The sequence below is a fragment of the Antechinus flavipes genome, chromosome 1 (genome assembly GCF_016432865.1).
Source record: "Antechinus flavipes isolate AdamAnt ecotype Samford, QLD, Australia chromosome 1, AdamAnt_v2, whole genome shotgun sequence".
Lineage (NCBI taxonomy): Eukaryota > Metazoa > Chordata > Mammalia > Dasyuromorphia > Dasyuridae > Antechinus > Antechinus flavipes.
This window is the reverse complement of record NC_067398.1, coordinates 139,944,854-140,089,032: the sequence shown is the minus strand read 5'-3', so window position 1 is coordinate 140,089,032 and position 144,179 is coordinate 139,944,854. Positions and strand designations below refer to the sequence as shown.

At 33.8% G+C, this 144,179-nt stretch overlaps 1 protein-coding gene across 2 annotated transcripts; it reads right to left on the bottom strand.

Annotated features, from left to right (window-relative positions):
• Window positions 1-28,001: 28,001 nt before the first annotated feature.
• Window positions 28,002-125,888, bottom strand: GPBP1 (GC-rich promoter binding protein 1). 2 transcript variants are annotated; one of them, XM_051990955.1, is made up of 12 exons: window positions 125,788-125,888; window positions 123,654-124,602; window positions 81,142-81,261; window positions 55,283-55,406; window positions 54,713-54,936; window positions 50,206-50,272; window positions 46,733-46,917; window positions 44,851-44,991; window positions 40,822-40,986; window positions 38,891-39,078; window positions 32,019-32,121; window positions 28,002-29,014 (listed from the first exon to the last, which is right to left on the bottom strand). In XM_051990955.1, exons 3-12 carry the CDS (start codon window positions 81,202-81,204, stop codon window positions 28,856-28,858), a joined length of 1,419 nt encoding a protein of 472 aa, XP_051846915.1. In that variant the 5' UTR covers window positions 81,205-81,261; window positions 123,654-124,602; window positions 125,788-125,888; the 3' UTR covers window positions 28,002-28,855. The 2 variants fall into 2 exon arrangements, with proteins under 2 accessions (XP_051846915.1, XP_051846921.1); XM_051990961.1 differs by lacking the exons at window positions 50,206-50,272; window positions 54,713-54,936; window positions 55,283-55,406; ... (1 more) ...; window positions 123,654-124,602; window positions 125,788-125,888 and adding an exon at window positions 48,353-48,488.
• Between the last annotated feature and the right edge of the window lie 18,291 nt (window positions 125,889-144,179).

Here is a 144,179-nt window from a genome sequence, read left to right as displayed (position 1 = left end):
TAAAACACCAGCCCTGAAATCAGAAGGACCTGAATTTGGAGGCAGCTAGGTAGTGCAGTGGATAGAGCACTGGCTCTGGAATCAGGATGACCTAAGTTCAAATGCAGCCTTAGGTACACACTAGTTCTATGACACTGGACAAGTCACTTAACTCAGATTGCCTCAATTTAAAAAAAAAAAAAACACGAAATATAAAAAAATTAAAATATGAAATATAAGAAGGACCTGAGTTCTAATCTAGCCTCAAACACTTACTAGCTGTGTGATTCTAGACAAATAATACAACCCTGTTTGCCTCGTTTCCTCATCTATAAAATAAGCTGGAGAAGGAAACGGTAAACCACTTCAATAGGTTTGCCAAGAAAACCCCAAATGGGGTCATGAAGAGTCAGACTTGACTTAAATGACGCAACAACAACATCCCAAGATTAAGGATTTATATTCCTAAAATCATAATCCTCAAACCCTTACTAATGTGTTTACCTTCAATGGTCAGAGGACAAAATTCATTGAAAGCAAAGTTATTTACCAAGAAAACACAAAAAGTAGCAACAAAGTATTATTCCCTATAAGCCCTGGAATAAACTCTCTAATACATACACATAGGATCAGTGGAAAAAGTAGACATATATTGGTAATACATATGAAAAACACATGCAGAAGATACACATATATCCAAGACAAGCAGATAGGGAAGCACCTCATGCTTTGGATGCAATAGGACCAGTGATGTCTTCTGATGATGTCATTCCACTTACCTTAATGACATGTCTCATGGTCTCTACTAGATGGGGCCCCTACTGGACACTGTTTGACTGTCTTCTATACCATCCATCTCCAACCTTTGGCTCAGCGAAAATCCTTGGCTATAGTGTTGACATACCTTTTTTTGCCAGCTCATTTAGAAAAGCCTTAAAACCAATAGAAGCCTTCCCTGTATTATCCCCTCAGAGTCTGAACTCTGAACTTGCCCATCTCCCAAGCTGGATGTCCAGGTCCAGGTGACAAATTCTTTACTGCAAAGATCAGGATGATCTCAGCTACTTTTATTTTTACATTTCTTTCAGTCTGTGACTTGATTCTCTCAGTTAAATACCTTATCCTAATTTATGGTGCTTATTGAAACCCTAATTTTCACTCTGAAGGCTAGGCTATGAGCCAGGTAATGATTATTTATCAAATAATTACCCAACATCTCTGGAGGGCTGGAGCTTCACCAATGTTTATGTCTAAGTTTCTATGATATGTCCATATAGCTGGAAAATACAAGATGCAGAGGCAAGCCAAGGCCGGGGGCAAGGTCATTGTGGGTACTCCCTAGCTTCCTTTCTCCCTCCCCAAGAGGGATGAGGTGGGCTCTCATGAATGATGCTTAGCAGATGTCTCAACCTGTGAATGAGTCAAGGGCTCACACCAACCCAATCAGTGGACATGGGTTCTGGAAAGGCTCCAAAGTACATACTTATAGTTCCCATGATCCTAAACTAAATTAAAACATCAGTGCAGCTGGTCAAAATATGAACTAGTCAACATGTTAGCTAAAATGATGGGAGTAATCCAGCTTTTCAAAACTTGGACAACACGTTGATGCCCTCTGCTGATCATTGGAAGCTTTGCACTGGAATCTTTGAGTAAGAGTTTAGCATTTAACAATTTAGAATTGAAAAGGAGCTCAGGGGCCATTATAGATGAGGAAATTGTAGCCTAAGAAAGTTAAGTGACCATTTCAAAAACAAAACAAAACAAAAAAAAAGCACCCAAAGCTGGCATTATATTAAGTGTAGCAGTCACTAGCATTTAGGATATAAGGGATACTAATTAAGACACTGGGAACTAACCAATTTGAGAGGGAATAATTTAACTAATTAAAACCCATTAATTAATTAAGACCCATAAGAACCTGGAATGTAGAGTTGGCAAACTTTGATTTTAAGGAAGTGGTTTTTTTTAATTCCCTTTAACAATGAAAACAAAGTCTGCCCTGCTCCCCAGGCTAAAAAATATGGAAGGTCTTTGATTCTTCCCAGTCTAGTATATGTTCATTTATCCCCAAGGGCCATTCATTCTGTCTCGGGGAGAATCTGGTAATTCTCCCTCCCTATATCAATAACCCATACTAAAAGGTCTGCCTCTTGTGCAAATCATAAATGGACAGAAGTCTTTTCTAAAATAATTTCTTGCAATGCCACATTTTGAATATATTACCTGGCTCTGCCGGCAGTGTTTAGAAAACATTCTATTTCAGGAGTGGGACCAGTAAGGACAGCACTTACTAGGAATTCTCCTAAGCTGATGTTTAGAAAGATCTTGGCCCCAGCTTCCCATTAAGCTGTATCCTCAGTTGGCTCTCTAAATAGTACAGGAGAAGCCACTGAGAATAGTGTTACTGAACTAAGGCTAACACTTTCCTATTTTTCAGTCTGCAAAGTCTCTGGCCCCCTCTGCTGGTGCATGGAAGCATTATTTGAAAACAAACTTTAGTTTAGGTTGGAGAGTTTTGTGTGTAAATCTACCTTAGGTTAAGGTCCCATTAGAGAATTAACAATTCCATAGGTTGAGGGTCCTGTTTAAATCCTGTGTTGGGCGACCCTAAACAATTGTCTGAAAACTCCTTTTTGCCTTCATTTCAGTAATTAGTAGCTGATAATCAATAAAAGTATTCTCGTTTTACAAGCTAACATAAAAATCAGCCTCCATTTTCACACCCCAGTTTTCTAAGCCGATACAAATTTTATTCTGAACTCAATAGATGGTTACCTCTAGTGAAGACTAAGGAAGTACAGATAGGACTATAATTAGCATGAATGGCAAACATGCCTTTTCTTTTTAGAAATATTTGCCTGTGCCCATCTTGGGCACATTTTCTTTTGGAAATTTTCCTTCATTGTATTCACTAGGCATTCAAGAATAAGTAAGGTTCAACTACTCTGAGGACATCATTAGAACAATAAAGTTCACCTCAGTGGCTGGGACTAACACAGAAGTGACTTGCTTTTATTAACATTAAGGGGTTTTCCCATTTGTAGAAATAGGAATTCGTTGAGGTAGGACTCACTGATCTTTGGCTTTCAGCACATTAGAGGGACAACACAACAGGACCATCAGTGGATACCAAGTAAAATTAAATAAATATCACAAAATTTGGTTCACAATTTTGCAGCTGAGAAAAAGTTATTTTTCTTCTCAGATCAGTTCCTTATTCATTGAAAGGTCTTTCAACGAATTCCTTTTGAATCTCAGGAGTAGGTACTCCTACCCAGAGGTGAAGAACACCAAAACCAGTTTTTATTTGTGGGCTTTTAATTTGATTCAATTGCTGCTAAAATTTTGCAGATATATTTTGTGTTATTTCCTTCCCGTTTCTAAAATATGTCACAATTTTTTTTAACCTAAAACTCCTCATTTGTAAAATAGAAAGATCATACAGCAGGATCCCTATAAACAGTCAAGGAATATCCTCTATGAAAAAAAGTGATTATTTCTCTGTTGTAAAATTGTTGCATTAGGACCAAGATTTTTCCCCTTTTCTTCTTCTTTATCCACAAATCAATCAGTGTGGGAAATTTCTCTTCAAGATTTACCTAGATCAAGATCTAATCAAACAGTAAAAGAAATTCTAAATTTAGGCTAATGAGTGCATTCCTGCTCATTGTGATTGCTCAAACAGGTCTAGGAAGTATTGATTATTGTTTTTGTCAGATAGATAATATGAAAATTGGTAAATCCCTTTGACCAATATTTGGGTGACCCAAGTTACATACCTCAAGACACTTATTGTAAAATCACCTACCCTCTCATGGTCATTAATTGTCAATCTATCAGAGTTGATTGCCACCCTCAAGAACACTTACTCTTCAAAGGACATATAAACCACAAGTCTTTGGTCAAACTATAAGGTCTTTAGTCAAAGAAAAATTGCCAAACTTTCATTAAAATTCTGGCATAAATAATAAAACTATTAAATTCCCCCAAAATTATGTTTCTCAAACCTTTTTAAATGCCTTACCTCAAAATGTATAAATAACTTTTATAAAGATTTTGTATAGATAAGAAAATTGGCAGATCACTTAGTGGTTTATTAATATCATATCAGTTATCTTTTGGGGAGGATATCTGAGATTTTCAGTACAGGGTAGTCTGAAATTTTTTTCCACATCTCTGATAATAATAGTGTTAATAAAGTACTTATATGTACTTATACACAAAGTACATTATGTAAAACACCAGCTTAGACAAATTAAAAGCTGGAATTAAGGTTCCAATCTCAACAATCTCAAATATGCATGATTCTATTCTGATGGCAGAAAGTGAAGAAAAATTAAGAAGTCTCTTGATGCGGGTGAAAGAGTAGCATATAAAAACTGATTTGAAGCCCAACATCTAAAGAACAAAGATCACAGAAAATGGTCCCATCACTTCCTGGAAAAGAGGAAAAGAAATGGAACAGTGTCAAACATTACCTTCTTGGGCTCAAAAATCCCTACAGACCACGACTACAACTATGGAAATAAAAGATACTTGCTCCTTGGAAGAAAAGCCATAGCAAATCTAAACACCATATTAAAATGCAGAGACAAAGGTCCATAAAGGTCAAGCCATGCTTTTTAGTTACCTTCTATACCTCTGAAAACTGGACTATATGGAAAGCGGAGTGCCACAGAATTACAGCATCAAATTGTGATACTGGAGAAGAATTTTGAGAATCCTTTGGACAGCAAGATCAAGTCAGTCAATTAAAGAAAGTAATTCAGACTATTCATTAAAAGGTCAAAATATTGAAGCTGTAGTTTAAATACTTTGGCCATATAATGAAAACATGGGATTCAGGGGGAAAGACTCTGATATTGAGAAAGACTAAAAGCAAAAGGAGAAGAGGGGGATAAAATAGATAGTGTCACAGAAACAACAAAAATGGCAATGGCCAGAGCACTGGTTCTGAAGTCAGGAGGACCTGAGTTCAAATTCATACTCAAACACTTAACACTTACCATGGGCAAATCACTTAGCCCCAATTATCTTAAAAGAAAAATAAAATTTTAAATTAAAAAATGAGATAAAAGAGGATAGAAGAACCTGGCATGCTATGGTCCATGGGGTTACAAAGAATTAGACATGATTGAATAATTAAACAACAACAATAATAACTTACATTAATATAGCATCTACTATATTTCAGGCACTATGCTAAGTACTTTATAAATATTCTATTTGAACCCCACACACCTGGAATGTAGATGCTATTATTATTTGCATTTTATAGTTGAAGAAACTAAGCCAAACAGAAGTGGCTCAGGTTCACTGAATTAGTAGATGTTAGAGGTCACATATGAACCCAGTCTTGCTGACTCCAGACCTAGAATTTTACCCACTATGCCAGCTAAATACCTCTTCCATTAGTCTTTTAAAGCCATCACAATTGCATTGCCTCTAGAACGGTTTTCTTCTCTATATACTTGAGGCAATCTAACTGCCTTTCCTTTCTTTGTTCCCTTTGTATCATTTTTATTTTCTTTGGAAGCATTGAGGGATTGTGATGTAGGGGTCTAAAGAGTGGTTGTTTCACTATTCTTGGTGGAGAAATAATATTGTTATAGCTTTTTACAAATCTTTTCCATTTTTGTTCCATTTGTAATCCTTCCATTTTCATCTTTGAATATCCTTGGGATGGCTGTGCTTTTTTAGATATCCTGTCAGACTTTGTGTATTTTTCCTTTCCACATTTTATTTTATTTATTTAGTAATTTATTTTTCTCCAGTTACATGTAAAACAATTTTTAACATTTTTTAAAAATTGAGTTCCAAATTCTCTTCCTTTCTTCCTCCCCATTACCCTTCATAGAGAAGACACGTTTGAACTCTTGCAAAACATTTCCATAAAAATCATATTGTGAAAGAAAACATAGACTCTTCCCCCCCCAAAAAAAAAAACTCAAGAAAAATAAATCAAGAAGTAGGTAAAATAAAAAAGTAAAGGAAAGTTTTAAAAAGGTATGCTTCAATATGTATTTAGGCACAATCAGTTCTTTCTCTGAGTGTAGATAGCATTTTTCATTTTAAGTCCTTCAGAGTTGTCTTGGATCATTGTATTGCTGAGAATAACAATTATCTTACATTATTGCTGTTACTTTGTACACAAAACATTTTAATTTGCATGAGCTTCTGGAAGTCTTTCTAGGTTTTTCTGAGAGCATACCATTCATCATTTCTTATAGCACAATAAATAGTATTCCATCATAACAGATACCACAACTTGTTCAGCCATTCTCCAATTTCCTCAATTTCCAGTTCTTTGCTCTAAAAAAGAGCTGCTATAAATATTTTTATAGTGTAGTTCCTATTCCTTTTTTTAAAATATCTTTTGGGATATATGCCTAGAATGGTATTGTTAGGTCAAAGAGTATGCATGGTTTTATAGCCCTTTGGGCATAGTTACAAATTGCTTTCCAGAATGGTTGAATCCACTCACAATCACTAACAATACATTAATGTCTCATTTCCCCCATATTCCCTCCAACATTTGTCATTTTCTTTTTCTGGACTATTAGCCAATCTAATAGGTATGAGGTAGTATCTCAGAATTGTTTTAATTTTCATTTCTCTAATTAATAAGTTAAGAGTATTTACTTCATCTGAACACTGTTTATATGTTTTGATCATTTTTATTTGGGAAATGGTTATTTTTTATTAATTTGACTCAGTTCCCTATATGTTTGAGAAATGAGACCTTTATCAGAGAAACTTGTTTTAAAATTCTTCTCACAATTACTATTGTTAACTGTATTCTTCCCATTTATTCTATTCTCTCTCTCCTTTCAACTTGTCTCTTCTTGAAAGTGTTTTGATTCTGACTATTCCCTCCCTCAATAAGCTCTCCCTTTTATCAACTTTTCCCTTCTCATATCCCCTTCACCTCCTACTTTCCTATGAGAAAAGACAGCTCTATACCCAATTGAGTATATATATTATTCCCTTTTTGAATTAATTATCATGAGAGTGAACTTCACTCACTTCTACTCCCCTCTCTTTCCCTTCAACTGTAAAGTTTTTTCTTGCCTCTTTTATGATAGACCTACACCATTAAATAATACATACACCATTATTTCCCTTTCCCTTTCTCCCAGTAAATTTTTCTCTCACCCTTTAATTTTATTTTTTAGCTGTTATCCTTTTATATTCAATTCACACCTATGTCCTCTGTTTGTATATACTCCTAATTGCCCTAATAATGAGAAAGTTCTCATGAGTTACAAGTATCATCTTATATGATACTTGTATATTCATAGGAATGTAAACAGATTAAGCTTATTAAATCCCTTATGATTTTGTTTTTCTGATTACCTTTTTATGTTTCTCTTGAATTTTATATTTGAAATTCAAATTTCTATTCAGCTCTGATCTTTTCATCAACATTATTTGAAAGTTCTCTGTCACTGAATGTCCACCTTTTCCCCCGAAGGACTATACTGTTTTGCTAGGTAGATGATTCTTGGTTGTAACCTATCTTCTTTGCTCTCTAGAATATCATATTTCAAACCCTCTCATCCTTTAATGTAGAAGCTGCTAAATCTTGTGTTAAATTTAATCATGGCTCTACCATACTTGAATCATTCCTTTCTGGATGCTTGTAATATTTTTTCCTTGATCTGAGATTTCTGGAACATGGCATATATAATATTTCTGGAAGTTTTCATTTTGGGATCCCTTTCAGGAAGTGATTGGTAGATTCTTTCAATTTCTATTTTAACCGCTGCTTCTAGAATATCAGGATGGTTTTCCTTGACAATTTCTTGAAAGATGATGTCTAGGCAGTTTTTTTAATCATGGCTTTCAGGTAATCCAATAATTTTTAAATTATTTCTTCTGAACCTATTTTCCAGTTTGTTTGTTTTTTTTTCAATGAGATATTTCACATTCTTTTCTTTTTTTTTTCATTCTTTTGGTTTTGTTTTATTGTTTAGAACTCAAAAGTTTTAAAAAATAAATGTTGAAATATAAATTAGAAAAATAAAATACTGGGGACAGCTATGTGGTGCAGTGGATAGAGCACCAGCCCTGAAGTCAGGAGGACCTGAGTTCAAATGTAATCTCAGACACTTAACACTTCCTAACTGCCTGACCCCGGGCAAGTCACTTAACCCCAATTGCCTCAGCAAAAAAAGAAAAAAGAAAAAAAGAAAGATAAAACATCTCTCAACAAGACTAATGGCTTCTTAGAGAAAAGAATAAAAACCATGGAGGAAAGTAACTGAAATAATGATATTTGAAGATAAATTTTCTCCCTATTGTCAGAAAAGGATAATAAAAATATATTATTCAAAAACAGTTCCATGAAGAAAGGGGAAGTTTATCCTAATCAGGATAAAAAATAGGAGGAGATAATAAATGACTAAAAGAAAAGGAATAAATGGGGGAAAACAGAAATATAACAACTATGACCTTCAAGATGAATGGAGTAAATATCCAGCAGAGTTAAAAAGTACCAGAGATTGAATAACAACCAAAAACAAAAACAAAACAAAACAAAATTTTAAAAATCTTAGCAATTTTCTATAGAGAAGAAACAAGTATAAAAACCAAAAACAATAAAAATGAGAGCTTGAGGGAAATATGCTGCATCAAGTGAGTTAAAAAATGCACAAATTGCAATCACAATTTCAAAAAAAAACAGGAAAATTACTATACTTAAAGGTACCATAGACAAAAGCAATAAATATTAAAATTATGAACCCAATGATATGGCATCTAAATTCAAAAAGTAACAGTCAATTGAAATACAAAAAAAAAAAAAACCCAAAGAATAATTCATGGGAAATATTAATTTCTGTCAGAGCTAGATAGAAGCAAACAAAAAGGAAATTAAAAAACTAAATATACTATTGAAGTTAATATTTTAAAAAGTTATAGTGTTTTCTGATTGGGATCACTAAAGAATACATATTTCCCAAAATCACATGGTGTTTAAAAAAAAAAGAAGACTATGAGTTAGAGGAATTATAAATAAATATAAAAAGTTATATTTAACACATTCTTTACAGAAATTTACATAAAATAGTAAAATAATAATTAATGAAAAGAATAGAAGAAAAAGTAATAGAAACCTAGTGAACACATAATAATGACATCATGAATATCATTGAGATCAAAAAGCAAATCACAGAAACAATAAAGAAAAGTGTGAGAAAGAAGGGTAATTATAAAAACCACATACCAAAATTTCAGGGATATAGCCAAGGCAGTCCTCAGAAGAAAAAAATTATACTTCTGTAAAAAACATACACAAAACATATGCAAAAATATAAACAAAATACAATAATGAGGATTAAAGAATTAAATATGCAATTTAAATACCTAGATCTAAAAAAATTAATTTTGAAAAGTAGAAGCGCAACAGAATTAAACAGAATTAAAAACAGAAATAATGAACAAAAAAGCAAAGTTTTTGAAAAACTATAAAATCAATAAAAATTAAATTACAAAAATACAAAAATGAATAAGAAAACTTTGTAAGAGAAAATATTATGCTAGCAAAATTGAGAAATTTTTAAATGGATACTACAAATTTTACAAAATTTACAAATTACAAATTACAAAATTTAAATGGATATTGCAAAAATAGTTTTAAACATTAATAGAATACATGATATGAATACCCAAAAAATCTAATTTGAGAAGATAAAATTGAATAAAGCATAACAAAATTACCAAAGGGGAAAATAACTTTTTGATTATGGGCCTACAAGTAAATTGTGGTATATATTGTCAAGTCCCCAAAAGCTCATCTACTTTTGGTGTCCTCCTAAGTCATACAACAATTTCACCTGTGCCTCCAAGAAGTTATAGCATTTCCAGAAGCCAAATCCCAGAAAAACCTTCTTGGCAGATGGGCTAATCCATGTTGAGGGCAACTGAGGGGTTACACCCCTCCTCAGGTAGTTTGGGGAGATTGTGGCCAATGACTTCATACAATTATGCCTCACTTAAATCCAATTTATATGTGAATCAAAAAATAGCACCTATAACATTTTACCATTTTACCTACTTCAAAAGTCCTATGGTAACAGGCAAGGGATAAAGCAACTATTGTGGACACAAGGAGCTGTAGTAATGAACTTGCACAGAGGTGGCCCAGACCACAGGATTATCTTTTCAATGAACTGAAGCAGCAGTGAGATTCAATAGCCTCTGGGTTGAACAATGTTTTTAAGGATTGCCCAGATCCATCAAGAAATTAAAGCCATTTCTAGTCACCTGGGAAAATGCTCTAAGTCACTATTGACTAGAGAAATGCAAATAAAGACAGCTCTGAGGTACCACTTTCACATCTCTCAAAATGGCTAGGATGACAGGAAAAGATAATGATAAATGTTGGAAGGGATGTGGGAAAACTGGGAAACTAATGTATTGTTGGTGGAGTTATGAAATGATTCAAACATTCTGGAGAGCAATTGAGAACTATGCCCAAAGAGCTATCAAACTGTGCACATCCTTTGATGTAGCAGTATTTCTACTGGGTCTGTATCCCAAAAAAATCATAAAAAAGAGGAAAGGGTGCTACATGTGCAAAAATGTTTATAGTAGCCCTATTTGTAGTGGCAAAAAAACTGGAAATTTGAGTGGATGCCAATCAATTGGAGAATGGCTAAATAAATTACGATTATATGAATAAAAATGATGAGCTGACTGATTTCAGAAAAGACTGGAAAGACCTACATGAACTGATATTAAGTGAAGTGAACAGAACCAGGAGGACATTATCCATAACAACAACAAAATTATGTGACAATCAATTTTGATAGACTTGGCTCTTCTCAACATTGCAGTGATTAAAGACAATTCCAATAGATTTGAGATGGGAAATGTCATCTGCATCCAGAGAGAGAACTTGGGAGCCTGAATATGGATGGAAGCATATATCTTTTGTTGTTTGTTTGCTTTCTTTCTTGTGGTTTTTTCCCCTTTTGGTCTGATTTTTCTTGAACAACATGACAAATATGGAAATTTGTTTAAAAGGATTACACATATTTAACCTGTTGGTTGCCATCTTGGGGAGGGGGAAGGAAAGGAGGGAAGGAGAAAAATTTGGAACACACACAAAATCTAACGAAAATGAATGTTGATATAAAGGACTGCTTGCCATCTAGGGGAGGGGGTGGAGGGAGGGAGGGGAAAAAAAATCGGAACAGAAATGAGTGTAAATATAATGTAATTATTAAATAAAAAAATTTAAAAAAAAAAAAAAGAAAAGAAAATGAATGTTGAAAATATCTTTACATGTATTTGAAAAAAGAAAATATTATTGAGAGAAAAAAAAAGATTGCCCTGCTTACCTCCATGGCATAAAGAAGATAGAAAAGGTGCCCTAAAAATTGTCTGCTTCACTTAACCTAAACCTGGCCTGCTTACCACAATAAACAGGAATCCTACCCTGTGGTCAAAAAAAATAGATATACAAAAAATTTTGCAAAAATGATCCTACTGATATGGGAGACAATGAGTTCAAGATTATTAAGCATGGTGTTCCCACATCAAAGAAAGTGCTATGCTCTTTGAACAAAGCAAAATTATAATAGCTCAAGAGAAACATGAAATATGCACATTTAGGAACATCTTGACTCTAAATGTTCACTCACATGGACTATTTATGTCCAATCTGTGGCAGAGCATTCAGAACTCATATTGGTCTGATCAGTCACAGTTGGACACATTGTACCTTGACTTTAAAATATTGATGTCATTTTGTTTCTCTTTGATGACAGACAAGAACAGGAAAATTATATAAAATTAATATCTATGTAACATAATTTCTATTCAATAATTGAGAAAGAAAATACTCTAACAAACTCCTTTTATGAGATAAATATGGTTCTACTACCTAAATCAGAGAGGATTAAGACAGAAAAAGGAAGCTACAAGACCAATATCAAGATACTTATGAATATCGATTCAAAAGTTTTAAGTAAAATACTAGCAAATAGACTACAGAAATACATTTTTAAATTATGATCAATTTGAATTTAATAGGGAAAAATAACATAATTAATCACATTAAAAACAAAAATCAACCTTGGTCACATGATTATATCAATAGATGCCATTAATCCTTAACTAGAAGCTAAATAATTTCAGGGATAAAACATGTATTCCTCTGCTTGCCATTATTATTTGACATCATTCTAGAGATCTAGTGACAGTAGTAGGATAAGAAAAAAAATAAATGCATAAGCATTGACAAAGAGTCAACAAAATTATCTGCACATGGCAATTTTCCATGAAAACTGCAGGAAATCAACAAGGAAATTCCTTGAAATAATTAATAGTTTTACAGAATAAATCCACAGAATAAAAGAAATTATACTAAATAGCCACAGTCAAAATTTTATGTAATTATACTAAAAGTAAAAGAAATTTTGAAATTTGATATACTAAAAAGTCAAAGAAAAAGATTCAGCAAATGATATCTTATCTTGTAAAACAAAGTATAATTTAGGGATAAAAGAGGATTGGTGAAAGAAAAAAAAATCTTTAATAAAATAGAGGATTATCAAGCATTCCCATTAGGAAAACCAGAATCTGATATGCAAATAGAGGAGTCAAATGAAATCTAAAAAAAGTAACTACAGTATATTTGTACAAGTTGAAGGGACTAAATTAAATGATGACTAAATGCTTATATTCAAATGGAAGGAAAGAGATAGTTGTTCCTTCAAAACATCTCTTAAAGAGCCAAAGAATAAACAAATTGCCATTTTGTTTTATTTAGTAAACTAATTTTTTAAGAAGGGGAAAAGAAAAACAATAGCAAAGAAATTAGGAAAAGGGAAGAACTTATTATTTCTCATAATGAAAGCACATCAGAAGTATTCAAATATGGAAAAAAAAAGCAAGCATCTCATGAACTTTATTCTTATATGAGAAGGGAGATAAGACAGATGTACATAGAGCTTACTTACTATAAACAGATATTAAAAATAAATAAGGAAAGAGGACAGAAAGTAGGGAAGTTTGAAAGAGAAGATAGAACTGGAGAAGGGATAATCACAAGCAAAACAAATTTCAATTCAAGAAGAACTTATAAAGTGAAAATAAAAAGGAGAGAAAAATAAGATTAAAATTCAGCAGCTTAGGTATGGAGTAAATAAAAAGAAAAAAGGCAAAGGAGTGGTAGCAGACCATTACAATATAAATAATTAGTCCCATTTCCTTTCTTTCACCATCCTTTTCTTCATAAAGAAGAAAAAGTAGAAGGTAGAGCAAAGACATAAAATATTATTAAAAAGATATAATAAAAGAAAAATCACACTTAATTAACAATTATATCTATAAGTATAAATGGGATAAACTCTACTCATGGATTGGGGTGGGAGAATGGTTTAGAAAGAAGAATCCAATAAGTTGTTTATAAGAAATACAGCAGACACAAGGGATAATGCTGTAAAAAATTACCCTGGTATGGGTGCTGTCAATAAAAAGTTATTTAAAAAAAAAAAAAAGAAATACAGCAGAAATCACCAAGTGTTTAGATGAAGAACTGGAATAAAATCCATTATGCCTCAAGCAAAACCTAAAAAAAAAAAAAAAAAAAAAAAAAAAAACAAAAAAAAACTAATGAACCAAAAAACAAATCATAGAAAAAATAGCTAATTTTATTAACGATAATAGCAATAATGAGACAACATGAAAAATTGGGGAACGTGGACACCAATCCTTAGGGGAAAAATTTTCTTTTCTAAACACTTTAACAAAAAAATTAGAAAGGACAGATCAATAAATTGCAAATGCAACTAAAAAAAAGAAAGCTAGAAAACTAACAAATTTTACAATTTAGGTCAAAGAAAAACTACTCCAATAAAATTCCAATGAAATCCCAAAAAGAGAAATACTAAAAATAATGGAAGAGATTCACAAATTTAAAAAAATAAATAAATAAAACTAGATGCTTTTTTTTGAAGGAAAAGAACAGTAAAATAGGTAGCCATCTGGCAATTTGTTTAAAAAAGAGAAAAGTTAACTCACTGATATTAAAAAAGAAAAAGTCACAACAAATGAAGAAGTAAAGAATATTATTAGACACTATTTTGCCAAACTACATATCGGTAAAACTAATAATTTAAATGAAATAAATGGATATAGATAAAGATATTCAATACTCAAAATAATAGGTCATGAAACAGAGAATTTAAACAACCGGAAGAAGAAATGGAACAAGCTTTAACAGAACTTCCAAAGGGAAAAAACTCCAGAACCAGACTCAGAACTGAATTCTATCAAACTTGCTAAAAACAATTAATTCCAATAATACATAAACTATTTTCAAAAATAGCAAAATAAGGAATCTTAGAAAATTCCTTCTATGATATAGATGTGCTCTTAATATATTAACCAGTAATGTCCAAACCAAAAAAAAAAAAAAGTTCCCTAATGAACACTTGAAGAAAGAAAAAATTGACATTAACAAAAAAGACTAAAAAAATTACAAAGATTATGCATTATACCAATGTTAGATGTATATCAGAAATATAGGGTTGGTTTTAATAATTTTAAAGTATGCATTTAATCATATTAATCAGAAAAACAACCAAAAACATAATTATATCAACAAATGCAGAAAAAAAGGCTTCTGACAAAATACAATACTCATTTCTGTTTAAGATATTAGAAAAAATAAAGATAAATCAACCTTTTATTAAAATATAGCATATATTTAAAAAGAGCAACTAGATGGCAAAGTAGATGGAATGCTGGGCCTATTAATCAGAAAAACTCATCTTCCTTAGTTAAAATCTATTCTCCAACACTGGGCAAATTACTTACCTTTGCTTCAGTTTCCTCATCTGTCAAGTGAATTAATTGGAAAAGGAAATGGCAAACTAACCACTCCACTCTCTATGACAAGAAAAGCCCAAATAGATTCATGAAGAATCTGACACAGCTGAAAATAACTGAAAGAACAGCAATGATATATTTAAAACAATGAACTAGCATTTTTTGTAATGGGGATAAACCAGAGGTAAAACAAGGTTATCAATGGTCACCACTTCTGTTTAACAATGCACTAGACATGTTAGCTATAAAATTAAACAAGAAAAACAGAGAGAATAAGTACAGATAAAGCAAAGGCAAAATTCTTGCAGAGATTAATAGTATATTTAAAGAACCCTAGAGGTTCAACAAAAGTACTATTTGAAACAATCAAATACAGTTGCATAATATTTGATAAACCCAAGGACACAACTGCTGGGATAAGGACTCTCTATTCCACAAAAGGTCAAGGACTCATGTGGAAGAATCTTTATTGCAGCATTTTTTGTTGTAGCCAAAAAAAAAAAAAAAAGGAAATCAAAAAGGTGCTTATTAATAGAGGAATAGATGAACAAAATGTAGAATATGGCTGAAATTCAATGAAAACACATGAAATGATGAGTACAAGAGGATCAGTGAAGTATGAAAGGGTATATCTGAACCCTGATGTTGAGTAAAATTAGCAAAATCAGAAGAGTAATTTATACAATAACCTTAATAATAATGAGGGGAAACAACTTTGAAAGCTCTCAGAATTTTGCCTAAAGGAGGAACTAATCATGACTTCCAAATACAGATGATGAGGTAGGGAAAAGAATAAGCATCTCATTTGATAATCATAATGACTCTGGGTGGTAAGGTGCTGTTATTATACCCATTTTACAGTTGAGGAAACTGAGACAAACAGGATTAACTGACTTGCCCAGGATCACACAAACTAGTAAGTTTGAATTTCAGTCTTCTTAAACTCCAGACTCATTGTTCTATCTACCTAGCTACCTCTACATAGGAGGAGGGTTGATGGGTAGTGATAGATATGGGGGAGAGGGGGAGAGAGAGATCATCAATAAATTATTGTTTTAAGTGCAGAAAGAACACAGAGCAATTTTATTTCTATTTCGTTAAACTTTACATATAATGTATTTTTAAACTGGAATACATTGAGTTTCTTAAATAATCCTCTTCTTTTCATCTTAAAATGTTTGTGATTATCATTTGTAATTATAATAGGTAGAATTTTACATGCTGCCTAAAACTGCACTAAGACTTTTAGGGCACCCTGTATCATATTTTAAAATCCACAAACTTAGTTTCCTTATTTTATCTCATTTGATTCTCCCAACAATCCTGTAAGGTAGGTGCTATTATTATCACCTCACTTTACAGTCAGAGTCAGACCTTCCTGATTCTGAGTCCAACACTCTATCTACTATGCCCGTAGCTCACAATTTTCTTTAATTGCTTTTAACTTTGAAAAAAAATGTATAGCCTATAACATTTACACTAAAAAAAAGCAAAGAAGTGAATTAAACTAGGTATCAAAGTGAATAGAAAACTGCTGGATCTGGAATTCAATACTGGTTCCAACACTTTGCAGCTATATAATCATAAGTAACTGATGCAACTTCTGTTTGTTTCAGTTTCCTTATCTGTAAAGTGAAGATAATAATAGCACCTACCTCCCAGGTTTGTGGTGAGGATCAAATGAGATAATACTCATAAAACATTTAGCGCCTCATCCATAGTAGAAGCTATACAAATGTTAACTATTATTTTTATTAACCTTTCAGCTTCAATTTTCTCATATGTAAAAAAATGAGCGCTCACTGACTTCTGCAATTCCATGATAAGAACACATGCTCAGAGCAGAGACAGATTATTAGGAAATAATTCCATGATTGAGAGCTATAGTTCTATGGCTTTTAATAAAATTGCTTCAGATCCCAGATTAATCCAAAACTTTTTGCTTAATAGGTAGGTAGTAACTGTACTCTATAGCAATGTGCTTGCTAGGTAGATACTGCCATCTTCCAAGGTCCATTAAGTATGTATGATACATTCTTTGATTTTTTTTTAATATAGTTTTAAGCTATTTCTCCTCTCCTTCTGGGTATTACTCAATCTTCAACTTCACCCTACCTTCCCCTCTTTTCATTTTGGGTGAAGCAGAGTGAATCAAACAGGATAAGTAAGCATTACAAAAGATATCAGGTCTCAGTACATTCTCTTCATCCCCAAATTCATTTTCTTCCAAACAAAATAACTCTTATCTCTCAACTTGAGTATTGAAACAGTCTCCTAATTGATGTCCCTATCTCAAGTCTTCTATCACTAGTGTGTATTTATATCATTCCTCTACTTAATTCCAGTGGTTTCCTAGGAATTTTATATATAATATATACATACCCATCTATAAATTTTTAAAATTTATAAATGTTATATTTATAAATATAAATATTTGTAGAAATATATAAAATATGTCCATATTTTATATATAAATATAAAACAAATATATAATGCTATATTACATTTATACTTTTAAAGTCCTTCATAATGGGACACACCCTATCTTTCCATTATGCTTCCTCATACATTTCAAGAGTCAAAATGACCTTTTCTCTGTTCCTCACATGGAGTCCTCATCTCTTGCCTTTGTGCCTTTGCATTATTTCTGCTGCATGCCTGAAATTCCCTTCTTCCTTACCTCTACTTCAAAGAATCCTTCTCTTCCTTTATAATTCAAGCACTACCTACTATATGAAACTTTCCCTTATTCCTTCACCTACTCTTAACTTATGGAAATTTATTTCCTTTTATTAATTTTCATTATTTGAGGTTCAGGGCCATTCCTCATGCAACTTTTAACTTTAATAACAACCTCATTTGGCCAAAACTTGACTCCCAAATAATAATGTTAGGAGAAGACTGTCTGCTATTCCTTCAATAAAACCTAAAGATGAAGTTGAACTTCCCAAAGTAGTTTAGTTATTTGTAAACTTCTTTAGCTAACTGATTTTCCTAACACCCAGTGTTCTTTGATATCCTGATACCTAAATCTTCCATCTCAGTCTATTTGTGAATCTTCCAAATTTAGTTTAGTCTGTAACCTGATTGAGTTTAAATATAAAATCTGTTTTAATTTATTTATGATTAAGACTGTTTAAATGTTCCATTTTTATGACAATCAATTAATAAATGTTTATTAATCACTTGCCTGGCTCCAAACAAGGTACAAAAAAAGGAAAAGAAAGAGAATATAAATAAATGAGAGTTTACCGGAGACAGTTAGCAATAGCACTGAGACACTCAGGTACTTTCCTCCCCAATCATTCCCAGACCGGGTATCTTGTGGGGATTAAGAATCCCTTAACCAGACAACTCAATGGATCTTCCCACTTGCATAGGAGGGATGGAAGAGTATTGTTAGGTACCAAATATTCCATGGTTTGAGGGAGAAATAATTCCAATAGTCCTCTCCTTCTTCTCCCAACCCCATTTTGGCATTTTTCCCCCTGGGGCTAACCTCAACTGTGATTCCAGGAGTGAGCAAATTACACTATCATTTTCTGCATGTTGCATTGGATTATGTCACTAGGTGGCACCAAAACTCTAGAATGAACAACTGGTTTTGCTTTGGGTTTTTTGAAATGAATAAAAACATTGGTCATATAAAGATCAGCAAATAATTATTTGAGCTTTTTAGCTAATATTGGGTATATTATAATCTCTAATTTTCTAGTTCTTAAATAGTCGTGTTACACAGTACAAAGAATAAGAATAATAGGGGTCAAGGAGAAAACTCTATCAAACTCCCTACTTTTTAACCCACATTTAGTCTATTTGGGGGAAAATGTTATAACTTCCTGTTATCTAGTCCTGTTATTCCCTGGACTAGAAGATGGGAAGAGGAGGAAGAAGTACAACTATTACTTCTAAGATCAAATATAAAATCCCATTTAGCTTGTTCTTATGTTGTCTCCTCAAACTTCTCCAGTCAGAAGCGATCAAAAACTTTAGGATAGCACACTTTTACTGATTGCTATGTTGAACAGTCAGATAAAAATAAAAGTTAGCTGGGGAAGATGATAAGGATACTTGATAGATGGGAGTGATGAGTGGAGGACAGAATGAGAAGCAACTTTGGGAAATGAAGTAACAGCCTTTCTGTATCAGCCCAGTGTTTGGAAACCAGTCAGACCCAAAATAGGGCATCAAATAGAACAAATAGCAATACTTTGGACCTGCTTTGACTGAGGGCTCTTCTCTAATCATGCTTGACAGAAAGAACAGAGTGAGTAGCAAGACCAGCCCAGCAACGCTCTCAGAGACTAAAATATTCTATCCCATCTTCAAAAGTGTCTATGGATCAAAAAGTACAATTGAAGAAAAGTTAAAATCAACTCTGATTTTGTCTACTACTATCTATTGAGGTGGTAGACATTTTAATGAGGGTCAGTCAATTCCAGAAGTCAAGTTGTCCTCTTTCAGGAGAAAAAAAAAAAAAAAACAGAACCCTAGCCTAATCCATGTTGGGTATGTGCAGACAGCAGAACCCTGGTACATAAGGGCCCTTATCATATAATCATATAAGAAACAGTGCTGGATTCAGAGATATAAAATTCAAATCTTAGCATTGTTCATGATCTTAAGTCAGTCAACTTTCAGTAGGCTTTGGTTTTCCTATCTATGAGACAAGGCATCTGGGCTACATTACCTTCTAGTTCTAAACCTTAATATTATTCCAACAATGCTGCCATTGTCCATATCCAATCAGTTGCCAAATCTTATCATTCTGCCTCAGCATTTCTCATACCTGTCACCTCTCTACTTACCTGATCATTATCACCTCTCATCTGTTCTGAAATTGTAATGGGCTGAGGCTTGAGTTGATGCACTGAGGTCCCAAGCACATGAGGCTAAATAGTAATTGGACCATACTCTATTAATATATAAGCTTGGAGAAAGAATGGCCTCCGCCCACTCTTTGTGCAAGTCCTGATGTGTTGTATAGGAAATGACGATTTTGGTGGGTGGAGGCAGGGGAGTGGAAAAGGGAGGGGAAGGAGAGACTTTTGGCATTGCTATTGCGAGGGTTTGCTCAGCTCAGATCACTCTCTGTTAGCTGGCTTCCTGTCGCAGCTGCCCATATTGCTATAGCAATCTTTCTTGCCCATATTGCTATCGCAATCTTTATTCACCTCTTCACTTCAATAAATATTGAAGATTTTTCCCTTAACCTGAATTCCTGACTCCAGCTGATTTTAAATACGCGGTCATTACATGAAATGACCTCATTAATGGTTATTATCTGCCTGAATAAACTAAATTCTTTGAGAATAAGAATTATATTGAGATGAATGAAAAGGCAGAGACAGTTCCTGGATAATTGTTAATAAATTTATTAATTATGCTAATAATAAATTGATGATCTGTGGTCTCCTTTGGTGACCAAAGACAAAAACATGGAGGTTATTAAATACTTAAATACCTTTGTAAAAGGAGGTCAAAAATCAACCCTGATTAAACAATTACTGAGGTGGTAGATATCTTAATGAGGAGGCAGCCTAAAAGTCTTCAGTTCCTTCTGCTGAGAACTTGCCTTGATCATGAAGATACCTCCAGCACTATGGACAAAGGAATTCATCTCCATGCAGACCACTCCAGTTAGTTTTTCTCCTTAAGCTACCCTAAACTCCAATGAAGGGGTACAATAACATGGGTTTATTTCCTAAGGGCAAGAATCCATCTAGATTAGATTCCACTTATACTCTAAACAAAAGTTAAATCTCCTAGTTGGACTTGTTCCTACCCAAGATCACGGAGTATTTGTCTAGAGGTTTGGACAGCAATGTCCTTCAGAGAGTAACTGACTGGCCTACAGGGGCTGGTCCCTAAATGAAGAAAAGGGAAAACCTTAATCCTAATAATTACTAATATAACAGAAAATAAAAATTTCATTTTTTGTATCCCCAGTGCTTTGCATAGTGTCCAGCACATAATGGTTAATAAAGTGTTTATTGAATAACAGACTATTGCAGTTACCTATTAGCTGGTGTCCCTACCTCATCTCTCCCCACTCCAATCCATTCTCTACTTAGTTGTCAAACTGACCTTCCCAAAATATAATTCTGACCATAACTCCTTTTCCACTCCTGTTATTCAACAAGCACCAATGGGTCACCATGACTTCTAGTGTCAAATATAGCTTTCAGAGTCCTTCATAATCTGTCCCTTCTACCTTTCCAGTCTTACATCTCACACTCCTCAAAATAGTGATGCAGTCACACTGGCCAATTTGTTCCTTGCACAAGACACTGCAACTGATCATCATTGTCTGAACTGTCTTCCTCATCTTTGACACCTAGCTTCTCTGGCTTCCTGCATTTCTCAGCTAAAATCTTACGTTTTTTGCAAGAAGCCTTTCTTGGTCCTTAATGCTAAACCCTTTCAAGACTTCCCCAAAATACCCTGTAAATAACTTATCTGTTATATGAGAATAAGAATAGCAGCTACCTCCCAGATTGCTGTGAGGTTAAAAGAAAACATGTAAAGAACGTGCCAAAACTTATGTGGGCTATTATTACATAGTTGTTTACATGTTATCTCCCTATTATACTTTTTTTTGGGGGGGGAAGCTTTTCTTTGTATTGCCACACTTAGCACAAGGTCTAGTACATAATAGGTATTTAATACCTATTGGTGGATTGCACAACAGATAAAGTGCAGGGCTTAGAGTCAGGAAAATGAGTTCAAATCCAATCTTAACAACTTGTTGCAGTTACCTCCAGTGTAAAATGGAGTAACAAGTATCTACTTTTCGGGGTTATTATTAAGTGTTTTAACACTGTATCTAGCACATAGGCTCCATCATAAATGCTAGTTACTATCAAATGCTAGTTGATCATCATCAAATGCTAGTCACCTGATTGCCAGCCTCCATGCTTGGAATCCAATCCTTCACAGAATACTTAGCTTCATTCAAGGTCCAGCTAAAGTTTCAGTTTTGACAGAAAATACTCATTTCTGTTCCCTCTCCCCTTTCCACATGCTAAAGTGCCCTTACAGGAAATTACCTTGCATATATTTTTAATTTAATTTTCTACATATTTAAATTTTTTCTAACATTGCAGAGGCTGCTTCATGTTTGGCCTATGTCTAGGATCCAGATGTTTAGCAAATGTATGGTGAATTGCAGCAGTTATCCTGTCTAAAAATTTATTTTTCACAAATAGCCATAGAATTTTTTCTTATCTTCAGGAGCAGCAAAACTATATCTTATAGAGTAGGAATTACTTCACCCTATTACCCTACAACCTAATCTAAGATGAAAATATTAAAGTATTAAACTGTTTTTTTAAATGAAGGGGGAGGGAGGAGGCTGCAATTTGAGTTGATTAACAAAAGACAATCTTAGAGTTTGCAGCTTGGTAGTTCAAGGAATTTTTATTTTCCAGTGTATAGTACAGTACTGTTCTTATGGTCATGTCCAACTATCTACTAAAATCCTGGAAAGCAAGAAACCCATTCCTACCCAACCCACCCTATGCTTAGGGATTGTATATTCAGCACTTGATAAATGTCTTATTTTGAATTGTTAGTGAAAAATGTTCACATACACACATAATACATGTATATATACAAATATACATATATGTATTTTTACATACCATATATACTCGCGTATAAGCCGAGTTTTTCTGCCCAATTTTTGGGCAGAAAATCCCCTCCTCGGCTTATACTCATGTGTAAATATCCCTTTGAATGCCCCCCTGCTGTGTAGTATACAGCGCAAGTGCCGACTGATACTACAGGGCCTGGCCGTTGCTACAGTGATGCGGCTGTTCCTGTAGTATCACAGTTGATAACGGACTGTATACTAATGCTGGCAACCGCTCTACATACGTATACCGGCACCCACTCTCCTCCTCTGCGGGCACCAGTACGCTACCTAAACCTACTGATATAAATTTTCCCAGATTTTTGGGTTAAAATTAGGGGCCTTGGCTTATATTCGGGTCGGCTTATACTCGAGTATATATGGTACATATATGTATACATATATAAAATCCTTCCTGAATCAGCAATGTGTCAACCTTATTCAGTACTGAGGATACAAAGGTCCATATACATAAACACACACATGTATGTATTTTCCTTTAAAATTAAAAAAAAAAAAATGGGTACTGGTCACAAAAGTTGAACTAAAAAATTTGAATGGGAAAAACAGACCTGAAGATATCTTTAACAATTCAGGACTGGTTGGTCCCCAGGAAGATTAAAAACTATAGAAATCAGGTTTTTAATTCTCTATGCCGTTACATTGGTTTGATCTAAAACTTCTTACAATTTAGAATACTATAAATACTTGTCCATTGGATTATTCATCCTAATATACCAGATGTCATCATTTCCATAGTTTACATATTTGCCTTTGTATACTTTGAAGCACAGTGCATGGCACATAGTAAGGCACTTAATGAACACTTGCTGGCTGATTCACAAATTGAAAAAGGAAATCCAAAGAAAAGGAATATTGACCTTCCTCCCAGTATCACCTTCAGAAATTACAATCTCTAAACCACAAAAGTTATCAAACATGAATTCACAATACTCCTAAATGCAACAAAATAAAATTAAAATGTAATTGGGAAATATTCTATGAAAATGCAACAAAACATAGGTAACATTTTAAGAACTTATATAGCCAGTAGGAATCCTTATATATGGGTTAGTAATCCTTTTTCTATTTTGAGTTTTTCTCTACTTTACAGGATCTAGATTCCTTACCTGTAAATTGACGGTATGAAGCAATGACTTCTCAGGTCCTTTCACTGATACTATAATTGATAATTTGATTTAAAATAAAACCTATTGTGAGGCAAGTATTACAAACATTAGTTCCATTTCACAGATAAAAAGTACTTTTCTTATTCAGTTGTGACCAACTACATTTGGGGTTTTCTTGGTAAAAAAAAAAGTGCTTTGCCATTTCCTTCTCCAGCTCAATTTACAGATGAGGAAATCATGGTTCTATCTTACCCAGGGTCACACAGCTAGAGTCTGAGCTGGATTTATACTTCCTTCATACATAACTACAGTAAAACACATTTACCTGTCAACTAATGCTCAATTTCAAGAACACAACATAACAAAAATTAGCATTCTTTCAAGAAAGTTGAGGGTAAATTTAAAACTTTAAAAAACTGTCGCTGATGTATTTCAACTAATGAAATAACTTCCACAGGATTCAATTGCTAGTTTATTCTTTTCTACTTCCTGTATTTTTGGAGCACTAGTAGCTAGAAGCAAAAATGAAAAAAAAAAAAAGATTTAAAAAGAAATTTATGATTATAATAAAAACATTCCCAATTGAAAAGAAGCAGCTAGGCCTCTTAGGGGAAAAAAAAACAAAAACAAATCTGTGGTCTTACTATTGATGTGCCTTATTCTGGGAGCAAATTCAAAGGGGAATGGAAGAAGAGAACCTACGAAAATTCCTTCCCCACCCACCTCCCACATTCAATTCACAAGTTCAATTTCTCTTCAGCATACATGTTCAAAAAGAAAAAAATGAGGTGACTATTAAAATTGGTCACAGGTACAAATTTGCCTTTGTTTTCCACAGGGGATGATGTGCTATTATTTGAATCTGTTATTTCATCAATGTGGATAACCAACTCTATGGATGCATATCACAACACACTCATGTGTTTTCATCTTTAATTCTTGCCCATCATCTGAGAATTTACTTGTCAAATGTCCTGAAGGATATCCTTTAGTTCTTTTTGCATTATAGATACCAAAGCTGGACACTGGCTAGCCATTCCTCATTCTCATTACTTCTGATCAAAAAAATACTTGGCTATGACATGTTATCATGTCATGAACTGATGCTGAAAGCTACTATGCAGGCAGTGACAGTCTATGTGCTGTAAAGCTCTCTGCATTAAGTACCTAATGGATGACATAAATCAGCTGAATGGAAAGTAAATAAAAAGTTAACAGCTCAAGAAGAATATAAAACACAAGTCCTATTATCACACAGAGTTCATAAGAGCAACAGCTCTTATAAATCAATTCATACTGAATTCACTGGAATAAATCAATCAAAAGCAAAAAAGTTTTTTTTAATCTCCTTATTAGCTAGTATGTGATTTACTGGTTCTGTTTCTGATGTGTGGGTATTTTCATGTGTTAAGAGAGCAATACTAATGATAAACATTTATGATAATATTACTAAGAGTACAAAAACTTGAGCAAATTCAAAACTCTAATCCTTACTCACAAAATAGCTTTCTCTTAAAGGTTCAATTTATGACATTAATTATCAGCAACTGGCAATAAAATGTATCCTTTAACCATTGAGGAATTTCCTCCACAGAAATAGTGAAAAGAAAAAAATAGTGCGTGTACACACACACACACACACTCTCATTAATCAAACATTAAAATGCATCTATTTCCTAAGCAAAGGAAGAGTGTGTGGTTTGCACACACTTCTTCTAATAAAAGCACATCCTGACCAAAAAGCTTCTAAAATTTTGAAGTCTGAAGGTAAGAGGTATGGAAAACTGAAAATGATTTTTTGAATGCAGGAATAACAAACAGATTTAAGAGCAAAAGAAAAATGTGAAATAAACAAGGCCCAAAAAATTTTAACTAAAGGTGGAATGTAAGATATATCACCAACTGTAATTTCACATTTTAAGTATGATAAAAACTACCAAATGATAAAAATTCAGCTAAGTAAGCTGGGAATACCTAAGTAATTTTGGGAATATTTAGGTTTCTTAGAACAATAATAATTCTCAATAATGATATTTTCTAAGCAATTTAAAGATAATTTGCATAAAATATCAATAAGTAACAATTTTTTCAAAAATAATCAGTTATAAATGATAGAAGGGCTAAGCCTATATATTTTAAGACCTTCAAATATATTGAAATCAACGTATTATTCAATTTAGGAGGTAAGGGCATTGTAATTAAATCATTACCTATTTTTAGCCTATTTGAATATCTCAATTTTAATTAAATTTTCTAGAAACTAACATTTTTAAATCTTATATCTATGAAGTCACAAATGTTGTCAACATGATTAAAAACTGTTTACATTAACCTGTTCCAAACAGAATATGATTTATCAGTTTCAAACAATCCATCTGGTGACTATGACTAGTCCTGCTAAGATCAGTGGTGTGACAAAATAGAACACAGATTTCAGAAACTGAATCCCAAAGACTACATATTGACTTAAAAAAACACAAATTTATATTGTACTGTATATTTATACATTTTGTTAATCATTTCCCAATTAAATTTTAATGTACTCAGGCTATATTTCAAAAAAAAAAAAAAAGTGATCAGGATGATTTTGTTATCTCTGCTCTAGATTACAATTCTTCCAAGAATTATTAGTTAATTATTTTCTAACCAAGTTCCAACATAACTTTGACAGTAGGGACCTTAAACCATTTCCCATTGCTTTTGAGAAAAAGTAAAGTTACCACCCACCACCGATTACTTTCAAACAGGTTCAAGGAATGCATGTTTTACTTAAAAATTAACCCTATTTATCAAAAACCCTTCTCTTTCCTTTTAGGGAACACTAAAAAAGACAGTGTGTGGACAGAAATAGTCAAATGACAAGTTCAGTAGTTGAGATGGGCAACCTACCTGCTTCAAAGATGGAATGCACAAACTCATTCCATTCCCTCCCAAAAGACTTAATTTATATTAACTATGAAAGTTCTTGATTCATATTACACGAAACATTACCACATTCTTCTCTTAACAATGACAGCAGGAACTTAGCAGTTGATAATTTTGTCCATACTTGAGTAATTGTAGCCTCCGATATAGACTTCTAAAATTACCAGAGGTGAAAAGTCAGCAGAGTTTGAAGTTGCCAGCTTCTGCCTAAAAGTTCCAAACCTTTTTTTACCATTTCTTAATTCGATTAATTTTTCCACCAGAGCTATTTCAATCTAATCCATAACCTTCTTCTGTTTAAAATGAACACAACTATAAAACCTTTTCAAATCAACCATTATCCAAATTCCTCTTCTAAATTATCTGCAAATAGGTTCTCTCCAAGTAATATTTATTGTTGTTTAAATGTACTAGAGATGCTATTTAACACATCCTTCAAAGTATTCATTTAAAAAAATCTTAATTTTTTCACTCTTCATATTTAAAAGTTGAAAACAGCAGATAATATTGACCACCAATAAATGGAATTTAAGAAAAAAGAATTTCCTGGCTAGAAAATCAAGACATTTACATTTACTATTCAAATTTGTAAAGTTTTTTGTGAAGCTATTTAGAAAGGGTTGCAAAGATAATTAATAAACCAGTTGGCTTCCCAGTATCCTTTTTAGTTTTGCAACTAACTCCATCCTTAGTATATTCTAAATTTTTTTATGGATCAAGTTAAGGAATGAACTTCAAAACAGTGATTCTAAATCTAATCCAAAAACTCCATTGACACAGCTGTCAGAGCACATGCTCACACAATTTCTATTGACTACAGCCAGGATTAGCTTTAGATAGCTTGACTGCTTATGGCAATTCATGTTGTATATTTAAAGCCTGTTTAATAAAGACAACCTAACCAGAATTAGAATGAAAATTATTTTAATACCACCTTCTACTACCCTACAATGCAAAATTTAGAATGTTATTTTATTTCTCCAACACAACCTGTCAACTCTTTTCTTCCAAGGGAGAAAAGAGGGAAAGGGGTAGGAAAAGGATTTGAAGAAGAGAAAAAAGAGAAGATAATCAGTTGAAAGTACTGAAGTGTTAGATAAAATATTTTAGATGGAATACAGCCTACGAACACAAAATTTAAAGCATTTTTTGCTCATAGCACAATTTTGCTATGAAAATAAATGAAAATATTTCTTCCACAAGGACAAAGAAGCTAAAAAACTCGAATAAAACAAACCTGTAAAAATGTCAATTTACTATAAATGGTTCTGAGATTAACTGTGCAATTAAAAATAAAATTTGTTGTTACTTAACAATATTCCATATGTTTGCCAAACAATGGATAATGACTGCTTTCCAAAAGCTTTTCCTAAATTCAAAAACCAATAACTATCTTCAATAAATATGGTACACTTTGTTTTAATAAAGGCGAGTAAAGCACATTTGTGTTTACAAGACCAATACCTTGGACACTACGCAGTAAGACAATATTATGAAAATCCAGTTTATTTTTCATGTAGTGGACAGATCCAGTCAATGTGAGCAGGTTTTTTTCCATGTGTAATAACTTATCAAAATATGTATTTTTTTAATCCACAAGATTCTTCCTTATTGTCCACTCTGAAAATCTTGGGTTTTGCAGCACACCCAAATAAAGCTCTTAATTTTAGATCATTTCTATAAATTTGGAAGAAGTGTGGTAAGTCTTTTCTGTAACATTTACTGCACTACATACAAATAGTTAAAGAGCAATTATGTTTCAAAAAGTGAACACTACAACAGCTCAGTTCAGGAAATTAAAGTTTTAGTGCACTCTGCTCCAGTTTTAGCCAACATGCTACATTGCCCCATTTTTGTCTTCTTTTGTTTTTGTTTTTGTTTTGTTTTTTTTTTTTGCATACAAAGTGAACTTGAGGATTTCCATTGTAAGAAAGAAAGAAGACACTGCAAGCGGAACAGTGTTAAGTTGCCCTTTTTCTTAAAGACCTGGACATTTTAAGACAGAAGCTTTGCAAAACATTACACATTTTTTTTATTAAATGAGAAACAATCTCATTTGTTACATCGTCACATTGCTAGTCAGAGAAACGCTGCAGTGATGAAGAAAGTCAATGTTGGATCAACCAAAGTCCTCATTTCTACAACATTCATTTACAAAGAAATTATAGTAATGTTCAACACAGCCCAACACAACATTCTTGGTTTTCTTCATAAAGAAGTCCCCCCAATATTTTCTTCTAATGGGGTATTTTACTACATAAATTATAGTTCTTCATTTTTACAATTCACCCCAAACTGTATGAGATGTATCACACTAAAACTTCTAAAGCTGTTAGAGAATCCTTCACACATCATCATCATCTGATGTGTCACTGCTGCTTGTCTCTGTGTCATCATTCTCAAAAGTGGGTTTGAAAGTGCTGTTTTTCCAGGGTCCAAACTTGAAGTCACAGATCAGGCCATTTTTCAAAATACCATTTTTTCTAAGACCATTCTTCTGTAACTGTAATGGAAAAATGACCATGTTTTAGCAATTGAAAGAATTACCCAATAAAATATTATTATGTATCAATACTATACATAATACATACTTATACAGAGGCATCAATAGAATGTAAAAGATGTATTAAAATCTAGAAAACTAACTCTGCCCTAAAATTCTACATATTACAATAAAGTAATATTGTACAATGGAAAAAACACCAGGCAGATTACAAGTCTAGTGAAAATGTGTGTCCCACCTATTGATATTATGCTTTTTAATCTCTTTGGACTGTTTTTTCATCTGTAATATAAGGTACTTGGACTAAATCTTTAGTATCTTTCAGCTCTAAAGGCCTATGAATATAATGGAAAAACTCTTAGGAGAATAAACTAGTAAGAAAAACACAAAGTCAGTTCCTATTGATTGAATAAATGCTTTCTGGACATAAAGTAGAAACTTTTGGAAGAACTAATTTATATCATCACAAGTAAAAAAAAAAAAAAATATCTGAAAAAGCACGGTAGGGAAAAGACCTGAGATTTTTAGTGAAATGCAAACTCACAAATCAACAATGTGATATGACAGGAAAAAAAAAAAAAAACAGTATCTGATATGGCAATATCAGAAGGAAAGTGTTAAGTTCTAGGTACCCACAGTTTAAGAAAAGACACTGATAAGTTAAGAGAACATTCAGAAGAGAGTACCAGAAATATGAAGGATCTTAAAATTCAGGCCACATGAAAATTAGTTGACTAGTGAAAAGAGGGCTCAGAAGGGATATGATCACTATATTCAAGTCATACAAACAGAAATAGGTGTAATTAATGGGCAAAATTAAGAGATAAATTTAAGTTGGGTGTGAGGAAAAAATTTCTATTAATTTTACAGAATGGTCACATCCTATATCTTAGTCTTCAAGGAAAAGCTGATGATCACTTTTAGGTATGCTGTAATGGAGACTTTTCCATAAAGATTAGATTAGATCACTGAGAACCCATTTACAATTCTGAAATTCTGTGATCTCTCTACCAAGTCCATTATATGTTTTTCTAATGACCTAAAAGATATACAACCTCATACTCTATTTCTATTTAAGGAATAGTTTGGCAATCCTGCCAATCCTTTACACCATGTGGTAAAATCCATTGAAACTTAAAAGTGCCCAGTGACTGCCCCAAAACACTACCCCAAATTCAAAGCTTTAAGGTTGCAGCTGGGAAGGAAGAATTATCAATCCTGTTTGAGAAGCTTTCCTCTAAATACTAAATACATTTATTTGTAAAAGCATCAAACATTCATCAATAATTTTTCGAAACAAAATTGTGCAAGCTAGTATTTTTTTCCCCGTTTTCAGAACAGTAAGTTAAGGCAGCAATATAATAAAACCATCAAGAACCTACTGATAATTGAAAATAAAGATGTAGTTAAATTATATACTTTCACAATCATCATGCAAATTCCCAAGATAACTAATAACTTGTAGTAGTAATGATTTTAAGCTACATTTTAAATTTCATTATTCTAATGAAAACTTACAATTGCTTATCTATGATTAGGTCTAATAATCCATATTTAAATTCAGATATATTAAGCAATTTAGAGAGCAAATTAATTGGAAGTTGTTCTCCTGTTAACAAAAATTGAGGGCTTCAAGTTAATATAAAAGTGTACTTTCAACATCACTATTATCACAGCCATAGTATTTGTAGATCTCATATCTAGAGTTCACAAATCATTCATAGAATGGGGCTGCAAACCATATTATAATTTCTAGAAACTAAACATTTATATAGTTTCTTTTAGGTAAAATTAAATGTCATCTTCAACCAAGAGCTGGGTGAATAAAATTGGTTTTGTAACATTCTTATTAGCACATACTTGTTCCATGACAAACTTGCTTTTGGTTTTGGATCTCAATTATCTAAATCGGGATTTTGCTTTCATTACTAAAAACAAAAACATGTGTATGTGTGTGTAAAATGTAGGACAATCAATTTCTCTTAATATCTCCTTTCTGATTAAAAACCTGATCCCTAAATACCCTATTGTCACAATTATCTCATTAAAAAGACCAATGTATATTTACCAATTTTTTTTTATTTTGAAAGAAAAGGTGTGAAAAAAAGGCAAAGTACTTTATTAAATGGAATAGTGAAGCAAAATGGTGCTGGATTACTATACTATTTTCCTTCATATGAGCTCAAGATAATTTACAAATAATCACTAAAATAAAGAAAAGTTGGACCACATGAGTCCTAAGATCACTTCACTATTTCTATCTATACTCCTATAATCTGAAGAAACCTTTCACTAAATCAATTTTATACATGAGACACAGACAAATAAAAAGACATATAAAGACAGAAGGAGGGAAGAAAGCAAGGAGAGAAATAGCCCAAAAGAAACATTAAAAACTGAAGTGGAGTTAGGCACAATATACCACAGCATCAACAAATGCAATGCAATATTGAGAACACAGGAGATTAAAAAAAAAAAAGGTGCATTTTTAGAGTCAATACTGTTTTTCTTTTAAAACAAGAGACCTGAAAATTAAAATACTATATTTGGAGAATAATATATATGTTTTGGAGAATATTCTAGCCTCCAAATATATTTCTTGTAGAAATTATGCAGGGCCTTATTTTGTTCTGTAAAATTTATTTTTTATTTATAGATAAAAGTTATAATATTATTAAGTATTTTTCTGTTATATTATTGAGAGATATTTCATGATGTGTTTCATTCTACAAAGATTTCTTCCTGAGTTATGACAAAGTAAAAAAACAGCATTATTACAGCAACTAGGCTGAAAAGCTTATTAGTACTGCTGTTTTTAAAGTAAAATATATCCACAACTCTAACTTAAAATTGTGGATTCCTCTGAATGTAAAACAAATTTTAGCCATTTATAACCTTAAATCAAACTACTTATCTTTAATTATGTCACCTGGAATAAGGATAGTACTATGAGAATAAAAAACACTATGGGAACACTTGTCTCTTATAATAAATTAGTTATTACCTGTTCACTAATAACTTGGAATTCCCTCATCTCATCCTCTGTTAAGGGAGCACATGTCTCATCATTTTCACTGTCTTCCTGCCAACCCATCTCCTTTAACAACCTTTAAAAAAATTAAAAAAAGAAAAAAGATTAAAATAAAATATGATATAAGCACTTTGCCTCAAGCAGGAAAACATCATTTATAATACACTTATGTAGATATAGACCAATATCTATCAATGATTCACTGACAAAAAAGAATCCTAAAGGTAAGTCTAAGTGGAAATAAAACTTTTGTCTCAAATCTGATCAAAAATACCCATCACTAAAATCTTTAGGTTAAGATAGCTAAAGGAGTTTGCCAGAGATTATAGGTAATAGTAGCTTTATATTTCTTTCCTTGAGTTTGTCACATATCTATATATTAGATTTTTCTACTTATAAAACAATCCTGAAATAGCGATTTCAGTTATATAAGGCAATGTAAAATACCACCTAGGAATTAAAATGACCCTTGGAAAAGATAAACGTTTCCCAATGTATGTATATATAGTAGTACTTTTTAATCACAAAAGGACCCTCATAGTAAAAATCATCCCACATGATCCAATATCAAATGAACACCCTAATAATGGATTAACAGTGTGACCTCCAACATCTACTTTGATGCTTTGGACAGAACAGGCACTCAACAAAGATGATTAATTCACCTTGTATTCATAAAATTTGGTGTTAATGGCTCTAAAAAATGTGATATCTAATTGTAGTGAGAGGAGGAAGGGGTCTGGACCTTTGACTTTTACTGATTTAGGAAGACTACCAATGAGATAACTCCTACTAAAGCAAACTGGCAGTTGTTCTGCAACTTAAAGAGTTGTTTAAGTCACTAACAAGTTAAATGACTTACCCAGGCATCATAAGGTCAGTATTGTCAGAGTTAAGACTTGAACCTATGTCTTCCTAGCTGTAAGACTAGCTTGTTATACACAATATTATGCTGCCTCTAGCGACCCGATTATGTAAAATGTAGTAATCATTAACACTTACAACCTATACTATAATTATTTTATTTTGTAAAATTTAAAATACATCAAAATACATCATATTTAAGGTGTAAAATTAAACTACTACACAGAAAACATTCATGAGAAAATCTTAATGAAAAATTTAATAAATACAATACAATAAACTACTCTCAAAAGTGATGAAAATATCACATCGAGACATTAACTTTTCTGTAACCAATGATGAGAAAAATGGAAATGTATTCCAGATAACAAAGTTGAGCAAAGTAGCTAAAATTGACAAAATACATATTAAGGGAATCCATGCTGGAGGAAAAATTCCCAAAAAATTTTCAGGAACCAATTTTCAAGATATCACAAGGAAAGCAAGACTCTAAACTAATGGAAAAGACCTCTGTCATCACTGATACAAAAGAAGGAAGAAGATACCAAGAAAATAAGTGAAGAAAAAACTGGGGGAAAAGAACATGTGAAGAGATGCAAAACATAAGTTATAGTACGAATCAAGAGCTAAAATATCAATTTTCCCCCTTACCATATTAAGTGCATGGGTAGAGAACTGATTACTGTAGTTCAAAACTAAAACAAGTAGAATATATTTTTCTTTTATTTTATTTGAAAAAAATATTATTTATAGTTATTAATAAATATTAATACTTAATAAATATTATAAAATAAATTTTTAAAATCAGAAAAGGAATACAAAACAACGAAAACATTATCATATGCCCAGCAGAACATCAGGGAGGATTCAAAACATATAACAAATTACCCTTTAAGTGTGGATGTGGATGTGTGTGTGTTTGTGTGTATTAATAGAAGAAATTATATTCATGAATGTCCATTTTTAAAATATATTTTTCCTTTATTTCCTTAAAAATTGTTCTTTGGTTCTCTGCTGCACATCTTATTTGTTCTATTCTTTTTTTCTCCTCTTTTAATCTTCCCCATTTCTCCATCCTTATTTCTTTATAGATTTTGAAGGAAATTGTACCCTTCATGGTATATATGTAGCATTGCCTATTGAACCCATTCCCGATATGAGTAGGTTTTCAGAACTACAAGCCCTCCTCCTTCTCCAATACATTCCCCATGTAAAAAAAAAAAAGGGGGGGGGGGGAGGGGGAGAGAAGACAACATTTTATCCATGTTTAAAAAGCTTGTCCATGGAGCAGCTAGGTGGCACAGTGGATAGAGCACCAACTCTGAAGTCAAGAAGACTTGAGTTCAAATCTGACCTCACACACTTGGCATTTTCTAACTGTGTGACCCTGGGCAAGTCACTTAACTCCAATAGCCTCAAACAAACAAACAAACAAACAAACAAACAAACAAAAAAAAAAAAAGGAGCAGCAGCAGAAGTTTGTCCGTATTGAGTTCTCTAAAATTGATCTTTGATATTGGCCCTTATATGTTAAATTTTGTGTTAAGTTTGGTTGATAGAAAGTCTTGAAATTCTGGAAGTTCATTGAATGGCCATTTTTTCTCATTTAAAATTATAGATAATTTTGCTGGATATGATGTTTTTGGCTGCAATCCTAGTTCTTTTGATTATTGGTAAATATGATTTCAGGACCTGTGGTCTTTTACTGTAGGTGTTAAAGTCTTGTATGATTTTAATTGTAGTTCCAGCATATCTGAATTTTTTTTTCTCATTTCTTGCAAAATTATCTCTTTAATCTGGGGGGTTTGAAATTTCACAATAATATTCTCGTTTTCCACAAAAGATCTCGTAAGTGGTGATCAGTGGATTTTTTTTTTTTTTATTTCTACATTCCCCACATGTTCTATCATTTCAGGACAATTTTCTTGAATTATTTCCTGCTTATTGCGTCAAGATTCTCTTTTTGGTCACAACTTTCTAACAGTCCAATTATTCTTATATTTTCTCTTCTTGAGCCAACTGATCCAAATCCATCATTTTTCTTATAAGATCTTTCACATTCTGTTCCATTTTCTCATTCCTTACGTTTTGTTATTTCTTAGTCTCTCATAGCTTCACTGGCTTCTCCTTGCCCAATTCTAATTTTGAAAGAATTATTTTCATCTTAGAGATTGTGTAACTCCTTTTCTAGTTGGTTAATTTTTTTTCAAAATCTTTTTGTTTTTCTTGGATTTTTAAAAAAGATTTTCCTCAATGTCTTTTTGAGTTGTTCTATAAATTCTCTTTGGGCAGAGAGCCATTTTACATTACTCTTTGGGATAGAAACTTTTTTTCCCCTGTTCCCGTAATATATTTCAATGGTGGAGTTCTTTCTTTGCAAGTTCATTCTTTGTTTTTTAATAAGAGATAGTAGTGTAAGCACTTCTAATCCTGAGTACGGAGGGGTGTGGGAGGGTTAGGGTGAAGAGATGATGCCTCAAGCTTCCCTTTGCCTCTCCCTTCTGACCAGAAACCCCAAACCAAGAGCTCCATCCTCCTCCTGCAAGTGCCCGCAGCCAATAGCATTCCTTCTGCCCTCACCAGGGGCTGATTCCTTTCACTAAGGGCCAAGTCTCAGCAACACAGCTGGGCTTGGCATTAGCAATTAGTCTAGTTAGCCGAGTCAGATCCCAACTCAACAAACGGTTCAGGAGGTAAAAAATCTCTGTGGTCCCTGCAGAGGCTCCAAACACACATAGCTAGCCTGAGGAATCTCCATTTGATATTTCTGTGAGACCTAGCCTGGAGATGTCTGCACTTCAGACATCCCCAGCCTGAGGTCTTTTCTTCAGATATTCTTCAGATAGCTTCTCAGATTACCAGGAGGATCCCTGTTCTGCTCCAAGTTCTTTTCATTTTTCACCAGTCTATGTTCACCCTGGGGTACATATCTGGAAGAGCTTGAAATTTATCAACCTATTCCACCATCTTTCCAGAATCCTCCAAATATATTTCTTAAAAAGAACAAAATGCTCTTCATTCACGCAATGAAAAGAAAAGTTCACAGGCATGTGGAGAAATTTTTAAAGGAGGATTCCTAAAAAAACGGTGCTAAAAGTAGCTTAAAGATACAGATATGACTGGAGTTTTAGAAGGTACATTCAGTTTCTATCTAAACTCAGTAAGTTCTAGAATTTGGAGCTTGTGATACACTTGTAAATCTGTAATCCATCAGGCTAAATTCTAATCTAACCAAATTCAGAGAAGCTTATGTACAAAAACTTGGTCATTAGCTGAAGGCTGCTGTTTGGTGGGTGAGAGAGAGAGAAAGAGAGGGATTGACTAGACCCTTTAAGTGTGGATGTGTGTAATACTGACTAGCCCCCTTAGAGGGTGGGTGGATGAGTGAGTGAGTGTGAATGTGTGTGTGTGAGTGTGTGTGTGTAATACTGACTAGCCCCCTTAGAGAGTGGGTGTGTGTGTGTGTGTGTGTGTGTGTGTGTGTAATACTGACTAGCCTCCTTTTTCCTCAAATAACTGTTTCTAATATAACAGGCATCTTAAAATATTTTAGACATGCTTCCCCTTCATATCTTTCCTAAGGCTAGTGATGGCACCTAACTCTCCATCACTCAAGAAAAAAGCCAGCAACGAGCAGAACCTACCTATTAGTATCAGTATCACATTGGATTGGAAGAAGGTTGTAAGGAACAACAAGTATGGGTAAGTATTCGCTGTGATTTATTTATACCACTCTGGACCCACCTAGCAGCAACTTTTCCAAATCAATCAATAAAGACTCTGGATGAATCACTATTCATGAATCAGAAGGAGACCTGAATCTCAAGCTAGTCATATTACTGCATATGTATCACTTTTATATAATTTAGGATTCTTCAACTAGGGAAGAGAAAGGCTAAAATGGACATGAATATCACTTGCTTTCCCCTCTCCTAAAAGATGAAAAAAGCTGAATATGTAATTTAATTCAAGAGATTTATCTTCCATTAATAATAAAATCAACTCCATGTTCCTAACAATAGGTCAATTTCTAAGTATTTTTTGAGTAAGTTTTTATATACTCAACATTGTGAGGAAATAAAAGAGAAATGTAAGATTAAGTTCCTGACCTCAAGGAGTTTAAAATTTAATAGGTAAAAGTAAGACATATTTTGAGATTAATTCAAGAAACTAATACTTGTTAGCATTTGGCTACCTAAGTGATATGGCATCAGTTATAAATCAAACATTTCCTTTACTACTCAAACATTTCTAATTCCTATTCTTGGATCATACTTTGCTCTAGCAGTAATGTTCCTTTAAAGAGATCAAGAGGAATAATTAAACAAAATTCTGTTTATTATTAGAAAGGGTATAAGAATATAAAGCACAGAATTAGCCTTAAGCAAAACCATGCCCTTAAAATCAAGGGAACTGAAGGGAAGAGTTAATGATTATTAAACTGTAATCTTAATGTTTCAACTTCTACATTCCTGCCATAATGGACATAGGCCAAAAAGGCAAAATGAAGCCTAAATTCAATAGTTATTTACTGATAGTATCTATCCTGTCACCTAGTTTGTTATTTTAAGACTGAAAAAAATCAATATGAAATTTATCCTATTACCTGTAAAATTCAACAACCAATACTACAGAGTTTGTTAAATGGTAGAGTAGATAAAGATGTTGAGTTTGAAGTCAGGAAGTGTAGAGTTTAAATCTAACCCTCAGGTACCAACTATCTAGCTATGTGACTGAGCAATTCACTTAACCTCTCAGCCTCACTTTCATCTGTAAAATGGACATAAAAGAGGCCTTACCTCACAAAGAGTTGTGAGAATTAAATGAGATTATTTATAAAAAATGCTTTTTAAATCTTAAAGTTCTACATTTGAAGATTTAAGTCTTACAATCACTAACATTTCCCCTTATAAACAGTACAAGCTAAGATGATGTGCATTTGGAGGGGGAGGAGGGGGAAGGGGGGAGGGGAGGGGAGAGGGACTAGTATTTTTTTGATATTCTGACTATTAGCAAACATGCACATTTCCCCCGGGGGGAGGGGAGGGGGAGGAGGAGGAAAGGGAGGAGATTTGAACATAAAACTGACTCTACTTTAAAATGTTTAGATCCCCTTTTTGTTCTTTCAAAGCATACAATAAATTCAACAATTTATTTCCAAACAACCTTATTTGCCTGAACCTCCTATGTTGTCTTCCGTGCATCTTTTTTGCTTCACTGACACTCATACTTTTTGAGGTATGGGGGCAAAGATGGAACTACTATCCCTACATTCCCCATTCCTCACTATTCCACACACCACTTAAAATGCTCATTTGTCATAAATAAGCATAATCAAGGAAAACAAATTTATAAATTAGCCTCATCTCTAAATCTGTTTCATTCTGCAGCTTCCCTTCACCTCTTTGTCAAGAAAAGGGAAGGCTATTTCATTACTGCTGCTCTGAAATTGTGGTTGGTCTCTATGTGTATTTCAATGATGATAAAATCAAGATTATTTCACATCAAGAAAACAAGCGGAAAAAAATTACGAGCTATTTCAGAATAATTGAGATGTGAATTAAAGAGCTGAAAATAACTAAAGATATTGTTTTTAAGAATATAATCACACAAATTGATAGCTAATGAGAGATCTAATCAGATATTTCTCAACAATTACTATTTATATGATGGTAGACATGCTTGAAGGCAATTTGCTCTTACATTCACTAAATACTGTGCCAGCAATTTTATCATGCTACTCATTACTGTGCAAACTCTCTTCAGACAATCCAAAGATAAAGTTTTAGTTTAAATTACCTTAAATTTCAAATTAGTGGAGACTGTCAGCAAATTTTCACTAACTTAAAAACATTTCTGATGGCTACAAAAATCAAACAAGAATCATTAGGTTTACTCTTTGAAATAATCCGACCATTTAATATAGAAAACTAAAGGAAAATAATGATTTTTGATAAAAGATAATGGAATTTAATACTGACCTATGTTCTGCCTCAAGTGAACTTGAAAGGACATCAGCTTGTGGAAAGGTAGAAGACCGAATGATCTGTTGGGAAATCACGGAGGCATTGCCATTCTCTTGTGAAATTTCATTTTCATCAAAATTTCGGTTTATGTCTCTTTCATGGTGAGGGTTGTTGCTATTATGCAAATTAAATGAGTCATCATCCTAATAATTTCAGAGAGTAAAAAGTTACAATTACACATCATAGAAGTCTTGAAGGTTTATAAAATACTTTCCAAAAATTCTTGTAACATGTCTTAAAGAATAATTCACAAATTTGAGACTTCACAAATGAAATTTCCCAAAGATACAATCAAATTCCAGAGATTCTCCAGAAAATAGGTTCATGACTGCAACAACTGGCAATGACTATTTTCTGTCTTCTGTTCTTCACCAAAGAGGTTGGAATACATTAGATGCTAACATGTACTCCTTAAAACTCAAGTGAGAAGATGAAAGGAAATTAAGATAAGTAAATTCAGAGAATCAAGAGTTGCAAACTAATCAAAAAGCTTTACTTTAGTAGAAAAAAAAAAAGTAATGCACATTTTTCTCCCTCTCTATTCTTCCCAAACTCACTCTAAAAAGCTAGGTGGCAGGCACTGGGCCTGAAATCATTAAGACCCTACTCTGAACCCAGTCTCAGTCATTCATTAACTATATGACCTTGTACAAATTATTTAAACTTGTTTGCCTCAGTTTCCTCATCTGTGAAATGAGAATACTATACTGGCACCTACTTCTACTAACTGTTGTGAAGATTAAACAAGTTAATTGCAAAACACTTAGCACGCTGCACTTTAGTACCACATGTTGTTATTCAGTCATGTCCAACACTTTGTGACTCCACTGGAGATTTTCTTGGCGGAAATACTAAAGTGGTTTACTATTTCCTTATCTAGCTCACTTGACACATGAAGAAACTGATGCAAACAGGGTGAAGTGACTTGCCCAGGATCACAAAACTGAAGTGTGTGAGATTAGATTTGAATTCTAGAAGAAGAGTGTTCCTAACTACCACTATTAACTATGTTACCTAGCTGTCCTAAATACAATGTAAATGCTAGCTATTACTATTATTAATAAAAGCTTTTATTATGAACTTGAGAAATTTCCATTACATATTAAAACCTTAAGCACATAAGATCAAATGCATCATTAGTCTGACAAAATCTTATTGGCTTAGTGAATTTGCCAAACATCTTATATGTTCACATGTTCTTTTTCCCTTCCTCATTACCAACACTGTTGTTATTCATAGCATTGTTAATCATGAACAAGAGTTGTATCACAGAATAGAAAAGCAAGGACTAGTTGAGATCTAATCCACTAGAGAGTACCTTCAAAAATCAATGTAATCACACAATCATTAGAGCACTATTAGTTTTTACTTGGTTATAATCAAATGAAAAAGCCTTGGAGACAGAAGGATCTGGGTACAACTTTTGCCTCTGAAACATAATGGCTCTCAATGCCTTATATAACTATGACAAAAGAGAGCAGGTGCCCCACTTGCATTGTTACAGGAAGGTTTTGCTCAACTAAAAGTATCTACAAAGTGTAATGATATTTCCTGTACAAAATTACAGTAATGAAACAACTTTTATTTCCATATAATTCTTTTGACTTTTCTTTATATTCTTTCTGCATGTCTTTATTTAATTAATTCATTAATTCATTATATTCACTAATTTCTTGCAGTAACAATAATCTATCACATAAATATTTAACTGTAATTTCTTAACTCTGCTTCTTATCTTATGTAGCAACTGCCTATTTTAATCATTAATTTTATGTACTAAAATTAATCTGAGCACATTAACTGTGCTTAATCTGTATTAACCATTTGATTGAGAAATGAATGTACTAGCACCTAACCTACATCTATCAAAAGTTAAACACTGTTACCTTTTCTGGTCCAATATGACTTCCATCTTCATGTTCTTCCTCCACTCTGTCCCTTTTCAATGCTTTTAAGAATTCACTCTTCTTATCAGTGCGCATCCGGGTCAGTTTGGTTAGACGAGGCTGATTAAGTTTGTCCACAGGAGAAGAGGAATTTGAGCGATTACACTAATGAAAAAGATACAATTATAACGATCAATTCCTGAGACGGAAATAACATCTAGAAAACTAAATATAAAAAAGTTTTTTCCCACAAAGTAGTAACTAAATTCACTAAATTAATATGGCTTTTGATCTGTAGTTAACATAAGAATATGTAACATTTCCCTACATTTCCCACAGTTCAAATTTGGGGAAAAAAACTTACAACACAAATTTTCTTTTATAAACAACAGCACAGAACCTATGACAGATGGATTGTCACCAATGGCGCTTAAAACTAAGATTTTTTTTTTTAGTGCTTTACACAATTCATTGCAGCAATATTGAGCACTTCGTTAACTAGAGATATCTCTCCTTTCAATTACTGTTCCCTTCCCTTCATAATTAATGTTAGTTCCTAAGACTCCAGAATATTTCTTGCAACTAATTATACCATAATCACCTAATTTAAAGTTTTATCAACTCCTGACTCAGTTATTATACTAGCCTCCTCCTCACTGATCTTCCAGCCTCCAGTTTCTTCCCTCTCCAAAACATCCTTCAAAGTTGCCAAACATATATTCCTAAAATTGTTCAAGAAGTTTTGGATCACTCTCATTTCTAGAGTCTGGAATAAAATACAAACTCTTTTATTTTGACATTTAAAGGACTTTACCATCTATATCTCCAGATTGATTAAATATTGCTCACTCCTTTTATGCACTCTTATCAAACTGATCCAATCTGCTATTGCTGCTCATGACTCTAAACCCATTCCAACTCATTTTCTTGCTATTTGGATCTTGCTTTAAAGTTTAGTGTAAGTGCAAACTCCTACAAGAAACCTCTTCTCATTTATCCAACTGTTAGTCCCTCCCTCCCCAGAAATTATTTTGAATTTTTAATCAATTCATCTCTTTGTATATCTATTTTCTCTGTCCCCTTGTAATTTAAGATTCCTGCTATCAGAGACTATTGTTTGTCTCTTTTTATCCCTAGTACAATACACTGGGGTGCTGCATTATTGGATAAAAAGTATTGGTTTCCAATCCCCCCCCCCAAAAAAACCTATATTTAAGACCTGTTTTTTAAACTTAATAGCTGTGAAAAAACAGGCAAATTATAAATTATCATGTCTCAGGCAATTTTAAGACTTTCTTTTGCAGATGTGTGGCTGGGCTTCATCAGTAGAAGAAATTTCCACACTATAACATCCAGAAACTCAGGTGACATGACATATCTAGACAAAATAAACAAGGAAACCAACAATCTAGTGCCTCACTCAAAGCCAGACTCACAATAGTGACTGATATTTGTTGAACAAAGCTTCACAAAAAACAAACATTGAAAATTAGGTGTTTGGAAAAATAAAATACTATTGAGAAAATAAAATAAAATTTAAAAATAAAAATAAAAAAATTTGACAATTGGGAGAAAAAAGAAATATTTATTGAATTGAATTTATGAGAGGGACTGGTTAAGTGGCTAAATTACTTTGTATTTTTAATCAATTCATCTCTTTGCATAGTAATTTAAGATTTCTGCAGTCAGAGACTATTTTATGTCTCTTTATATCCCTAGCACAATATGCTGGGGTGCAGCATAATGGATAAAAAGTATTTTTTCCTCTCTCACAACTTTTCATCACAAAGAACAAAGATGTTTCTCAGCAATGAGACTTTTCTATTGACTAGAACTCACAAAAATGAGCAGGGGAAGGAAGTTATTTAACTGCATTACTACTCTAGCAGTTGACACTATTAACCATCTTTTTAATGTGTTTTTCTCAGTATATACACATAGAATCTCCTGTATAGTTTCTCCTATCTGGATCTCTATGGTAAAGCGACCTTCTATCTTCTTCCTGATGGTTCCTCTCCTCAGTCTCTTTAGCCAGATCAAAATCATCAATATCATGATGTCTAAATACAATGTCAGTATGACACAGTGAAAAAACCCTATACTACAAGTTGAAACAGGTACTCATGTTCCTATCTTCCATTAACTGTGTAGCCTCAAGTCATTTTAGCTATCAGTTTTCTCACATAAAACAAGAGATGAGAATATTTAAGCTTTCCTTTTGTATTTCTCTAAATTCTCCTGTTTGATAGTATAAAGAATCCCAAAGGAAGCTGATCACCTTAAGCAGTTTGAAATATAAAGTTATTATACTAGTATCTCCTGAAATTTTTAAGTCAAGATAATGCATCTATTCATAGACATATGAAGCTTTCTAGGTATGGAAATTATGTTCCCAGTAAGTAAGATTATGTTCCCTTAATTTTCTTTCTTCTTTCTTTACCCTGAGGTGGAAAGGATAGCTGTGAAAATAAATGGCAGCATTTAAACACAGTAAAATAAAAACTTAAAATGTTTGCTACCTAAGAGAACAGAGTAAAAGGTCATTTTACACAAACTGTACAAATACTATAATGAAACATTTTTTTTTCTTTTCCCATAAGAATTATACTCTCAATGATCAGAATTTCTACCAATTACCAACAAAATCCAATTGCAAGGACAAAAACAGAAATGGCTTTTAAAATAAATGTAGACAATATGAAATAGTAAACAGTCTACTTGCCAAGACAAACCCAGGAACTATGTGAACATATTTACAAAACACCTTTCACACAAATAAAATCAGTTCTATACAAATGGAAAAATATTACTTGCTCATGGGTAGACTAAGCCAATATAATAAAAATGACAATTCTACCTAAAATTATCTATTAAGTAACATACCAAACATACAAAAGAAAATTTAAGTAAACATACCAAACAAACGAAATTCAAAAATTACTTTATTGAACTGAAAAGATAACAAAATTCATCTAAAAGAACAAGTCAAGAATATCAAGGAAATTAGTGGAGAAAAAATGTAAAGGAAGGTGGTCTAAGCAGACCAGATTTCAAACTATATTATAAATCAGCAATCATCAAAACAACTATTACTGGCTAAGAAATAAAATGGTAGATGAGTGGAATAGATTAATACCCAATATAATAATCCTGTGTTTAATAAACACAAAGATCCAGATTTTTGTTACAAGAACTCACTATTTGACAAAAACTTCTGAGAAAAGTGGAAAACCATTTGGCAGAAATTAGAAATAGATCAACTCCTCCCACTGTATACCAAGATAACGTCAAAATAGATACATAATTTAGATATATAAAATGATAAGAAAAATAGGAGAGCATTACAGCATATAAAATTGATCATTTTAGTTACACTGACTTACACTGACATGAACAAAACTAATGTAGCCAGGAAAGCAGAAGGCTAGGGAAAACTTTATACCAAATTTTTCTGAAAAAACAAAAAGCAAAAACCCCTCATCTCTCAAATAGAGAACTAAATCTAATTTATAAGAATAAGAGTCATTCCCCAATCAATGTAGTTAAAGGATATGAATAAGAAGTTTACTTCAAGGAGCCAACAACACACTTTTATCAGGATGCAAAAAAAATTGGGAGAAGGGTAGACAACCCACGTAAACAAAAAGAGTTTGAAGACTATAGTTCTCTGATTCAGAATAATTCAGAAGCACTTGGAAAACAAAGTTACACTAACATATGATGACTCCAGGCCTAATGCTCTATATACATTATGCCACCTAGCAGCTTCAAATAAAACGAGAAAAAATTTAAAAAATTAGTAAGGTAAACTAAAAGTATTCTCAAGTATTACTTTTTTCCTAAAGAAAAAGCAGAACAAATGATTATCAAATGTTCACTATTTTTCAGAGAGGTTCAAAAATACCTAAAATACTTCCTATCCACATAATATACTTATATACATCATTCACTTAACTTTATTTTCACTCCATGTTTATGACATCACTAGGATTTCAATACCTGACAAATGACATAAAAATATTACTATACCTCTTTAACTGAATTTGTTGATACACTAAAATTCTTGGCAGTTGATTTGAAGGCATTAAAGTTGCCAATGCCGTATGTAGACTCATGAGGATAAGGAGTTCCAACTTTATTTTCTTTAGTTTGGCTTTTCCATTGTGTAGGCTAAATAAAGAAATACTTATCAGGTATATAGTTACTGTCTTAAAAAAAAATAAAGATAACAAAAGAATTAAACATGCTGCAATGTTCTGGCAAAAAATTACAGGAAAACAGAAAAAAGTACAGTTTTTTTAAAAAGGCATTTTTATTTTTTTAATTTAATTTTTTTTTTTGCTCTGGCAATTGGGCTTAAGTGACTTGCCCAGGGTCACACAGCTAGGAAGTATTAGGTGTCTGAGACCACATTTGAACTCAGGTCTTCCCGACTTCAGGACTGGTGCTCTATCCACTGTGCCACGTAGCTGCCCCCAAAAAAGGCATTTTTACAAGGCTTTCTAATTATTGTTAATTCAGATCTCTACTATTTTAAAGAGAGGAGAAAATATATGTTATCCATGTCAAAAGGCTTAGGAAAAAAAAAATGGAAGTAGAAATTGATTTAGTCAACAGATTTCTCCCCTACTTTCAAGCAAAATATTGAAGAATTTCCAAAAATCATAGTAGCTTCTTATAAAATACATCTTCTTTTCCACCAGGTAAATAGCATAATAAAAAAAAGAATGCTCTAGATTATACTAACTATGTGGGCAAGTTACTAAACTCTTTTACTTAGGAGAAATCCAGGTATCCAGATATTCTTGAGGGACAAAAGCTGTTTCAGTTTTGCCATTTGTAAAGTAGGGACAATGTTACTTGTTCATAAGTGGGTGCCTCATTAGTTTATGCTGAATTTAATTTGTACTACTTGCTGCATTAGGGTTATTCTAAGAAAAGCATTTTGTAAACTTTCCAAGTGTTTTTATGTCAATTGTGGTAATAAGACAAAGTATGTATTTCTTTTTCTCCTACCATCTCTATTAAGCCTTGCTGATTCCCACAACTGACACTTTCTATCTCTAAAAGGATTTCTCAACTTATTATGAATTCTATCTAATGAATGTGTCATTAGCTCCCTAAAATAGGTAAGCTTTATGTAAGAATGGTATTTCCCACAGTCTATTACATGACTCAATTGCAATCTAAAATATTATAAAGTTATTTATATAATTTCAAAACTTGTAGTTATTTTCTCAATTTATACAAAGAGTCGCTGTGAGTATTGTGGCAATTACGGTTATACAAAGGACTCAGGTGTTTATATATTTTGTATTTATGGATTCAATGATTGAATCTTTTGAGTGAACCCAGCTAGGAAAGGTGTACCTATGAGAGCAAGACTGTCTAAAATGATTGCTGATGAGGTGATGGGAAGAAGTATAAGCAGGCCTCCTATTTTGCATTAAGCCGGGAAGATCATAGTGGAAAACTTATTTCTGTCACAGACTAAATAACCTAGTAAGTCATTTAACATCACAATGATCTAGTCAACTCTAAAAACTACAAACTGAATTAAAAAAAAAAAGTTGTCAACCAGCATTATTAAAGAAAAGTTTCTTCATCGGGGAGTTTTCTATACTAAAGAAACCACAAGTCCTGCCCCTAACTCTAAATGTCTCACTTTAAGCATATATTTTGTACTATAATAGAGTAACAGAACAAAAAGTTGAGTTATGAAGTAGTTTTAAAATATAATTCAAATTAAGAAGACATAATAGATCAGATACAGCCATTGAGAAATGAACAAACTGGTATAATTTTTCACAACACATGTTTTAAGTTACTACCACTACTATATAGTATATAATTTTAAGTACTTTGAGAGAAAGGAAAGGGAAGAGAAAGACAAAACAAACAAAATCTTTACCTTTGTAGGTGGAGCAGCAGGTTTAGGGACTAATCCTTTATAAACACTTGGACCAGTTCCATTTTTAACTGGCTGAGAATGAAGATTTCCTACTGCAGGGAATCCAGATATCTGTAAATCTTTTGTACTACCTTTTTTAATGACCAGCATTCTTGGAGCTCTAGATTTAGGATTCAGAGGATATTCTGCATAAACAAATAATGAATTATAGTTATCTTTCCTTTCATCTTAAAATAAACCAACAATAACAAAATAAGAGCCCAATCACATTATTTTTGTGATAATAACTATTTAAAGTCTCATGTTTTTGGAGTAAATTAAACCACATATTCAATGGATGCTTAAAAACTAACATTACAATTGAATAAAAGTTATTTGATGTCAACAGATTTTATACTTTTCTGGTAACTATACAACATTTAGTATGGTGAGAAACCAACCATCATTATTAAAAAAAAAAAAATTTGAAACACTTATTAAAAAAACTCTGATCAATACAATAATTAACCAAGTTTCCAGACAACTGATAAAGAAAGAATGGACTAAATATAAAGAATGAGATACATTTATGGACATTACTAATAAAGAAATTTGTTTTGCTTGACTATGTTATAAGGATTTTGTGTTAAACAAAAGGAAAATAAATGCTTGTTAACTGAAAAAAAAAAATTTTAATTAGAAGGTGTAAATGTTAAATTTCATTCTTTATATTTTAGTCATTATCTTGAAAAAAATGTTTTCATTTTTAGACTACAATGAACTCTTGCAATCTATATACTTATATTCTTCTCTCTCAACCTATTTCCTTTGATTACCCTTGCCATGAAGTTGCGACCAGCAAACATCCTACTTCTAATTTTAAGAAAAAAAGAAACGATTGTGGTTACCGATAAGTATTGCCTCAAGCTCTCAAGAAAGTTTTCTGAAAGATTGCTACAATTGCCAGTAGCCTCAAATCAAGGAAAAAAACTATTCCTAAAGTTCAGAAGAACCAAGGCCCAGTTGTCACAATCTTCTTAAGTGAGGCATAACTTATTAGTTCATGAGGGAGAAAAGTATCTCTAATAAATTCTGTAAATCAAGTTCAGAGTAGTCTGTTTAAGAATACAAAGTGTAAGAAAGAAAGTATTAGGATTAGCTACATTTTAAATTTTGCTATATTATCATAGTGACTAGTTATTAACACAAGCGAACACACATAAAAGTTAAAAAAAATTTATGAAACAATGCTTAAGACCAACAAATGTTTCTTAATAAAAAAGAAACCACCAATTGCAACAATCACAAAAAGAGCTCTTCACAGATATTCCCAAATGTGTGTATTCCACTCTAATCTAAGCTCTTTATTCAAATCTCCCACCTCCAACTACAACATGAACTATTCCCTCCCTTTCACCTTATTTTATCTATACCCAGCCTCCCAACTTCCCTATGTCTGTTACCGGTACTTGGGTCATCAAAGCTCAAACCCCCAGTCACTTTCAATTATTATATCTCACCACACATAAAATAATTTCCTAAACCCTATTCTTTCTATTTTCACATCATCTCTGGATTTTCCTTCCCCTTTCTACTCACAGTGCTTTGCATTGATATTAATATAGTGAGCTACCAAATTACCTGTAGCAATAGATGGAAGGGGATATAACTTGAACAGTGGAAAAATCCAAAAACCACGTAAAATAAATTTTCTGTTACTCATAGGCAAATCAACCTTCAGGTAGGCTATATTATCTTGAACAAATCTCTCTCACATATTTATTCATTATTTGGTCAACAAACCTTTATCGATCCCCTACTATGGACAAGATAACTGTTCTGGGAATACAAAGATGAACAAAGGTGGTCAGTGTCCTGAAAAAGCTTATCATTTTAGTAGGAAAGACAGTTCATAAATAAATATAGCTATTAAAATAAAAATCTAACCTATTTACTTCATTAATAACTCAGATTACCAATATGTAGAATTTAATCCAATTATAACTGTTTTCTTGACATATAAACTTATTTACTTTACACACCAGTAAGTAATTTCAATCTACTCTAGGTGTCTTTGGGTGAAAAATTTGCATCAATTTTCAAGTACAACTGATTCCTAGAATGGAGGAGGGGGAAGAAGTTGTTAGGTGGAAAACTAAACAGCTTCTGAGTATTACGTTTTTGGAATATAACTATTATTTTGCCTGAAATGAATTTCTAAAAATTCAATACTTATATTCAAAGTATTCAAGAATGTACTCCTCCCACCAAAGCAAACAAATAATCAGAATTATTTTAAATTCCTCTTAGTGCAAATAATTGCAAATTGAAAATTTATCCCATTTTCTTTGCTTGGTTTTTGAATCACATTTTATTTGATCTTTACCTCCCTAATTATTCTTCATGTCTAACACAGTAACTAGTACTAACATAGCACTTTTAAGATTTTGCAAAGTGCTTTAAAGAATTACTTCATTTTACCCCTATAACAACTCTGAGAGGCAATTATCCATTGTTCTATCTAGCTGCCTCAATAATAAATATTATTTCACCATTTCTTAAGAAGTATCAACTTATAGTAGAAGAAACCAGTGCCAAAATTGGTGGTTAATCAGTTAACAATTAAAATTATCAAAATTAATCTGAAAACAGATCAAAAACATATAGGTAAAATTGAGTGCCCTCTCACTTTTCTTCACTCTTCTTCACTCTTCTCCATTAAACTGTCCCTCCAACATTTTCAGTTTTAATGTCTACAACACTGAATATTTTGGTATTTATATTTTTGACATTTTCTCCAAAGTCTTTTTGGCTTTTTGGCAAATCCAGAACTTCAATTTTCCACTTGACCTTACAAAGCACATTGCTTAATCATCAGAGGGGAAAATACATTATAGAAATCATACATAAAATACACCTAGCTTTCCCACATAGAATTTTATTTTCCCATTTCTTGAATACAAGGTTAGCCAATGGATACAACCAATAAAGTGATTGGTACTTGTAAACATTAAGAGCTAAGGCAAGGGGCAAAGTGAATAGTAAATATAATGCCTTTCTTACAAATAAAAATTATGCCTTCTCTCCTAAACTCTATTTCTACTAAAGGAACAATCAGTTTTTCAGGTTTACCACTTCTGAATTATTCTTGACTCTTCATAATCCATGTTATATATTCTGAGCTTCATTTTACAATTCTTTTAATTCTGGCCAAATCAGCTTTCTCTTCACAGTACTCCATCTCCATATACCCTTGGCCTTTTACTGGTGGTCTCAATATCACAGTTATAGGTCCATTCCTTCAATCCTTTTAGCTTTTAGTGTCTCATTTATTTCAAGTACCAATTTCTACATGAAGCATTTCCTGATTTCAATTATTGCTAATATTCTTCCTTCCATATCCATCTTATAAACAATTTTCCCCTTAGCTGCATTTTATTAAACAATATGTAAATACTATTTTATATTCCACATATAGAACACAAAATACTTACCCCATACACCTGCAGCTAAAGATTTATTCTGATTTGGCTCTCTCTCATATTCAGGATTTAAAGATGGCTGAAAGAAAAGTTTGTGCATTTAATAAATAGTGTTCAACTTCAAGACATAAATAAGAAAAAAAATCTAGTAAAAAAATTATTAAACTTTTTAAATTACTGATATGTTAGGTTACAATCAATTCCAAATTGCCAAAAGTCGATTATGCACAGTTGAGTGTAATACAGCAAAAAGGCCACTTGTTTTAAAAAACAAATCATACTCTGATGTTTACAATCTATGTGGCCTTGGTCAAATACCTTGACTTTCCTGGACTTGAGTTTCCTCGTCTATAAAATGGAATTAAACTAGATGTCCTCTAAAGATTCTTCTAACACTATCTTTTACCTGATGGTATTAATATCAACAGAGATCTAAAAGTATCATCTATTCCCTAGCTTCTTAAATTGAAGTTTGTGACCACATTTGGGGTCTCATAACTGAATATGAGAATCATAAAATGTAGATTTGTTTGATTTGCATACCTATTTTATATACCTATATGCCTAGCGTCATGTAAAAGTTTCTCAGCAAAAAGGGATTGAGAGAGCAAAATGTTTTAAAAAAGCCTTGATTTATTTAGTTAACATTATCACTATGCCCTTTCTTGGGATAAGAAGATAAAAGGCCTTTATTTCCCCAAACCAGAGAAAAACAACAAGTTTAGAACTCAGACTAATGTTTTATTTCAATCTTAAAACATTATCTACCCGACCTTAGGATAGAAAAGTGTACAAGGAAGAACTAAAATTCAAAAACTAGACTAGCTTATAATTCTTGAGTCAGATCTTCATATGTGGCCTTATTATGCTGAAACTAAATTACCAGAATATTCAAATATAAATGTTTTATAAATATGTTTGACATATCAATTATAACTTAAGTACCATTAAATATCATTTACTTCCTTATGCCATTTATGTATATACGCACATACATTTCCACTTTCAGTTTTAAACTGAGACCAAGGACTATGTTTTAATAAGTCTTTTGACTCTCCCATGATACCTTGTTCATAGGGATTCAACAAATTATCAAATGAATTAATGAAAAAAAGTCTACAAATAACTTTTTTCATCGGCAGCATTTTTGGATTACATAAGCAGCTGTTCCCACTGGCATAAAAAAAATCATTAGGGAATAAAGATAAACTCCCTTTATTAAAAAGTGCTTAGAACATCACAATAGATTTTTTTTAAATGAGTACACTGCTGCAAATTATACTTTTTATCTGTAGAAGCTGGGTATAGACAGTGACATTCTTTGAAGTAATTAAAAAAAGAAAATATAAATGCAATAAAAGATAAGAGGAATATTATGTATCCTGCCGTGTCAAAAATGCTGAATTTGGAATCAAAGGACTTATGTTCAAATCCAAGCTCTATCACTCATTACTTATAAAACATTGCACAAATGGCTTCATTTCTCTTGGGACAAAGCATTTCCCTTCACATACATAATTAGGGGGTTAGAATCGATGGCCTCTAATGTTTCTTCTAGCTATGTTCTATGATCCTATATAACTTTTGAGGTCCTTTCCAAGTCTGAATATACTGTCCTATGAACTTTTGTCTTTCCTCTAGCTCCTATATATTTAAAATATGCTTTATTGATTTTAATTAGGGGATTAAGATGCTTGAGATGGCAAGGATGGGAGTTGAAACACAACTGCTTGATGACAGGACAAAAAACAACATCAGCTACGGGCCAGCTCTCCAAACCTACAATGAAAACAGCACAAAATCAAAGATTTTCCATCACAGAGAATGACTATTATGTGGATAAAAGGGGAAGGAAAAGGAAAACAAAAACAAAAACAAAAACAAAACAACAACAACCAAAAAAACAACAACAACAACACAACAACACTCTTGTACTAGGTTTTTCATGTAATTTACAGAAATTATTATAAACTCACCAATAAAGCATTGGTTATAGGTTGTCATATGCTATTTACCTCATATTTTAATATAATGGGATTTTGGTTCTGAATAAATCTTGATGGAACTTTGGGACAAGCATTCCATAATTTCAACTATTCTCAGCCAAACCTGAATAATTGCAAACAAACGAGGCCCGTTTTCTTTTGAAAAGTTTGGAGTTTAGGGTTTATTGATCTTACACAACAATGGCCTATATAGTTATATCCTACAAACTAGTTTAGTTTCCTAAAAGAACTAAAATAATTTGAAATCTATAATCTTCACATAATAGTCTTATATTAATTTTTGGCAGGAGCTTTGGCAAAAAGCTAAATCTACAAACTCAGCATTATAAAGCAATATAAAATACTAACTTGATTAAATATTAGCCGGAAATTCAGTAAAAGAGATCAAGACTTCTAGCTAATGAATGATTTTTTTGGTGCAAATTTTTATTCTGATATATATTTTTGGATTTCCCCTATCAACTTTCAATAAGGCTAACTTGGAAGCATGCAAAATAGCAAGGAAAAGCTAGCCTGGAACTAACTATTTTTTCCCATGAATAATCCAAAAATAATTGAAAATTGATGTTATTCAGATAAGAATAATCAAAAAATAACTGAAAATTTTATTATAACTGGTCCCAAAAATAAAGACTAATTTAACAATTATTTTCAATAATATTTAAATAAATTTTAAGTATAGAAGTCAACTTTCATCTCATATTAAATTAAAAATAATATCTAAAAAACTATTAAGTTTGAAATGAGTAAGAATGTACTCCACAATTTTAAAATATTGCAAAAAAAAAAAAAAAAAAATACTTGCAAGTGGCAAAAATGTATTTTTTGAACCAATAAGATTGTAACAATCTTTCTCCTAAAAATGCAATTTTAATTCATCCTATTTCATGGTTGCGGTTTAGAAAAATTAGTAAATACTGGAAAATGGGGACCATGCATTGCTTTATATTACCAATGTTGTATTACAAAGATATTTAATCATTATTTTAATAATGTAACTCTTATTTGTACAGTTACACTTTGTTAGAATACATAAATATAAGATGAATGTCCTATTTATCTCCAATTATGTGAAATTGTTTCTTCCAATTAATGAAAATTATATTGATAACCTGAAGCCACAGAAACTGCCACTGCAGCACAGCATATCAAACAAATAGGACAAAAGTAGACAGAAGTCCAAATCTTCCCACTATGTCAGGGGAGAAACAAAAGGGCAATTAGAAGTATGTGAATGGGTAGATGAGCATAAAACTAACTCAGGCTATCAGTAGAGGCTCAAATACAAAGATATCAACTAGTGTTAATGGTTACTATGAAGATTAGGAGTCTTCCTACCACCTTAGAGCCAGGTTAGTTACTGCACAATGGTTTTGAAACAATTGGGAAATACTACCTCAACTATGAACTCTAGAAATTGCAAGAAACCCTACGATGACAGAATAGTCCTGGCTTAACCTGGCTCTCAGTATGATAAGATACTTAAGAGAATCTTGTTACATTCCTAAATGTGGTCTTTGTAGATTAGAAAAGTGAGCAGTCTACTTCTGTAAAGTCAATGAGGTAAGAACAAATATTGTTTTTCAGTAAAAGTTTTATTGTATTTTAAAATGCAAATACTATTCCTGGTCAACAGGTTAGCCCTGTTGTAGGTGATTATTTTAATTAAAAAATTTCTATAATTTTCCTTTTAAAATAAATCCTCTACCAGGTTAACCTGATGAGTGGTCAAAAATAAAAAGTTCTGGTCTTCTCTTTCCCTTCTCTTGGAATCTATTAGGGATGCTAGAGACCATTCTCTTATTTGATGAACAACAATGAGTTCATTTATTTACAGTCAGTAAAAGAGAGTATTCCTAAAACAAAGCTACATATTTTTTTTTCCAATAAATACATAAGTTCGTTGCAGTTAGAAAAAAATTCCTGATCAACAAAAATTTAAATAAAATCAATCTAAAAGTGGTTCCTCAAATAGTGCAAAAAGTGCAAAATTGAAAGTCACAGAATGCAAATAAATTATGAAACAATATGAATTAATAAAGAAGTTGAGTTTTCTTTTTTAAAAGAATTAACATTCATCTCCCTTTTCCCCCCATCCTTTTCACTATATCCTTTTGTTCTTTCAGCATAAATTATGCATATTTTTTGCAGTATGATTTTATTAATACTAGCAACTCCCTAATAGTTGCAAAACATTACAGTGAAATGAATTTAACTTATTAGACCAATAGTCAAAAGCTGAGGTGTACATAGCTTAAAAAAAAATAATAATAAACAAACAAATAAATAAATAAATAGAGCCCGGTAAATAAAAGGATTTTTAAGATAAAATTTTAAAAAGTAATAATAAGTGGTCAAATGACTAATACCTCTTACCTATATATGGAAAGGGTGATCCCTGTATAAGATGAGCTGTACTGGTGAAATCTCATGAAGTAGCTTGCATAATGGATAAAATGGCACTTGAAGAAACAATGAAATCTCGTTTTGTATTATAATTACAAGAAACTTACAAAATCCTCAGCCTCAAATTGTTTGCGTTCTTCCTTGTCTTCTTTTTTCCCAGTTTCATTGTCAGGGACATTGTTTTCATGCAGTCCTTGGCTTTTTCCAGAGTGGAAAGCACTGCTTCGAGAACGGGAACTTCCACCATGGTATCCCCCTCGATGATTTATGTTTTCAGTACCATTTCTTCCATGTGCACGCCATCCATTTTTTTCTTTCCTTCCAAAGTTTCCTACATTGGCAAAAACAAAATAAATGCTATAAGGATGACTTTGTAAAGACAAAGCAAAAAACTGTATATGAAAATATTACCAAACAAAATATTTAAAAGAGAAAAAAAAAAGGTTTTTGTTGTTTTTTGGGTTTTTTTTGCTGAGGCAATTGGGGTTAAGTGACTTGCCCAGAGTCACACAGCTAGGCAGTATTAAGTTTCTGAGGCCAGATTTGAACTCAGGTTGTCCTGACTTTTGGGCTGCTTCTCTGTCCACTGCACCATCTAGCTGCCCCTAAAAAAAGGAATTTTTTGAAAAAAATCAAACTAACTTTTTAAATATAAGAAGTCTTTAGAAAAACTTTACCTCCATTAGGACGTCCAATACCAGAATCAAAGCCATCTGAAGAGTTGTGTCGTCTACGATTTACATCATAACGATTCTCTGCCCACTGGAAGTTTTCAGAATGTTTTTCAAAATTCAGTGATGACTGAAAGAACATAAGATTGTAAGCATAAGTACAAGCACACTCCACTTTTACCCCATATAATTTTATAAGGCTTTTGAAAAAATGACCACTCTTTTAGGATTTTAACCTTTTAAAGTATTTTTGAGAATACAATAAGCATTTTATTACTACTATATTCCAAGAATTTTAAAAATTAGTATTAAATTATAACTGTTGTTTAACACTATTATTTACTGTTTTCTATCATTTTTTAAAATCAAAATGTTAAGCCCTTAATGAGGGAATTTAGAGTGAGTTCTTAAAATTTATCCATTGTCTAATCATAAATTTGTTAAATTATACTGGATGAAAAGAGTAATACTGCCACTTAGGAAATAATGGACAATTTGATGTACTTTTCTTTTAAACTTTATTTTCAAAGTGCTTTTACTTAATAAGAAATACAATTCCTAGAATTTCTTTGTTTGGGTTTTTTTTTTCCTTTTTAATTAATACAAACTGGTAATTTTGTACACACCTCTTTAGTCATTATCATAAACTTAAAGTTTCTCCCAGGTGCCAGAGTATCCAGAACAGCAAAAACCATAAAATTTTTTTTCCAATAGTCTCCACCATAACCACACTAAAAAACTTTAAATTTCTAGTACTAGCAAATATGCACACAGCCTTAACTATAGTGTGGGGGAAGAAGGGGAACAACATTCAGATCACAAATTTAGAGGATTGTCATCTAGTCCAACCTTCTGATTTTTACCAGTAACTGAGACAAAGGACAGGTTTATCTGGCCTATCCAAAATCATGTTGCAATAATATGCAGAGAAATAGTACAAATCCATGTCCTCAGACTCCAAACTCTTTTTACAATACAAAACAAAACTCTTCTTTATTTAAGTTTCCTATTCTACCAACACCATCTTCCTTTCACCTCTTTTTCTTAACTTCACAACTTAAAACACAACTATATAATTCCTTCTTTGTTCTTTTGAGAAAAAGGCAGCCCTTATCTTCATCAATATCAAAACCCCCAGCGCTTTCAATCTTTCTTTCATTTCCCTCTCTTATTATGGCCTGGATCCAAAAAAGCTTTACTTGACCCTCCCCATCTGTTTCTTCATTTTATAATTAATGCCTGAATAAGACCAATTGCACCAGTTGCCTTCATTTCCTAATAACTCCCTTTCTCAATTCTTTGTAATCTGGCTTTCTGATCCAAAGACCTTTTGTAATTTTTTATCTTGGCAACCATCTCTTTTTCCCAATAATTCTATCCAGGGGTTTTCTATGAAACCAGTCTGTCTCAGTTTTCTCCTATTCATTTGAACTCTTCCTCAATTTCCTTTGCTGGATCTTCATCCATCTCCCACCTATTAAGTCTAGATAATCTCCAAACTTTCCCCCCCAAGTCTTCTTGTTTTCTCTCTCTCTCTCTCTCTCTCTCTCTCTCTCTCTCTCTCTCTCTCACACACACACACACACACACACACACACACACACACCCCATCTTGTCAATTTCATCAACTTCTCTGAATTTTTATTATACTTTCATTTCTTTCCAAATCTCCAGTCCTCACTGGCCTGTATATATCTTTACAGGGGTTCTTCAAGACCATCTTTAAGTCAACATATACAATCAACTCATTATCTTTCAAGTTTCAATACTGCTATCAGGATGATCTGATCTCTGTGTGATCCTGAGCCAAATCACTTAATTTGCCTGCCTCAATTTCCTCAAACTATAAAAGGTGGATAACATCACCTATCTGGCAGAGATGTTACATGGAATAAATGAAGTAACATTTGTAAGTGCTTACAAAGTGCCACAAAAGCAATAGGCTTACTTATGTATATGCTTACTCTCTTCCCTTTCCCCTTCTCTTATTATAGTACAAGACACCTTTCCAAAGATAATGACGAATGCTGGAGGGGATGTAGGAAAACTGGAACACTAATATTTTGTTGGTGGACTTATGAACTGATCCAACTATTTTGAAGAGCAATTTGCATCTATGCCCAAAGGGGTATCAAACTGCATACCCTTTGATCCAGCAGTGTTTCTGTTCAATGAGACCATAAAGGAGGGAAAGGGATCCACTGTGCAAAATGTTTGTGGCAGCCCTTTTTGTAGTGGCAAGAAACTGAAAACTGAGTGGATCCCCCAGTTGGAGAATGGCTGAATAAGTTATGGTATATGAATATTCTGAATTATTATTGTTCTATAAGAAAGGATCAACAGGATGATTTCAAAGAGGCCTGGAAAGACTTACATGAACTGATGCTAAGTGAAATGAGCAGAACCAGGAGATCATTGTATATGGCAACAACAAGATTATACAATGATCAACTCTGATGGACATGGCTCTTTATAACAATGAGTGATTCAGGATAATTTCAATGGTTTTATGGTGAAAAGAGCTATCTATACCCAGAGAGAGGGCTGTGGGAACTGAATGTGGATCACAACATAGCATTTTTACTCTTTTTGTTGTTGTTTGCTTACATTTTGTTTTCTTTCTCATTTTTTTCCTTTTTGATATGATTTTTCTTGTACAGCAAGATAATTGTATAAATATGTATGCATATATTGGATTATTTGCCATCTAGGGGAAGAGGTGGGAGAAGGGGAAGGGAAGAAAATTTGGAAGACGAGGTTTTGCAAATGTCAATATTAGAAAATTATGCCTGTTTTGAAAATAAAAAAGCTTTAAAAAAAAAAAAAAAAAAAAAAAAGCCTTTCCAGATTTTCATCTTCTCCCAAAGATACTCCTCTCTTTCCTTTTGAAATTACTGTAATTTATATATGAAGATATGTAGTAAGTTACTCTCCAAGTCCCAAGAAGAATGTAAACTTATGGAAGGAACAGATTAGGTTTGTCTTTATATTCCTAGCATTTTACTTTGCAGAAGTAGCTGCACTAAATGTTTGAACTGATCAAAAGCATATTCTGATTCAAATGTTTTAAGTCTAAGAAACTGTGACTAAAATACTCTTAAAGGATAACAAGAGCATATATTTAGAATAAGAAGGGACCATAATCCAAACTTTTGATTTTAAAGACAAAGAAACTAAAATGATCTGAAGAAGTTTAGGGATATGTCTGGGATCACACAGCTACTTTAAATATGCATTTAAAGTAAGGGCTTCCTGATCATATGAGTCTAATACCCTATCCTGTAACAGCATGTTGTCTTTCTTCAATCTTCCTAAATTAGACCAAAGTTTCAATGACTTCTTGGACTTCTATCCTTTTAATTATCTAAAACAAACTTGTAGGAAGTAGGAAAGAACTAGAAGTCTTAAATCTCACATAGGAAGAAAACTTATTTGTACAAGCTAAATTTTTATATTTGTCTTCTTTACAAAGGTATGGGAAAATGGAAAAAAAGTAAGGTTGGACTAGTAAACAGACAAGTTTAAATAAAAAACAGTATCAGTTTAAAAGACTAAAATTTGTCTTCCCACAATTTTAATCAGAAACCAGGGAGTCACATTGCAATGAAGACTAACAATAATTATAAACTGTAAATCTTAAGACTTGTATGATAAAACATTCCTGCTTGTTATTTCTACCAGTAAAGCATCTTGAATGTTCCCCTACCCACCCACAAAAGGCTCAAAGTTATGACAGCCTATAAGTGGACCTGGAAAAAGAAAGGTAAAAATAAAAATGTGTAGTATGGCTAATAGTCAATCCCACAATTTAGGGAAGAGGAAAAAAAGCAAAATGCTACCCAGGATTTAAAATTAATAGGAAGCTCTCACAGATGTCACCAGGGAGTCAATCAAATTCACCATAGCCAATAAAATCAGTGAATATCAACAAAGATTAATAATTTTAAAAAGTAACTGTCTAAAATATCCAGTTCATTGTACAAATATAGCCTAAAGTAAAATTATCACAATTAAAGCAGTGTTTGCATTAAATATCTACAGCAGCAACTTTTTGGCTGCCAGCCATGTTTATACAAATAGAAAAGCAAAGCTGTGGGGAGTGTTACAAGCTGCTAAACTAGTGACAATTACCAAATAATAGATAGGCCAATAAAGAGCTTCACTTATCTCTTTACTTGGAAATCTTGGAAACAGAAATCTAGTTGTAATTGAGGAATACAGAAAACTGAAGGACATACACACTTTAACAGCCAATTCCTTTGATCAGTAGCATAGCAGTTTTTACTGAGTCAATCTGGGAGAATATCAATAGTGATTTTGTTCTTGGGTTGTTTTTTTAGGGGGGATAGGGAAAATTTGGTTGTTGGTTTTTTTTTTTCAGGGGGAGACAGACAAATGGAGAAAGCCCGAGAGGAAAGGAATCATTCCTAAATGAGGGACAGCTTCATTCTAAGTCAATTCCATGTACTTTATTTCTTGGCAGACAAGTTTAAATAAAAAACAGTATCAGTTTAAAAGACTAAATTTTGTCTTCCCACAATTCTAATCAGCCTCATCTCTCCGGTTCATCCAAAGAACTCTCAGTCATTTCCCTTACAGAGAAGTGAAATTTCTTATGTTTAAAAAAGGAGATAAGACAAGATAAGAGTAAAATCCAAATCGATGAAACACAAGGATATATGTCATAAAGGTAATCTGTGTCCTCAAAAAATTTATTAACAGTAACAACCCTATTGATATTACCTTTTTCTTCTTTGTCTACTACCAAAAAATCCCATAGTGATCAAACACTACCTATCATGTTTCCAAAATTTCTAAATCTATTCTTCCTTCTTTGTTAACCATGTCAAGAACTCTAGTCCCTGTCTTAATACAACTCCTTATAACATTGCACTATGATTCTAATCAATCTCTACCTAACTTTTTCTCCCCCCCTACTTGTAATGTATTCATGGACACTGACAACATTCTAATTTTTATTATTCACAGTTCTAACAGTCTCACCCCATTGTTCAAAAAGACCCTTCATTGGTTCCCTGTTTCCAAAGAAGCAAGTTAAAAGCCCTTTAAGAGCTTGGCGTTAAGGACCCTGAACAATCTAACATCTTGTGGTTCCAATATTAATATTAATTCAAACTATTTTCCACTTAAACTATGCTCCAATCTCAACATCTTGTTTTCTCTTACCTATCCAACACTGTATCCCCACACTATACTTTTGCCTATGTCTAGGTCATCTCTATCAAAATCTTTCTTATTTTAAGGTTTAGCTATGACAAGAGCTACTTTTCACAAAGTAGCCATCATCTTTATTGAGGATGGAGTGATCTTCCTTAGCCCATAAAGGAAGAAAAAAGGCTTCCAGTTAAAGTCAGAGGACCTGGATTCAAAACCTAAATCTGCCATTAAACCCAAAGTGAGTCATTTAACTTCTACTGGCCTCAATTATCTCAATTGCAAAATGAAGATGGTAGCATTAGAGAACCTCTAAGACACCTTCTAGATCTATATCTATGATTTATCATGAGAAAAATTTATCTCCCTTTTTATTCCACTATCATTACTATCTTAGATAAAATCCTCATCACTTCCTTATTACAGTTCTCATTTGTCTACAAGTAACTTCCCCTCTCCCAATTATTTATATACACCTCATAAACTGATCTTCTTGATACAGAGATCATCTTTCTACAGAAACATTTTAATTGATTCTCCATTCTGAGATAAGCAATGAATAAAATGTAAGCCCTAATTAGAAGCCAAAAGACAGGTGGGAAAGAGGGGAGGAAGGGTTAATTGAAAAAAAGAGCAAAATTAAAATTAATTATGAATTTTATAGTAAGTGTAATATAATTGAAATTTTTAAAATTCAATTTACATAAAAATGAAATATATTTCATCAGAATATACTCTAGAGCTGAGAGATCTCAGAATATTTAAATCCAATCTGGCCTCATGTGTTTAAATATACTCTTTACAACATGTAAAGTGTTACTTTCAGCCTTTGTTTGGAAGACCTGAGAAAAAATTTTATAACCTCCCTAAAAAATTCATTATAGTTCTAAAAAGCTCTTAAATTTTAGAAATTGATACTTTCATCACATTTCTAGATGATCATATATTTACCATATAATTACTAACTACAGGGGAACAGAAAAGAACAAATATTTATCATCTACTATATGGTAGCCACTGTACTGTGCTTTACAAATATCTCATTTGATCTCACAAAACTCTGTGAAGGTAGATGCTATTATAACCACCATTTTACATGAGGAAACTGAGTAGATTGAGGTTAAATAACTTGCTCAACACAAAACTAATTAATAAATGTCTTAAACTTGATTTGAAATCAGGTCTTTTTGACTCTAGGTACAGCACTCTACCCATTAATTGTCTCTTCAATTGCCTCTTAAGAAATTTCATTCATTTCTTGCCTATCTTATAACAGTAAAGGGCTACAATTGAGGGCACACAACATGAATGTGGAGTGGACCTAATTAATACTGAGCCTACCAATTGAAAAAGTCAACAATCCATGAGGCCAAGTCACCAATATAGTTGAAATGTAAGTAGTCAGCTGGATGGAAAAGAAAGACAAGAGAGCAGGATGAACTCGCTTCGGTCACTAGCTATGAGACCCTGAGAGCAAGCCATTTAACCTCTCTAGTTCTCAGTTTCTTCATCTATAAAATAAAGGAACTGGACTTGTGCCCCTGAGGTGTCTTCCATATTTAAATTTATTACAGAACAAAGCCAGGTACTTTTCACTATGGAAGGGGCCAGTATATGGCAGATATGAACAAAGAGATAGGTAGTGGATTGTAATCACTTGGTATAATTCCTTGGTCAGTTCACTTTGATCACATCTTATGACCACCTAGAGATTCATTGCATTTTGTCTGCAGTGACCAAGTTCAGAACCTAGTGGAACAATTCTTAATTCAAGAAGGAAGAATTTTTAGCAAGACTTTAGAGAATTATCTTTTGTTAGATGTGTCCAGATTTTTGGTTCAGAAAATACAGCTATACTTCTGCTAATGAGTTCTGTCACACCATTCTCGGCATGGCAACTCTATCTTCTGAAGCAATTCTCTCCTTTGCCAGAAAAACAGGGAATAAATAAAAACTTGGCAAAACCATCTCTGACAATTTACAGTAAAAGTCAATACTTTGAATTAAATCAAATAGACCTTTTCTGTCTTAAGAATTGTTCCCATTCTTTTTTATACTTTCTCCTTCTCCCCTCCTTTCTTACCATATCTCATTCTTTCCTTATTAAACTCAGTATAATAATATTTTTCAAATTATCTTCCATTTGGGGAGGATTCTAGGAAGATGGAGTAGGTTAGTAAATTTCAAGTTCTCCCAATTTCTCCCACAAAGAACAAATCTGCACCTCATAGAGAAGGTGTCCTCATGAAAAATCTAGAAGACAGGACAGAACAGGGCACACTGGGTGTGGCTGGAGCCTCAGTGAGAACCAAAGAAATTTTCACCTCCCAGACTGTAAGAAGAGTCAGAGTCTGAGTCCAGGAAGATTTGAATAAACCAACTGATTAGGAACACCAGGCCCAGTAGTGCAGCAGAGATACAGCCCTAGGTGAAAAGGAACCAGCACTTGGTGAGTTCAGAGACAGCAGGGCAGGTTTGCTGCAGGCACATGCAGAAGAGTGGAGCTCTTGGTTTGGGGTTCTGGGTCAGAGGAAAGAGCTGTAAGAAGCTCTGAGAAGCCCGAGACATCTCCCTCCCAACCCAGGATCACAGGTACTTATACTAATACTGCTTATTTTATAAATAAATAATAATAAAAATAAAAAATAAAAAAGGTGGGCAAGCAAAGAACAACAAACTCCACCACAGAAACTTATGATGAGAACAAGGAAGATTGGAGTTCATCTTCAGAGGATGACACATAAGTAAAAAAGCTTCTCTACCAAAGAGAAACGTGAATGGCTTCTTGCCCAAAGAGAATTTATCAAAGTAATTTAAAAATCAAATGAGAGACACTAAGGAAAAACTAATAAATAAAAAAAGAACATCCAAGAAAAACAATATTATTAAAAAAAAAAATTAACCAACTAGAAAAAGACGTACAGCATTTCAAAGACGAAAATAACTCTGAAAATTATAATTGGGCAAGGGGAAGTCAGTGAAGCTATGAGAGACCAAAAAATAACAAAACAGATTATAAAGAATGAAAAAAAATAGAACAGAATGTGAAACTTCTTTTAAGAAAAATGACACATCTGGAGAATAGATCAAGAAAAGAAAACAAGAATTGGATTGCCTGAAAGTTGTGACCCAAAAAAGGAACCTTGACACAATAATGCAAGAAATAATCCAAGAAAATTGTCCTGGAGTGGTAGAACACGAGGGGAAAGTAGAAATAGGAAAAATCCATACGGTTCACCATCTCAAGGAGAGCCTTTGTGGAAAACACATAGGAATATTATTGCAAAATTTCAAAAACTGCAGATCAAAGAGAAAATTTTGCAAGAAACAAGAAAAAAAAATTCAAATATGCTGGAACTACAATTAGAATTGTACAGGACTTAACAGCAGCCACAATAAAAGACCCCAGCTCCTGAAATCGTATCTACCAAAAATCAAAAGAACTAGGCCTGTGGCTAAAATTATCATATCCTGCAAAATTATCTATAATATTGAGCGTGAAAAAATGGACATTCTGAACTTTCAGATTTCCAGGACTTTCTATCAACCAAACCCTAACTTAATAGAAAAATGAACATATTAAGAGCCAGTATCAAAGAGCAATTTAAAAGAACTCAATATGGATAAATTGTTTTTTTACATGGGAATTTTATACCATATGTTTAAGATTGATATCAACAATACTACAGCTCAAAAGACAAATTGGGGCAGATTAATGGCAAAAATAGTAATTATGTCAAACAAATAAGATGCAGAGAAAGAAAAGACACAGAGGCATTAGAGGGGGAAGGAGGACTCGTAATTCTTAAAATCTATTCACATCGGGAATGGTTAAATAGACAATACTACATATATACTACGGTATACAACACACTCCAAAATCTATAAAGAAATAAAGGGGGAATGGATAAATGGGGAAGCTAAAAGTGAGGGAAGAAGGTTGGGGGAGGTAAAGTAATAGGAAGGCAAGTTAGAAGCAAAGGGTCAGCATGGATAAGAAAAGTAGGGGTGTGTGTGTGTGTGTGTGTGTGTGTGTATGTCCACATATGTAAATATAAATTAATTTTGCCACTAAGATTCATTAAGGGTTCCCCCCCCCCCCCCCCGCCCAAGGCAATTGGGGTTAAGTAACTTGCCCAGGATCACACAGCTAGTAAGTGTTAAGTGTCTGAGATCAAATTTGAACTCAAGTCATCCTGACTTCAGGAGTAGTGCAAGCCTATAATCAAAAGATAATTCACTTCGCTCTATTGGAATGCACTCAAATTGGACTTTAAGTACATTCCAAGAAATACTTTTTCAATCTTAATTAGCAAATGAAAAGAGTATGGAGCATATAACATCTTTCTTCCTCCAATACACAATGTTTTGTTTGTGGATAGCTTGGGTTTAGTTAATACAATCATATAATTGTGACCTCAGATAGGCCACAAACTGTAGGCCTCAAGTTACCTCTTGTATATAAAAAGGTGATTAAAAAAAAAAAAAATGGTATGGTGTTAATGAACTTTAAATATATGACTCCCTCCTACTACCCACTTCCTTCAAGATCTCCCCTTCTACCAATCATACTCAATTTCCCTATACTTAAGAAACATGCTTAGGTCTCCTCTACATCCCTCCCTTTCTTTATCTATTTGCCCCGCATTCCGGGGGGGGACCCCAATATTTTCCTTTGATCACGGTACTGAGATTTTATACAATCTTTCTTCCCTTTCAAAACTAAATTTTTACATTTCCACATATAATCCACTGATCATTCCCCACCTTGCTGTCTGATGCACTCTACTAACAATTACTTTAAAAATCATCAATAGTCTACTTTTAAAACCCAGTATTTTTCTCTTAACGCATACCTCCCATAATTCTTCTACAAGCAGATTGTCCTATTAAACTACCCTGTCTTTTCCCTGTAAGTTTTCTAACTTTGTTTTTTCCTAGTTCTTTCCCCTTTATTTCTGAACTGTTTCCTAAGGCCCCTTCTTCTCCAAGTTCAAAAGGCTGTTTTTAGTTGTTGGTGTTTTTTTTTTGTTGTTGTTATCTTTATATTAGAGCTTCTTAAGCATTTTTTTTTTTTACTGTTGTAGACTTCTTCCTGGTGAAAACTATGGCCCCTTATCAGAATAATATATTTACTTTTATTATAATTAATTTTTTGCTGAGACAATTGGGGTTAAGTGATTAGCCCAGGGTCACACAGCTAGGAAGAGTTAAGTGTTTGAAGCCAGATTTGAACTCAGGTCCTCCTAACTTCAGGGCTGGTGCTCTATCTATTGCACTACCTAGCTGTCCCCAGAATAATATTTTTAAAAGTATAAAATGAAATACATGTGGTTACAAAGGAAATCAATTACTTTATAAATAGAATTATCAAAAATACTCTTAAATTCATAGACTCCAATATAAAGAATTCTTGCTCTATATTATAATGCTATCTATAAAGGTAATCTTATACATTCCCAAGGCTTCAATGACCACATCTATGGGGATAATCTGAAAACCTCTACAGAACTTAAAAACAATCTTAACTTCAAAGCATCATTTCTAACTACTCATCACACCCCATTTCTAACTACTTCATCATTTCCCCATGCCCTCATCCTATACTATTCCTGGCCTGAATCCTCAAATAATCAACAAATTTAAGACTTAATACAGGAGTTATCTTTGACTTCATTTTCTCTCTCATCCCATACATTCCCATCAGATCCTTGAGGATTATCCCATTTTTATTTCAAGGATATTTGCTTATGCTCCTTTTCTGTTAATAGCCACCAACTTAGTTAAAAGTTCTTATTAACCTCTAATCTAGACTACTCTACAATGGGAGGTAGAAGTGGAGGGTAGTCAAACCAGTCTCACCACCTCCAATCTAGCTGACATATTGCAGCCAAAATAATCTTCCTAATCATATCTCATGCTAAATTTCACTTTCTAAAGAAAACTTCAATCATTTAACTACTTTAGCTAAAATTTGAATTCATGATTCTGTCATTCAAAGATTTCTTCAAATAAACTGTGTAATACAGCCCCCTGTGACATACAGATTAAATCAGAAAGCCTTCACTGACAAAGTTCATTAACTAGTAGGAGGGATAATTCAAATAACTTTAATGTCCAATATTAGATATGTGTAAATCTGAGAGGTGCTTACTAAATATTGTAAATTACATTACACTGGGAAGGAGGAAGAAGGTTGTTACTAAAAACATATGGAGATAGTGGAGTTACTTGTTTTTTGTTTTCTTTTATTTAAATAAGCAAAGTGTACAAACAAAACAAATTTCCATATTAGCCATATTCTACCAAGTGTATGTCTTCTTCTGAATTCTGAGCCCCTAACTTTTCTGTGAAAAGGTAAATTAGCATGTTTCATCATGTAACCTCAGGATCATTGTCAGAATTCTTAAATCTTTAAAAAATTGTCTTCACGTTATTACATAACGTGTTCTAGTCCTGCTTATTTCACTCTGCCCCTTTTCAAACAATTTTTCTATGTTTTTTCCCAAACTACTGCATTCTTTTCTTACAGTAGAATAATGGATTCATCACATTTCATCACTTTCACTGGCTGAATTGATCTAATTCTCAAATGAAGAGATTTCCACAGGGCTATGGGGTAAAGGCATTTAAGATTTAGGAGAACCTATCAACTCAGGTTCCAAGATGTTAAAGAACCATGTAAATGAACTGAGTAAGATTCTGTTATTCTTGTTTATGGTCACTTTACTATCTAAACAATCCAGAGCCAGCTAATTTCATTCTCAAAAAGCACAAGTTAGACAAATGATTTTTCAGATTTCTTTTGCACTTAACCCTACAAGGTCAAGGTCTAGCTAGAGATACTTGTTAGAGTTCTCTATGTACCATACATCTGAAATAACAGCGTAGGTAAGCATAACAGAAAGTTTTGCAACATGGTATAATAAATTTGTGAAAAGCTCAGCTACAATTCCACTCTCTGGTTCCTTTCTAGGGCTAAAATACAAACATCAGACAATCAAGTATTTTCAAAGAGACTGTTACGTGGTCAGTAATCAGGAAAAGAACTCAATTAGTTTTCACAAAATGGGTATAGGCGAGACTTATAAATACCTGGGCCATCTGCCAGAATATATAAATAGCTATACTATACAAACCACTTTTAATTAGAAAAAAGGAAGAGGAAGAGATTTTTTTTTGGACAGTCTTTTGACAGAAGATTGCACCAAAGTAGAAAAACAGACTGCTAAGCTAGAAGTCAAGAATATCTGAGTTCAAATGATGAATCTCTTAATTTCCAGGCTGTGTAACCCCTGTACAAATCACCTACAATCCTCTAAACCTCAGTCTTCTTCATTTATAAAGTGGGGTAAAGTAATATTACCTGTAGTATCTAACTTGTGAAAACTGTAGAGAAGAGTTGTCAGGAAAACATTAGCTCAAGTTTCTATTCTAACTTAAAAAAGCATTTAACTTCTGAGTATCCCTGAAACTAAAAGTGGTAGGGCAGTTGCTGATTTGCATTGATAGAAGGCATCTCCTCATTCAGGAAACATCTTTGTTGGTTTTACTGCCTCAGCAATACATTCTCCAAACACCTGCCAAAGTGCTTTTCCTAAGTCAGACCCCATATCCCCTGATATTTACTCCCCCCATCTCAATTAAAATTGGAGATTTCTTACTGCCTACAAATCAAATATCAAGTCTTTTGTTTTACATGTAAATCTCTTCACAACCTGGCTCCTTTTTACCTTGCCAGTTTCCTCGGACTGGCCTATTTGCTATGCCAGGTAGTCTCCACAATTCCCTTAAGAATAGTTTCTCTGCAACTCTTAACAGAATTTCTCTTCTTCCTTCAAAATTCAACTCAAATGCTACTTTCTGCAGACTACTCCCAGTTCCCTCAGCAATAAGTTACTTTCTATTTATTGTGCATCTATCTTCTGTACCTTTTTAATAGTAAAGATGTTTCCTTCATTCATAGTTAGGTGCTTAACAAATGATCACTCATTTCATCTAATCATCATATTAAATTCTTGTGAAGCTCAAATGAGAATCTCTTAAATACTTTGCAAACTTTACAATAATATATAAATATCAGTTATTATTAGGCTTCCATTTCTCTCTTGGAAAAATATCTTAAGTAGAAAAAATTTATGAAAATATATCCTGTTGATCATTATTCTTCAACAACAATACTATATGATGATCAGTTCTCTCTTCAACAATGAGATGATTCAAACGAATTCCAACTGTTCAGTAATAAAGAGAATCAGCTACACCCAGAGAGAAAACTATGGGAAATGACGGTAGACCACAACATAGCATTTCCCATTTTTGTTTTCCTTCTTGGGTTTTTTCTACCGTCGTTCTAGATTCAATTTTTCTTGTGCAGCAAGATAACTGTATAAATCTGTATACATATATTGTATTTAACATATACTTTAACATATTTAATATGTATTGGACTACCTGCCATCTAGAGGAGGGGGTGGGGGAGAGAAGGGAAAAAGTTGGAACAAAAGGTTTTGCAAGGATCAATGTTGAAAAACTACCTATGCATGTTTTGTAAATAAAAAGTTATAATAATAAAAAAAGAAAATATATCCTGTTAGTGAAGTTTATCTTACTATACTAAACAAAGAATATTAAGTTGGAAAAGCAGTTAGGTCAAGAAAGGTCCCTGGTTATATAAGTCTTTCACATATGTGAAAACAAATCAGCCCAATATTCCTAAAATAAAAACTAATACAGAACGTCCTCTCTTGACGTGTAGTTTAAAATTTCACCACATGATGGAGCTAAAACTCTATTTTTCTTCTGGGATCATTAATGATTTAAAAAAAATTTCAGTCCAAGTTTACATTATGACGACAAAAACAAAAGCATAAAATGTTAATTCTGCTGGAATAAGGAAATCAATCAGTAATGATACCTTTCTACTGTAGCATCTACTTATATATGATGGGGCATGGCTAACATGCAGTTAGCATTTCCTAATTTTGCTGTTCAATTCATTCACTCAATAAAAACTTTCTACTGCAAGGACCTAACAAATAAAACAGCATACCTTTGTTCTATTTAATCTGAATTCAACAAACACTGAGTCTCTACAAAGTTCAAGAGGGCAAGAAGGCAAGAAGACTCAAAAAATATAATAAAACATGAGAATGAGACTAAGCAAGAACTTTGGTACAAGGGTTCAAGAAAAATCTGAGAAGGGAAAAGATCACTTTCAACTAGTAATAAGGTAAAGCACTCACTGAACATTGTTTTTCCCTGAAATCTAAGATCCAGATATATTGGTCTTCTCAAAATTTCTCACACTCAACACTCCATGTCTTTGAATTGATCATCTCTCATTCCTAGATTGTACTCTCTCCTCTTCACTTCCACCTCAGAATTTCCTATTTCCTTCCATGAATGAACAAACATTTAATGCTTACTTTGTGCCAAGCCCTAGGATGTCAAACAGAAAAGAGAAGAAATAGTCCATATACCCAAGGAACTCAGGCTATAACCGGTGGAAACAACGCAATACATAAAAAAAATTCTGCTGCAGAACGTTCATCTTCAAGATGAATGAAAAGGCACAAAATAATATGGCTAGAACAGAGGGATAGATGAGAAAATCCAAAGGTCCACAAGTTCAGTGAGTTGTTCTGTTGTGATTCTGGGACATGAACAGGGTAAAGTGGGAGAGGAATGATGGGCCTTAAAGGACCAAAGATCAAAAAGGAAAGAGAAGATGGTTCAGGAACAGCTGGAGAAAAAGGGGAAAGAGGAAAATGTTAAGAGACGGCAGTGGGGGCAAAGGGGGTGGAGAAGCAAGCCAAATTTAGCTCAAACACTATCTTAGCTTCCAAGTCTTTCCTGGTTCCAATTGCTGGTATTCTCTCTTCCCTAAGTAGCTTGTTTTTATTTTGCAGATATTTGTATGATAAGTGCATATTTTCTCCTCCAACAGAATGAAAACTTCTGAGAGCAGACTGTTTCAATTTTGGTTTTGATTGGGGTTTTTTGTCTAGCATCTAGGCACACCTAACTAGCTCTCAGATCTAATTAGCTAGTCTGGTGCCTGACACACGTTAGGAGGGACCTGAGACATGCTTGTTGAATGATTTGACTGAAATTTCAGCTTCAATTAAGATAGCACTTTCTAACGCACCAGATTGTCTATGTTCAGAGCCAAAAGATTTGAGTTCAAAACCAAGCTCTATCACAAATTGTGACCTCAGATCAGTAGAACAAACTAGATAAGCAAGACTCAGAAACAATCAAAAGCAGATGGTAGCCACCATTCAATAAAATAAAATTTAAAAAACCATAAATTATCCTAATTTCAAAAACTTCAGGGAAATTGAAAAGTAGCTAGAAGAAATCATCTTTAAATCAACATCATATACTAAATACCAAAATAAGCTAATGAAAAACACAAAGTATCTTTCAGATCTACTAGAAGGGAGGGAAACACAGCAGGAACATTCTAGCTAATCAGGATAACAAGGACTAAACTAAACTTGTCCACCTAATTATCAGTTTCAGCATTATTATTTCAGAATAATAAATAAGACTTTGAGATGATGCAGAGGCTCACAGGATCACAGGTCTCCATCTATACTTAGAAGGGAACCTCAGAAACTATCAATCCAACTCTATCCTTTCACACAGGACAAAACCAAGAACTACCAAAGGGAAATGTACAATTCCAGAAGTACACTCAAGCACATAAAAATGCCGGAAATAGATCACTTAGGAGCAGCAGATTCTAATCTCTGACACAAATACTTACTGAGTAAACGGAGAAAATAAATTATGGGTTTTCTCACTTTTTTTTTTTTTTTAACCAATAAACACATACATTAAATTGTTAAACACGAAACTCTTAGATTCAGTCTATAGGGAACAACTGATTGCTTCCAAAAAGAAATTTAAATTATAATTATTGCATATTAGGAAGGTTAGTAGTGAAGAAGAATAACCTATAGAAAAGTTAGCAACTTCTACTGTGACAGATCTGTATGGTGGTATTATATTTACAAAGCACAGTACAAATATTATTGTCAAATAATAAGTGTCAAGAGACAGAATATGAACTCTGGTCTCCCGATTTAAATTCCAGAAGGTGAAATTACTAGACAGTTCTTAGCCAATTAATTTGACATGAGAGGCAAGCAAATAATGTGGAAAATGTGACCTTTGTTTGGGAGGTTCTGTTATTTATCATATATGCACGCCCTAAGAAGAACAATGACAAAAGAAAAGTTCCATATACACAAAATGTTTACAGGGGCATTTTTTGTAGAATCAAGTAACTTTAAACAAAATAGATGCTCACCAACTACCACTATGCTGCGAAACATCAAATATGAATAAATCTCAAGGAGTATGAAAGAATTATATGAAATTATGCCAAGTGAAATAACCAGTATCAGGAAAACACATTCAATGATTACAACAATATTAAGGGAAAAACAGCAATCAAAAGTGAAAGCTGTGTCAATATTATCAATACATAAGATCTGGCTCCAAAGAAGAAATATGAGAATGTATCTCAACCCTGTTCTTTGTGTTAAGTATGGAACACTTACGTGTAATGTCAGAATTTTTTTGATTTGTTATAGTATATTTATTTTTGTTTAAAAAAATTCTTTATTAGAAGAAATGGCTTTGTGCAAGGAAAGAAAGATACTTTTGAATGTCAGTTTAAAAGGATATCAATTTTTAAAAATGAACAATCTGCCTTTAAATTTCTCTAGAATGCAAAAAAAAATTAAAGGAGGTGGCTTTAGACAAAACTTTTAAAGGGGACAAAGATTCTTTTTTCTTCGATTTCCCTATAAAAATAAATTGCCCAGGAAAGTTTTTCAAAAAGGTGACAGAACTGGGAAAAGAAATTTTTTATGACTAGAAATGTGTAAATCTTCATAGCAGAAGTAACTGATGAAAGAAATAAAATCTAAGTTCATCTTTAGAAAGGTCTAAATTCCAGTGCTGTATTCAAATCCACTACTGCTGAAATGCAAGACAGTATTTACTTTTCTTTTCTCAGGCTTACTTCATTCAGAGAAAATTTCTTCTCCAAAAAAAGGAGAGTAAGGGGAGAAAATGGAAAGTACCTTTATCAAACAGCCTGCTACACCTACCAGGTACAATTAATATTAATTTCCTCAAGTTCAGAGATCTGAGTATTGATCTTGGGTCAAGCTTATAGACAATATAGTATAATAAAAAGAATACTACACTTTACATAAGAAAACCAAGATCTGAATCCCAGCTCTGCCATTTACAAACTGGACAACTAGAGAAATTGTTCCTGATCTGAAAAATGATTACTAATCTCTATTCTTGACACCATAAATTTGGTCTGAAATGCAACTTTGTTGGGAATAGGGGCAGAGATCAATAATACTAGGGGGAAAAAACTATGATGAAAGACTACTTCAAGAGACTAAAGATTCAACACAAGTCTTTGGAATCAGCAATCAATAAAAAAAAATTTATTAGAAATTTATTATTATGTCCCTACTATGTGCTAGACACTGTTGTTAAGTCTTGTAACACAAGGCCTTTTGTGTAACAGGCATCATACTGGAAAATGGAGATACAATATACAAAAAAAGAGACAATTTCTACTAATAAAGAACTTATATTCTAATTAGTAGACAAGCACATGTGCAAAAGTACATACCTACAGTACAACCTAAAGTGTACAAAATGACTACAAAAATATATATATGAGTAGTTAAAAGATGGTTTGGGAGGGAGAGTACTAGCAATTAGGGAAATCAGGGAAGATTTAATTCAAGTGTTAACTGAGCTGCATCTTCAAGACAGAAAGACTTCTATGAGGCTAAAGTATGGAAGTACTGCAGTTTAGAAAAGGGAGATGGAGTTCTGTGTGTGAGAATAGGAAAGAATAGTATGGCTTTGTTGCATAGTACAAATAGAAATGAAGCCCAATGAAGGTGGAAAGAGAAGGGAGGGTCATGTTGTATAAGCAAATGAGAGAACTTACTGAATTGGAATTTATCTTGGAAAATTATCTTGGCAACAGCATGAACTGCAATGATGAGACATGAAAAGAGACGGACATAATAATCTAGAAGAAAAGCTAATGAGAACCTGAACCAATTGGGTAGTTTTATGAATAAAAAGAAATGAACTAATATGAGAGATGTTGTAAAGATAGAAATGATAATATCTGGCAAATCACTGAATGTGTGGAGTGAGGAAATGAGAAATTAAGAATGATACTAAGATCATCAACTTGGGAAAATGATGATGCTTTAAGAGAAAGAAGAAAATTGTAGACAAGGGAAGGCATGGAGCAATAGTGAGAGGTTTTTTTAATTGACAATTTCAATGTAATTGGCTTCCTTTGTATTCCTATAAATTCTTATATATTTAAAAACCACTATTCTCCATTATTTAAATCTAATTTTACTGTATAAAAATTTTAATGTAATTTTGCTTATAGTGTTTCTGGATTTATTATGGCAGGCATACTTTTAAATAGTTTATACTGTTTAGAATTATTTTACAAAGTAGTATCTCTTACTATCTTTTATTACAGGGTTTGGTTTGTGATACATAGGAATGATGCTGATTCGTACAGACTTTTTTCTATCCAGTTACTTCACTAAAATTATTGTTTCAACTAACATTTTAATTGATTCTTTTGGATTTTCCAAGTATGTTATCATACCACTGCAAAAAGAAATAGTTTTATTAACTCATTCCCTAGTATGAGATAGTTTTATTAACCCATTCCCTAGTCTGATTCCTCCCATTTCTTTTTCTTCTCTTATTGCTAGGACTTCCAATACAATATTGAATAATATTGATGACAATGGATATCCTTGTTTTACAACGGATCTAACTGGGAAGGATTCTATAGTGTATCCCCATTACAAATAATGTTTACTGATAGTTTTAGATAAATGATTTTTTTATTGATTTAAGGAAAAATCCATTTATACCTATACTTTCAAGTATTTTTGAAAGAAATGAGTTGTATTTATCAAAAGGTCTTTTCTCCTTTTATACTGAACCATGTTTTTTTTTTTTAACTTATTGTTGATATCTATTATGTTTATAATTATATAATATATATAATAATATAATTAATAATTAAACCATCCTTGCATTCCCGATATAAATCCCAACTGATTATGATGTGTGATCTTTATAAATTTTTTTTAAATTAAAATGACTTTTAAAAAATATCTATCAGGGAAGTTTTAACTTAAGGTATGTCAAAGCTCTAAGATAATGTCTTTACCACAGTATCAAAGCATATTAAAATGAGCCTCAATGTTCATTATTAATACAATTAATAATGGCAAACATATCTGTAGTACTTTATGTAATACAGTTGAGAGTGTTCTACATATCTAATATAACTTCAAAAAAGTCCTATAAAGTTAGATGTAAGTAAGCATTATTCTGCAAACTTGAAGCTGGTTGCTGTCAAAGATCACGTAACTACTTTAGTGGTAGAAAGACCAGAACCTAAGTTGCAAAAGGTCACAAATCAACTCTACTTAAGTAATTTTATTTACTCAATACACAGCACTAAAGTCCATCTTTAACAAAGAGGAATTGTCCATTATGTAGGCACCTATTAATAATCTTAATAATCTTTCCAAAGGGATAAGGAAAGGACTATCTTTGTGTTATCACTGATACAGGGAAGTTTCCAGGTGAGGAAATATCTTGTCAATGCAGGTTGGTGTCTTCTTTAGCACCTATAATTTAAAAGAGTTGACTAGAACACTAAGGAATCAAAAAGACTTGCCCTGGATCACATAGCCAGTATGTGCCAGAATTGAATTTGAAGCCAGTAGTTCATGCCAAGTTGCCTCTCAATCTTTTCATAATGTTAAATATAAAAGAATTTAAAGCTAAGTATGAAGTATTCAAAAAATAAGGAAAACAAAGAGTACTGAAGTGATGTAATTTTTAGCAATAATAGCACTTCTAAAAGCATAGAAAACATTTTACTATTTAAAACTAATCTCATCTTACTGAAAATTTAATGGAGAAATTACTTAAGTATTACTTACTTAAAAACCTATAAATATGTAGTCACCAATGAATACTTAAGAAAAAAATTATTATGTGGATGAACACATGGTTGTTGCCTAAACTGATGTTTCCATCAAAATATTGTCAAGAATTTCATAATATAGTTCAAACTCATTTAGATATTCCATTCAACAATAAATTATTAAACACCTATATGAAGAGCACAGTGCTAAAGGCTATAAATATAAATATTATGCCTTCATCTTTTTCCCCTAGCTAGTCTAATTGTGTTCCTGTGCAACTTATAATCAATTCTTTTTAAACTGGTTATCTATTTTTCTATTAAGATAATTTTGTTGTCAGAATTCACCCTTCAGGGAGTTGTTTTTCCATAACAGAAATGTGTCTTGATAACAACAACAAAAATTGTCCCTAAATAAATAAGACATACACTAAGAATATAAAATAGATTATCCCAAAGTTGTAATTATTAAATACTAGAATATAAAAAGAATCCCATACAACTCAAGACACACACATACATGCCTTGTAGAGGCAAGTTTTAACTCACTCCCAAGAAAGCTGTATACATGGAGTAACTATAAAAAGCGGATGAATTTGGAAGGTGAATTTATATAAGCTTATTTTGGACTAAGATAACACTGGGCCTATTTCTATAATATATACAAAGAATACTTACTATATTAAAAAAAAAAAAAAAACTTATGGAGTATCAGCCCTGAAGTTCAAATCTTGCCTCAGATACTTAACACTTCCTAGCTATGTGACTCTGGGCAAGTCACTTAACCCCAATTGCCTCAGGGAAAAAAAATATATATAGTACAAACATTTATATTTTAACCGAAGAATATTTTACTCAGAATAGCATACACTCTTATATTATAACAAAGTTTATAACCAGTAAAAAGATATTTTTCACATAATTTATTTAGTATACAGAAAATTAGTGGTGTCACAAATATTATGACAGTGTTTTGTAAACAAATCATACAAGGTTACTATAGTAATAAAAAATGAGAACTGTTATGTCCAAAAGGTTAAATTTATGGAAAGCAATTAAGGTTAAAGCAATTAAGATTAAAACTTAGAAAAGGAAGAGAACCATTACATGTTTGTATTCAGGCTGTGTTTTAAATTCATAATATTCCAACCAGGACATCAACTATAATCCACAATGTTTATAATCTAAAGGTAACTTTTTTCTTTTGGGGAAAAAAAGCTTCTATTTATTATGTGGGCTAATAGACACAAAACACAAGAAAAAAAATCTAAGTTAAAGAATAATATAAAAACTATTTGCATTTGGTTGTGGAATGTATTAAATATTCTTATTTACAGCAAGTTCACCTTTGTAATAATCTCAAAGGAGTGCATTAAAAATTAGATATCAGAAAGCAAACTGGAGAAGTATAAAAGAGAAGCAAATTCTATTAAAAATGTGCTTCAGAGTAAAAAATATAGTACAGTAACTATGAGTTAAAAAAAACTCTTAAAATCCCTATAATTAGAATCATGTGATCTGTAAAAGGCTGTGATCTTGTGCATCTTTCAATTACCTCAGGAAAACACAGATATAATATAAAGGTTACTGATCGAATCAGCAGTAGCAATAGTTGCTTCTGGAATTTTCAGCCCACAGACAGTGAGGGGTTGAACAACTATTCAGGAGGAAATTACAAGGGTCTTTTTGCTGGCACTGGGGGATCAGGACTGTTCCTATGCTCATACTGAGATTCAGGTCACAGTCCTGGGTGGCAGTTCCAGGGCAAGGAAGAGAACTCACACACCAGAGCTTGCAGGTACAATGGAGCAGGGACTCTCATCACAGTTCTAGGGGGAAAAAAGTGCTAATGCTAATTCACAAACTAGAGTGCAGACCTGGAAAGTAGTAAACATCCCTCTTCTTAGTTCATATCATCCTAAAGAACCTCAAACTTAAAAGTCCTTAGAAGTATTTCTGAAAACAGCTGCACCCTGAAGCTTGGGACAGTAAACCTTTCCACCCTGAAAACAGAGCTTCACTATAAGCAAAAAGTTAAAAGTCAAGGAAAAAAAAAAAAAAACCTGGAAAATGAACAAACCAAACAAAATTCTGACTGTAGAAAGTTACAGTGACAAGGAGGATCAAAACACTCATAAAAAGACAGTAAAACTCCTATATCCAAAATCTCAAAGAAAAGCATTAATTGCTTTCAGGCCAAGGAAGAGCTTTAAAAAGATTTAAATCCCTTAAAAATGAGAATTGAGCAAATGAAAGCCTACAATCCCTGAGAGACATGAAGAAATAATAAAACAAAGCAATAAAACTTAAAAAAAAAATGTAAGTATCTCATTAGAAAAAAAAGTTTCCTAAAATAGATCCAAAAGAGATCATTTTAAAATTATTAAACTTCCTAAAAGCCATGATGAAAAAAAGAGCCTAGATGTGATCTTTCAGGAAAGTATAAGGAAATTGCCTTGATATTCTAGAACCAGAAGGTAAAATAGAAATTCAAAGAGCCCACCTATCACTTCTTGGAAAAGATTCCCAAAATAGAAATTACCAGGAATATTATAGCCAAATCCCAACGCTCCCAGGTAAAGAAGAAAATATTGTAATGCAGCCAGAAACAAACAATTCAAATATTGTGGAGTCAAAACAGCTGTAATACATGATTTAGTAGCTTCTATATTAAAAGATAAATAGACTTATAATATAATATTCTGGAGGGTAAAGGAACTAGGATTACAACCAAGAGAATGAGCCACCTTGCAAAACTAAATATAATTATTTAGGAGGGGAAACAGACATCAATGAAATAGAAGACTGTCAAGCTTCCTGATGAAAAGACCAGAACTAAACAGTAATGTTGGCTTTCAAAGACAAGACTCAAGAAAATAAAAAGATAAACAGGAAAAGAAAACTTTAAGTGATTTAATAAGAGGATGCTTGAACAATTTGTGATATGTCATGATGCAATACTACTGTGCAGTGAGAAATTTTAAATCAAATACTCCAAACCTGGAAACTTACATGAATGATACAAAGTGAAATGACTAGAACCAGGAGGACACTGTACACAGTAACAGCAACATAAGATAATAAACTGTGAATGACTTAACTATTGTCAGTAATACAATGATCTAAGATAATAATGTAGGACTTAAGATGAAAAAAAAAAGCTATCCATTCTCTTAAGAAAGAACTGATGGAATCTGAATATAGATCCAATCATATTCTTTTTATTTTCTTTTATTTTTCTTTGGTTTTTATTTTGATCAATTTTTTTTTTTTAACAATATGACTAATATGGAAATGTGTTTTGCCTGACTTCACATATCTAACCTTTATCAAATTGTCTGTCTTCTCAATGAGGGAGGTGAGGAGAGTAAGAGAGACTCTGGAATTTAATTTTAAAAACGAATGTAGATAACTGGTTTGTTGTTGTTGTTGTAGATAACTGGTTGTAATTGGAGGAAATAAAATACTAAATACAAAAATAAAGGCTACTATAGACAAAATTCTTATCAGGAAATTTTATCTGTAGATATTGGCTTGGAAGGAAATATATTCTGGTCTTAAGCAGATATAAAAATCTGGATGGTTGTGTGTGATTAACTTAAAATAAAGCCAGAGAAATCAGTCCTATATCAAACCAAAATGTGATTTTCTAGGAATTGGACTCCATTTTAAACTTGAGAAGATGAGGAGTATAAATAAGTAAATTTCTCACAAGGTGATCAGTTATATCTTATCTATAGAAGCTACATGGCTAGAATTTCGAAGTCAAAGCATCAAAATATGATTCCTATCTTGGTGCCACACTCATGTTTACATTTGCGAATCTGTTTCTTGAATCATAGATCATACCCATCTGAAATATTTCCACTTAACATCTAGGTTCTATAATGAGACAGATAGATAGTATATTAAATGCTCCTAGCTCTGGACTTTTTCTCTCAAGAAAAAAATCGTAATTATTTCAAAGAGCAGTTTACTATTGCCACAAATTATGACATACAGCTGTCGGCATTACTGCAGATAAGACAATGAATTGAAGATAAAATAGAAACTAGTTTTCTGACTTTTCCACCATGCTCCCAGAAGCTCATTATTGTGAAAACTGCATCAATTAGGGAGATATCAGCAGCCTTGGGTTCTTATCTGATTACTACCTTCTGCCCCATGAATTCCAACATTTAAGTAGGCAACAGCTCAGAAAAGTCTCATTTCTTACCTAGTTGCCCTATTCTGGAATGTTTTTTTCTTTCTTCTCTACCACAACATTACACTGGGTAACTTCAGAGTCTATTCCCTGCCTCTCCTCCACCATCCTCTTCAGTTTCCTTTTGTATGTTATCTTTTCCCATTACATTACAAGCTATATGAGGTTAGGGGACTATATTTTTTCATATTTGTATCCCTAGAGATTAGCACAGTGCCTGGCATTATCATAGCATTAAATGGTTCTTGAATGCTGACTAATTGCATGCCACTACAAATGTACACTTGCAAAACCCAAAATTTTCCCTACGAGAATAGTGACAAATGATGTAGCAAAGAAAAGTTATATATAATGGACTTATTATTACTATTTATTATGACTTACTATTAAAATCAAAGACTTGCCATCCGGGTTAAATGAGAATCTACAAAAGAATTGAATGAATACTGACACCAGTTTTATCTACTTCTGATTTAGTCTAAAATCTACTTCTTCCCCTTGTTAAATACACCTCCCATCCATTTCTTCAACTTTTGTCGTATTTTTTCTTTCAAAGATCTGCTCAAAACTCACCTCATCAAGTTACCCCACTTGTTCCTAGTTAATCCAGGATTCCTTATTTACATACGCCTATGGATATATGAACAAAGTTTTGCATTTCTGCAATATAACAAATTAAAAGATAGGCATCACTAGGAAAACAGAAGTCTCTCAGAAATTAGGCTTAAACCAACATTACCTACACACACACACACACACACACACACACACACACACACACACACACTCTCTCTCTCTCGCGCTCTCTCTCTCTCTCTCTCTCTCTCTCTCTCTCTCTCTCTCTCTCTCTCTCTCTCTCTAATTCAAAATGGAAACAATCTGAATATTTAAAATACCATCCAAAAAGAAAAATCAGAATAAGCAAATCACATACCCTTTGAAGCAATGGATAGAGTGTGTGTTTGTGTGTGTTTTTGTGTGTGTGTGTATTCTTAACCAAATAGAATAGAATTACAAAAATATGAAATGGTATGATGACACAAAATTGAGAGCTTCTACACAAACATAAAACATCTAGTATAAAGGAAGCATTCAAAAAAGTAAAAAATTTGTTATTAAATTTTTGGATAAGACTTTAGTATAAAAGTTATTATATAGGCAACTAAAAGGAACATACTGAATGAATGAATGGAATAAAAGGCTAACGGAAAGTCTGCTTTTCAAAGCAAATCTATTAAATTTTGCTTATTAGTGGAAGAAGGAAATTGTATTCCAAAGAATAAGTATTTTAAGAAAGCCAAGACTGATCAGGAAAATCAATAAATTAAATGTATAATGATTTGGATATGATATTTAAGATTAATTTTATTATAAAGCCTTGATTATTAAATCTTCTGGCAGTCACCACATACATAAAAACACACGACTAAAGAAGGGATAAAAAAAAAATACCTTTGTTGACGATGGTGGAGTAGGAAAATTAAGCCAGGCTGGAGCAAAGTCATGCTGCGCCATTTAGGTCCAGTCTCTCCAACTCAGTGAAACAAGGTTTCAACACCTCATGGCAAGCCCCTGATATTTAAAAAAGCAAAAGAATTATGCTTTAGTTTCATAAAATTTAGTCAAAATTATACTTTTACATCTCTTTTACCCAAATCATACTTAAAGTACCTCTTGGAAGTTTTTCGAAAGCAAGTATCAAAATATAGATTGAGTAATGTTTAAATAAGTCTCGGGATTTATATAATTGACTAAGTAGTAAAAAATGTGTTTTGGTTCCCCCAAAATCTGATGCTTAAAGAAAATTATGGATTAAAAAAAAACTATTCTACAAGTAAATATACATGGATACATAAATATCCATGGAAATGGAGTGCTTCCTAAATATATCTGTTTGTTCTAGGGAGAGAGAAATGGTGAAGTACTAGTGATGTTACCAAATCAACAAATGAGCATTTATAAATCAAGCACTGTAATAAGTGCTAAGCACTGAATCACTGCTGGGTAAAAATAGTAACAATAATAATAATAATACTAGATCTCTACTTTCCACAAAGTTCCTTTCAAATTACCAAAAAATCTATTGAAGGGCAAATAGAACAGAACGAGGGTTAAGAGGTGAGGAGGCGGGGAGAGGACACCCAAGGGAGGTGTCTTCACCACCAGAACAGAAGTTGGAGAGAAGACCATAGGAATTCTTACCAGAATAAAATTCTTAATAGAATGAAATCTAGTAGATGACTGCCTTCTTCCAATCCAAACTTTGCAAGCAAGTAGTAGTTAAATGGATTTTGGGCGACAAAGGGGAGAGGAAGAGAAAAGAAAAAAGAGGGAAAGAAGAGGGAAGGGGAAAGCAAAGCAAGAAGATAAAGGAATGGAATGTCAATTCTTTCTCATCCTTATCTTCTACACCAGCAAGTCCCAAAAGGTGGAACTGAAGGAACCAAAAGTGGAGAAAGGAAAAGAGCCCTGGTGGTGGCTCCTAAGATTCAAATCTATGTCTTCCTTACTCCACTATCTGCTTTCCATTCACTACCTCTAACACAGCTCAACTGACATTTACAAAATACTTGAGTTTGTAAGTTTGTAAAACACCCATATTAACCAAATTTGCATCTCACAACTACCCAACAAAGTAGGACCACAGACAGTATTATTCTCTACATATAATACTAAAATATTAATATATATATATAGTTCTTTATATATAGTTCTTTAAATTACTCATTTCATGTGACCAACTTCTTTAGCCCACTTCAGCCATACATAGAAACAGTCATGCATTTGACCCCTCCATTACTCAAATGCACTTCCCTTAAAATTATATGATCACAGTCTATTGTCATTCTAATTTACTCTCAATCTTTACAACCCCAATCTTACAACAATCTATGCACTTAAAATGATCCCCAATCCCAATTTTCTTTGTTCATTATGACTCCTTGATTAACAACCTCAACTCTATACTGTTCTCCAGTTCCTTGACCTCATTTCCTAACTATCTTGCCCTGCAAGTCTCAATCTTGATTACTGCCACCATCATATTGCCACCACTTTCAATTCCTACACTCATTTGGGAAGAAAAAAGATGAAGAAAACATGAAACTATAATGATTGGGTCTATTACAAAATTTGTTTCACGACCTCAATTAGGCCCTCACTGCAAAAAAAAAAAAAAAAAAAAAAAGCAATCCTTTTTATAACCCTAATTAACGCCACTCACCACAGCTGTTCCTTAGTGGGCTAGTGCCAAGCCACTGTGCTAATACTAAATGGTAGGGTTACAAAGAAAGACTATAGACAGTACCCTGCCCCCAGGCTGCTCACAATCTAGTGAGAGACAAGCAAACAAATATGTACAACCAGCTATGTACAAGATAAATAGAAACAATTTAGGAGGCACTATAATTAAGGATTGGGAAAGGGTTCTTGTAAAAGATGGGATTTTAGTTGATACCCGAAGGAAACCAGGAGCACAAAGATGAAGAGGGAGAGCACTGTGGGCATGGAGATGGAGTGCTTTGAGAATGAAGAGGTCATCAGTGACATTGCATCAATGGTGAGAGGAGAGTTTAGGATGTAATAAGATTGTAAAGATAGGGAAAGGCTATGAGAATCTTTGAATCCCACAATTTTAATCTGGAAGTGACAGTCACTAACTAGAGGTTAAAAAGCATGGGAGCAACATTACTGGACTTATACTTTAGGACTTACACATTTTGGCAATTGAATGGAGTGGGATGAGATTTGCGGCAAAAAAAGACCAAAAGGAGACAACTGCAGGCCTACACCATGGTTTTGTCAGGAGAGAAGGGAAGGGGAAACACGCTGCAAAAGTGAAATCAACAAACTGGAAATTCCTCAGCTCTCCCATTGTTTCCTTTCAACCATTTCAGCTGAGAATCTTGCCTCATTTTATTGGGGGAAAAAAAAAATCGAGACTATTTGCTAAGAGCTCCCACTTTTCTCCTCTTCATCAACTATGACCAAAACACATTTTGCCATAGTCTTTCCTAACCTATCTCACTTGATGAGGTGGCCCTTCTCTTTGCCAAGGTTAATTAATCCCTTTACAATCAAAAGTGATTCCATTCCATCCAATCTTTTCTAGAATCCCTATCATTCCAATTTTCTCATTTGTTTACAATTTCTATTGACTGCTTCTCTGCCATCTATTAACACATCTGTGTCAGCAATCCTACAAAAATCCTTACTTGATCCAATCATCCTCACTATGGCCATCCATTTCTACCTGTTGTGATTAAACTCCTCCTGAAGGCACTCTAAAGTAGGTAGCTCCATTTCTTTCTTTACATTTCTGTAGAGTTCTCTGCATTTCCAACCTAGCCATTTAACAGAAATTTCACTCTCCAAAATTACTAAGGATCTCTGAACTGTCAAACTTAAGGAGTTTTTCCTCAATCCTCATCCTCCTCAACCTTTCTATATCTATTTACATTGTTAATCACCCTCTTCTTAATACTTTTCTCAAGGTTTTTGAGTAACTTAGGTGTCCTGTTTCATCTACCTAACTCCTTCCTCCATTTTCTTTGGTGGATCTTCATCCAGGTTATGCCTGCTAATGATGGATGTCCCACAAGGCCCACAGTATAGTGTAGGTATAAATCACCCCAAGTTCGGACTACTGCATTAACTTTCTGGTTGATCTCCTGACCACAAGTCCCTCCCTACTTCAGTACATCTTCTCTTCAGCAAAGTGATCTTATTAAAGCATAGGCCTGATCATCTCACTTCCCTATTCAATACTCTAGGGCAAAGCTTCTTAAACTGTGGTTCTCAACCCCATGTGGAGTTGCAAATTATAATTATCAGTAAATGTTTGATTTGTATGCCTGTTTTATATACCTATATTCCCAGAATCACATAAAATTTTATTGAGAGGTTGTCCCCACCTAGCTCTCTAAGTGGTATAGTGGATAGAGTACCAGCCCTGGGTCAGAAGTACTGAATTCAAATCTGGCCTCAGACACTTTAACACTTCCTAGCTGTGTGACTCTGAACACGTCACTAAACCTCAATTGTCAGGGAGGGGGAAAGAACCTCAGGTGAAAAGCAAGTAGAGTGGGAAAGGTTCAATAAGTCCTGCTCAAGAATTCCATATAAAATCCTGTCATTCAGAACTCTTCATAACCTATCCCCAGACACATCTTTCCAGATTTACATTTTACTCTATTTCATGTACTGTATAATCCAGTAGTACTGGCCTTCCTGCAATTCCTCAAACAAGATGCTCTCTCCACATTTCTTTTTGACTTCCTTCAACTACTGGCTAATTTAATCCCACCTTCCTAATCTCTCAATCTTAGCTCCCACCACCACCCCCATTGATTATTTCCAAAATATCCTATATATGACAAAACGGACATAGTATTGAGCATGAAAACAGATGTGGACACAATAAATGGTATGATCCTGGCAAGTCTGCCAATGATCTGCCTAAATTTCCTTATCTCAATAGCACCTACTATTGTGAGAATAAAATGAGATATTTAAAAAGCTCTTAGCACAATCTGAGGCAAATAGCTGGCTCTTAATGTTTGTTTCCTTCCCCGGTCATACAATTCATTTGTACAAATATTTGTATGTTGTCTCCCCCATTTGGTCCTGAGATTAAGAGGGTATGCCTTTCTCTATATCCCAGTGATTTGTTCATGGGGTCTTGTTGAGGTCTAGATTTGGGGCACCTAAATGAAATTAGGGTTTAGTTGAGGTCTAGTGGCAGGTTCAGGGTACAGGGAGCCAAATGGAGCTCCCTTGTAATCCCCCTGGATTCGGCGCAAGGATACGACAGTAAATGGGGTCTAATAGTGGCACGAGTCCCCAATAAAAGCATTTATTGGCCCGAGAGCTAGATTGATAAAAGAGGTTTATTATTGGATTTGTAAGTAAGGAGATAGATGAAGGTAGAGATAAGGAGGGCACCAGACATAGGGTCCAGTGGACAGAGGGTCCTCATATGGCTAACATGCTTAGAATCTGCAAAGAGGGAGTCCCAGAGTCTCCCTTTTATAATGAGAGATTTAGCTAGAGGGGCTTTTGGGTGTAGCCCCAAAGTTGGCTCAAATCCGGGTGGGGCTGGGACAGGTCTGATCTTCTATTGGAATTCAAAGGGACCAGGATTTGTGAGTTAGAATTTGTGAATTAAAGGGTAATTTATATTATTAACTAGGAGAGGATGGGAATCTAGAAAGGAATCTTTCCCACATCAGTCTGACACATAGTAGATGCTTAATAAATGTTTACTGCCCATGGCAATAGATAGCAAGCATAAAAGCATGAATCCAGATGTTTTTGATTTCAAATCCTGCATTCTATCTACTATACCAAGTTGCTTCTGGTGTAAATGCTTTGTAGGCTAGTCTTGCTAATTTTTTTTTCCTTTTGCGTATTCCTGAGATTTGAGTAGACATATTAAGTATATGGTGCAAAAAACATGTATATGGTACAACTTTTTTATGAAGTTAAATGTTATGAAATAAAATGGAATTTATTCCACTTTGGAATTTTGGAATTTATAAAAGTGTAAAATAATTGCAGAAAGAGTCAACAGTTTTAAAGACAAGACTATTCAGGCATTCGGGGGTTTTAATTCTTGCTCTGCCTCAGACTTGTTTAACACTGGCAATTAAGCAAGAAAACATCCATTTTTGAGTTTCATAATCATGTCTAACAGTGCTTGAGGAAAATCACACAAAACAGTTAGGAATAGGGATCAGATCTGAGCCCATGACTTCAGTAGTATAGCTTTGTCCTTTGTTCTGAAGAACAAGACATCAAGGAGCTGATGCCATGACAAGCAAGTGAACTAAATTTAAATGAAGCAGGACAGTGCAAAGTCAACAGCCTCACTTTGTCCTCCAGAGCCATCTTGATCCAGTGGCAAGTTAAGAGACCAAGAGGACTAAAGATGGTTCTGGAATTGTGTGCTACTTTGGCCTAATAAGCCAAGGTCTTCAAACAGGTCTCAGTTTGAGTGAAACAACACCCAATCAATGATTAAAGCTAGGTAAGAAACAAAGCAGCGAATTGGCCTTTTTAATCTGGTCAAAAACAAAACAAAACAAAAAAAACAAAAAACCAAGTAGAAAAAAAGTTCCCCAACCAAAGCAGATTAGCCTCTCTGCTACAGAGATTAAGAATAGTTTCAGAGCTGCCTAGGGCAGAAGTGCCTAACCCACAACAAGTCAACTGAAATGTACTTCTACAAAATAAATGGCATAATAAAACACAGATAACATTAATTTGTAGTTTTCTAAGTCATTATGTGACCTAGGAATATCCTTCACCTTGAATTTTGACATCATTAACCCAGAGCACTGAAGATGTTAAGTGAAATGCCCAGGATTACACAGCAAATATGTATCAAAAGCAGAACTTAAACTCAGGCCCTTCCTGGATTCCTACCTATACTAGTAATTCTTATATATAACCCCTTCCCTCTTTCCTATGACATTGGCACTTCTAGAAAGCTATAGGCCCTATTCATCTCCTGTCTACACTACCGCAATGATCTACCAATGGTCTCTGTGCCATGTTTCTCTCCTCACTTCAATTTACTTCAGTCCATTGTCCATCCTGCTGTCAAAATATTCTTCCTAAAGCACAGGTCTGACAACCTCACTTCCCTATTCAATACACTCTCTAAGGAATCCTTATACTTTCAGGATAAATTATAAAGTCTTGCTTGTCATTCAAGATACATAACTTTCCCCTATACATCTTTTTAAACTTCCTATATTTTGCTCTTTTTAATATACTGTATAATAGTGACCCTGCTCCCCTTACTATTTCTATATTTATGTCAGATTCTGAGCATTCTGGCTGCCCCATGTCTGGAATGCTAAGTTCCATCTCCATAGGCTTCCTTCAAATTCCAGCTAAAAAAAATCTCATCTTATACAAGAAGACTTTCTAAATTAATCCCCCTAAATTCTAGTGCCCTCTTTTATATTAATTATTTCAAAATAATCTCCTACATAGCTTAATTGTATACATTTTTTTTCATGCTGCCTCCCCATTAAAATGTGAGCTCCCTGGGAGCTTTGTTTTGTATCTTCAGCACTTACCACAGTGCACTTAATAAATTTTTACTGACTTGCTTCCTGCCAGAATTTTATTTTGAAATAAACCTTCCTCTTCTCAATAGAAAATGTGTAATGTGGTGTTTTACAATGCTAGAGATTCACTTAATTTTGTTTAAATGTATTTTTTTTTATTATAGGCAAAAGCTGAAAGATGGAAGGCAGTAAGATAAAAAGGAATTAACTGATGCAAAAAACAAGAGGAAGCAAATTTTTTTACGTAAAAAGAATTCCATCACAAATATAACTATCAACTTTTCATTAAACTTAATTTTTAAAATCTAACTACACACTTTAGAAATTAAAAAATAATCCCTGCCTCCAAAAAAGCTTTCCAAGGGAGACAAGATTCAGTCAAATTAATTTCATCCCACCTTGGTTGATATTTACTCCAACAATGCAGATCACAACCCAGCCAACTTTTTTTCTATCTTGATAGTGGTTTCCCCTAATTTGCCACAAAGAAAACCATTCAAAAGGAATGGAGGACACCCTACTCTTCCTCTTTATATTACAAGGATACCAAGGAACATAATTCTCTCCATACTTCTTTCTCATTTATCTATTTCTTTGATTATAGCCTTCTAAGAAAAAGTAATCTCACGCCTGTGAAGAGTTATGGCTATATATATTATATAATTCATGCTTTTCCAATGCCTCCTGATCACTATTTTTTCCCAAAATTCTTAAAAGACCATTATTTGATGACTTCCAGCCACATGAAAGGGAATGCTGGTACTAAAAAATATATAGCCCTGGTTCCAGAGAAGTCTGGGGAATCAATTAAAAGATTTATGGAATTTCCCAAAGTAATCCAGTAAATTGGTCAACTCCATCCTATACCCAGCTCGCTATTTGCAGTATTTGTTCAAGTTATAAAAACAGGATACGTATCTCTTTCCCCTAGACAACTGGTCAAAGATTTTGCCAGTTCTCAGAAGAAAACTTGAAACTATAAATGACTACATCAAAATATGCCCAACTCTCTAATAATAAAGAAAAAAATTGCAAATTAAAACAACTCTAAGGTTTCTCCTCCCACTTAGGAAATTGGCAAAGATAGGGAAAAATGGTAATAGTCAATGCTGAAGGGGATATATGACAGGAAGCACACAGACACTCAATACTAAAAGTATGAATATCAACTTGGAATTATGCCAAAAATGTTTCTATTTTTGACCTAGCAATTTTACTACTACATACTCCAAAAAGTCAAAAACAAAATAAAAAAGTTTACTACATATTAAAGTTTTTAAAGCAAGACTTGTCAGCAAAGAACTGGGGGGGAGGGGATGGGGAGGAGGGAGAGTCCAATAATTGGGAGATATGGGAGGAAGGGAGAGTTCTGAAGAACTATGGCATATAAATCTAATTATTTTGCCATAAATAAGATTCAGAGAAATATGCAAAACAATGATTATTACAAAGTATATACTATATATACTAAAGGAAAGTTCTTGCAGTCTCTCCATCATCTAAGTGATAATCCAGTAGAAAAATTTGGTCTACTCCAGAATATTATTTCTGAAAGTCCTAACAATACACTTAAATAGAACTTCTACACGTTGATGTTATTCTCATAAGTTATACATATTTGGAAAAGGAGTGGCAATTATTAGTCTTTCATCTTTTTGAAATAGAAATAAGGTCTGATATTTTTATCCATATTTTTGCTACTTTTCGCTCCTTATTTTCTGAATGCCTCCCAAAATGCCCTCATAAAAGTGTCACTCCAGCACAGACTTCCTCTTCTAAATTAATTTGGGTCTACTCAGTCTAGCTATTTTCACATCTTTGTTTTCCTTACTGCCATTTCAATCTTCCTCTATTAGCAGAGAACTGTTAGATCCAAGTATGCTGGATGTGTAGTCCTGGTTGGTGAATAAGTTCATATTGCTCTTCTGTTTTAGAAGGAAATATTGTTCATAATTTCCCAGCACCCTTCTTCTCCATAAGATTTTACAAATTAATAAGAAGCATATATTCTAGACTGGGTGGTCATGACTCTCTGCTTTGCAAAAAAAAAAAAAAAAATCAAACATTTACTAAAGATATTTTGAAACTCTGGTCTCTTTCTAAGAGCAAGTAACCTAGCAGCAAAACTTTTCTCGAAATTATTTTAAGTATTTCAATGTCTTTACCACTATGCATATTCCACTTTTCAGCATTAATAACTTGTTTAAATAAGTCAGGTTAGTGTTGTTTTAATTTCACCACCTATCTTTTTTTCTTCATTTTTAATCTTTTTTCCTGGCGTTAGAGTTGATCTTTGCTTTAACAAGTCAGTGTTCAGAAATGCCTCTTATTAATAACAAGTTTCTTGTTAGTTAACATATAACTGATTTCATTTTTTGTAACATTACTCAATGCTCCAACACTTTCTTAAGTCTTTTTTCTAAGAATACACAAGCTATATATAATTAAGTGAACTTAAGTGCAGTTACAAGTTTTTGACTTTTCATTCCTTACTGCAAGATCATCTTTTCCAACACTTTTTTTCACCATCTTTACCTACTGTATTCCCCTTTTTGTACTTGAATGTCCCAAGCATCAAAGTTTACAATGATTTAATTTAGAGGAACTTATAAAATTTGGGGTTTTTTAATCAAATTTCTTTCAATCTGCTTAAAACATGTTAGTCATAAATCAAAATTATTTCATGGTAGTTTCTGTTGTCAAAATTTATCATGAGCACATAAATATAAAATCACCCATGAAAATCTTTTTTGTGACCACATAGTAAGAACTATATCTAGTTGTTCAGTGCCTTTTCAAGGAGATCCACCAAAAAATAATAAGCCTTCCATTCAAATGCAATTTCTGTCTTGCAACTTTATATATGGCAATGTCGAGTTTAATACAATTCAGTTCCTTCCGGTAATGTGTTCATTTGGCCAATGCACAGAGATTTAAAGTACCAATAAACAATTTAATATTTATAAATCATCTAAGAACTCTGTGATTTATTAGCACTTTTTTCCTCCCTTTTCTAAATCAACCTTTCACCAAAGATGAAAAAGTAGAAAGAAGCCACACAAGATCGGGGCCATTTTATATGTTTTTCTTTGTTTCAGAGTAAAATCTTACAGTCTCTATACAGCCAAAGAATTCACAATCAAGTAGTCCACTTACAGTGATCCTATCTATCCATTATATTCAAAATTTTTCCATAATGATGAAAACCTGACAGACCTAACACTCTACTAGGATAGTCTTCAAGAACAAAATCACTTCCACATAAGAATAAGTCACTGGAGTAGGACTTCTGCATCCCAGAAATAAAACGGAAATAAGATTAACACAGTGAGACAAAAAAAAAAAAAAAAAAATGCAAGAAAGATTTTTTTAAATTTATTATTTTACCATATAATAGAAGCCATAAGGACTAAAGTATCTCAGAAAAAAAGGGAAAAAGAATCATGAAAAAGCTAGAATAGAGTTGTATCATGAAAATTTTGAAAGAGATGGTAAAGGCATTTCAGGTGAAAGGAACATGACTTGACATATACAAGTTGGTAACTTATTTTTTGTCTCCTTTTTCAGAAAACATGATCACTATTAATTTTATCAAATTAGAATCACAAGTAAGTAGCAATTATTAATATAATTACTCCAATGACTAATACTATTTAAAATATGTCACTCTTCAATTTGGAACTGAGCCCAAAAGGCTATAAAACAGATCATAAAAGAGGGAAAAGAACCAACATGTGCAAAAATGTTTGTAGCAACCTTTTTTGTAGAACTGAAAATTGAGTGAATGCCCATCAGCTGGGGAATGGCTGAATAAACTATGTTATATGAAGGTAATGAAATACTATTGTTCTATAAGAAATGATGGTCAGGCTGATTTCAGAAAAGCCTGAAAAGACTTGCATGAACTGATGCTGAGTGAAACAAGCAGAACCAAGAGATCATTGTGCACAGAGATCATTGTGTTGAAGGTAGACTGTTATAAACCTAGCTTTTCTCAGCTGATCATTTGAGGAAATTTTAAGAGTCTAGTAAAATATTTTTTTAAAATAACTTTTTATTCACAGAATCCATGCCAGCGTAATTTTTTACATTATCCCTTGCACTCACTTCTGTTCCCTCCCTCTACCCCCTTACCCCTATGGCAAGCAATCCTTTCCATGTTAAATAGGTTACAGTATATCCTAGATACAATATATGTGTGCAGAAGCGAACAGTTCTCTTGTTGCACAGGGAGAATTGGATTCAGAAGGTATATGGAAGGGAAGAAAAACAAAAATGCAAGCAGTTTATATTCATTTCCCAGTGTTCTTTCTTTGGGTGTAGCTGCTTCTGTCCATCCTTGATCAATTGAAACTGAATTAGATCTCTTTATCGAAGAGATCCACTTCCATCAGAATACATCCTCAAATAGTATCATTGTTGAGGTATATAATGATCTCCTGGTGCTGCTTATTTCACTTATCATCAATCAGTTCATGTAAGTCTCTCCAGTCCTCTCTGTATTCATCCTGCTGGTCATTTCTTACAGAACAATAATGTTCCATAACATTCATATACCACAATTTAATAAAATATTTTTCAAGGATATGAGAGAAGATTTGGGATGGAGATGGGGATGACTTGATAATTGGCTAGAGAACATGGGAGAGAAGACTAAATGTACATATAGAGAGAAATAGGTTTTAGAAAGTGAAGGGCTGAAAAGCCACTTTTACCAGAAAAAGGGGGGGAGGGGGGAGAAGAGGGAAGTAAAAACAGTAAAAGTATAAAGTTCACATACCATGAGAATGGGGAAAAAAATGTAGTTCACATAGAATGCTCTCAATTTTTTGAGCAATGTAAGAATTAAGATCCCCAGCTGAAGAGAGAAGAGGGCTAATAAAGGAAAAGCAAGTTTGAATTTTTTTTTTGGGGGGGGGGGGATGAGATACTTAAGAAAGAATTTTAAAAACTGCCTTGTTGCACACAATTAAGAGCCCCAAGGGAAGTTAGAAAACATAATACAACTACCCAGTTTTCACAGTTGTGAGATGTCTTCCTGCTTCATTCAGTAATTTGTGAGTAGCAGCAAAGGAGGTAGATGCTAGAGAAAATTCAGCTTTGGCAAGAGAACATCAATAAGACATTTTAAATCAGTGTGAAATTTGCAGATAACACAAAGCTGGGAGTGAAAGCTAATACTTAGGATGACAAGATGTGGGAGAAAAAAAAAATTATCAGACCAGAATAGAAGAATGAGTCTCAAACATTCTTACACAAGGCCCCAGTGTTCTTTCCCTTGAGGAATACTGACTTACAAATATCATCTACAGCAAGTATAAATCTGCCTCTCCGAAACTTTAATTCACTGTTCTTCAGGCTTCTAAGGCCAAGCAAAACAAGTTTGTTTCCTTATTCATTTTTCAGACGACAAAACAAGTTCAGAGGGATAAAATGATATGTGGCTGTGAAGAAGAGAAGAAAGGAGGGAGATAGAGAAGGAAGAAAAAGGTGAAGGTAGGAAGGGAAGAAAAGAGAAAAAAAGAAAAGAAAGAAAATGTCAACCAAATAAATGCTGAAATACTTTGCTAATTATGACCAGAATAAAGAATTATGACCACACTATGTAACTCCAAAATGGGGCAGTTATGTTTAACATATTTGTTTGCCTTTAAAACTATCAAAAAATTTCATATCTTAGCTTCATAATAATTGAAAAAACTGAAGATTTGAGCAATTAGAAAATACATAGGTCATAAACTTTCTGAACAATTGTTTTCCTATTTAAATATTAAACACCATAAAACTGAAGGTATAAGATTTAAAATGTATAAATTAAATCAGTTCACAATAACACCTAGGAAATGTTGTATATGGGGCAGCTAGATGGTGCAGTAGTTAGAGCACCAGCCCTGAAGTCAGAAGGACCTGTGTTCAAATCTGGTCTCAGACACATGTAATAATTCCCTAGCTGTGTGACCCTGGACAAGTCACTTAGTCCCAATTGCCTGGGGGGGAGGGAGAAGGAAGGGGAAAGACAAATGTACAGTACCCAGCATTTATTTATATATTATTATTTTTTATATTATATATTATATGTTTACATACCATTATAACATATATATATATATATATATATATATATATAAAACAACTATTTATTGCTTAATAAAGGTGATTTGACATTAATTTTGTATTCTAATGCTAAAGAATCACATAAAAATAAAACTCTGGATGGGGATGAGTCGATCCTAAATCTCAAATATCACACATGTACCTATAGTTGTCAATTATAAGTCATGAATAAACACAAACTGTCCAACTTTATTGTATTTTTCTAATTATAATGAAGACATCATGAAACCTTAATCATTAGGAAATTCAGAAGCTCATGGTCCTGGAGCAGAGATAGTGTCCAATAAATATTATTTTCATCATTCCTAACAGTATGACTATTATTGACTCAATTTATGAACCAGGTTGCTATCCAGAACATCAAGTAATATTACAGAAAGATCATGATAAATAAGCTTTAGTTAATCATTCTAGTACAAGGTGTGTCACTCTTTCAGTTATATTCAAATGGTTTACCATTTTCTTTTCCAACTCATTTCACAGCTGTGGAAAGTGAGGCAAACAGGGTTAAGTGACTTGCCCAGCGTTACAACTAGGAGGGACTAAGGTTAAATCTAAACTCAGGAAAATGAGGCTTCCTGACTTTAGGGCCCACACACTTGTGCCACCTAATTTCCTCTACTAGTACAATATTGATGTTTAAATCTCATAACTGTTTCTGGAATTCTCTTGGAAGTAAAACATTAAAAGAAATACTGGAGATATTTTCAGTTGGATATTGCATATGCAAGAATGTTCCCCCCCTTTCTGAGGAATTTTAAAACTTCAGGGAAAAATTTATCAGCACAAATCAATGAAATGGTAGCAATTCCAACACAAAAGTTTCAATAACAGATACTGCTTGCAAGAGTAAGAATGTTCAGCATAATTGGTAATCAAGGGACACTGAAAACTACAGCAAATATGTTTTTGTATCAAAATGTGGACAGAGCTACATAACTCCTATACCAAGGGAATCAAAGACCGTTTCTATCTTTATCTCTTTCCTTCACTAAAATAAACATGTAGGAAAGTCTTTCTTCAGTATCATATTAAACAAATTTGCTTATACAAGAAATCTTTTAGCTTCAATGCATGTATCAGACAAGGACAGTAGAAGGAAGAGCTGAATCCAGAACTGACTAGGAAAAAGAGGACAGGCTAGATGATATTGGGAAACTGAAAATACCTTCCATATTTCCAACCTATAAAAAAACTATTCAATATCAGTATCCAATCAATAATCCTGTATAATTTTGAATCATGGAATACCACAATTTCTTAAGTAATCAAAATTGCAGAAGACTCAAAAGGCCATTTTAAAAAAAATCAATAATGAAATAGAATTAAAAAGTGGCATTGGAATAAAGCATACCATTCAGGAAATATATGATCAAAAGGTGGGTTTTAAGAATGAGTGTTAAGTTAACCCAACATGACTCATAAAGAAATGTGTATTTGAGAAAAATTAATATACATGTATAACCAGAAAAAAATGTAATAATAAAAAAGAGGAGAGAGAATCAGTGTTAAACAGCAAACAGGTAAAGGAACAATCATGTTGATGAAATCATATAAGACAGATACAGTAATGTGTTTTGGTGGAATTGTCCAACCATTTTGAGAAGCAGATTTAAATCATGAGAAAGGAGGGACTAAAATGTCCATATTATCTGATCCAGGGAATCTAATGACTTTCCATTGTTATTGGAAAAAATACTGAATTTTTTTTTAATTGGAAAAAAAAAATCAATGGGAAAAAAAAGCAATAAGACAATGTAAATAAAACTACCAAAATAATATAATTATAAAAAGTTATAATTGAGCTTGATCTCAAATAATAAATATGAATTTCTTTGCAGAGGTGGCAGTGGGTAAGAAGCATGGCTGTGGAATAGGACATTAACATCAAACCGTTGAGCTGTCTGCTTACTTCATTGACATTTTTATTTTGTATTGTTAAGGACAGCTGTATAGGAGTGATGGGAGATTACAATGGGGAACATTAGTGATATAAAAACACAAGATATAAATATAAAAAGAATAAGAAAATAAGCTATAACATATGAGAAATTTTACATACAATATTCAGGTTAGATAATAAACTTACAAAGAATAAAAACAATATAATTATATCAATGGATTTTAAATGGCCCTTTACTAATATAACTTCCTTTCCATTCAGATCAGAATAAAGCAAGAATATATCTGTCCATTACCTTCACTATCATTTAATAATACTAGAACTACTGGGTAGCGCTATAAAAAAAGAAAAAGAAATGGGGAATAAACATAGGCAAAGAGTAAATAATTAGCACTTTTTATTTCTAACATACTTAAAAGAAATCCATAGTCAATGAAAAATTGATTGAAAATTAATAAATTCTGCAAAATTGCAATATAGAAATAAATCTGCATTTGTGTAAATTACCACCCCTCTCAAAAAAAAAAAAAAAAAAACTGCAGGTACAAAAGGTAGAAAAATTCAATTTGAATGAACTACAGATTATATAAAATACTCTGATGTCAATGTAGCAAGAAATACCCAAGAACTATATGAATCCAACTACCAAAAATTAAATTTTTACAGAAATACTTAAGGGAAGAAAAAAATTATTCCTCATACTTTTTAAATTTTTACTATTTTTTCTAATTAACATTTCTTTTCTCTCTCTCTTACTCTCTTCCCTTCCAATGAAGAACCAAAAAGAAAATCCTCGTAACAAATGTTGGGTGGATGATATTTAAAAAAAAAATTAAAAATTACAATATGATGCAAATTAATCTACTTAGTGGTATACCTACCACTAAAGCTACCAAAGGATTACTTTATGGAGCTAGGAAAAAACAAAACTCAAAAGAGCAAAATGTCAAAAATCTCAAAGAAATTAATGAAGGGGGAAAAGAATAAATAAGTGAACCTATAAAATACCAAATCTCAAATTATGCTATAAAGCCGCAACCATCAATAAAGCGGATTAAAAACAAAGAAAACTCTATCAGTGGAACACAGTAAAACATAGCAGCATAATGTTTAATAAACTGAGAGTCCTCAATTACTGGAGTAAGAATCCATTTATTTAACAACTATGGAGAAAATTAGTCAGCCATCTGACAGAAATCAGGCTTATACTTAAATCTCACAATACCAAAATAAGCTCCATCCAAATGAACACATGACTTAAAACACAAGAATAGAAATCTATTAATTAAAGGAACAAGGATGGAATTCTCTTTCAGATCTCTGAATATGAAAATAGTTCACAGAAGATAAAAAACAACTGACTATATAAAGTTTAAATTTTTATACAAAGCTGGTGTAGTTAAAATTAGAAAGGAAACAGGTAACTGGAGAGAGGGATAACCTATGCCAGCAGTTGTTTTTTTTTTTTTTTGATTAAGGTTTCATTTATAAAACATAATTGATCATGCAAGCAGTTTATATTTATTTCCCAGTGTTCTTTCTTTGGGTGTAGCTGCTTCTATCCATCCTTGATCAATTGAAACTGAATTAGATCTCTTTATCAAAGAGATCCATTTCCATCAGAATACATCCTCAAACAGTATCACTGTTGAGGTATATAATGATCTCCTGGTTCTGCTCATTTCACTTACCATCAGTTCTCGCCAGTCCTCTCTGTATTCATCCTGCTGGTCATTCCTTACAGAACAATAATATTCCATAATGTTCATATACCACAATTTACTCAACCATTCTCCAATTGATGGGCATCCATTCATTTTCCAGCTTCTAGCCACTACAAATAGGGCTGCCACAAACATTGTTGCACATACAGGTCCCTTTCCCTTCTTTAGTATCTCTTTGGGATATAAGCCCAGTAGAAACACTGCTAGATCAAAGGGTATGCACAGATTGATAACTTTTTGAGCATAGTTCCAAATTGTTCTCCAGAATGGCTGGATGTGTCACAATTCCACCAACAATGTATCAGTGTCCCTGTTTTCCCACATCCCCTCCAACATTCCATATTATCTTTCCCTGTCATTCTAGCCAATCTGACAGGTGTGTAGTGGTATCTCAGAGTTGTCTTAATTTGCATTTCTCTGATTAATAATGATTTGGAGCATATTTTCATATGGCTATAAAGTTTTAATTTCTTTGTCTTAGAATTGTTCATATCCTCTGACCATTTATCAATTGGAGAATGGCTTGATTTCTTATAAATTAGAGTCAATTCTCTATATATTTTGGAAATTAGGCCTTTATCAGAACCTTTGACTTTAAAAATGCTTTCCCAGTTTATTGTTTCCCTTCTAATCTTGTCTGCATTTGTTTTGTTTGTACAAAAACTTTTCAATTTGATACAATCAAAATTTTCTATTTTTGTGGTCAATAGTGATCTCTAGTTCTTCTTTGGTCATAAATTCCTCCCTCTTTCACAGGTCTAAGAGGTAAACTATCCTATGCTCTTCCAATTTATTTATACTCTCATTCTTTATGCCTAGGTCATGAACCCATTTTGACCTTATCTTGGTGTACAGTGTTAAGTGTGGGTCAATGTCTAGTTTCTGCCATACTAATTTCCAATTTTCCCAGCAATTTTTGTCAAATAATGTGTTCTTATCCCAAAAACTAGTGTTTGACAAACCCAGAGACCCCAGTTCTTATTCCAAAAACTGGGGTCTCTAGGTTCGTCAAACACTAGATTATTAAAGTTATTGGCTGTTTTGTCCGTTGAACCTAACCTATTCCATTGATCAACTAGTCTATTTCTTAGCCAATACCAGATGGTTTTAGTAACTGCTGCTTTATAATATAATTTTAGATCTGGTACAGCTAGGCCACCTTCATTTGATTTTTTTTTCATTAATTCCCTTGAAATTCTTGACCTTTTGTTTTTCCATATGAATTTTGTTGTTATTTTTTCTAGGTCATCAAAATAGTTTTTTGGGAGTCTGATTGGTATAGAGCTAAATAAATAGATTAGGTAGTATTGTCATCTTTATTATATTTGCTCGCCCAATCCAAGAGCATTTAATATTTTTCCAGTTGGTTAGATCAGACTTAATTTGTGTGGAAAGTGTTTTTTAGTTTTACTCATAAAGTTTCTGATTTTCCCTTGGCAGATAGATGCCTAAATATTTTATACAATCAGTAGTTACTTTAAATGGAATTTCTCTTTCTAACTCTAACTGTTGGGTTTTGTTAGTGATATATAAGAATGCTGAAGACTTATGTGGGTTTATTTTGTATCCTGAAACTTTGCTGAAGGTGTGGATTATTTCTAATAACTTTTTAGTAGAATCTCTGAGTTCTCTAAGTATACCATCATATCATCAGCAAAGAGTGATAATTTGATTTCCTCATTGCCTATTCTTATTCCTTTAATCTCTTTCTCAACTCTTATTGCCAAAGCTAGCATTTCTAATACAATATTAAATAGTAACAGTGAATGGTGGGCAACCTTGTTTCACTCCTGATCTTACTGGGAATGGTTGCAGTTTGTCCCCGTTACATATTTTGCTTACTGCTGGTTTTAAATAGATGCTACTGATTATTTTAAGGAAAAGTCCATTTATTTCTATACTCTCAAGAGTTTTTAATAGAAATCCTAATAAAAACCCTTGAGAGTATAGGAATGGACTTCTCCTTAAAATAGTCAGGAGCATCTATTTAAAACCGTCAGTAAGCATCATATGAAATGGGGAAAAACTGGAACCTTTCCCAGTAAGATCTGGAGTGAAGCAAGGTTGCCCACTATCACATTATTATTCAATATTTTATTAGAAACACTAGCCTCTGCAATAAGAGTCGAAAAAGAGATTAAAAGAATTAGAGTAGGCAATGAGGAAACCAAACTATCACTCTTTGCAGATGATATGATGGTATACCTAGAGAACCCCAGAGATTCTACTAAAAAGCTATTAGAAATAATTCATAATTTCAGCAAAGTAGCAGGATACAAAATAAATCCCCATAAATCCTCAGCATTTTTATACATCACCAACAAAATCCAACAGCAAGAGATACAAAGAGAAATTCCATTCAAAATAACTGTCAGCAGCATAAAATATTTGGGAACCTATCTACCAAAGTAAAGTCAGGAATTATATGAGCAAAATTACAAAAAACTTTCCACACAAATAAAGTCAGACTTAAATAATTGGAAAAATATTAAGTGCTCCTGGATAGGCTGAGCAAATATAATAAAGATGACAATACTCCCTAAACTAATCTATTTATTTAGTGCTATACCAATCAGACTTCCAAGAAAATATTTTAATGATCTGGAAAAAATAACAAAATTCATATGGAACAATAAAAGGTCGAGAATCTCAAGGGAATTAATTTAAAAAAAAAAATCAAATGAAGGTGGGCTAGCTGTACCTGATCTAAAACTATATTATAAAGCAGCAGTCACCAAAACCATTTGGTATTGGCTAAGAAATAGATTAGTTGATAAGTAGAATAGGTTAGGTTCATAAGACAGAATAGTTAACTATAGCAATCTAGTATCTGACAAACACAAAGATTCTAACTTTTGGGATAAGAATTCATTATTTGATAAAAACTGCTGGGATAACTGGAAATTAGTATGGCAGAAATTAGGCATGGACCCACACTTAACACCGTATACCAAGATAAGATCAAAATAGGTCCATGATTTAGGCATAAAGAACAAGATTATAAATAAATTAGAGGAACATAGGATAGTTTATCTCTCAGACTTATGGAGGTGAAAGAAATTTGTGACCAAAGATGAACTAGAGACCATTACTGATCACAAAATAGAAAATTTTGGTTATATCAAATTAAAAAGCCTTTGTACAAACAAAACTAATGCAAACAAGATTAGAAGGGAAGCAACAAACTGGGAAAACATCTTCACAGTTAAAGGTTCAGGTAAAGGCCTCATTTCCAAAATATATAGAGAATTGACTCTAATTTATAAGAAATCAAGCCATTTTCCAATTGATAAATGGTCAAAGGATATGAATAGACAATTTTCAAATGATGAAATTGAAACTATTACCACTCATATGAAAGAGTGTTCCAAATCACTATTGATCAGAGAAATGCAAATTAAGACAACTCTGAGATACCACTACACACCTGTCAGATTGGCTAAGATGACAGGAAAAAATAATGATGAATGTTGGAGGGGATGCGGGAAAACTGGGACACATGCATTGTTGGTGGAGTAGTGAACGAATCCAACCATTCTGGAGAGCAATCTGGAATTATGCCCAATAAGTTATCAAACTGTACATACCCTTTGATCCAGCAATGTTACTTATGGGCTTATATCCCAAAGAAATACTAAAGAAGGGAAAGGGACCTGTATGTGGCAAAATGTTTGTGGCAGCCCTGTTTGTAGTGGCTAGAAACTGGAAATTGAATGGATGCCCATCAATTGGAGAATGGTTGGGTAAATTGTGGTATAAGAATGTTATGGAAAATTATTGTTCTGTAAGAAATGACCAGCAGGATGAATACAGAATGGCCTGGAGAGATTTACATGAACTAATGCTAAGTGAAATGAGCAGAACCAAGAGATCATTATATACCTCAACAGTGATACTGTTTGAGGATGTATTCTGATGGAAGTGATTTCTTTGACAAAGAGATCTAACTCAATTTCAATTGATCAATAATGGACAGAAGCAGCTACACCCAAAGAAAGAACACTGGGAAATGAATGTAAACTATTTGTATTTTTGTTTTTTCTTCCCAGGTTATTTTTACCTTCTGAATCCAATTCTCCCTGTGCAACAAAAGAACTGTTCGGTTCTGCAAACATATATTGTATCTAGGATATACTGCAACATATTTAACATATATAGGACTGCTTGCCATCTAGAGGAGGGGGTGGAGAGAAGGGGAAAAAGCGGAACAGAAGTGAATGCAAGGGATAATGTAAAAAATTACCCTGGCATGTGTTCTGTCAATAAAAAGTTATTATAAAATTAAAAAAAAAAAAAAAAAAAAAAAGCAGATGCAACATTCCAGGTCATGGTCAATGAGGGGGAATAAGTTTTCTTAACTATGCATAAGAGCTCACAGTCTAATGGGAAAAACAATATGTAAACAGGTATATGCAAATGAAATATTCAGTTAAGGACAGGAGCACTAAGTAAGTTCAAGAAAGATTTTTTATAGAAGGGAGGATTTTCAAATTACCAAGAACCCTAAAATTTTCTGAACACTTCATTTTGTTCTCAGTGTTTAAAAATGAGAGACAGACAGACAGATACGGGGGGGGGGGGGGGGGGTGAGGGGAAGGGAGAAACACAGAGAGAGAGAGGGAGAGGGAGAGGAGGAGACAGGCACCTTATCACTTACCTTCTTTGGTAATAGGATTCGTTATAATTACACAGGAGATGTTATCATTCTTATTCTTTTTTTTCACAGTACTGTGGATATTGTTTTCTTGGTTCTGCTTATTTCATTTTGCATTAGTTCATATAGGTCTTCCTATGCTTCTCTATTCATTTTCTTTTAGCATTACAACATTCCATTACGTTCATGTAATTATTCATTTAGCTATTTCCCTGTTGCTATAAACACACACACACACACACACACACACACACACACACACACACAGAGCCCCTTTTTATTTTTTGATCATCCTAAGGTCAATAAAATATTTTAAAGTTATGAAATGTTTTAATTTTGCACAAGATTCTTTTGAAATTTAAATTACTAAATTTTCTTTCTAAATGAGAAAGGAGAAAGTTAAGAGGTCATACAGTATTAAATTTCCAGGTAGCATTATATACAAATGAGTAGGGTAAATATTAAGGATTTGTTGTTCCAGTTTAAAATAAGAATTGCAGCTATCATCCACAAACTAATTTCAAGATTAACCATATTTATTATACCCATTCAAGACTCAGTGTTTCAATCAGCCTAATCTTTTGAAAGTCTGTATGAATCCTGTGAAGCTTTTGTGATCGTATTAAAATCATATTCTCATAGAACTATTTAATTAAAGACAATTACAACTGGTTAGCGATCCTTAAGCTGCACTGAGCATAGTCTTCTACTGCTTTCTTAAAATTCAAACAATCATTATTCATTCCTCCACTGTTTATTCATTCTTAAAGACTAATTTTAAATAAATAGATAGCAACAATACTCTATATTAATGTAGATTTACGTTTGCATTATGAATCATTTTGTTCTGTTTAAATACTACTATATGTTGAATATTTGTGCCAACTATTTTACATGCTAAAAACATTGGAGAGATATCTCTTCATAATTAATTCTGGTTTCAGTCTTAACTAGTTGTACAACTTTAAACAAGGCACAGACTCTGACCCTTAATTTCCTCAACTACTACTTGACCAAGATATCTATAAGGAAAAGTATTTAAAACATGAGCTATTAAATTACTTGCCCAAGACCATATAGCTAGTTTATGGCAGAAATAGGATCAAACCCATGGCTCATAAATCCCTGACTCTCAAACACAAGGCTACCTCCTTCCTATATAGAATCTGAACTCCAATCTTCCTGAGTCAATCCAGCATTCTGTCCACCATGCCATTATCTATCTATTATCATTATATGCAAGAAAACAGTAAAGAAAAAGAAATCACAGAATAGTATATTCATCCAGCTTCATTTTGGGGGAAACTGAGATGTCCCAAATATGTCTCACTCATCAGGAAAATACACTTACCTTAAGAGCCAATACAATTGTATAATAAAAAGATATGGTTTTATATATGTATGTATGTGTGTGTATATAATTTATATAGTTATTCATATCTATATTATATATATGATTACATATTTTGTGTATATATATAAAATTTAAAAGGGCCAAACATTCTTGGATAAAAACCAATTCCTAAATGTATTATATTCTTTCTTATCAAAGTCTTATTCCAGAGTCTCAATATGACCAGATAATGGCCATCAAACACTACCCAAGTGATCTCTTAATTAGTAAATCTAAAATCCTTTCCCCTTAATATTCACACTTCTAGCCTTTCTCTCAGAATAGAACACCCTGAACCAGGGAATCAGCACACTACAGCCTGAGGGCCAAGTCTGGCCTGCATTTTTGTACAGCTTACTAAGAATGGTTTTCACATTTGAAATTGCATTTAAAACTGTAAAAGCCATCTTATCTTAGCTCATTTTTCCCACCTTTGCCTTAGATTTTTGTACTTCTGAATTCTGTTATCATCTTCAATGATACTGGTTAAATGATCGTGGTTCCTCACCTGACTGCTCTAATAAAGCAGAAAAAGGAGAAAGCTCATTGATCTCCCCCTCTTTGACAAATGCTTGTATTGCTCTAGTAAGAACAACATCCTAAACTTCAGTCCCTCCCCTTAACTTAAAGTTCAGAGGACTTAAGGCTCTGGCCACTAATACAGCATGTTTTCTGGGTACAAAAGAATCAGTATATGAGTGATTAGAGCCTCTCCCTGAGGTTCATGCTTTAGCAGCATGAACTAGGCAGGGAAGATGTAATCAATTGAATCATTGCTTTTTCCTGGATAGCCATTCCTAGTTGCTTTGTTATGGCCAAGCAAATATTTTTGTTTTGTTAACTGTGAAGCATCTTATGAGTTTCATTTCATTCCAATTTTGGATCTAAATTATCAGGAAATTAATCTGATTCAGAAGCAAGTTCTACAACCTCTAAAAAATCCTTTTTGCATCTTTCACTACAATCTCTCTAAGGTTGAGTTCCTAGCAATTCAATAACCATATCAACAGAGATGTGTGTGTGCATTTATAAGCCCAAAACTCCTGTTTTTTATTTTAAAATGGATATCCCAACATCATCTCATAAGCATCTCTTATTAAATGTCTAAAATAGAATCAATTCTGTTTCTCCCTAAATTCATATCTCTTCTGAATATTTTTCACACCTCTAATTAAATGTTCAAAACACAACCAGTTTTTGTTTCTCCCCAAATTCACATCATTTTTGTCATATGTAGCACTTTTCTTTTAGTCATTAAAGCTCCCAAACTCAGTTATAGATGCCTCCTCACTTTCTTCTTCCCCCTCCTATCCAATCATTTGTCACATCCTATTCATTTGACTTCCACAACATCTCTCACTTCTTCTATCCTTTTTTCCATACCCACAGGGCCAGTTTCCTAGTTCAGTCCATCATCTCTCATTTATTTAAAAAGTTTCCTAATTAGTCTCCCTAGAGTAAGGACCCATTTAATTGACAACACTAAAATAAAATAAAAGATTATGAAAACAGTTAACCTAAAACAGGATAAAAAGAGAAGTTACCTGATAGAAAAATCATAATTTTCATGGCATTGATGAATAAAATCTAACATATTAATTTTTTTTAAAAAGGAAGATATTGAAATGGAAGGGGGGGAAAAAATCATACTTCACTAACAGCTTAAAAAAAAAAAGAATCAAAAGTACGTATACATATGTCAGTAGTTCTTGTTAAAAGAATAATCCACACACGTTTCAAAGATATGAGAAGAGGAAAATTTTTGCAAACTAAATTATACATTTTCATATATGTATATGTGCACATATTTTCAGAGTCACATGACTGGAATGTACAGCAAATACAAATACAAGAGCCCATCATGCTGTTAAAAGATTTACTTTAGTAAACAAAATGCAGCCTTCAAAGGTTCTTTAAAGGTTCCACAAGGTGTGTACCTATTAAAATTATTAGTTTCTCTTTAATCATAAAAAGGAACTGTGTTCAACAATCTTCATCAATAAAAACAACTGAGGTATAAAGAAGGAGAACATAGCCAGTATGAATTCACTTGAAATGGATCTTCTAATAGATGGAAGTCTTCCAGATATTCCTGTGTATAAGTCACATTGTATGGAATTCATCAAATTGTAAAGCATTAGAAAGTCTCTTAAATGAGATCCACAACTATTCAAGAGTTCAACACTTGGCAAAAATATGAAATTTATCTAGGAAAACATACAGGTCAACACATCTGAGAACACTCTGAGACTAAAAATAATTTAAAAAACAAGGAAACTAATAGCAAGGCTGTGAAAGAATAGGTGCCACTAATCTGTTGCTGGTGAAACTCTAAGTCAACTGAACAATCTGGCAATACAGTAGAAGTTTAAAAAAAAAAAAGCATTCCTTTTGACCCAGTAATTTAATTTTGAGCAATACACCCTTTAAATCATAAGAAGAAAAAGCTACCTGTTTAATATTTTCATAGCATTATTTGCCATCCCCCAAAAAAGTTGGAAGCTACCTAAATATTAAACAATAAGGAAATGATTAAACTTTGGTATATTAGTGTTATGGTTAATATAATTAATGTAGACAAGAGGAATATAGGCATACCTCATTTTATTGCACTGTGCTTCACCGATATTCCATTTAAAAAATAATAAAGCTGTGGCAGAGCCAAAATGGCAGAAAGTGAACAGGATTTTGTGAACTTTTCCTACTTTCCCTCAGTAACAACACCAGATCAAGCCTCTGAACAGATTTTAGTGACAGAACCCACAAATGTTTGTAGTGTAACAAATTTCCAACAGAAGATATCTTGGAAGGATTTCAAGAAAGTTCTGCCTCATTCAGGGGAGGGTAGGAAGAAAGGGACATGGCCCAAATGGAGAGGAGGCTCGGGGTGGAGAGGGTCTGCTTAGGAATCTACAATGAGGCTCTTAGTCAAAATACAGCAGTTTTTGCTATTCTGTCCTGGTTCAGAAGCCAGTGCATCAGCAGACTAGCTGTGAGACTTCCAATGCAATGACAGAAGGCAAACAGTAAGCCCCTGAACCCCAGCATAACAAGTGGGACTTGGCCAGGCCCAATACTGTAAGCCAAGCAGTACTGGTCCTAAGGCAGCACAAAAGCCTTCATGCTGTACAGGAAGCTCAGGACAATTTCCCCTTTACCCTAAGAGCAGAGCTCAACCTTTAAAATATGAGCAAAAAATCAAAAAGAGCTCCAACCATAGTTAGTTATTATGGAGAGAGGGAAGAACAGACCTCAAGCCCTGAGGACATTAAAGGCAAACCATCTCACATGAAGCTCAAAGGAGGATGTGAACTTGTCTCCAACTCAAAAGGCTCTGTTGGAAGAATTCAAAAAGGATCTTTAAAAAGTTAGGAGAAAAATGAGGAAAGGAAACAAGAATGTTGCAGGAGAGTTTGGAAAAGAAAACAGAAATTATCTGAAAAAAATAACAAATAGATCTGGCAAAATGAAAAAAAGAAAATAACTCCTTGAAAAACATAATTGGTGAAATGGGGGAAAAAAAATTTCAATGAACAAAATAACTCATTTAAAAGTTCAATTGGCCAAATGCAAAAGGAAATTTAAAAAGCTACCTGAAGAAAATTCACTAAAAATTAAGAATTGAACAAATGGAAGTAAATGACTGGATGAGACACCAAGAATAGTCGAAGAAAATATAAACTATCTCATTTGAAAAACAACTGAGCTGGAAAATAGATTCAGAAGAGACAATCTAAGAATTATTGGACTACCTGAAAACCATGATTAAAAAAAAAAAAAAAAAGCCTAAACAACATCTTTCAAGACATCAAGGAAAACTGCTCTGACATGCTAGAACCAAAGGGTAAAATAGCCATTGAAAGAAGCCAATCACCTCCTGAAAAAAGACCCCAAAATGAAAACTCCAAGGAATGTTGTAGCCAAATTCCAGAATTATCAGATTAAGGAGAAAATACTGCAAGCAGAGAGGAACAAATTCAAGTATAGAGGAGCCACAATCATATTACCCAGAGCCTAGCACCTTAAAGGTGAACATCATTTGACTCTTTATGTCATTGGATTTGGCTCAAAGAGGGACTATCAGACATATTTCTAAACTTCTCATCCTATAAAGTAGGAGAGAAAAGGGGAAAGGAAAAGGGGAAGAGCCTAAAAAGGGGGGAGGGGAGATTGAGGTAAGTGGTGATCAGAAGCAAAACACTGGTAAGGTGGGAAAAGAAGAAAGAAAAGAGAAAAGTATAACTTGGGAAAAATAGGATAGCAGGAAATACAGAATTAGTAATTTTAACTTGGGATGAACTGTCCCATAAAAAACAAATTAAGGTTTATAACAAGCCTATGTTGAGCAATCTTATCAGTACCATTTTTTCAGTAGCATGACTTAATACTTTATCTGTGTCACATTTTGGTAATTCTCACAATATTACAAACTTTTTCATTATTTTATCTATTTATGCCAATATTCTCTTTTTTTGGGGGCCTCCCAATTTCATAAAACACAACAATATTTCATTATTGTTTTATTTTGATAAACTGCCACAGCCACCCCAATCTTCAGCAACCATTACCCAAATCAGTAAGCAGCTTATCAACATGAAGAACAAAATTCTCCACCAGCAAAAAAATTATGACTCAGTGATGATTCAGATGATGGTTATCTTTTTAGCAATAAAGTTTTTTTTTTTAATTAGGGCATATATGTTGAGTTGTTTAAACATAATATTACTGCACACTTAATAGACTACGATACAGTGTAAACAAAACTTTTATATGCACTAGAAACCAAGTAATTCATGACTCGCTTTATAGCAGTGATCTGGAACCAAAAGCACAATGTCTCCAAGGTACGTCTGTATAAAGAAATCTACAAAAATCTTTATGAATGAGAAACAACAAAAACATAATCAGAACAAAATACAAACTAAACTACAACCACTTAACAGGAAAAATCAGTGTGTGTGTGTGTGTGTGTGTGTGTGTGTGTGTGTGTGAAACAAATCCTGATAAAAAGGTTAACTGTGAAAAGTGAAATTAAATATAAAAAATTAAAATGCAAGATCAGTTGTACTGATGTTGTATATTAAGTTTATAAGTAATCTACTTTTAAAAAATAATTCACCTAAGCATTCACATAAAGTCAAAGATATGAAAAATGACTATAGCTTATAACAACAGAGAGCTGATCCAAAAGTATATGTAGATGTGGATGAAGATGGACAATATACTAGAATCAGAAGCTTGGGGTATTAAAAAAAAAAAATCACTATCTACTAAAGCTATTATGTAACTGCAAATGAATTTTTAGTTTATAGAGAAACAAATTTGAGGTAATCCAATGATAATGAAGAAACAGAAGGTAGAAATAGTAGATAGCAGTAAATTATCACTGCAAAACATGTGCAAAAAGAAATCTGAAGTATGACTGGAAAAGTCAATGGGCAGAACATACAGCCAGAAAATAAAAGTATGGAAAGCACATGTGCTACATTGTTATCCACCTAGAAAGGTCCTAGCATTAGGACCCCTCTAGAAGATTTGTAAGACAAAGATGTTTTCTTGAAATGGATATTACATATTTTGAATTCTCCTTATACTCTACTGTGCACATGACAATGGTTTTTTGTTTTCTTTCCCCTACATTTTATTTAATTTTTAAATAATGATTTGAAAAAGAAAAGAAAAAGAAAAACTAATAATCCTACAGACACTTTACATCTCACCATTATCTATCATGGTTGCTTATCAAGTAACAGACTCTCATCTATCAAGTCATTTTGGTGCACCTATCAGCAAATGGGAAAGTTGCAAAAGATGGTACAAAATTGTTTATGAATATCAATTGACATTCAAAAATGACTCCCAAAACAAGAGCTTACATCTTTTTTTTGTGTTACAGACCCCTCTTACAGTATATTGAAGCACCCCTTCTCAAAGTGACAGATTCTTCAAAGTTAGTTGTATTTGCAATGTTATTGTATAAATTGTTTTCCTGCTGAGTGAAATGAGCAGAACCAGGAGATCATTATACACTTCAACAACAATACTGTATGAGGATGTATTCTGATGGAAGTGGATATCTCCGACAAAGAGAAGATCTAACTCAGTTCCAATTGATCAATGACGGACAGAATCAGCTACACTCGGAGAAGGAACACTGGGAAATGAGTGTGATCTGTTTACATTTTTTGTTTTTCTTTCCAGGTTATTTTTACCTTCTGAATCCAATTCTTCTTGTGCAACAAGAGAACTGTATGGTTTTGCACACATATATTGTATCTAGGATATACTATACTATAACATATTTTACATTATAAAACTGCCTGCCACTCGGGGGATGGGGGGGGAAGCACACGTGCAGAGAGGAGGTAGAGGGAGGGAAGGGAAAAATTGAAACAGAAATGAGTGCAAGGGATAATGTTGTAAAAAATTACCCAGGCATATGTTCTGTCAATAAAAAAGTTATAATAAAAAAGAAGAAGAAGAATAAAATGCCCTAAGAGATACAGAATTAAATTAAATTTAATTTAAGGGAATTAAAGAGTACTTCCATTTTAGCAAAATAAAAAAAGATTCAAGAAAGAGAAAGCACTTGAGTGAGAGGTGCTGTATTCTAGAACAAATGACATTTGCTCATGACTATACTTTGTGTTATTTTTCATTGATTTCCTTTTATAAAATAGCATATGTACATTCCCACAGAGAGATAAACACTTGTCAAGCTGACAGAGAAATTAATGTATTGCTTTCCCTGTTACACTTGGATAGTTGGAAGTGTCTTAGATCTCCATTTCAGAGCTGATATAAATTCTTTAACATAGTTCTGCTTATCTGGGTTCTGGTCCTGGACTCTAGTGACTGACAATGGCTATAAAATGTTAAATTTTTTTTCCCCTTCTGCTTAATGAGACCCTATGTGTTGAAGATTAAGAGGCTGAATAATCTTGATAGTATTGCTTTGATATAAACAAATGGCAGCTAAATTTGGTAATGTAAAAATTTAGGTGGGAATCATTTGATGCAGGAATAGCTGAATGGTTCAGTGGACAAACAGATGGATCTGCAGTCAGGAAGATCTGAAGTATCTTTCACTATAAACCCTCCCCGCTTTCAAAAAAATTAACTTCTGTCAAAGGCTCCACCATCCTCTCAGGTTCATAATCTTAGCATTATCCTCAACTCCTCAATCAGTTCACTACTGTCCCCCTTCCCTTAGTTCAAGCCCTCATAACTTTTTACCTAGATTATTGCAAAGACCTCCTGACTAGAATCCCTACCCTACATCTCTTATCACTCCCCATCCTACACACTGAAGCCAATGCAATTTTCCTTAAAGGCAAATATGACATGATTCTCCCACTCAATCAACTGTATTTGCTTCCTATTACTTCTAAATAAATGTTTTTAAAATATAAAATGTTTTTAATGAATTAAAAGATTTGCTTTAAATTGAATTATAAATTTCTTTATATTCAAAAGTATTTAAGGGCATACTATGTACTAAAAGCAGAGGAAACAAGCAGAAAAAAACTAACGTCCCCTTGTCTCCAACAGCACACTCTAAGGGAAAAAAAACCTATAAAAGAAAGTGCAGGTACTGAGCATAGGACAAAGTCTGGAAGGCAAGGTCCTGAGGTACTTAGTTAAAGAAACAGGTCAGATGAGCTGGTAGGTCTGGAGCTCAAGAAGAGCAGCTCCAGAAAGCTGATCTGGTGGTCCTCATCTCATCAGAAGCAAGGGTATTGAAGACTCCCATCTCATCCAAAATGTGAGTTGTCAAGCAGTCCAAGTTAAGTGCTAAGTCAAGGGAATATATCTGCAAGTGGCAAGTTTTCCCCCCACGTAGCCAACCTGAATGCCAATACATAAATAGGATATACCTGATCAGACATATCATAATTGAGGGAAGAAAATGCCAACTATAATCAAGAGCCATCTAACTTCCAGGAGGATGGCCAAGTGCAAAGTTCTTGCCAAACCCAATTCTCTCTAACTTGAAAACTAAGAAATGCCAAAAATAAAGTAAAGCAAAAAAGAAATCAAAGGATGAACATATTGATCATCATATCCAAACAAATCTATACATGCTGCAGAGACTTATGGTTGGTTAAGCATAATTTAAGAAAATTGAAGAATAAAATTTTCAAAACTATAGGGGGAAATTCTCAACCAAACCAAAGATAGAGAGAAGTTATTATAAAAAATAAAATACCTGGCTTAAACACACACACACACACACACACACACACACACACACACACACACACACACATACACACACACACCTTTTGCGCAAGGGGAAGAATCCCAAACTAAAGGGAGATTACAATTTCTATAATTCTAAAGTAATAATAGTAAGCTTTCCAGCAGGCTGTTGAAGCTTAATCCTGCAGCAATCTACTCTTGTTCAAAATCAGTTCAGTGAAGGAGCAATGACAGACTCTGCCCTAAATCAGACCATTTTGGAAACACTGAGAGTTTCCAGGTCCCCAGCCTGTCCCTAAAATAACACAATACTGAATAAATCTCTCAAGAAAGCAGTAACAAGACTAGTCCAGATCTTCCTCCAGAAGTATAACAGAACCTAACCCTATCCTGAAGTTTAAAGTCAGAAAAAAGGTTGGAAAAACAAGTTAACCCCTCCCCCCCCCCAAAAAAAGACAGCCATACAAAGCTATTATAGTGGCAAGTCAGGTCAACACACAAACCCCAAATAAGAATGATCCCAAAATACCTACAATAGAAATCTAAGTGAAAAAGACAGTATAGATTAAAGACTTAAGTAGAATTCTTGAAAGAGATAGAGGAAGAGGGGAGAGAGAAGGGGAAGAGAGAGATTAAAAAAAAAATTTATAAGCGAAATGAGCTCTGAAAGGAAGAACTGGAAAGGAAATCGACAGCTTAGTATAAGAGTACAAAACCTTTTCCAAGAAACAAACTCCCTAAAAATTCAAAATGGACTAAATAGGAACTAATGAGTCCACAAAGCAAAAAAAATATTAAAACAAATTCAAGAGCAAAAACTGAAAAATATAAGAAAATGTAAGGTATCTCACAGCAAAAAGAACTGAGCTGGGAAATAAAAAAAAAATTTAAGAATCATTGGTGTCTCTGAATGTCATGACCAACAGAAAAGGACACCAACATGTTATTTCAATAAAAACATATTGAATATCCAGATCTCCAAGAATCAGAGGGCAAAGTAACCATAAAGAATTCACTAGTCATTTCCTGAAAAAAACTGCCAAATGAAAACTCCCACGATCATCCAAGGGAAAATCCAAATCAAAAAATAATAATATATTAAGACAGACAGATTTAGAGTTAGGATTACTACAAGCACCCAGAAAGAAGAAATTCAAGTATTGATGACCTACATTCAAGATCACCCATGACTTAGCAGTCACTACCACAAAGGAGTAAAGAACTTAAAGGCAGAGGCTATGAACTTACAGCAAAGAATAACTTACCTAAGCAAAATGAATATAATGCTATATGGAGAGGTGAAGTGGAACTTAAATGAAAAGAGAACTTTCAAGCATTCTTGATGAAAGAATCAGTTAGAAACTTTAAAACAGAAATGAAAAGATACATAAAAAGGTAAACATGAATGAATAATACTAAAGGACTAAACAAAGATAAAATGCTTACATTCAATTATACAGAGATACAGGTGTCTCCTGAGAACTCCATCATTCGAAGTCATAGAATGCAATTAGACAAGGCCCGGAAGGAATTATGTCTTGATGATATTAAGAATAGAAAGAAAAGGGAAGAAAAAAACACACTGGGAGGAAGGAGAGGGAAAGGAAAGTCTGGGCAAATTATTGCACATAATCATTATATACAAGTAGACTCTACAAATAAGGATGGGGGAGAGGTGACTAAAACTTGAACCTCACTCTTATTTGAACTAGCCACAAAGAATACACACGCACACACAACATGCAGGCATACATACACACACTTAGAAAAAGAAATACATTTCACTCAATAGAGCAATAATAGGAAAAGGGGACAAGGGGAATATGAAGGATGATTAGTCCTGAGTAAAATAAATTCAAAGGGTACACAAAATATTTACAGCTCTCTCAAGATGGCAAAGGAAATTGAAAGTGATAATTCATAAACTGGAGAATGAACAAGTTATGGCATATAAATATGATGGAATTGTATCATGCTATATCTTATCAGTATAATGACCAATCATGATTGCAAAGGAACAATGATGAAATATGCTACCTACTTGGTGACAGAGATCAAAAAGGACACAAGGCAAAATTAGTTAATTTTTTTTTTTGATATAGCCAATGTAAAATTTTGTTTTGAATGATTAAAAGTTTGTAATGAGTTTTGTTCTCAATATAGGAGATGAGAGAGGAAGAAGACAGATTCTGAGTGATTAAAAAATATTTTAAGTGAGTAAGACTTCCACTAAGTGGAGTGGTAGCCATGAGAAAAGAGAGAATGGAATAGATGAAAACCATATTTGTTTAGAGATAAGAGTTTTTAAGATTTAGTAAGTGACTGAAGGGTAAGGCAAAATGAAGAGTCTTAATTTCAATATTTAGAATCTATGTAAAAGTACACTGGTGTCAACATAAATGGAAAAGTTTGGAGGAATGCCAAATGTTGTGGGTAGAAGGGAGAATTTTGTTTTTTTAAACAAGGTGAGTTAAAGATGCCAGGGGCACATTTAAGTGAAGATTTTCAGTGAACAGGTGATTGATGCAGGATTGGAATTCAAGAGATTAATTTAGGACTAGATATATAGCTTGCAAGTCATCTACATTTTCTCTATATACCTTCATTCAAAAAGTATAGATAGAAAATGGCCTCATCGTAAGGAAAAAAATGCTCTAAAGAAAACCATTTATGCACCAAACTAAATTTTACACTGAATTACATTACACTAAAAATGTTTTCCAATGAAAAAATTTCAGACTTTTCTTGGAACAATTTCTTTAGTGCTCTTCAATTTTGCCCCAATGCTGGAAGGTAAGAAATAAAAAAAATGAAAGAGAAAACAGGTTATGTTATTAGTCAAATGCCATCTCAATCTATACATAATTTTAAAAATATATCTATATCAATATAAAATAACCTTGATTCATGAGCTAAAATTATTCCTTTGCAAATATAGTCTTTATTTTGATCATGAATCTTCAGTGACAAGTTGCACGTGATGATTCTTTTGTTTTCGGTTTTGGAGAGTTGTTATGGGCCAGAACTCGAAACAAGGTATTAAGTGGAATTGAGGAGACAATGGTTAAATCTAATTTAGCATTGATTTAATCCTACAACAAATAATGGTTTACCTAGTGATATAATGACTGGTTTGTACTCAGTGTGGAGCACATAAGCTAGAAGCCTCAGCCAGGGAGATTCAGAGAAATTCAGAGAAGTTGGCAGCAGGAACTCAAGCTCTTGGAACCAAGGAGAGAGATAGAAAGCTAACCTGGCCCAAGGAAAGGAGACAGGACTTTGAAGGAGATAATAAAGGATTTGGACTTCAACTTCTGGCTACTCGTGCAGTGACTACTAAACTGAAACCAAGACTGCTCCCAGAGACTGCAAGAAATCGAACCAACAGAGAAACATTACAGGAAAGTGACATTTGGAGTGTCAGACTAGAGCAAGAGTTCTTAACCTTTTATGTGTCAATGGACCCCCTTGGATAGTAGGGCAGTTTCTTCTTCTAAAGTATATACCCAAACCTATGCCCTGGAATAAAAATTCACTTCTTGATGAGTAGAAAATTTCTGTGAATAACCCAAATTTAAAGCTGAAAAATGAAGTGATATAGTCCAACCTCCTCTTCACAAATAAAGAGGGCCAGAATAGTGAAGTGACAAACAACATAATAAAGCAGAAGATACCTAAAAAAGATAAAGGAAGAAGACTGGATAAGAATTATTCAAAGCTAAAAATAAAAAAAATAAAAAAAAAAAAGAAAAAAAGAAAAGAAATCAAAGAAAAGGAGGAAAGAAAAAATCAGCCCCTAATAGGGTTGGGACAGCAGTCAAGCAACTTAGCAAGAGCTGCCTCAATCTGAATCATTGGGACCCCTAAATTTCATGTAGGTCACTTAAAAAAAAAAAAAATCTTTTTGGTATTTGAGTAATTACAAACTCCTTGTACAAATCCTAGAAAAATGTCTTTTTGTACTTTCCACTTCTTAGTAAACAGTTTTCTCTCAAGGTCACAGTGACATGTGTAACAATCATTTTTAGAGAAAGGACTGAATACCAAAAATCCATTTTTTAGGCATAAAACGGCTCTTCTTCCAATCCCCAAAATATGTTCTTATTGTTGAACTTCCTTTCCTTATTATACACCATTTAAGTTACCTTAAGGGGCTAAATGTTTGCTGATAAGACATTTTTTAACAATGAGATTTACCTGGATTTTCTGTAGGTTCACATATTTTCAAGACCATCTCTTAATAGCACATTCAGACAACTTTTCTATTTGACATTCATGGCTTAGAAAAAGAATAGTTTAAAGTGCCTAATTACATCCCTTTAAAAGACTGGTGATTATGGGAGAGAACTACCACTAACCTTTACAGGTTAACCATGTTATGTAGGATTTCTAAAATGTTCTATCTACAACTATCTAGAAAAACCCACCTGTATGCACTTCACCAAAAAAAACAAAACAAAGAATGACACAGGAGTCTAGAAAAGGTATAGAAATATTTATTTGATCTGAGTGAAGAATTCTATAAAGTTCATTATGATGGAATTTGTTCAGTAAATACAGGAAAACAGAATTTTTAAGGTCTTTAAAAATTATTATTTGTAGTATGAACACAAGAGATCTCTTGATATGATGGAAAGATCATTTAAAAGTCTTACAAATTCTAGTGCATCCTATCTATGAGATTTTCTTAGGGCTTTATTCATCCTTTTGGAACTCATTTTCTTCATTTCTCAGATGGGGAGAATATATGCTAAATTTCTCTCAGAATTGCTATGATATCAATTGAGCAAATCATTTCTTTTTGGTCTTGCTTCCTCTGCTGTAAAATACTTTCAGAAGCAAGAGCCAGGTAATTCCAATCCAGATCCTCCTATTCCAAATCTAGTACTTTCTTTCTGCCACATCACAAATCTGACTATTTATTGAGATAAATTTACTAAAATTCACATTAAGTGAAGGGCAGAAGAAAAAAACGATATTTGCCTCAGGTGTCCGTCAGTCGTTAAATTTTTTTAAGCCAATGAAGTATGCCTAAGAAAAACTAATAGTCCCCTCTTTTTTACCCTACCTTCCTTTAGGTCTCCCACAATTCCCTTTTCCTTAAAAAGAAATCATTTGAAAGATGACAACACTCTAAAATGAAGAGAATGGAACTAGCCAAAAAGACCACACACTCAAATGTATACACAGAGTAAGAAAAAGGGAACGACACTATAAAACAAAGGGGCTGGACTAAATGACCTCTGCAGTAACTTCTAAGTCTCAAACTATGATCCTAAGGAATATAGGTTTAAGGGCTAATGTTTTTTTCCTAATCTGTACTCTTAAGCCACATTATCTGATATTAAAATGGTATACTGTTTCAGAGAAACCACTTAACATAGGCTCTAGATTTAGCACTAGTGATACCTAGAGAATATATTATACATACACACACACACACACACATATACACGCGTAAATTACTGTCCTTCTATGCTATATTTTACAAATTAAAAAAAAAAGTTTCCCCTCACATTTCATTTTCCATCCCATTGAAAAGTTTTAGGAAAACAAGAAAAACCAAAAATGCTTTCTTTTTTTTTTTTTTTTTTTTTGGTTGAGGCAACTGGGGTTAAGAGACTTGCTCCGGTCACATAGCTAGAAAGTGGCTAAGTGTCTGAGGCCAAATTTGAACTCGGGTCCTCCTTACAACTTCAGGGCTAGTGCTCTATCCACTGTGCCAACTACCTGCCCCAATGCTTCAATTTTTAAAATAAGACAAATTAACTCAGAAAAATACAAATTGCAACAGTAAAACTTGTCCGTGGCCTTAGAAAGAAGATCAGTGTTTTTTGATCGGTGGTTCTGTGGATTTTAGCAAACTGTAATAATTTGTAAAATACTTTGTACTATGCCTAGTATACAGTAAGTGACTAATAAATGCAGTTTCCCTTCCCTCCTTTTCTTCCTTTGCAGCCATTTCTATATAATTACCATATTATAGTCTACTACTGAATCAATTATGGAGATCGAAATAAATACTGGCAATGACACACCAAGAAAACTCACTTTAAATAGTATTTACTGCCTAACAGAATTTGTTTTGCATTAATAAACTTTCAGGATACATAAAAACATTTTCTCCATGAAGGAGAGAAGCCACATTCAATGACGTGGTCACAAAGATAAGAAATTTCTGAACAAGAGATCAAATCATATGAACGATGCACAATAATGAAGTCGCCATGATTCCATGATATCAAAAAGTGCAAATTTTTACTCCTGGACAAATTAGAGGCAGCCCTTTCCAAATCCATGGAAAAGAACACATTTCTTTATGGATATTTTTAATAGTCTTACTTTTTTTTATATTAAACACTTCACACAGTTATGAACATGAATTAATCCATTTTGTAAATAATCATTCATTAAACACTGCATTTGTGGACTGGCAGGAGTGGGAAAAGGAGGGAACAGTCTCAAGAGAACAGAATTGAATTCATTCATTTGCTCTCACTCCTAGTTCCTAGGAAAAGAGGATGAAAACCGGTATGTTCTAATTGAGCTTTTCAAAGGAAATACACTCTAGGGTAAAGTATTATTTGAACAGGGATTGGGAAAAAAAGTTGTACTTTTGCTAAGATTATGTTTCTAAAGTCTTTTTAAATGAAGAGAGAACCTTCAACAAAGAAAAATCTGATTAAAAGACAAATTCAGAAAATTATAAAAGAGAGCAACCCAAAGTAACCAAAAAGACAATTTGGATCCAGAAAGCTAGAGTGAAAATTCTATATATAAAAGTTATTAGCAAAATGTGTTGGAAAAAGCAAAGAACAAAAGCTCAGTAATTGCTTATTAATTTATACTGATGGGGAGCATTAACTTTCTTAGCAAATAAAAAAAAAAATCAGACTATCAGAGAGAAGCATCGCCTTAGAATAAACAAAAAGATAAGTTTAACCTGCCCTTACTATACAACATATATAGGGTTTTAATTAATACCTTGTCTAGCCTGGACATGGACAGAGATGCTTAAGCTTGAGGTTGATAACTGGGGTACATAAATTAGTTTGTGGATAGATTTCACAAGTAGCCCTTGGTTTCCTTTGTAAGCTAAGCTTATGTCTTTAAAAAAAATTATGAGAAGTAGTCCACAACTTCATCAAAATGCCAGAGGTCTAGACGTTAAAAAAAAATAAAAGTTAAGAACAACAGCTTTAGGCTCTAAGGGACTAAAAGGGGTTAAAGCAACACATTTCATGTCATAAAGCTGAATTGTGACAAAGCCTGAACAGAACACAAATCTTGTAGAAAGGCTGACGACTGCTCTTTCCACTATATGATGATGACCCACCTTCAAAGCATAACATTAAACAGTTAAAAAGGAAAACATTTACCATGAGATGATACAAAGGATCTATATGTAGGGAGATCTAAGGAGGAAGTCAAAGGAGGACCTGAACCCAGGTTCTATGATTCCTATTCCAGTCTGCTGAACACCAAAGTGAAAAATCTCCCCATTCTCACAATTTTCTATCACTCTTGATTTGGAGCTCATCTTTCTCCCATGACATTCTATTTTGTATTATTATACTTTATCTATGTGCATGCCATTTTCTTCTCCTCTCTCTCTCCAAAAGAATTTAAATGTCTTTAAAGAAAGGCGCTATCAACTTTTTTCCCCCATCTCTGCATCCCTAATTTCTAGCACAGTGCCTTGTACAGACAGAACAAAAGGTATTATAGTACTAGATAATACTGATTAAGCAACTCCTCTGCCTTTTATTCTTTTAAGATGTATATTCTCAAACCCTTTTCTTCCTTTTGGGAATCTCCATTCTTTCACATTTTATCTACTTATACCTTACCACCCCCAATTTTATGTTATAACCTATAAACACACATTTGCCAAACCGTAAAGTCAGTTCTCCAAGATAAAATGAGAACAGAAATCTAATAATTCTATATTCAACACTCCATCTGTGAAAAGAGAAATGGAAAAATAGCCTCCAAAAAAACTCTCATTTTCCTTTCTGGCTTGAACCTCTTCCCCCTAAAAATGGCTGTAAACATATCAAAATACAAGCAGGCTCTGCTGCTTACCTACCTGTGTTACACTGGACAAGTGACTTCACATCTATTTAATCTGTAAAATAAGGGCAGCTAGGTGGCACAGTGGAGAATGCTAAACAGAATTTAAATCTGACCTCAGACACAGTAGTTGTATGACCCTGAGCAAGTCACTTAACCATATTTGCCTCAGTTCCTCATCTGTAAAATGAAATGAAAAAGGAAATGGCAAAGCACTCCTGTATTTTTGCCAAGAAAAGCCCAAATGGGTGACAATAAATTTGTCATAACTGAAATGACAGAGCAACAACAAAAATGAGGGTAAAGAATTATCTTGACCTCTAAGATATCTTTCAGTTCTACATCAATCAGTGACCTATGATTCAGAGTAAATAAAAAGGCCAACGGCCCCTTTAATAAGCAATTCTCCAAAGAAGCGTCATTAGGTTTATGGGCAAAGAAAAAGAATAGAATAAGAAATGTAGGGAAAAGAGAAAAAGAAGTGTCAGAGTATATTTATTAGTGAACCACAAGCAATTTACTAGAATGCTTATGGAACCTCAGGTTTCCAATCCTGAACCAAATTAACAGCTGATTATAAACATATACAAAACTTAAAAACTTAATCATGATAAACTTAAGTGGAAGGATTTGGCTCAAATTCTACAATACTCAAGGATTAAAGTTCCAGGGAGATTAGCAAATAGAAGAATGACCTAGGAATCTGGAAACCTAGGTTCAAGTCTTCCTTAAATACAAACTATCAAAGTTCTTGAACCAAACAACTAGGATCCATATATTTCAATATGGATTGGCAGTTGCCAGTGTGTATAGCAAGAAGTTTCCTCACTGGTCTCCTTTCTCTTTTACAACATTGGAGGGGAGAGGGGAAAAGCACAAACTCTGACCTCAAAAAAAATAATCCTAACCAACCAACTACTTACTACAAAAGAAACTAAGGAATAGAAAACCCTGAAGGAACCGATATTCTAGGAGATTCTGGTGGAAACTATTTTCAATAAGTAATACAATCAAGAGACACAGAAGACGTCCAAAAATGAGAACACTCAATTACCTCCTTAGGCATTGCATTAAACATTTAAAATCTCTCTTCAAATTTCATCTTACTAGATTTATCCCAATATTCTAATCATTTGAGATCTTTTTGAATCCAATCATCCAAATTCTTAAGTTATAACTCTCATCTCTGTCTAATCTATACATATAATTGGTATATTACCAATGCCTTCATTTGTGACATTAAAAAAAAAAAAAAAATCAAAGACCCTTAACTGAGAGGAAATAACATTGAAAGTTTTAAATTCCCCTAAACATCAAGTAGAAACTTTCTAATGAGCTCCCATCAACTCTCCCTCCTACTAACTTGGTTCTAGTGTAAGAGGGTAAAGTAGCCCTTTTAACAAGGCAGATTAATTCAATCCAGTATTGGATTGGAACAGAATTGCTTCTCTGTTAGTTCCTTCAAAGGTTACCTACAAACGTTCATAGCTCTGCTGAATGAAACATAAAACGAAATAAACTAGCCTTCACTTTGCCATTTCTCAAGCTTAAATCATCTCTGTGCTCTCTTTTACTGCTAAACTTTTACAAAGAGAAACTTACCTTAGCTACCTCCACTTCCTCAAACTTGATCATCTGTTTTCTTAAGTCCATCACTATATCTAAATTCAAAGGATGCCAATGACTTCTTAATTGCTATATCCAACCCCTTTTAATTAGTCCTCATTCTTCCTTGACTTTCCAACACCTTTAGTCATAGTTGACTACTCCTTCCCTTCTGAATACTCTCCTCCTCAGTCTTCCCGAACTGCTTTTTCCTAGTTCTCTTCCCAGGAGGCTATTCTATTAGATCACAAAATTTCAAACTTTAAAACTTTAAAAAGCCATGAATTCCACTTATATTAGACAAAGAACACTCTTTACACTATCCCCTGACATTTATTGGGCATCAATCTTTGCTTAAAGGAATTCAGAGAACAAAGGAAGCAGCGAAAAATAACTACCAAAAAAAAAAAAACAAAAAACCACCTAACTTCTTCAGAAGAAATCCAATTTCCTCCTATCACTTACACTATCATGAAGTGGACATAAATCTTAATGATAAAGATTAGAAAATAAATACATGCACTAAACTAAATGCCAGTATCCAATAGGCAATACCTCTTTAAAAATGTTGTTGGCTTGAAAAGGAAAAAACACTCTCCAGCAATAAGTTGAAGATCAAACATTGTAAAGAGGATGAACATTATTTCTAGAAAGAAAAGACATTGCCTAAGTGTGCTGGCAGAGGAGGAAGAAAATTCAAGTTTCTAATGCATCACCCTTCTTTATTAGAGGGGTGTACACTGTTGCATACAGAGGTAGATTCCTTTCCTAGGGAAACTGGTTTTGCTTAAGTGGTTTTCTCTATTAAAAAGAAAGGATCAATGATGGGGTATAGGAAAAAGGGTATACCTAGGAATGACTGATGGAAGAAAACAAAAGGTATCAATAAAACTTTTAGAAAAAAAAAAACTTGAGGGAAAAAAATTTAAGATTCCTATTCTGAATGCAAGAAACTAGTAAATAATCCTTTTTTGATCTTTGAATAACTAAAAATTCTCCTGGATTCTAATTTTCTGGGGGGAAAAAAGTAATTAATCAAAAATAAAACAGGTATGGATAAATATTTGGGAAAATCTGGAAAGACATTTTCCTTGTCATAATTAACATGTTGCAATAATAATTCAAAACTATTTAATTATCTTTTTAAACGAAATTTAACAAAATAAAACTAAATTAAAATTAAATGATATGAGAACCTGCCCATTAAAATGTGGACTTAAAGGAAGAAAACAAAATCATTACAAAAACTTGTGCATTAGACTTTTAAAACTTCAAGAAACAGTCAGGCCTCTAGGCTACTGGTATCATTCTATCTATTCTCTGAAGGACAGATACCAATTTAGTGACACATTTATTCGTTCTATTCAATCATAAATTATATATATATATATATATATATATATATTGCTGAATTTTCTCCCACTACCAACAAAGGGCTCATTCTTTTTACAACTAAACTTTAAAAAAGGGATGGAATGTGGGATATTGTTTCAAAGGTTGTCACTATAAATTCCAGAGGAAAACAATACTCTGTATATACACCAATATCTTTTCTAAAAATCAATACAGGTTTTTGAAGAATGGTCCTTAGTTGTTCTAAAACTAAACTTGCAGAGAAATCTATACTCCCTTTAAAATAAATATAATGAATATTTCACATATTAAACTGTAAGCAAAAAATAATTCACGTATTTAAATTATTAGAGTCATTAAGCTAAAACTTATTAAAATTAACCTTATTGATTTCAAGTTAAAATTTAGCCTTAATTATAAGTAAAAAAAGACACTCAGACTTATGTTTGAGGCATAACTAATTTTGAGCTGCAAGAGATATATCCAATTTCCCATATTTTAGAATATGGTATATTAAGAAAGTTTCACAAATGGACTGGTGGTAAACATTTCATAAAACCAAAAGATAAGCATTAACCACATAGACTGAACTCCAAAATGTTTACAATTCAAAAGTTCTTTTTTATAAATCTGTCTCCTCTTAACAGAAATTTCCTCCATTTTTTGAAAATGTCAAGAGATGGAGATGGGGAAATGAATCTTGATATAAGTACATACAGTAGTTTTGTTATTAGTTTATAGAGAATAGTATTGGAAATGAAGACAAGCAAAAATGCAAGAAACTAAAAGTCTAGCAACACAAGATTACTAAAATCACAGTTTACTCAAAGAAATGTTAATTTTTAACAAACCACATAATACTTACAAAATCCAACAGGACTGCACAGGAAGGTGTCAATTTTCTCTCTGGAAGTGGAATCTTCACTTTTTCCAGTTTGTGTTTTTATTTTGTATCCTTTGAAATAATATCCAAGTTCCTTGAAGGTACCTGACTTGTGGCTATTTGACATAGAGCTACTTCAAGTCAGCTACCCATCCTTTTGTTTTAAATTATTCATATGGCTATTTCCAGAATTAGTCTTGGATTTAAGATTGTGAAATCTTCTGAAACCTTTCTTCTTTATTATCTGGTGTACATGTCACTGTCATAAGCATCCACTCCAGATGAAATATTCGTTTTATAACACAAAAAGCAAAAAACAAAAAGCAGATTTCACATCTGAAGTGAAGAGCATTCCTAAGCATCAGCATATATAGAGAGACAACAGCTATCTCAATACCACCATATTGCTGGTTAAAGGCAACATTTTAGAAAATATATTTACACTTAAATAAAAGAAGAAAAAACCTCTGGATTCTATTATCTCTTCATTTAGAAAAGAGGATGCATGGCAAAGTGAGAAAGGTGGACTTCAAAATACTTAAAATTTATAGTAAAGGTAAAAATATCTGCCATGAAACTTCATCAATGTTTAAACAATTTTGAAAATGTTTAAACTATTCAGTACACAGATCAAACATATCTTACAGCTCTGGCTTAAGAACATTAACTAAAAAAAAAAAAAAAATCAGCAAAATTCTGCCAGCTGAACTACTTTAACCCTTAAAACGATTTGTTCTGAACCAAAATACTGAAGAAGTGCCTGTATTGCTGCGGTGGAGCAGTGAAATTGTTCACTGTTGTCAATTCACTTCCAAGTTGTTTCTTGCCAGTCTTAATAAACTTCTGGGTCAAAAATATCCAGTCATCATAATTCCAAATAATGGCCACTCCAAATATCCAAGGTTTTTTTAGGTTTTTTTACACAAATAACCTAGAGGGGGGGAAAAAAGTTATTACATCTTTGTGCTTTAAATCACCTGTGAAAGTTTCAAAAACAACTCTCTACAAGCTAGTAAAGAACTACTAGTGGGCTGAAAAGAAACTAAAGATCAAAAAACTGCAGACCAAAAACAAATCAGCACAAAGAAGTGACTGCCCAAGGATACCGTATTTACTAATAAAAACTCTTGACTCTAAGAGGAAGGGAGGAAGAGGAGTGATAAGAGAGGAGGGAACGGTAGATTACAGAATTACACATCCGGAATCTTCTCATCTCAGAAAAAACCCGAGATGCCTCTCAAAGTACGATTGTTCTTATTTTCAGAATACCTTGGTCCCATCCACACAGCTCAGGCAGACACAGGTGTTGACGCCGCGGGGTTATCTCTAGATGTTACTCCCGTCGGTCACACAGGAGGGACAAAAATACTAAGCCTCCATGGGAACGTTTAAAAAGAAGGGGGCGGTAGGGTCATTCTTCGATCAGACAAGTGTGTGAAGAGGGGAGATGGGGCTTAAATGAAGGCGGGAGCGGAGGGGGGGGGGGGAATGTAAAAAAAGAAAGCTTTCCCAAAGGGAAAACTTCCCCCTCCCAAACTGAAGGTGCGAGTTCTCCTTTCTCGGGATTAGCTCGGAAAAAAAGACTTCCATCTGCTCTGGGGGAAGGGAAGTCCTTCTCTCCAACCGGTCCCCTCCCTCCCGAGAAGGACAGCTTGTCTCCCCCGCCGCGGGACGAAAAGAACCGGTCCCGGTCCGGCTCCGGAGAGGGAGCGATATGGGCCAGGAGAAGAGGAGAGGAAGGAGGACCCAGGACACGGACGCCGTGGGCCAGGGGCTAGTAAGCGGGATGGGGAGGGGCGACCCCAAGCGAGGAGGCCGTCGGACCTACCTCCCTCTCTGGACCAAAACCAGCCCAGCCCCCCGGGCGGCGACGCCGGAGCAGCCACCAGCGCCACCCCAACGGGAAGCGAGAACTGGTCCCACCAGGGGCCTTCGTCGTCGCCCCCGCCCCCTCGGGCTCCCCTCCTCCTCTCCCTCCTCAGACAACCTCGCACCTCCCCGCCCGCCGCCGCCAGCTTCGCTCCCGACACCCCCCCCCCAACGCAACCCTAGCCCCGACGGTCACCCCCCCCTCCTCCCCAAGGGACCCGTCGAGGAGGGGGAAGAGAGCCGTTACCTTCCGCCCCACCGGAGGTGCCCCTGGCCCGGGGGTGTCGCTGCGCTCGGTCCCGGGAGGAGGTTTTCGGTACTTTGAATAATCCCCTTTTGCCGCTTTTCCCTCCCCCCACAGCCAGACTCAGTCCCAAAATGGCGCCGGCCCGATCCGCAATGTTCTGCGCCAAGTCTCGCGAGATCGCGGAAGGTGGCGATGTAGGGAGGAAACGAGTGTGGTTGCGAAGGCGAAGGGGGAAAAAGAGGGGGGGGCGGGGCGAGGAAGGAAAGAGGAGGTGGGAGAAAGGGTGTGGAAGGAGCCGAAGGAGGGAACGAAGTGGGCGGGGCAGCGGGAAAGAGCCGATTCGAAAGAGAACGTTCGGGCCTAAGCAACCGTCGACGCCGAAGCCTCCGGGAGGCTCCTCCCTCCTCAGCGGGTGACTGGAGGAAGCGGAAAGAAGGCGGGGCGGTGGGGGCGGGGCTTCGAAGGCGGACCCCGAGGCAGGGGCGCGCGGGGGGCGGTGGCTCCGCGCGGTGACGTCAGAAGCAGCTGGAGCCGGGGATTACCCCCTGCTGCTGACGTGATGATGGTGAACAATCGGGAACGTTCGGTGGAAGGGGGAATTCCCTGCCGCTCCCCAAGGAGCCCCTCCTCCCTCCACTCACTCCTCTCCCCTCCTTCCGCACCCGCCCAGAACAGTGGGGAGAGAAGGGGGAGGGGGGAATAAAGGGGCGGAGAAGGAAAGATGGGAAAAACGAACCCTAAGTCGAGAGAAAACAGTTGTCGGTTTGCAGACGCGCGGCGGCCGCGGTGCATATTCTACTTAGCAGCTGCCATGCACGCTTTTCCTACTCTTGTAATTTTGCAGAGCTTTGGGGAAATGAGAGATCACATGGTTGTATGTATACACAACCGTGGGCGGGAGAAGGGAGGATCTCTTTGGAGCTCCGGGGCTGCATGAGCAAAAAAAAAAAAAAAAAAAAAATGCAAGCAGTATAAGCGACAACATGCAAATTCACGGCACTGTTTAGCTTGAACAATTAGAATAATGATAGTAATCATAATTATAATAAAAACAATAGTGATGATAATGATAAATCTGCGGCAGATTAAATTTAAAATCCTGAAAACCGACACCAGATTCTAGGATGCTTAAAAAGAGTTCTTGCATTTAAGGTAATAACACCATTGTTGTTCCCTACGCCCGACCTCCAATCTGGTAAATAAAACATGTGGACTGGCCACAGGAGATGTTTAAGGTGAACTAGGTTATTTTTCAGAACGGTTTCTACCGAACCTTCTCGACGAATATCTCTAAATTTACCTGAACCTTCACCCTACCGCAAAGGAAGAGATTGATAGTGGAGGCCACCGTTTATCCCTGTAGGTCCCCCCAGTGTCATTAATAGAGTATTTAATAATATGTGTTTAATATACAAAGGCTCTGGTGGGGGTTGTGATTAGATATTTCTCCTTGTCTTCCTCAAAGAATGTTTGAATTAAGAAAAATATACAATCATTAACTCCCCGTATTATTTTTTTTTATTGTTAAAGATAAACCTCTCTCGAGAATTCCATACTATGCTGAAGCAAGTAACAAATAAGTTTTCCAGGCAAGCTAGGTGGTTTGCACAAAGACTGGTGTGGCCGAGCTGGAATTTGTTCTTTCCAATCCAATTCAACAAATATATGCATAATAAAGTGTCAGACACACACATACACACGAAGAAAGTGGGGGAGGGAGAGTACCGGTGAGTGTGTGCAAGTTCTATCTATAAATTGTAAAGATACCAAACTACATAGAATTTACTCACCTGGGAGTTCCCTGTACCAAGAAAAACAAGTCCATTTCCTACTCCTGTACAAAACAAACATGATTTTGAGGCGTCTGAGGAAAACAGGAACGGGTTGAATAGCATTTGAGCCGAGTTTTGGAAAAAACCTAAGGACTTAAGCAGTGAGGAACAAAGAATGTGCATTTTCTGTGTAGGAGACAGTGAGGAGCAGCAAGAAAACATCTGGCTAAAACAAAGACTTTATGAAAGGCAGCAACATTATATTATAATTACTAAATTACAGTATTAATACATTATTATTATAAAACAAAATGGAAAGGGTAGATTTATGTATATATACTTAATCCTAAAAGAATTTGGCAGCCACTAATATTTATGAATCATGGAAGTAACTGGTTTGAAAATCACTGGCTCCAGTATGGAGGATGAGCTGAAAAAAGGGAGAAATTTAGGATAAGACCAAATAGGAGGCAATTACAACAGCCCAAGAGAAAAGCCCAAGAGCTTGAAACATGGTGTTATGATCTTGTCAGTGGAGAAAAAAAGACATTAAATAACTGTTGTGGAAGTAGAATTAACAAAAAAACTAGCAAATGATAAAAATGACAGAAAATTAGGCAATGGAAGATGACCATAAAAATGTGACTAGAAGTATGATGGTGGCTTCAACAGAAATCTGGAAAACTTAAATATACTAAAAATATCTTTATTTAAACCATCAGAAAATGCAGAATGGGCTCATCTCCAAGCTTTTCAGAAGTCAGGAAATCTCTGACTTCTCTTTCCATAGGGCTTCACACAACCCAACTTTCTATTATAATAGTCCATGTGACTCACAGAAGCAACAAATAGTTGAATTCCTCCTTGATGCTCCTGGTTTCCATCTTTGGTGAGCCTTCATAACTTTTAAGATTTCATAGTTGGTATACTCTAGGGCTCTGACTCCCTCTCCCTTCATTAAGATTCCTTCTCTCTTTTAAAAGCCAAATCTAAAGGCCAGCTTAGGAACATACCCTATTTTTCCTGAGATGTCAACTCCATAATCCTCTTCCAACAACTAGTATTAGCAGTTTTCAAGTCTTTTAAAAATGATATGAACAAGATTCCTGCTTAAGCTGGCTGCCTGAATGGAAAAAGGCAGCCTAGTCTCACACATTTATTCTAGCAAAAAAAAAAAAAAATTGCAACAGACTGAATAAAAACAAAGAAATCCAAAGAGAAAAGACAGTAAGTATTTTCATCTACCCCAGAACTGCACAAAAAGTCAGAGAGAAGATAGTGGACAACAGAAAAGGGGTGCCATCAAAGTAGACAATCAAGAGATAGATGATGACAGGCAATAGACCAGAGACACCTGTAGCCTGTAATCTCCTGAATCTGGAATCAGTAAGAATGAAAGGCTCCTACTAAAATGCCCAAAAGTGATCCAAAAACTAGAGCATAGGATTTGGACACTGGTACTAGTGACATCCCAAGACTTATTCCTTCACAGTTTGAAGCACTCTGAGATGCTAAATGTCCTAAAAATGTCCTAAAATATCCTAAAAATGTATTACTCTGAGTCTCCAAGATCAAAGGAGAAGTAAAACCTACCATCTCTTAAAATAAATATGCACTAAGAAGTACAGGTCAATACATGTCCAGAACAATCCATGTCAAGACCAAGCAGATTTGGTTTCCCAATCCAAAAGTATAACAAGGACCTGACCCTGGCCTTGGCCCAAAGCCCTATTTTAGGAATTAAAGTTGGGAAATGAGTGTATAAAAAGAAGGCTCAGGCCAAAGTATTATTACAGATCATGTGCAAATCAAGACATTGCTCTTGTGATGTCATTGGTTCTCTTCAAAAATGAAGGATGGACAACAACAACAAGAAATCTAAAGATACCCAAAAAGTTCAACTTGGAGAGAATAACACCACTGCTAATGGAGGCAGAGATTAAAAGGGAAAAATTGTGTTTTGAGTAGAATATTTAGATGAAACAAAGCCATACATTAAAAAAAAGAAGTAGAAGCTTTTAAAGAAAGAATTGAAGGGAAAATAAAAATCTTAGAACTAAAAGTGTTAAATCTTACTGACCTAATGAACTCCCTGAAAACTAACAACAGAAATCAATGACTAAATAAGAAACATTAGAACAAAATCAGATAAATGGGAAAATAGAAAAATGAAAGGTCAGGGTATTTGCTTTTGAAAACAGGAAAACAGTTGAAGACACAAGTTAAGAATGATCAAGCTCCCTAAAAACTATTCTCCCTCACTAAAGAAACTAGAAATGAAAATTGTTCAGATCAATTAGAACAAGAGGGCAAAATGAATTATATATATATAAAACCCCTTATACCCACACAAAGTGTTTGATTTGGAAACATATCCAACTTGAAGGAAACAAAGAAAAAGAAAGGAAAAATGATGGGAGAAGGTGGAAGAAGAAAGAGGAACTGTCCAAAGCAAAATAAACTACAACTTTGGAAGATGACTACTAAAGGGAGTATTAAAAGGGGAAACAAATAAAGGAAAAGTAAGAACCAGTGATGGGACCCTGAAGGAGAAGAGAGGAACAGTAAGGTGGAAGTGGATTGCTTAAATTATAAACCACTGGTGTTCACATTTTATCTTTTATGGCCTTATATTTTATAAAATTGAGTAGAGAAGGACAAAGTGCTAAAAGAGGAAATAGTATAAGAAAATATAATGCGAAGGAAGGACACAATTAACAATATCAGTGAATTTGAACGAGATAAATTCTGATATCCAAGATATAAAATGAATTAAATAATAAATGAACAAAAGTGATTTTTCAAAAGAAAACTAGTAAAGGTTTATGAATAAGAAGTTTTTTTAAAGCTGAAATCTAAGCTATCAACAGTCATATGAAAAAAGTTCCAAATCACTAAGAAAAATGAAAATTAAAATAACTCTGAGGTTCTTCTTTATACTCACCAGCTTGGCAAAAAACAATAAAGGAAGTAAAGATGTGGGGTTAAACAGGAGAGATTGGAGCCCGCTCCAGCTGACCCAAGAACAGATTGTCAATTTTTTATTGTAAACATGTATATCTCAGAAATCAACAGATTACAAATCAGGGCTTAATTTATTGTTTGATTGTTTTTCTAGACTTAAGGAAATGAGAAGAGAAAATATTAATAATGCAAATTAAGTTTAAACCCATATTTTGAGTATTTTATTTTTGAATCAGTTTTTGAACATTTACCAGCATCTTCTGGAGTACAAGGCACATCAATGCAATATTAGAAAATTATGAATAGGTCCAGGTATTCTGAAAAGTAATTTGGAACTTTAGCCAAAATATCCTTTGACTCAGCAATACCACGATGGGATTATATCTCCAAAGAGAGAAAAAGGAGAAAAACCCATATGTACAAAATATAAGTTTATAACAGCACTTTTTATTGTAGCAAAAAAGTAGAAACTTAAGGGAATGTCCATCACTTGGGAAGTGGCTGAACAAATTGTGGCATATGAATGAAAGGGAATGCAAGAAACAATTTGAGACAGTTTCATAAAATCCCAAGAAGACCAGTATGAATTGATTCAGAATAAAAGAAGCAGAACTAGGAAGAAAAAAAAAACAATGAAAATGCTACAAAGAAAAAGACTCTTTGAAAGACTTCAAAAACTCTGGACAAAGCCATACCTAATCACACCACCAGAGAGGATTGATAAGGAAACATGTTACCTACAGAAGTGATAGTCACTATATGGATTTGATTTATCTAACTATGTGTATTCCTTATATTATTTTTAATTTCCCTTTTTAAATGGAGGAAAGGGAAAGAAATAGCTAAGAGTGATGTCAAAGGGAGAGAAAGGAGACTAATTGGAATGTTTATATAAAATGCACAGGAGAAAAAACAAAAAACAAAACAAAAAACAAAAAGAAATTCACCACAAAGCACAGACACCAAGAGAGCATTGAAAATGTGTTAAATTTATTATATACCAGAAGAGAAAAATAAGATCTAAGGAAAAGAAATTCATGGTATCATATACAACTCTTTTTTTTTTTTTAATGTTTTATTTTGTATATGGAAATGCTCATTAGTTTGGGTTTTGTTTTTGTCTTTGGTGTTTCTTAAGATCAGGTATTTTTTTTTATTTTAAAATAAACCAAAAAAAAATGTTTAAATAGGGGCAGCTAGGTGGCACAGTGCATAGAGCACCAGCACTGAAGTCAAGAGGACCTAAATTCAAATCTGACTTTAGACACTTAACACTTCCTCGCTGTGTGACCCTGGGCAAGTCACCTAACCCCAAATGCCTCAGGAAAAAAAAAAGTTTAAATAAAGTAGCCCTGAGCAGTGCCTGTGCCAAAGAAAGAACCCATAATGAGGGGAAACTTTGGAGAATGGATTGGAGTGGCCTTTTACCTAAAGAATATTAGTTATTTCTGGTATCCAAACATTTAAAAGGATCAAATGAAACTATATATGTAAAGTGCTTTGTAAATCTTAAAGCACAATATAAATATTAAGTATCATATCATTATTATTATTTCTCTAAAAATAATCTTATCATACAGATTTCATCATACCCTTGTTTTGTGCATGCTGGTTATGTTAGGAAATTAAATAAATAAAAGGAGAATTTGTCTTAGGCCCTTTGCAAATGGATATAATTAATAATAATAATTGTTTTTGTTTGTAAAAATGCCATGTAAGGAATGAAGAGGATTGCATAATGGTGAGATCTGCCTTGAATAAATTTAATAAAACAGATTGAGGCACAGACTCCTAGCAAGATCAGTTTATTAACAGTTGGTCATATAACTGTTAACACAGTCAGACCTCAGCAAAACCAGCAACCCCAAGAGAAGGAGGGGACTTTTTTTATTAACATACAAAATAGAAAGGGTCCTGTTAGGCCTGGGGAAAAGGTGACAAGTTAAAGGGTTGGTGCAAGAGCATTATGGTTGGATATATTGAAAAAGGTGAGCTAGCATAGGGTGAAGCTAATCACAACCTTCTCTAAAGATTAGGGGGTGGTTCTTAATTATTTTATGGGACTCATCTGCATCTTCTAATCTTTGCTAGGGGATCAAAACTAACAAACTTGCTGTCTCCTTGGAAGTGATTAAAAGCTCCCCTACCTCCACAAAGACAACCAGTCTTTTGGGGATGGTAATTTGTGGGGCTTAACAAACCAATATCCAGGAGGTATCCCAGGGGATAACTGCTAGAGGATAACCTTTCTTTTAAATTAATTTGAAACTAAAGCAGAGAAAGCTAAATTCCTGAATTCAACTCAAAAGATAAAGAAAGGTGGCTTTAGGTATGTGTGTGTAGTTGAAGAACTTCCAGCAGCTGTGTGTAGTAAAGATAAGGTGAAGAACTTTACATTTCTCTTCTATATTTTAGTTTGTCTAGGTCTCTGTGACCTAAGTATGTTGAGTAGTGGCCAATACGTGCTTAGATTTTAGATATATGTATTTAACCTAGAATGATGACATTTATCATTGTTCAAGTTATCAGTGTTTAGATAACTAGTTGCCTGATGTAAGGTTCCTCCCAGAACTAAGGAATCTGCTGTTTTGGGCACAAATAATACCCAATTAAGGGGTGCACTTATCTCTTAATATTCTCCAACTCATGACGTAATCCTTTGTAACTAAAACCTATAAAAACTGTATACCTTATTCCTTTCTTTGGCCCTTAAACCGTGAGCTCTCTTTCTCTTTCCCTCCTCGCGGTGGAATTGCTCATTCTCATGAGAATTAATTGAATAAACAACTTTTCTGCTTTTTACTTCCAGAGGTCTCTGAGTAGTCATTTTTGGATAAGATTTTCTATCCCTCACAGTTTGATACATTCAATTATAAAAGCAATACATTGTAGAACCAGTACAGTAGAAATGATTTCAGTTATGTCTGACTCTTTGTGAACCCACTGGGGTTTTCTTGGCAAAAATGCTGGAATGGTTTGCCATTTCCTTCTCCAGTCATTTTACAGATGAGAAAACAGGTGAATATGTGACTTGCCCAGAATCACATTAGCTAGTAAGTATCTGAAGATGGATTTGAATTCAGGTCTTCTTGAGTTCAGGATGGGTACTCTAACTACTGTACTGTCTAGCTACCTGAAGAAACTCTCAGTATTATTAATTTTTATCTTATCTTTTCAGTATCAACATATACCTGACCTGAAGACACTTGAAAAATTGGGTTTTGGTTAAGGCACTCTTTGGCAAATTGGTTGACTCTTCTTAGCTTTGATTAACCAAATTTTCTTTCTTCTTTAAGAATACGGGAATATTCAGTCTTTTCTTTTTCAAGGATTTACTACATTAAAAAACAAACAAACAAACAAACAAACAAACAAAAAACAGTTATGTAACTTTGACCCAAGTCACTTAACTCCTCTGTACCTGTTACTTCTTTGGTAAAATAAGTAGGCTGACTTAGCTGACTTCTAAGGTCACTTCCAGGTCTAACTTTTATGACCTGGACTGAAGTCTAGTTATAAGTCTTCTCCAAAGAAATCCAGATATAGTCATTTATCTAAGAATTAGAAGGTTAGGTTTAATTTACAGGTATCCCAGAAGTTTTAGTGAAGTTCCAAGTTATCAAAGCTTGAAATAAAATTTCACTAAGACCTATGGGGCATCCAATGTATTTGGTCACTATCCACACACCCCATGTACCAGAAGTCTTTCTTTAGGTCTTCTTTAATTTCATGGATGCTAGCACAAAATTCAAAACTGTTAACAGTTATTGTTTTTTCTACATGAGTAGCCAACTTCCTTCTCCACAGAAACATATACTTGTAAGATATTCAGATCAGATTAATCTGAACTCTTCTCCTCATACCTACAATAATAATAATAATAATAATAAACAATAATTATAGTAAGAAACGATAACACTGTCCCTTCCTCTCTCTGGATTGCAGATTCTTTATCTGAAATAATGAGGGGCATTGAACTAGAAGATTTCTAAAAACCCAGTCCTAAATCCAATCATTTTAAAATATTAGTGATAATGATCCTATTCAGGGAAATAGCACTATAGGTTACAGCTTTCATTCCAACTATGATCATCTTATCCTCTGACACATTAGTAAAGTCTCCTTTTCTACTCTGCTCCCACTACTCCTCTTCCACACACATACCCATTAATTAATGAGTTTATTCAGAAATTCTGATTATCAGAGGGCTTTTATACAATATAATGGTGTTTCCAAAAAAAAGGAGCTCCACTGGGGCTATGATTTCCCACAGAATCTCGAGAAAGATCATAGTATAAATGTAAATGAATATTGCTGGGCAAAAATAAATTTATGTAAACTGGAACTAAACTTACTCTGAAATCTAAAGCTCAGAAATGGGATCCAAATTTGAAATCTTAAATTCCACTGCTATCCCCAATCCCTTTAACACTTTATTTCTTCATCCCTGTTTGAAATTAGTCAATTGAATGCAATAGTACAAGAAGAACTGACATACAAACAGAACTGCCAGGTTTGCCCATTTCTTTGAACCAAGAAGTAATTTGATTCAAATTTCTAAGGGACACGAATGATCTTCTGCCATAAAAGGTGCCAGCATCAATCGAAGAAAAAACAGGAGGGAGGTTAGAAAAGGGATATGGTTGGCCTTAAAGAGATCATAGAATTAGAGATGGAAAGGATTTGGGGGCCTTCTAGCCCAACCCCTTCATTTTACAGATGAGAAAATTGAGGCTCTGAGAAAAAGCAAGCCATTTGTTTGAAGTCACATAGGTAAATAGCACAAAAGGGATTCAAATCCAAGCCACCAACTTCAAAGGAAGCACTGCTTCCACTGTGCCAGGATGCCTGCCTAGGGATGAGTGGCAAGGAGATTCCTTGGATGTTAAATTTGCTCATTCCTCCTGGATCTCTAACCACCATCAACACAATAGCCACTCGGACCCCAAGGTACTGAGATAGAAGCACAAAGGGGAGCGTGTCTCTGATTCCCTTGGTATGTGGCATCTGGTAGAATGCTGCTTAAAAGAATTCATAAACACATTTAACACATGTTTACTGGGCATGGGGCCATGGAACGACACTGGAGACCAGCAATGGAACACATGGGCTTCCATTGCTACCTGTGCCAGGCAGATCGGGAGAAGGATAATGTTAAATAATTTCTGTAACTTTTCCTTTTTCCATTTTAACAAGTAAAATAATTTCTGTGACTTTTCCTTTTTTCATATTAACAAGTAAAATAATTTCTGTAATTTTTCCTTTTTCCATATTAACAAGCATCAGTGTCTATCCTTGCTTCACCCCTCTTCGAGAGAGGATTTGCCATAAGCACAAGCAAAATAAAGTATACACCTTAAAAAAATGTATAAATGGGACTATTTCTCATTTATGCATCCTCAGTAAGAACATCTCCTTCTGTCTAGCTAGGCTTTGTTGGGAAGAATATTCACTACAGATTAAATTATGGGCCTTTGAAATAAAATGGAGTTTTAAATTGAATCACCTGTACAGGAAGGTAGTTAAGTGATAATAATAGTGTTCCTCATCCCATAGCCAAACACAAAGGGAGAGGACAGAGATAGAAAAGGCAAATTAGGAAAACTAGGCCACTTTTGCTTGCATCTAAAATTGGGAGATTGCCAGTGCACACAAAACAACATGTGTGTTTGGAATAAGAAGCACAAAGATAATTCATATGCAATTAGCTACATGTACAACTTTGGTGACTAATCCAATGGGAGTAAACCTTTGGAAAACTTAAACCCATAAATAGGTATTAAGCTGAGTAGGACTTGATAGGATCAAAAAACTCTTTCCCGTGGGAGAATAGTCTGCAGGGTAAGACACTGAAGCCCCTTTCCTGTTCTCTTCTGGCAAAAGTTCATTTTTGTGTGTGTGCCATAGACCCCAAAATAGTCTAGTAAAGCTTGTGGATACTTTCTCAGAACAATTTTTTACGTATATAAAATAAAATATACAGTATTACTAAAAAAAAAAAAAAACCCTAATTATATTGAAATAGAGTTATCAAAAAAAAACAGCAAAACCAAGTTTAGAATCTTCAAATTAAGAACCCTAAGACTTAGGGTAAAATAGTATGACTATGATTCTTATACCAAACTGATCAATGAAAATTATCATTAAATATTATCATTATTAAGAGTGTCCACATAGATTTTTCCAGAGTGAAAATGTGACTTTTTGGGTCTATTTGATTTTGTTACCCTTAAAATCTTTGGAATTATGCTTAGTTTGCCATTTATAATGGAATCCCTTTATATTCCTGGTATTAGGGATAGACAAAAATCCCAATTTATATTGCCAGTGATTTATTTTTATATCAGAATTGAAAATGAGAAAAAAATTTAAGCCTTCTAGAGCTTGACAAAGTATGGCATTTCTCAGGTCCAATTGTGAAAAATTACATATTGTCAAGAGAGATTCATTGTCTGATACGGGGTAGATACAAGCTTAAAAAATGAAAGATAATTAGAAAATGAAAAGCTATAATTCTGTTCAGTCTTTGAGCTAAAGAATTGCAGGCTCCAGTAATAATACCACGTAATTTTATTTCATATAAATTACAGGTAGTTAAACTCCTATTTTAGTTAAAGCTTTTATAGTCAACTCTCGATTATTCAGGGATTATTCAGTTTTCGAATGATAGAGGTTATTTGCTTCTTTTTCTTTCTTCAAGCTGCCATTCTTCTAGACATGTTGCTTTTTATTAGCCTTTCTGTCAGAGAGTAGTTAGAAAAGAGTCCTAGAAATGACACTTAAATCTGGCATTTTCACTCCTCAGGGAAGAAATTGAAACTATCAGTGAAATAGTGGTTTAGATTATTGACAGATTTCCTGTGCTCATTATACCAGGGTCAGCAATATAAAATGGCTACTGGGGTAAGTAGTACTAAATACACCCATAAAGGGCCCTTGGTGGGGAGAAACCTTTAGACACTAAAGTTGCAACTGGAGAGATGGCTATGAAAGGAGGTACATCTGGGGGTCACTCAGAAGGCTTTAAGTTGCTATGATAATAAAAGAGAAGAGCTGGGGGAAAGTCTATCATCTGGTACCTTCCTATTTTAACAAGTTAGTCTTTCTAACTAAGATCCTACATGAAGAATTAAAGGGCACTTTGAGGGACAAGGCACCAAGCTAGGCTCTGGGAATATAAAGATTAAAATAAGACACAGGAAACTTCTAATATATTGTTTTCTAGCACTGGGATTTTCTGTTTCCAGTGCTGGGATTATTATAAAAACAATCTTGAAAGGCCCAAAATATTAATGGAAGGGGGAGGGAAGGAGGAGCAACAGCTATTATACAATAATCTCAAGGTTCTGACAATAGAAAATGGATTTACACCATAATGTCAATGGTTTTGACTAGCTATAAGGGAGCACTTTCCTGTAAAATGAGTAACTCAGAGTTTTTAGCATTTTTTCCTTGAATGTTTTTGATGGCATTCAAAAGTTGACTGCAGAGGTAAAGAGAATTTTAGAGTTGCAAGGATTTTATAGTTCACATAGCATAGATCCTCATTTAATGAACCAAAAAAGCTTAGGTCAGGGAGAAGGAGAACATGATGCAAAAGGAAGAGCGATAGATTTGGAGTCAGGGGATTTGATTCTAAAACTCACTCTTACAAGCTGTTTGACCTTGAGGAAAAGAGTCATTTAACCTCTCTTGATTTCTATTTTTTCAGCTTGAAACTGGGAGGTTTGCAAGAGATCATTGATGGGCTAAACTCTTTCCAACAGTGAGGTGATTCAGGCCAATTCCAATGGTCTTGTGATGATGAGAGCCATCTGCACCCAGAGGACTATGGGAACTGAATGTGGATCACAACTTAATTATTTTCACTTTTTTTGTTTTTTTTCCCTTTTTGATTTGATTTTTCTTGTGCAGCATATTAACTGTGGAAATATTTATAGAGGAATTGTACATGTTTAACATATTGTATTACTTGCCATCTAAGGGAGGAAAAGGGGGGAAGAGGGAGAAAAAAAAATTGGAACACAAGGTTTTGCAAGGGTGAATGCTGAAAACTATGCATATATTTTGAAAATAAAAAGCTTTAAAAAATAAAAATAAGTAAAAATTTTAAAAAGCAAGTAAAAAAATGGGAGGTTTAGAATAAATAATCTATAATTCTACAGGTGATTTACTCACTGACACACTGCTGATCTAATCAGATCTGCTTGTTCCTAATCTAATACAATCCTTTACAGGGCCCAGGAGGTAAGAGTATTCTATGCACTACCTTTCTACCTAGGGGCCCATCAACTCTAGATGTATGCATGTGACCTGGACTAGGTTTAGTTCTTGGGAAGCCTGGTCCCTAATAAGAGGGACTGGGGAGGGGGGGTGTCTTTTTTTTTTTTCAAACTTTCCAAGTCCTTCTGCTCTACGAGGAGAAAAAAAAGCAGTAATGAGATAGGTATTCATTTCCAATGCACAAAAGAAATGTTTACTACAAAACACTCATAAGTATATAGTGGCAGAAAGACAAAGCGAGTAAAGTTGGCAATATTAACTACTGTTATACTGTTTGGGGAGTTTGATGATTAAAATTATCTAATCATGAAGCAGCTGGTAGGAAATTGCTGATGAAGCATTTTACAATTCCTTTCTGCACTGTCTTCCACAAAGTCCATGTCTTTTGAAAAGTCAAACCCAGCACTGGGTTTATCCTCCAACGGTCATTCTCTAAGAATGGTGGAGTGGGATAACAAAGATCACTGGAAGTGTCACTCTTAATTAGCAGGCAGCTCTCCAAATCTCTCAAGTTCACAAAATGGCATCTAAGACTAACATGTACATTTTGTTATCAAATTTGTTACCTTAAGATCAGGAAAATGAGACATAAAAGAGGCGGTTCAAATCTCAAAATCAGAATTTAGGCAATTTTTGTCAGCCATGTATTCCTGACTGAATCATAACTGAAGTAGAAAGTAAGATGAGCTACCATTCTCTCTAATTCTTATGAGAAGTCCCAGAGCTTTCTGGAAGATTGAAGGAAGAGAGAGTCGGGAAGGGAGTCACTCCTTATTTTTAGGTCCACTCAGTCATTTATTCCTCCTACTAATAAAGTTGCCTCATCATCTTAAAGCACCAAGATCCTTCAAAGCTAAAGTCAGGTGGGTGGTCAGCCAGAAGCAGAAGGGTAGCCCTGCACATGTTTTGTTAAGCCCCTGCTTAGTGCTAACATAACACTTATTTCTATATCATAATATTCTGTCATGAGAGCCCACTGTTCATTAAACATAAATTTTTATCTGAGTTTCATCAAATAAGATTGGGAGAATGAGATTAGAATTAGGAGAATCAACAGTATATATTGTATAATATTAGGAGAATCACAATTATATGATGCTTTAAGATTTACAAAGCACTACAAACCTGTGAAATAGGTAGTCAAACATTATAATTCCTATTTTATTGATGAAGAATGTGATTTCTAAAAAGCTTAAGTGATTTCTCCATGATCGGTAAATATTAGAGAGATGATTTCAGTCCTAGTTTCCTGACTCTGAATCCAGTTTTGTTCAGTAAGGCAGTTTAAATATAATATAGACTGAAAGCATGATAATGAGGAGAAAAATGTGACTTCCAATTGAAATATTCAATTCACAATTATTTAAATAAGTCATTGAAAATCAAAAATGGCAGATAAACAATAGAAAATTACCTTAATACTGAATATAAGTATTTCCTACATACATTTAATCAGTATAAATTGCCACAAGACCCAAACCCCAGAAAATGCCTTAGGTAGGTAACACCTGACTTATAATGAAGAGAGATGATGGCCAAAGGTTACACTGGTTTAGAATATAAACTCATTTGTAAAACTTTTACAAAGAATGGTAAATGATTATGAGCAGTATTATTCATAAAGTAAAGAGTTACAGGGGCATGTGAGGGGAAATACCAAAGGAAGTTTGGCAAGGTATCCAACTAAACAACATCATCCAAAAGTTATTACAATGAAAATGAAATAACAAAAAATTACTCTAGTTAATTGTTTTTTTCCATAGTGGAATTCCCATATTTAGAATATAACATATAGTCCTAGATGTGCTCATGGAAGTTAGAAATGATACTAAAAAGACTCAGATGATAAAAGTTCTCAGGTAAGTACAGAAGTATGTTGGAGCTAGCTCAGACTCACTCTTAAACTTAAGGACTGTTAAATTTCCAGAATAAACATTTACACCTTGAAAAGAAAGTTTGATTTATTTTTTTCTTGATCATCAACTTAAAGTGATGGAGAAAATGTTAATAAAGGTTAAACTTTAAAATATGTCCTACTTTTTTAGAGAAGTGATTGTTAAATATTTATTACCATACAGCTGTTCAAGTATATACAAAGGAGATTCTTGTTGGAGGTGATATACTACTAAAGGTATTAGATATCAACATATAAGATATCTGAAGGAGGAAAAATAACAAAAGTATATAACAAAATTTCAGACTTTAATAATACTAAAAGGTAGTTTAAAAAAAAAATCAACTACCAACCTAAATGTTTACTCTTCCAAAATAAGGCCTGGTGTGTTAATTACAGCTAGATAATATGAGGGCCTTAGATCTGTAACATCAGGTTATCAACATTGTATTCGCTGGGAAAAGAAGATGAAATCTTCAATTTATTTGCGGCAACTGGGTAAGCTCATTATCTAGCTGAAAATAAAGGTTTTGCAAATTAATTGTATCTTTATATATATACACACACACACACACATCATCATCATCATCATTATAGCAAAAATTTTATCTCATAATTTTAAAAGTTTTATTAAAATGTTGGTTTTTTAAATTTTAGCTTAAGTTTAATGAATAAAAAAAGTTTCATATGATAATTTAACAAATGTTCACCGCTTAAAACAATAAATAAAATGATCCTAAGTAATTTGTTGAAATAGCCTTCATATGCCTATAGTTTAGGTCAAATGAAATGGTTACTTGGAACAGTATGCAAATAAGTTGAAATATCAAATTTCTTTAAGTTTTAAAGTTTCTTTGGTTTGATAAATAAAAATAATGTTCTTTATGATAATTTAACAAATATTAATCAGCTAAATAAAAGCAAAATTTTCTGAATAACTTGTTGAAATGGGCTACACATGTCTGTTTTAGGCCAAATAAAATGGTTACTTGGAAAAGTTATCGAGACAAAGTTGAAAATATTCTCTTTTTGTTCTTCTGTTTCTGTTTGTTTGTTTTGTTTTTTAAATTCAAAGCAAAGATGCAATCACAGCACCCACCATTGGGAAGGATGAACATGCATAATAAATTATTCAACTGGTATTTTGTTTTGTTTTTAAATTTTCAGTTCTAATTTCTCTTTTTCCACCTCTCCTTCTCTCTGTTCCCCTCCTCCTCTACCTCCATAAAGTATCTTCTTCTATTTCAGTCCCATGATGCTCCCTCTGAAAGAGCTCTATTCGAAAAGAAACTCAATTTAATTTCCATTCTTCACTCCTGGTTTTTGTTAGAGCAAATTCCCTTTGGAGAGGATATGGAAGAGGAAATTATTTATCTCATTCAATTTCTCCTCATCTTCAAAATCACAAATTCTGTTCATTTGCGAAGAAGCTTAAAAGAGAACGCTAGGAAGATTTTTCCCCTGCTGAGTTTAAATTCAGTGAAACTATTTTCAGGTGGGGGGTGGGGAGGGAAAAGGAAGAAGGGAAAGAGAAAGGGAAAAGAAAGGAAAGATGTATGGAGAGAAACAGGGTTGGTGTAAGGAGAGAAAAGCAAAAACAGATGGAAAAAAAGACAGCCTGGTGTAGTAACCTAAACTGCTCGGCTTTATTTTCCACCAAACCCTTCTCCGCCTCCTTCCTCAGAGATCAGTTTACTAATTATTCTGCATTTCTTCTGGGTGAATTGTCAGAATTCCATTTTACTGCCTTGGGATGACTTTACCAGCAGGGGGAGTTAGCAGCCCACAGGGAAAACATTGCTGTCCAGTTTTGTTTTGTTTTTTTGATCATCAACGCAGCAAATATTGAATCTTAGAATATTAGAAGTGAAAGAGACCTAACAGATAATCTGGTGCATGTTGCAGAAAAGGAAATGAAGTTCTTGCTTGTAATAAAGATCCGGATGATAAACTCTACAGATTTTACATCCCAGCCCCATAGAATAGCCTTATGATCTTGGATGTCATATAATACAGTTTTTGTTTTACTGAGGGAAAAACTGAAGCTTCGGGAAGGAAAGAGGAGGGGATACATGGGATATCATGATGATATAAAAATGGAAACGTCAATAAAAATATGTTGAGAGAGAGAGAGAGAATGAGAGAGAGAGAGAGAGAGAGAGAGAGAGAGAGAGAGAGAGAGAGAGAGAGAATGAGAGAGAGAAGCAGACCCAAGATTTCAACCCAAGTTCTCTGGCTCAGAATGCACCGGGCTTTCTCAGTCTAACAAAGGTGCTGAAATGTACCCAAATAAGTACAGCGCAAGGTAGAATGTGACCTCTACAAAGGAAGAGATTCAGATAATCAGAATTTAAAGGACAGATCACCTTCCACAGGAATGACCACAAGGAGTATTTGTGTAAGACGGGGTAGTTCATCTGGGCTTTGGAAGGTTTTTTTCCTACCAGAAGAGATTTGTAAGGTGAATATTCCTGCCCTGGGGGGCTGGCCTTAGGAATGAAGAGGTGGGAGGGTGCCAGAGGAAATTAAGGAGCAGCTATTAAACTGGTCTGGCTGGATTGAAGAGTGCATAAGAAAAGGATAACGAAAAACAAAAAGAATTGTAGTTTAATTTACAAAAGCACCATTGGAATAGACTGTCGGTCTCCTTGCCTCAAGTATCAATCTGCTCCAATCCATTGTCCATTCAGCTGTCAAACTGACATCCTAAAGCACAAGTCGGACCATGTCAGGTTCTCCACTTCTCCACACCCCATCTCTACCTCATACAAATACTTCCAGTCAATTCCCGTGGCTTACAGGTGCCTCCAGGAACAAATATTAAATCTTCTGATTAACACTCAGAGCCCTTCACCACCAGCACTACCTCTCCAATCTTCTTACACCTTACCTTCTCTGCTCCCCCAGCTCCCCCCCTCCCACACTCTGCCCTTTCTAGCTCCAGCCTGTGGAACAGTACATATGTTGAGGTCTAGCTTTGGGGTACCTAAATGAAATTAGGGTTAAGGTCTAATGGCAGGTTTAGGGTACAGATTCGGCGCAAGGGGGTCTAGTAGCGGCGCGAGTTCCCAATAAAAGCATTTATTGGCCCGGAGAGCTAGATTGATAAAAAGAGGTTTATTATTAGATAAGCAAAGTTAAAGTATAGGCGAAGGTAGAGATAAGGAGGGCACTGGACAGAGGGTCCTCACATGGTAGCCATGTTTGGAATCTCTGCAAAGAGGGGTTCCCAGCGTGGCCTTTTTATAATAGGAGACTTAGCTCGAGGGGCTTTCGGGTGTAGCCCCAAAGTTGGCTCATATCCGGGTGGGGCTGGGAACAGGTCAGATCTTCTATTGGAATTCAAAGGGACCAGGATTTGTGAGTTAAAGGGCAATTTACATTATTAACTAGGAGAGGGTGGGAATCTAGAAAGGAATCTTTCCCACATCACATATATATCATAGGCATTTAGTAAAAGTTCAATTCTCATTTTCAAA

Excerpts from the sequence above, each read along its gene's own strand:
- GPBP1 (XM_051990955.1), bottom strand. The coding sequence starts at position 81,204 with ATGGCGCAGCATGACTTTGCTCCAGCCTGGCTTAATTTTCCTACTCCA. Across the intron at positions 39,079-40,821 it reads GTCATATTGGACCAGAAAAG|GATGATGACTCATTTAATTT; the intron begins GTAACAGTGTTT and ends TGAAATTATTAG. Across the intron at positions 32,122-38,890 it reads TCACTTGAGGCAGAACATAG|GTTGTTAAAGGAGATGGGTT; the intron begins GTCAGTATTAAA and ends ATTTTTTTAAAG.